Source organism: Phaethon aethereus (assembly GCF_964289735.1).
Source record: "Phaethon aethereus genome assembly, chromosome: 4".
Classification (NCBI taxonomy): Eukaryota; Metazoa; Chordata; class Aves; order Phaethontiformes; family Phaethontidae; genus Phaethon; species Phaethon aethereus.
The window spans coordinates 48,470,179-48,614,357 of NC_138578.1; the positions used below are offsets into that span (position 1 = coordinate 48,470,179).

The following is a 144,179-nucleotide window of genomic DNA, read 5'->3' on the forward strand; positions in this document are numbered from 1 at the left end:
ATGATGAGGCATAGCTTCATTAATCTGAGCTGTCACACTACACAAAAAAGAAGCAGCTGGTTTTACTGGTGTTACAGATTTAAGATGAAGGTGTCCTCTTAAGAACACGAACACACTAAGTTGCAGACTTCCTGTTTTTTGGGCCAGAATGACATCAGTGTAATAAGAATGTTTTGAAAGTACTGCCTACAACTTTGTTTTCATTCATTTTTATGAACTTGCCAACACATTGCTGACTCAGGCAAAGCTGTCCATCTACAGCTACAATTACTCAACATCTTAAATGCAGATATATGAACATGACTGTCATGTAGCATACCTGCTTAGCAGCTGCATGAGTTAAGAATGTGTTTAAATACTTCTGCGAACTGGGGTCTTAAGAAAATAATACTTGCAGACTGCCATCATGTGAGATGCTGATCTGCAGACTGGTCAGATGAAGTCAGCAAAGTTCAACACACTAATTTTGTCGTAGGACTAGCCACAGAGCCGTCTGGCACAGATCATGTATTCACAGCATTGTACAAAAAAAAGTAGGCTGGAAGGGATCCTCTGGAGGCCATCAAAGCAGTCAGCTTCACAGACAGATCAGGTTGTGCCAGGCCTCATCCAGTTAGGCTCCAAAAATAGCCAAGGATGGAGACTATACAAGCTCTCTGCATAACCTGTGCCGCTGCTTAACCACTACTCTAGATCATGCCATCCTGAAATGTTACCGGCCAAGATTAGTATGGGTACTCTTTTAGTGCTGGCCCTTACCTATAGGTAGGAATGTAAGACAGAATGGGTTCTTGGGGTTTAGATTTTTTTTTCATTTTATCCTTGAATTCAATCATCTCTGATGATGGTTTTTCTATGTTTGCCAAATTTTGTATTTTTCCCCACTTTTCTCAGGTTCCTGAAATATAAATGCAACATACTGCCAAGCGTACAGGTCTCCTCAGAATATTTCAAGACTCCACAGAATCTTTTTTTCTTGATGCTTACCAATTATTATTCATGTAGTAAAGATCAGAAAAACATCTGAAAGAGAGGTGGGGATGAAATCTCAACCTTTTAGTAATTCTATCTATCTGCTTTATAGCATTCTCCCAGTAGGAAAAAGTATATAGCTAAAAAGTATATTTCTACATTTGTTTCCTACTATATTTGTTGTGGCCAACATTTGATACAAATTCTGCAACAGCCTTGGAAAAGACAGGATACTCTGTCAAAAATTGGAGATTTGTTGGCAGGCAAGTGGGTTTTAAAAGGCTAAACTTTTTCGACACCGTATTTAAAATTCTCTGAAATGATTCCTCAGGATAAAATGTCACTCAGCTTCCCTAAGTAATAGTTTAACACAAATCATTTTGCTCTTCTCTAAAGCTAAATCAGGTAGCTCTTATTATGGGCAAGAACAGTCTAAACTGCTGCTTCTTACAGTTGGAGGATATGAATTAATTAGCTGCCTCACTCTATCAAGCACTACAGTGAGAAAAGCTTGACTAGGGAGCACACTCTTGTGTACCCGACAGAAAGTTGCCTTCCCTGCACATAGCCTGTCACTATACTACCATCCAAACCTCACCTCGTGATAAAAACTGCTCTTCAGAAATAAATTGTTGCAGATATCGCTCACAACAGTGTTAGGGAGAGAAACAAACAAGCAATCTGCAAAGAATTTAATGTGTATATACATTTTATTGCAATAAAACTTACTTGCATTCCCCTCCTGTCAGACACAATGCCTTTGGAAAGGTGCATTTCAAGAGATTCAGTGCCGTCAGAGCTGACAGATTATTTTGTATGCCGAAGTATTCCAAGAGAATGAGGACGGTGCAAAGGGGAAGGCTTCAGCATCAAATGTAAAACTTCTGCACTTTTCTGATTGCTCAAATATCTTTTGTATTACCTCCTGAAAACGTGGCAAGGTTCGGGGTTATGACTGAAAATACAGTGCAAAACATCATGGCCTATACAAGGAACAAGCATAATCCATGGCAGCCGCAACACATTCGCGAAATAAACTCAACGTCTCCAGGGGAAGAGCGAATAAACACGGGGGGCCTGACCAAAGAAGTGCGTTAATCAGTGCTAACACACACACCCCATGACAGCAGGAGGAAGCACGCCTGAGGGACTCTCGTGAGTCTGTCCCCTGCGACACTCGCGGTCCTCTGAGCCAGGTCGCAGCGGCAGAAGCTGAATGAAAACGGGAGGTAATACGGCTCTACTCACACCTGGCGCTCATTTCTGCCCTCTTCACCTTCATCTCACACGGGAGCAACAGGGCCGTGCCTGCAGCAGGGGACTCACGCCGGCCCCGGCTGCCCCTCAGGAGAAGGCGGCGAGCGGCATAGCGAGGGGGCGCCGCCGGCCGCCCAGTAAGGCTGGGCACGGAGGCGGCAGGCGCGGGCACCGCCGCGGTGCCCGAGGGGCGAACGCGGCCGGCCGTTGGGGAAGACCCGGCCCCGCCCCTCGCGCGTGGCGCCTCAGCGCCCCCCAGCAACGGCCGCCCGCCTCCGCCCACACACGGGCGCTACCGGGGCACCTGGCGCGGGGAGGGGCGGGGCGAGCCGCTGGGTCGCAGCCGCCCGGCGGCGCGCGAGCAGCCCCCTACGGCGGCCGCTTCCGTCAGGCAGCGACCGCACGCCGGCCCCCGGTAGGGCTACTGCTCCGCCTGGGCGCGGAAAGAACGGAGGCGTGCTCCTTTAAGAGAGTCTCCGCCTCCGCGCTGACTCCCGCCCCTTGTCGCGTGCCGGGCCAGTAGGAGCGGGCGAGAGGGGAAGGCGGGAGAATGCGAACACCTCACAGCACCGCCAGCCTCGCCTTATAAGGGCAGGGCGTCGCGCATGCGCGTAGTGAGGCGGCCAGGGCCAGGGGCGGGGGCTGCGAGTGGGTTTTGCTTCGGCGGCGGCACCGCGGCGGGAAGGGGTGCGGAACTCCGCGGAGGGGAGGGGCAGCCCGGGCCGGCGAGGCGCTCACCCCGCACCGACCCCCGCGGCGTCTTGGGCCCGGCCCGCGCAGGCTCGGCTCTCGGCGGGCAGAGGGGCGGCGGCGGCAGCAGCAGCAGCAAGAGGGAGCGGAGCGGGGCCGGGCCGCCGCGGGGACCCCGCGCCCGGTGCGGGCGGCGCGGCGGCGGCGGATGTGCTGCTGGCGCGGAGGGATGATGCTGGCGGGGCCGCAGCTGGTGGCGGGGCCGGCGGCGCCGGGCGGCGAGCGGGCCCGGCTGCTCTCGCTCTACGTGCAGGACTACCTGGAGTGCGTGGAGTCGCTGCCGCTGGACATCCAGCGCAACGCCTCGCTGCTGCGGGAGATGGACACGCAGTGCCAAGGTGGGCGCCGCCGCGGGACGCGGCCTCCGCCACAGGGCGCTGGGCGGGGGGTGGGGGGGCGGAGGACGAAGGGGGGGGCCCGCCCGTCGCACATGCGCCCGGCGCGGAGGGGCCGGAGCCGGGGCGGGCCCGGCGGAGGGGGGTGGGCGCCAGGGTGGGCCTCCCGCCGGGGCCTGAGTAGGGCTGAGCCCGCGGCCGTGCCGGTGCTCCGCGTCTGGCGGGGCGGGCGGCGGTCGCTCCCAGGGGAGGGCGCCCCGCGGCGGCGGCCCCGCCCCGGGGGCGGTGTGAGACGGCGGTGCCTCGCTGTCCGGCGCTAGGCCCCGGCTCCGTGCGGGGCCACTCCCGACCCGCTTCCCGCCCTCCCCCCCCCCCGCGCCGGGCAGCCCCGCTGATTGAACCGGGGGCGGGGGCACGGGAATCGGTTTTACAGCTGCCTGTGCCCGGCCGCCCCCGTCCCACGGTAAACGGCTGCTCCTCGGCGCGGCCGGCTGGGCGCGAAGGGGTAGCGCACGGCCGGGCTACTTGAAGCGTTAGCAGCGTTCGCGTGGGGCGCGGAGACGGTCCATAGAGCGGGAAGTTCCCCGGAATTTCGGCTCCTTCCGAAATGCGGGTTAAATAGCGATTAAATTTGTTCTGCCTCGCGCTCTTGGGCCGCACAGGGTGCGCTCTTCTAATTACTGCCCTACCGCCTCATCGATCCTAAGAGGGGACCCGCTCCTGAGCAGTGTTATGGCTTGAACTGTGCAGCAGCGGCCGAGTGGGGTGGACCCACGGCAGGAGCGGGGGGGAATTTGGTCCCGTGGAGTAGGAACTGGAGCCGTGTCTCACTTCCGAGTGGGAGGCTTTCTTCTGCAGGGGTAAGTGGGACCGTTCAGGCCTTTCAGACGTTAAACGGGCCACTTCGGAAGACAGCTATTGTAAACGGATTCTTTCAATTATCTTTCTAATTACCCAGGAAGATACACAAGAACAGGCTTTTGTAAGTTTTCTGTGGTTTTAAAGTCTAAAGGGCATAGACTTGTCTGCAGCATTTTGAATTCTTAGTCGAGGCTGGACTGCCTAACAGGCTCTTTACCTGATCTGTGGTGACCAGAAAACGCTCCGCCTCTGTCGTGAATAGATTCAGTCTTTCATTTAGGCTATATCTCCTATACGTATTCCTCCAGCCACTAATACAGTACTGGGCCAAAGCAGAGGTTTGTTGCTAGTTTCAACAAAGTCTTCAACTGTTTTTTAAAAAACAACCAAAAAACCCACCCCAAACAAAAACAAAAAAAAAGATAAAAATACAAAGTATTTTGTATGAATAAGTCTGAAGATGTAAAAGCAGTGCTATATAATTTCAGCTAATTTCAAAGGTAGTTCATGGAGGAGGGACAAAGCCACTCCTGTGCTTGGAAAACTGAAATCTTTTTAGCTTTTATTAGCTCCACCAAACTTAATCAGATTATCTGTAATGAACACTTGGCCCTGGTTTGTGTTGTGTTGGGTTTTTTTGGGTTTTGTGTGTGGTTTTTTTTTAAAACAGGGGTTTCGGAGCTATTTAGTTGGGCATATGGATGCCTCCTCTAATCTTAGGGACCAACAGGGAGGCTAGTGAACTTGCATCTCTGTCAGTCCAAAAGTTCTCTCCTCTCTTTAATGGATGGTGATCCATTTAAAGTGTTCACCATATCTTCACTGGCTGCATCCAGGGAATAATCAGTGTAGGGTGAATGTTGTTCTCTGTCGCAGTCTGAAAAAGTGAACAGTTATTGCTTGCGGGTTCTTCTGGGCAGGGCATTCCCAATATGGGAAATCTGTGTAACTACCACCTACACCCCCCCACCCCCCCAAAAAAAAACCCCAAAACGCTGGATGAGAGATAAAGTGGCTGCAGAATATTGTACTCTGGTTATGCCTTTCTAGTTCAACAGCCTACAAAGTACCTTACTGCATGCTTTTTGGGAGCAGAGAGTAAGATCAGGGCAATAGGCAAACGATGCAGCTGAAGATGTAGGGAAACAAAGCTTGTGTTTTTAATGGTAGTTGGAATGCTAGTATTGAGAAAAAATAGGTTGAGTTATTGGACAGGCAGAGGAGTGATTTTTATCTTCCCCTAGTGAAAGTCTGGAATGGAACAAGATGCTGTTGGCTCCTGTTGTCATACAGGTTTCAGAATTTATAGTAAAAAGCAGCCATTTGCGCATAAGCTACAGTTTCAAGATGTCATCAGCAAAAAAAAAATCACTGTGAACAACGCTGAGATAATATCTATGGCTTCCACTTAGCACAAGCTTGAATAACTTCACAACTGTATTGCGGACAAATTCTTTAAAAATGAAAGCCAGTTTGTGAAACGCAGGTCTTTAGGAAGAGATACATTGTACTGCATATCTTCTCACTTTAGAAGTAAATAGTTTAGTATCATTCATAAATTCCCTTGCCTGTTCAGATAACATCCTTAAGTTGTTTCTGAAGGAACGAGTACTGTATCTAATGCTGTGCATCAGGTTTCACTGTCAGTTCTACTAATCTATTTCCTTCCACTTTAGTGATTTCTCTCTTTTATGTATAGATCTAGTGTAATTTTTGGTCTGCAAAGTACTATTTTAAAATCCAGTAATACAGAACAATAGAGTAGAGACTAAGATTAGTTTATAAGGTATTTGTTAATCTCATTTGGGTTCATTAAACTTGCTTCTAAGAACTAAATTTTGTGAAAGATTCACAGGAACTCATCCAGTTATTTTGCATGACTTGCAAGAAGAAAAGCTTAGAAATCAAACTGTGAGCCACTCATTACTAGTTGCTTAAAAATATCCTGTGATGCACTAAACAGTAGGTCACCTATTCTGAAAAGCTCAGCTTTTATTTAAAATGCAACTTGCTGTAATTTGTCTTGGTAATAGGAAAAGTGTTTTGAGTTGCTTAAGTTGATTTAAATACTGATTGTAAATCTGCTATTGTGTAACTTCAGTTGTCATACTCCTTTTATAACTATGTCTACTTGGAAGTGTAATGCCAAGCCTTCAGATGAATAAGGGGAAGGCAGAGGACCTGGATATCGTAATCCTGCAGTGTTACATATCATGATATATAATGATTATATGAATTCTAAGTTTCTTCCTGTGACACAGTAAGCTATTGCTTTGGGTTGTAGGCCAGGGTTTTGGAACTACTGTGGTAAGGACTGTTGACAGAAATGCTTGCTTTTTCAGATGGAGGGAGGATCTGGATTACCCATGCTCCAGCAGCTATGGTCCCCTTTCTTGGTTTATCCTTTCTTTTTCCAATGGCTAAAATAAGCCTGCTTTTTCTTAGAACTTGGTATTTTTTTATGCAACAGACTGTGATCTTAAACACTGATTTGAAGACCACATGCAACTTAAATAAAATATCCGATCCAGCCCACTAGGGTATACTATAATTAAAATTTGTGCTATTTCTCATCAGTTAGAAATACATTTCTATATTTTCTCAAGCATGTTCCATCTTGTGTAATTATTCATATTGTCTTTGTTTTGTAGAAGCGTTAAAGGAAATAGATGATGTCTATGAAAAATACAAGTCAGAAAATGATCCTGTTCAGAAGAAGCGCTTGCAGCAGCATCTTCAGCGTGCATTAATCAACAGCCAAGAACTTGGAGACGAAAAGATTCAAATAGTTACTCAGATGCTAGAACTGGTAGAGAATAGAGCCCGGCAAATGGAAACACACTCTCAGTGTTTTCAAGATCTGTCTGAGAACGAAAAGCCTCTAGAAAAGGCAAAGATGGAGTCCTGCCAACCAGAGAGATCTTCACGTAGACCTCGTCGCCAGCGAACCAGCGAAAGCCGTGATCTGTGCCATATAGCAAATGGTATTGATGACTGCGATGATCAGCCACCTAAAGAAAAAAGGTCTAAATCTTCCAAGAAGAAAAAACGCTCCAAAGCCAAACAAGAGAGAGATGTTTCACCTGTAGAATTTGCAATTGATCCAAATGAACCAACTTACTGCTTATGCAACCAAGTGTCTTACGGCGAAATGATAGGATGTGATAACGAACAGTGTCCTATTGAGTGGTTCCACTTTTCGTGTGTTGGACTCACCTACAAACCAAAGGGGAAATGGTATTGCCCCAAGTGCAGAGGAGACAATGAGAAAACGATGGACAAATGTACTGACAAATCAAAAAAGGATAGAAGATCGAGGTAGTGAAAGCAATTCATGTTTTAAAGAGTTGCTCCTTTTATATTAAAATGTCTAATTTCCAGAGAACGCTGTTTTAGGAAATGCATAAGACTATGCAATAATTTTTAATCTATAATATTAATGGAGTATTAAAAGCTGTTATACCTTCTGTGATCTTTAACTTTCTGCACTGAATAACCAAATAATTGAAACAGGGTGGCTTCAGACCTTCACAGAAGACATTACAAGCATATGGCGCTTGGTTTCAATTTAACCCCATTAGTATTTTAAAGAACCTTGTGAATCTTGAAATAACGGTGATGGGAAAGATACTGAAGAACTTTTCATATACGGGAAAGGTGTTGAAAGGCCTCACATAACTGCTAGAATCTTAACGACTGAATTTGTTGTTTATCCCAGGTCTAAGTTTTCAGTTTTTATGTTAACATCACACGTTTGGAATTAGGGTTTTTGAATTTAGCTGTAACTGTAAAAGTCTTCCGAGCTAAAAGCAGACCTCTTCAGTGACTTTCGTATGACCAGTATGTTATTTCAAGGAAGAAAATACCACTAACTTAAGCTTTTTTTTGTCAATATTAAACTCTTGTCTTTGTGACTTTACACTTGGGAGTCAATTTTTGGATATGATAGAATTATGGTGTATATGCAGTTTTGCATATTAGTAGGTTTTGTTTGGGTTCTGTTGAGCATCCTGATGTGGTTTTTATTGTTTAAGATGGTCTCTCTAATGCCAAAACTATTTCCTTGATTGTTTAGGTCTTGCCACTGCCTATACAAGCCTTGAAGTGGTAGAAGGATCCCTTGAGAGGAGGGGATATTGACATCTCGGGGAACAGAAATTGCAAATGTGATGAAATGTATGCCATACTCTCTAGAGAGCTGAAACATGACTGGTATTCTCTGGGATGTAAACTTCGCTTTTCCTTAACTGGTGTTTGTGGATGTGTGTGGCCACACCTGGGTTTAGGCACAGCACTGCAGTTCTTGGACTTGGGCAACTATCTAAAAAGCCTGAAGGCAAAAGCTTTCAATGAAAGTTTTGATAGATAATTAAAAAAACATAAGCATGACTGGCACAGAGCCAGTAGACAAATCCCAACAGGTTTGACAGGCTACGTAACGGTGTTGTCCTGAAGTATGCCAATGGTGCCTAAACACTACTTGGATGGTAGTTAAAAGTGAACTTCTTCATAACACACAACCCTCCCTTTCCCCCTGCTTCCCTTAGAGGAGGTAGAAAAAAGATGAGGACAGCTGTTCCTGCGCCTTTGCAATGGGAGATGCTAACAGAGAAGTCAGTGGTATACCAAAACTTGCACTTGGGGTTCCTCTTCAACAGTGTTCTTCCTTAAGACTGCCCATGCTCTGGGAGGTTTGGCAAGGCAGGCAGAGCAGCTCTGCGGGGCTGTGTGCGGGGTTTTATCTCCAGGTGGGCTGCAAGCACTCGGAACTCCCCAGAGGGCTCTGCTCTTTGCTACTTGACAGCACAGAGGGAGAAAGCAACACCATCTCTGGCCAAGCCAGATTGAAAAGCCGTTGTGCTGAGTTGAGAGCAGCCCAGAAGGCAGATGAGCAAAAGCAAGCCATGACAGACGAATGCCATCAAAACTCCCCTCTGCGTCTCCACTAGAGGGCTGTGCAGCCGGGGCTGGAGGGCTGGATGCACTGCGCTTGGCATAAAGAAAGCCTTGGTGCTGTCTAGCCAGATGGTATGAATCAATGCACAGGACTCTAAGCTACGTAAAATACTGAGACTGTTTCCACAGTTATAATCTGATTCCTTAACAGGATTTAGCATTCACAAGTAATACTAGTTAACATATGGCAGGGGAGTGTAAAGCCAGTGTTTTTAATTTTTGCTCTAAAATCGTAGGTTTATTAAGTCGACTAGCTCCACTGGGGAGACCTGTAAGCAAACACAGTAAGCAAACAGCCCTTGCAGGAAGCTACTGTAAGGACTCTGACCATCAGCAGGGTAGGAGAGAAGGTAAACCTTATCCCAAGGCCCTATCTTGTTTTCCAGGCCTAGTGGCTAATCTGAGGTTGCAAAAATAGGCTTCTTGAGGGGGCTGGGTCATGGCTACTGATGGAGAATGATCAGGCCAGCTGGTGGAGACAAGTGTTGTAAGTCCTCTGTGCATTTTACTCCTTTTTCTATTTGTTACAGCTTAACGATTCTTAAACCTCCTTCTTGGGAAGACTGGCTGGAAACCTTGGGCTGGGGATTGTATTAACATTTCATGTCTACCTAAAATGGTGATACTCCCTTGTATTAAAAAACAAATATCACTTAAATGCTGAAGTTGCAGGATAAAGTACAAGTGAAATTGTAACTATTAACATTACTCTTTTTATCTTGAAATGTGTGGCTTGAATTTCTACTGGCTAAATCAAGAATACTTTTTTCCAAGGCAGAGGAGAAAGCTGGGAGCCTTATATAATTGTTCATCTGGAATAACTGCTGTAGTAGGAAGTGTATGTTGTGGTGTTACAGAAAGAAAATTTTAGATTCTGAAAGCGGTCCAGATAAATATCTCTAATGCAGGGATGCTTTCTTCTATGCTAATCGCCCTTCTAGTAGGGAATATGAATTCTCAAGGTTTCTAATTAAGATATTGCTGGGGAAATGGCACTTGCTTGCCTAACACATGAAATTGTTCAAATGCAGAAATAATTCAGTTCATAAGCAGATTAGCAGTGTGCCTCAAATATACATGGGTGCATCTAAAATTACTTCTTTTAAATACTCTGGCTAATCTGTTGTTAAAATGTACATAAGAAAAGATCTGATGTTATCTGGCATTTAGCATTTCACCACCTTTTTTAACCAAACCCAGATTTTGTAATTTTGCATCTGTTTTCATAGAAGATCAATGGTAATTGCTGAAGATGCACATAAGATGCTAGTATGAAATCTGAAAGGTAAGGAGAGAACTCTTACATTGCCTCTTAAAGGGATGAACCTCACTAGTGAAGTGAAAATGAAAAGTAAACACTGTTAAACCAGTTCATCTTCAAGATACTTATTGACTACTATGAAGTAAGTCCAGCTTCTTGCAAAAAAAAAAAAAAAATCTGGGGAACAAACACTTTGGAAATTGATAGAAGTGTATGTAACTACACAGGAAGCTGCTGCTTTGTGAAAATTAATGCAACATCCTAATTCAGCACAGGTTACATTTTGTTTTCTTGAAGGTTATGAAAATATGGTGCACTTCTAAGTTCTTGCTTTTTGCCTTTCAGTTTTGAAGTAATGCAAGTTCATAATCAGCAAAAGGTCCCCATAAACTATTTCAAAGAAATGGTATTGGAGCAAGAGTGTTTCTTGATCATTGTCCCATGGACCAGTTTTTTATTAATCATGACAAAATAAAGTTTGGTATGATTAAAGCAAAACAAAAAATAACCTAATAGAAAGCTTACTGCTTTGAAAGCAAAATGAGCAATTTAATAATACTTGCTGTCTGTATTATAAAGCCATCTTGCTATCTCCAGCAGTTACTGCATATTTTTTTTTTGACCCTGGAATTCTGGCAGGTCTGGAATAGTACACAAGATGTGTATTACCTTATTCAGTACAGTTAGTTACCAGCCATGATAGGTACAAATTCTTTTAAGTGTAGTCTTCTGCATGCTGTTTTACGTTCATATCTGTTGATTACTAAGAAGCACAATGAGAATATCTCTACGTTTAAACTAGTTTTAACTGTATTTCCCTGACAAGCATTAACTAATCTCCACATCCAGAAATGGTAATGTGGTCCTGACAAGTCTTGAGTACAGATGGGTGGTAAGTGAAATGCCCCATTCTTCCCTGAAGTTATCTAAGGATTTTCCATTTTGGGTGTTCTTTTAGAGCTTTTGTGGGCCTTTGTAAAGAAGATGGAGTTTCCTTACTTTGAAGACTTCTTCATTTAAAAGTGTCTAACTTCAGCTTGAAGGGAACTACTACAGTTTGAATTCATACTTAAAAATGAGTAGTTTGGCACTTCTGTAGCTTGTACAATTTCTGACTACAATAGATCTGATTCTTAAAGTCTTAATCAGGGTTTTTATTTTTTAGGTGCAGATGGGCCGAACTGTACCCTGTTTGGTCTCCCTTAAAGCCCAACCAGTCCATCAGGACAAAACTGCAGCAATTGTTGCACCAGCAAGTCAAGGTCCTAGAGTTCTTTCTCCCTCTTACCTGGATACATATTTCTTTTATTAAGAGGTCTCATCTCCAGTAGCAAGTCTTTGACATTGGCATCTCAGACTGAAAAAATACCCCAGGTTTCATATAAAAGCCCAACTTGCTTTAAATGCTGCAGTCTAATCTAGACCTTTTTTTTTTCCCCCATACATACCTGAATCTAACAGAGCAATGATAAAAGTTCCTGGAAATCATGAAGATACTTTATTACATCAGGTAATATGTCTGAAGTTCTATTGCATATTTCAAAGCCAATGCTATCTTGGTAGCTACTGCTTATTGAAGCCTGTTTTAAACTCAACTGACATACGTATTAGTCCCAAAAGGCAGCCTATATACTCAGTCTCAGCAAAGAAATGTATTGTGGGCAAAGAAAAAACAACTTGTTTATGCTATAGCTTACAGGTAGCATATCTTCCTCTGTCAAGCCTAGCACCCCTGGCTCGTCTCTGCGGAGGAGACTCGAGGCAGGCCAAGTATGGTTTGACCCGTGGAATGCCTCAGACCAGGCAAATGAACCGAGATGTACGTTGGGAAGGTCTGTGCTAGACCAGTCAGATGAGGTTAGGAAAGTAGTGCTTGCTGTTTTGTGAGAGCTTCCTGTAGGAGCCTAACTCAAGAAAGGTTGAAAACCTTGAACGGAGATGCATTTCTCCCTGCAGTTCAGAGTAAAGCATCTGTTCTTGAGGATATGCACTTATCTTATTCACCTCACCTCTCAAAAGTTTTTTTTGAGCTACTTTAAGTAATTTCCTTAACCATTTTGGCTTTCTGAATCTTGTTCACAGTGCATAGATTTTCTTGGGCACACTGAACAGTTAAGTCTCTGAATATCTGTCTCAAGGAGGATCTCTGATATCTTAGTGTTTTTAATTGTTGGACAGTCTAGTTTTCTTCAGGTTCTGGCTGCTAGTGGATGCTTCTCTAAAGAAGTCTTTTTTTTCAGTGGAATAGACAGTTGGTTTTGCATTTGATGAGCAGGGCTGTCACTCAAACCCACAAGAATTGTTTTTCTGTCCAGTGCTAGTTAGGTAAGACATTTTGCTGTCAGTGGTAAAACCAGGTGTGCAACTGTTCAAATACCACAGGCTTAACATATCCTAGAGCGAAAAAAGATGTTTATTTTTTACTATTATCATGCCTCTTCTATAATACATGCCATGAAAGAGTTGAAAAAGTTTGAAATTGTGTGTTTTGTGCCAATTTTTCTGATTACCCTGCAGTCTTTGGAACAGCTTGAGGATTATGGATTTCCACTACAGCTGGCCAGTAAACAGTTCTATTTAGTGAAAATTTTGGCAAATTTTTCATTAAATGAAGCTGTCATTTGCCTTTGAATCCAAGTCTTTTCGAAAGATCAAGCTCATATTGCATCGGGATCCTTTCTGATTTTCAGTTGGGGTAGGGTAGGAGTTCTAAAAGCTTATTTTGACAGATTCTGCATTTTTTTCCACCTATGTCTGCATTCTTTTGGTTTACCTGGTAGGGCAAGTTCAGTTTTAAGGAAGTCAGCGATGTTTTAACTGCAAGTACTAGACTGGACTGCATCTCTGTTCTGCTGCAACTGTGTTCTAGCAGAACACGACTATAGCATGGCCAATTTCTTCTCAGAGATGCACTTCACATATAGCACACATTTTTTCTTAAATATACATCAAGGAAGTTAAGTAGCATACACACAGATTCAAGCTGTAATTATGTCCCAAAGGCCTGTTTTTCAGTGTAGAGATTAACACTTAGTAGGCACGTAGAAAATAAAATCCTCCCCAAAGTTTTGCTTTTGCATAGTTATGGAGTGCCTCCACTGAAAATGGTAAAACTGGTGAATGAATTTCATGATCAGCTGTGCACATCAAGACTAGTAGAAAGTTACAGTTTATAGTTGGAGGAGTGGGGAGGAAGCATCTTGGCTACTTCTGTGGTTGAATGTAGTGTGATTTAAGAAACCTAAAAGGAAACTTTCATCTCCTGCTGCGAAACAGAATAAAATAAAAAGTATCTAGAACCTTTGAGAATAACTTTCAGTAGAAAAATTAGGATAAAATCCTGTCCCAATTTAAATAAAATTCTGTTGAGCAGGGTTCTATCCAGCATACAGATTTCCAGCTTCCTTTGACTAAAGCCTAAAAAAAGATTAAAGCTCCATGGCAACTGCTATCTTAACTCCTGACAGCCATAGTATAAATTACATCTTGAAAACCTAATACTGAAAGTTTTATTTAGGTCACCAGTCAGGGTAGGAAACGGTAGTCTTATAGATACCACCCCAAACTTCATTTTGGCCCTGCATGGTCTCAGTGAGGCAGAGATTTTTGTTGGAGGCAAACCGGATGCTATGTAATTACATGCAGTGTGAATTTAAAAATTTGACAAGTTTTAGGTGTGTAAATTTGTTTCCTACTTTTGAGGAAAAGACTGCAATTTGCTCGCAACTGTAACCTTCCAGTGAGGAATACAGCAAGGTTCATGTGGGAGACAGCACCCCAGACAGAACTATGCGAGATAACCACAGTAGCTGCATTTGCTGGCAGTGGAGGAACAGTATCGGTTGTTTGGTTGATTTTTTTATGGAGCGGGGAGGGAGATTGGACAGAGGTTGTACAATTAATTCATTTGCCCACAGGTGCCCCGGCTTTCATATTTGCACCATAGAAGCTACACGTCTCTTTCGAGCTTGTATGGAGATACTGCTTTCTTGCTGTTTGAGGTTAACAACGAATAGGTCATTATTTTGAGTGGTAGAAATGAATATAAACCATTAAAAGTCCAGAGTAAAGGGAACCTGTGGCAAACAACAACAAAACCCCCCAAACTTCTGCTATTTGCATGAACATTATCTGTCACTGTTATTTCCTTAGTTCCACTTTCTTGTTCTTTGCCTATTTTTGACCCTGTCCCCTCTGGACTATGTGCTTTTCAGGCCTTGAAGAATGCCTTTAATTGTTGTCTGAGGAACACTTTATGAGAGCCATTAAAATAGCCTGGTGCCTGAGACAAGGAGGGATTGGTGACTGGAGTCATTGATCCTGCTCTCCGGTGCAGGGACAAAAAGGGGGCCTGCATGCTCCCTATTCTGCCAGCAGCTTCTGGGCAGACACAGAATTATTCCGAGGCTCCTTTTGACTTCATCAGATAAAGTTTAAGTAAGTCCTCAATATCCTATTTAAAAGGAGAAAGTACCCATCATTTCTCAAATAAAAATAAAACTGAGAGAATACCAAAACCATACTAGCATTACCAGTATAATAATCAGTTTTACAGACCTGCAAGTAGGACTGGTTTTGCCCTTTCCTCCAGCAGCTGGAGTTTGTTGATTACAGTGTGACGTATGCCTTCATAACCTGGAATAGTGGTATGCTGGTGTTCAGATAGACTCTAAACTTTTATCCTGTGAACAGATAACAAAAACATACTCAGATACGTATAGATAGTAAATTCTATAAGAAAAAAACTATTTTTTTTTTCCCCCGAAGATGTGATATTGAGATGCTAACAAACAATTGTATTGTCAATTGAACACAGTTGTATAAGTTAACCAGTAGAGCTGGGACACGGGATGCAAGATAATCTCACTATTAAATGGCTTTTGGGAGAGTTTTTAAAAAGCTTAAAAAAATGGTAAATTACTTGGATTTCTGAGTATCAGAAACTGGAATTTCTGCATCAGTGAAGAACTCTTCATATTAATTTCATAAAACTTGGAAATGTTGCATAATAATCAAATTCATACAGAAACAATTTTCTAAAATAAAAATTTTCAAAATAAATATTTTCTAAATAAAAATACATACTTCGTTGACTATGATTTTCAATGCAGTAATCCGTAATCTAATGATAGTATAGACCAGAGTGGCAAATTCATCTATGTTACGATTACATTTTATTTAGCAATAGAAGGTAAGAAAAATTTTGAGTCTTTCCCCTCTTAGGCTCTTACAATATTTGTAGTAAACTGCAAAAGTACTTCTGGATGACTTTATGTAAAAAAAAAAAAAAATTGCAATAAAATCTGTGATTATCATACCAGAGCTATTCTGAACTCCACTTCAGAGGACATACCTCCCCCTTCCCCAGGCGCCGCCGGATCAGGTAAGTTAACAGAGTATGAGAATGAATGTGTTCATTCTCATGCCTGTGCAGCAGCTGGCCCTGCTTGCTGGGGGGAGCGCACTTAATGCACGAGCTGATGGAGCATTACAAGCCACAAGGCTTGTCCTCCTGTAAACATGCCATGCACTTTTGAAGCCTGCTTGAGGATAAAATACAATGCTCCCTTGACAAGTGACATTTTAAGTATTTAAATTTTTCTTTAGAGAAATCCTGAATGTTTTGTCACGTGCTTGTGGCTCTTGCCATGGAGACAGAATTGGTTTGGGGGAAGCAGGTCAAATAAGTCTTGTCTTCAATAGTTTTTTTTTTTTTTTTGCTAACACTTCTCTCTTGTATTTAATGACTTGTCATCTGTACTTGCTGGCATGAGGTACAACAGCAGAGAAGAAAGCACCCACAGATTTCAAAGGCTTGACTTTGTGGAGCGCACCAGAGTAACTGAGCTGCAGCTTCAGTAACTGCCAACTGTAAAAGGCTGTTAAAACTTACAAGAATTAAATGAACTGAAGAAGAAACATAAAACTTTTCTTAGTAATTCAAATCATTCAAATCCCTCACAGGAGGAACATCCTGACTGTAACCAGAAACATTCCTGCATCTATTCTGTCTCTGGATGAAGGATTAAAAGAAATAATCATTAAATCCTCATTTTTTGGAATACAGCCTCTAGGCAGAAGTTTACTCAAACTCAGTAGGAAAAAGTCATTATTAAATTAAGATCATGTTAGTATGCTTGCCAGAACAACAGATAATATGTCTCCTTCTTGAACCTTATGGCCAATGTAAATCTGCATATAGAGAGATGTAAAATATGCCCGGATTATAGTCCTAGCTTTCCTTCTCACTAAATTAAACACAGCTGCTAAATGGAATTATCTGATGAATCTAAAAATGACATACTTCCATTCAGTTCTTTATAGCTGAAGTTAAGTTCTTTAGGCTGACTGTGCTTTCAAACACCTTTTATTTTCCCATTGATACAAAGGTTTGTTATTTTCTAACAGCTTGCACCTTTCCTCTCTGCCCATTTCTCCAAAGGTGTTGTGCAAACATGCTCTTCAGCAGATGCTTCATCTCCTATTCAACAGCCTGAATAACTGATAAGACTGAGGTGCGATTTTAAATCGTGGCCTTGGCAAAATACGGGCTCTGCACAAAGCAGGTTCTGTCTCTGTTCAAAACCTGGCTCTATCAAAAAAAAAATTAAAAAAGCTTTGAACACATAATGATGTTGAAACTGTTGATTTTTGTCTTGCATAGCAAAAAATGAGGAGAGACACTGGCTACAAGCTCTTCAACTACAGCCAGTCATGCAAATACTGACTAATGAGATGGCACTAAGCTCATTCCTGTAAGACACTGTGTTTTCGGCAAAATGCCCAAGTTTCTACTGAAGGTTTAAGTGCATCACCTGAAAGCACCCAAGATACCCTAGTTGAATTAATCTACCTCAAGGCTCTAAAACATGGCTAACCTTCTGCTGGGTCAGGGTTCTTAACACTCCATGTAAAGTAACTGAAGCAATAACTGTGGTATTGCTATTTCTGAACCATGTAGGAAGATGTAATATTTAATGGAGTGTTATGAGTTTCAGTTGAAGATGGTGCTGATATAAACAACTCCATCAAAATAGACTGTATAATAGCTTTGGCATAGTTTCATTTCAGCGTATCATTTCAAGCAGATCTCTGTTTACACCTTAAATAAAACCCATTAGAGTTCACCATGTATGCTGTTATACTTGGAAAGATCATGAAAAGCACAACTACAGAGGCTGACTGGACTTCCAATAGCTCTAAATAAATAGCATGCATAGCTTCTCTCAGTTGTCTCCCATTACTACTGTGCAAGCCTTAAAAACACTAAGTTTCTTCTAAGTCTTATTTTGATACTAATATAGACACTGGAATCCTGTCACCTTCTGCTGGAATCTGACTGGGTAGTTGGGGATGGCTGGCTGCCTTTATCTCTAAATTTTCCCTAGATCCCTTTTTTCTGTTTGATGCTTGGGCTTCTAAATTGTACCTTCTTCAGACAGAGTCTCCCTGTGTTGTTTGTGTCGCCGTGATTAGATTTTTACTCCAGAGTGGAATGATCATCATCATCTTCACCTGGGAGAAAAGGGGGCCATTCACAAATAGTCATACTTAAAACCTGAGTCCCTGCTTAATAAAGATGACACACAACAAAGCCTAATTTCAAACAAATCGTGCGACTCTTTAGTAATAACTGCCCAACGTTCCTCCTCATTTCCAGTTTAGAACTTCAGAACATGTAAGCAGAAACTAATATATTTGTCATTCCAAACCATCATTTAAACCGTCATTTCTCTCATTTCTTAAGGTAGCAAAAACCTGGCAAGATGACCAACCATAGTTTTATGGTACTTAGTAGAAGGATGCATACGAGTGGAAGAAAATGATGCAAGAGTCATTTTGTTTGAAAAGACAACTCAAAGTAATTTTTACAAACATGCAAAATCCTTGACTTATCAGCAGAAACACAAAATCTATTAATTTATTCTTTGCATTTCATGAAATTACTTTATCAATCAGCATTAGCCAGCTTCCTCATTTTTCCTTTCTGAGAAAGTGATTTGGCAGAGGAGCTTGATGATTGTGGCATGTACCATTCATATAATAACAAAAGAGGAACGTATTCAGGAGTTTAACCATTTTCCATCATGACTCCACAACCAATTCCGCTAGCATCATCTGTAATTGTCAAGCAGTATGCATCTGGCTCATTTTTCAATAATTTTTAAACCTAAAATTAAGAAAAATAGTAATTTTAGGTATTTGTCAGATAAACATCTCTACTATTAATTTGATTCAGAGTCTTCTGAATAGCACTTTAATGATTATTTAATATAGTACAACAATCAATGTTATTATCAATCAAATACCCTAGGATTTGAAGAGAGTAAGATCAACATGTGACTGATTTTGCACCACTGCAAAAAAAACCCAAATCTTGTGAGATGAATAAATAGGAATGCTGTTTTAAGATATGTTAAGTAGTTCTATGCTATTCAGTTTTGGGAACCACACTTATAGGTGGAGGGAGTTCAAATAAGCAACAAGATATAGCAAAGGTATAGAAGACAATGACTTCTAATGAAAAATAGAACAAAGCCTGGAAACAAGAGGACTGAAGTCCATAGAGGAAAGGGACAATCTGTCTAAGTGAAAAGGACAATAATTAATGTCCTTGGGATGGAGCACTGAGGGTTTAAATAAGACACTAAGGAGAAAACAAAACAAAAAAGAACTGTCCAACCATAATGACAGTGAAGCACTGGAATATACTCCTTTGGAAAGTAAAGATCTCCAGTGATGAAGATGCTACAGGACAGGCTAGACAATCATGTCAGCATCGGTTTAATTATAACTGATCCTGCCCTTGGGCAGGGGAAATGGATTGGATCAGCAGTTCTTGAACTGTGGGAAGGCACTGACCTATCCTTGGAGGCCCAGACAAAGCTCCAGGAGAATTTAATCTGATATTTCTCCTTCCTCCTACCTTTCCCCTGAAGGTTCTCTCTGAAAATCATGTGAAGAACGTAGTATTTACTGTCAGCCAGCAGGACAGGAGGGGAGCAGAGCCATCAGATCCATCCTACCTAAGGGCACATTTTGAGCATTGCCAGTGGCCAGCTGTGTTGACACTGGTTGCATGTTGCGTGTTCCTTGCATTCCCTTGGTGAAGGTGAGCTGAACTGTGTTGGGAGGTTATGCTACCACAGTGGCACGAAGTCCTGCTGACTTTCAGGGGAAGGCTGACCTTTCTCTTGCCAGCGAAACCCAGATCCGCAACTGAGGAACATTTAAAGGCATGGGATGTGAGAAATGGTGCAATTTCCCAGGGTCATCCAGGCTAGGATCAGGGAGAGGAAGTTTCTAATGAGACCTGGTGATGCAGGCGATGGCTTCAGAACAGAACTACCCAGGGACAAGATTCTAGCTGTTGTACAGAAGTATCATCTATTTGCTGGAGTGAAAATAGAGATGTTTGTATATATGAAGGGCCTGTCCTATTACAGTAGAAAGATAGGCCCAATAATAATCAGCTTCAGTACTGCTGAAATAAATGACCTCCTAAATTGATTTCCAGCTCTGCTTTCTATTTGTTGCATATGTAATTAATTAGTAACAAAATAATTACATTCTCCACACTCACAGAAAATTTGATAGATGTTCAGCTATTTTTAGCAGCAAACCTGGATACTATGCTTTGGTTTCTACCTAGTCAAGAAATACTGGAATAATGTTTCACAGTATTTTCTTTGATAAGTGTTAATTTTTGGTGGAAGGGACTGGCAAAATGAGTACATTAATTTTTAGCAACTAGAGAACATGTTCAGTAAGTAATCCTTACTGTGCTGATCATTTCTGAGTTAGTTTCATGCAAATATTCACCATCCAAACTCTTGGTTATTTTTATAAATACCACATCTAGCAGTCACTTTTCAACATGAAAAGTGCATTTAAGCTTACCAAAGAAAAAATACCTACACTTCCTGTTTCTAAGTTCCACAGTATGAAATAGCCGATTTTCTCTTCAGTGTAGCTGGGAAGCACCAGATAGTGGCCAATGTAGGTCAAGGCAGTAGCATATAGAAAGAGGATGGATGTTTTGGTTTCAGGAAGATGGACTTGGCACAGGGCTTCCAAACTGAACTCAAAGAGATGGTGTGCGTGGTATGAACACACTGTGACCTAGGGAGCAGGAGATCATCTGGCAAGTCAGTCACAAGCTCAAGAACTTTTCTGCAGATTTATGTCAGCACTCTTCTTTTTCATCCCATTTATATCTAATTAAAAATATGTACCCTTTTCTCAATCTTAGTGTATTTATTTATAGAAGCAGTTAAGTGCCATTGGTGTTGGTCAATGAACCTTAAAAATAAATGGACCTCTAGGCATAAGTCCTGTCATATGGACACACAAATTATTGTATATGTACACATATGCACTTGTAATAACTTCTCCAGCTGATCTGTCTGTTGACCCAATGCAGTGGTGACTGAGGAAATCAAGGTAAATCAGGTCAAGTGAACAAAGGGCTGAGTCTATCTACAGTAAGTCAGATGGGAAACTGTTCATAGGAAACCCAAACACAGCCCACCAGTGATATTTTATACATGCAGATGACAGTAAATAGCAAAGTTTATTAATAAACTTTGCAAACTTGTGAAAAAAGGAATTCTGATTACAACACAATGAAAATGTAAAGTTCTTATTACAATTTAAAATTTGATCTTTAGGAAGAAAAACTATGGAATTCCCGATTAGAAAATTAATCAGTGTAAATTAAGCAATCAAAAGGTGGACTTAATTATGATTATGACCCCAGAACACTTACTTATTCGAGACCTTCCTGATACCAGATCACAATGGAAACTATGGAGTGAAAACAAGACAGAAATAAGTGACAACATTAAAAAAAAAGGAATACAAAGTAAGACAAAATAGCTTCTCAGCGTTCTAACAGTTGACAAAGCCATCAGTAACCAGAACGGTATTTTGAGATTTGAGAGAAACTGTATAAATGAGATATATTAGGATATTTCTTACCTTTTCATCTCCACTAAGCAAGTACTAACCAATGGCATCATGTTTTTCACTAGGAAGTTCCTTTTTTCCATTTCTTGTTTTACCTTCTTCTCCATTCTCCTTTCCCGTCTTCATTTCCTCGCACCTTTCCCATGGGGTCCAAAGTTCTGAAAAAATATTAAACATTGACATTTGTCACATGATACAACCTTTTGATTACATTTATTGAAGCAAAATTCCTCAGAAGGAAGGATGCATAATGTACTTACAATTTTAAGGCTTCTGGAAAACCGGCTTCCATCTCATTTTTTGTATATTGTAAGCAGGTGGTGATAGACTGCACCTTATATAACTACTGTGAACGGCAATGGTAGGTTCAAGATAAATTCCTTGCATTTATTTAGAAGCCAAAATAGGCTGTCTGCAACTCCAGACTCTAAGAGATGAATGGAAAGTGATGAGGAAAATTGTCAGTAAGCTTACCTTCCGTTCACCCAGAACTGCTTTGCCAGCGGACAAAACTTATGGGTTACAAATGGAAAAAAAAAAGATTGGAAACCACTGGTTTAGGCTGATGTCTAGGTAGACAGTAATGCTACTTAAGTAGCATAGTCACAATTCCTCCTTCCCACTTCTCAGGCAGCTAGGGTCACTAATTCTTGCAGTTGAAGGTATATAATAATTGTACATCAGTCTTGTCTTCATCTCTTTGATCTCCCTGCTTCAAGATAAGGACACACTGGCTTTAAGGAAGGTTACAATGACCTCATTTATTTATTCCAATAATTCACATTTCAGTGCAAATCCATGGCCTGGACAACCAATACTTCAGCTCCAGCTCTGCAGTGCTAAAGAAGTTAAAATTGCTCTTGCTCTCTTGCTCATTCTCCTTTTGGGTAGAGTCTGCTGGTACAGGTCCCTGGTGGCCTTTGACAAGAAGATGGCCTGACAGAATAGGTTGCTCATGAGTTTTCTTTGTATTCTGGCTCAGGCCAACCCTTTACAAACCCAGTCTCTAAATTCCCAATGACAAAAAGGTCCCTGGCAAAACATCAGGATTCTTTGATATCACATGAATCATGTTCTGGGAACAGCACCAAAAGATCTTATCCAAACATTTCTCACAGACCTCTCAAACGCTAGGGAAAACCAACTCAGTCCAACAGGCACAGGGCAGAATGAGTTGCATCTTTCTGCTCCAGTGAGGTCTTTGCAACTGTCAGAGGGTTTTATCCCCACAAAGTGATGACTTTTCTCTTCCTCCATTTCTGGAAAATGGAGCCTTAGCTCACAGTTCGGGTCTCACAGTAGGTTTGAAACTAAGAAGTACAGCTGACCTTAACCAGACTTAAAGTTTCCACTCAGATACACAATATACTGTAAAGAAATGCTTATTTTCAAATTTTAACTTTATTTAGAGACACTTCCATGAGTATCTGACTGATTGTAAAAGAATGCCTTCATTCATTTATGCTAATGACTTTTGTGACTCAATAAAAAAAAAATTAAGATGGTCAACTGAACAATCTTTCTATTTAAAAGTATTTAGCAGTTAGTTGTACGGAGCATGAGCATATAATTTGCTGTAAATTTTGTGGATGGTGCAGTCAGTGCCAGAAACCAACTCTTACCTATTCTCAGAGAGGCCAAGCAGTAGCCCTCCCTCAAGAATCCTGTACACTTTACTTTGGCAAAAGACTCTGTTAATTTATGACCTTTTGAAAAAGAAATATGTGAAGAAACAGTCAGGTCATTACATCGTTCCTTGTCAAAGTAAAGATTCTTGAAGGAGGGCTACTGCTTGGTTTGTTTTTCTCACTTTTCACAGTGAAAAACTGGTCATTGATCTTTGCAGCCAAGTTTCACATTTCAAGGTAGTTCTCTCCACCACAAAAGGCTAACAAAGACGTTCAGGACAAACACCTACATATTTAAGGGTAAAGTGAAAAAAAGCATTTGTAGCACAGGAATAGAATATTTGCAATTAACAAATGTATCTGTGGTTATTGTACTGGACTATCTTGTGAGGTTGCTTGAACGGTCTACCTGAATTTTGCTGTCCACCTTTTTGTTAAGTACACAAAAGCCAGGTATACAAACATCTGCATTGGTGATCATTTCACTTTCTACGTGAAACACAGGGTGCTGATCACTATGTATAAAGCCTGATGTGATCTGGCTTACAGAGAATGTAGAAATTAGCAAAATTTTCTCTCTGCAACTGTTTTACTACAACAACCGTGTTCAGAAGCAATGGTTCCAGGTATCTTTTCCTGAGCTAAGCTGCACAGGATTTAAGGACTTGGACATTTTTTAGAATAAGCCATTGTTTGACTTTAATGTTATCAAATATACGTTTGAGTCTCGTATTATTTACAAGAAGATATAAAATGTATATTGAATTATAGATCTTTGATAATAGTATTCAGTTTACTGATAAAGTATTGAGATAGCAACAGAAGCTTGAATTCAGCACTGAAAATCATATATTTGGTTTCCAGAATGTGGAGATTTTTAGGATTAGAGAGTACATTTCAGTGATAAGGAGCAATCATAACCTTTGGAATTTAATTTAAATTTTCTTAAAGTTCCACAAAATTCACATGAAATTTGGTTCAGATCTCTTGAATTCTCACAAGAATGAATATCCTTGTTCACCACTTAAGCCCATCTTCTTTGATACATGATTGACTTCAGAGCGCTCAGGTCATTTAGTATTAATTTTTTTAACCACATGGCACACTGTTTTTCATTACAATCTTGTTACAGATGCTCATGTGAAACAGTAGGAAATTAAATAATGTACCATGGTAAAGTAGAAGAGATTATTGAAATAGAAATATGGAACAACAATATCAGTAAGATTTCCATTTGCATGATCCTTTTAGAAATTAATCAATCCAAAGAAACAATTCTCCTTTATCTAACAAATGGCAACTGAAATGAAACCACTCACCTCCAATGAAGGTAACTTGGCCACATGCCTATGGTCTTCAGATTCCAGAGTATTATCACAGTGGTATTAGTGTCTGGAATACAGCTGAATGCCACAAGATGATAGCCAGGATGATTAATGAAGCAGTCATCATAAAGTCATTGCAGCAACCCTGAAGAGTGTGAGAGTAGGCAAAGGTGCTAACACTGAAAAGTTCTACTTGCATGATAACCTGCTGCCTTGTAAGAAACAGCAGAGCTGTTCAGAGCAAGAGGGAGGTTTCTACTACACCACTACAGGCACTTTTAAACCAGCAATTTTTTTAAAATCTGTAAGACTAGCTGAAAAGAAAATGTGCTCTCTCAAGAATATTGTAGGGTCAAACTCACCTCAGTGTAAAACAAGGGCAGCCCTGATGACCCTACTGAAAGTAATGGAGTAATACAGAATTTGCTCTTGGAGCAGCTGCCAGGCATGATAGGATGCAGGTACCAGAATGTGGAAGGTTTAATGGAATCGTGAGAGAGCGGAAACCTCCTGCCTTCAGACAGAACACAGTTGGGTGAAAAAGTTAGGGGTAAAACCTCAGATTTTTAGGAGAAACTAGGTACCTAAACTTGATGGAAGGCTGCCAGTGTGATTTTCAAAAACTCCAAAAGAATTTAGAAAAGATGCTCTTGGAGACCTCACGGGCCACCCTAATATTTTAAAAAAGTTGGGCACAACTTCCTTTTCTGGACAAGCAAGAATATAGTAGAAACTATACATTCATTACCTAAAGGTCACAAGGAAGTAATTGTCAGTCACGGCTTCTCCCTGAACAGTGGCCACGGAGTCTTGGCATATCAGCTTAACCGCATCTCCTTTGCTAGCACTGAACACCACGGCTTCTTTTCTATTCCTGTAGTACACAAGAAGAGCCAATTAAAACAGAGAAAACATACCTGTAGCCTTATTCTGTCCCACTACCAAATGAAACCTGAACACTAAGTGCATGTCCAAGGAAGACCGAATTGTTTCCAGATGTGTATGCACAACCCAGTGCAAGAGGTATATGACAACATCAGGTCTATACTGTCAGAATCAACTAGATGAGTAAGGTGCAGAATAAATCCCAGGCACTCTAATGCAGCCCGATGTGGACATTTTATACCAACTCTGACGTGACTGGGAGGGGGAGGATTGGAAGGGCAATATTGCTGCTTGGCAGCGACAGTCCAGGAGTAAAAACTATCAGATTGCCAAATATGCTAGTTAACTGCACATTTTAATGCTATAGAAGATCATCATGTACAGGAGTTGGGATTTTTAATGTGGTTTGATTTTTCTTCTTTTGAAATATTTTGCCCTTGTCTCTGCCTGCACTGAATCTAGATGCAGCATACATTATGATTTGCTGTGCTCCCAATGTCATTACCATCTGCAAACCTAGCTTTTAAACCCTTCAGACATACCAGCAATAAAATACAGCACTGAATAAGTACATCAACATACACTTTGTATGATTCTCTTTACAATCTCCTTTATGTATGGCCTATTGCTTCCTTCCACTTTCATCAATTTTCATTCTAACACTTTGTCTTAACTCCTTGCAGCTGGATTTGCCTTTGCAAACTATTTCTGTCTTTGATACAGAATATTGCCAGTGCCATTTGAAAATCAAATTAATGTGAGTGGCAGACTCTGGACTTCTAACCCTCATCATTCAAATCCTGTCAAACATACTGCACAAGCAATTATGACTATCCCTTCCTACCATTATATGCTATAGAAGGGGACTAGTCACCCTTAGAAAACCTACACTTTTTTTACCTGACTACAATATTTATACAGAGCAAAGATGAATAACGAATTCCCAGCTGATGCTGGGAGTAGGACACCAACTGAGACAACTGACAGACTCCTGCACTGCGCTAGCACAAATCTTGTCCTCAGAAATTTCCATTTGACAATCTCAGCAAACACTGCGTAAAGCTGCGAGCTGGATTGGCATATCAAACCAGGAAAGAATGCCCTTCAACTTACGTTTCAAAGAAGTGCTTGAGTAGCAGTTTGTTAGTGGAAGATATAGTAGGTTGTTGAAGGGATGAGGGAATTCATACCTACAAAATGTACCCTTAGGATTAATCCCTTATAACATTTGGATTGGAATTATATAATGACAACACATTAATTACAGAGCAATGGAGTAAATACAAAGAAATTATTAACAGACCTGACTTTCACAATGTAATGATGGAAGGCTGATATTCAGTTGAGTTATGAAGAAGAATTTTTTAATCCTAAATTCTCACTGGTGAAAAATACTTCCTACTACTCTATAAGCACATAGAATATAATCTTTCACTTAATTTCTTGATATAAGTATGGAGCAATCCTTGTGTATAGGAGTATCTGTTGAAGAAATATGTATTTCATGCAGCAACTGGCATGAGTCCATCAGATCAAAACACTGAAATAACAAAAGAAGTATAGTTTCAAACACAGAGCTGAGTGTATTTCCTGAGTCTGCAGCTGGTATATACTCCTTTCCCCTTCCCAACCTCAGAATAAAGTATGAAGCAATAACATTCTGAGGGGAAGGGAAGTCAAATGTGAAAGCAGAGAATATGAAAGGATCACCCCCACACAAGAGAGAAAAAAATGAATCCAAATAAGACAGAGAACAGAAACAAAGATTGAAATGACAGCAGGAATGAAGTACAGAGACAGAAGAAAAAAGCTGTCAGAAATAATTAGGAGCGTAAAACATAATCCAAGAAAACTAAAAAAGAGAAGTGAAGGTTCATTTTACAGCTAGTTAACTGCATCTGAAAGAAATTATAATATATCTCCTCCTGCAAAAAAGTAGTAAGATTTTCTCCCCTTCTATTTTCTTTAATTAAGAAAATCCTAAAGTGCACATTCAAAGTATCATACAGCACTGTAATTTATCCAACAGCCACTGCTGAGGAGGTACAGTTGTAAACTGCATAATTTAAGGTTTGTTTCGGTTTTCAAATTTATGAGTCTTCTGCTAATCTTTTTGAAATTTTTACATTTCTTATTTACTACATTTGACAGATTAATTCCCATTGAAATGCTGGAAAATGCCAACTAAAAATCCTGACAAGTTATGCCATTATTTGACTAAATTGACAGCAAAATAGACACAGAAATAAGTGCTCCTCTGTGAAAAGCTGAAATATGGATAATGAGCCTTTTGTAATTTAGATAGGATCAAGACATTAAAAAAAAAAATCTATTAAAACCTCATGCTCCAGTATATAAGGCAACTACTAACTGAGGAAGCCATAAAGCGAAGTCCATTAGACAGCAATTTGATATAAACTGTCTTGTACCTTCCTTTGAAGGACATGACAAAATACTGTCAAGGGACAGAAACCTGAACTGAAATTGAGGTTACTTGATGTGACTGTTAACATTTTTGTATGACAAGATTTTGAATTTGAAAAACAATCCCATAGGAGGTCTAATAGGCTAACATTTTACCCACAACTGGTGGTGCAGAAAGCAAATTTGGCTATTACCTAGGGAAGTTTCAATGTCTCCCATCGGTCCTAATTCTTACGACCAATAGACTAATGGTTTTGCAGAAGTCAAAGGATGCCACAGCACTGAAAATTACACATTACTTGAGCAAGTAGCAAGCAGCTTAGAGGCAATAAGGACCAGCTTTGTATATGTATATGCTCAGCTATAATTAACTGTGTGAGCTTTCGTGCCTTTTGTAGCACAAAGAAGTCAACTCCACCTATTCCTAAAGACTGTTTATGTTTATATGGTCAGCTGCAACTCAGAAATGGTATAAGAAGCTGTTCCTTACTGCCTTTCAGCTGTTAATCTCCATGTCTCAACATCTACTAATTTCTCTGTGCATGACTTATTCCAAGTGCAGAAGGAAACATGTGGGAAGCAGCTCATTTGTCCAGAAAGACCAGCACTCCTCCCATCCCCTAAGTCAAAGCAAGATTTTTATTAAAAGTTGATGAAATATAAATTGTTCTTATGATTTATTGAACAGCAAGAAAACCAAGAAGAAGAACAATAAAACCCCTCTTACCTTGACCAATTGGTTACCATAAAAAAACTCCCAAGGAGTTCCCTGTTCATTGCCCATGTTAGTATTGGCACACCCAAGGCAAGATGTCTGTGTTAATCTCTCATGCTTATAGATAAATAAATTAGCTATATCAACATTCTCAATAATTTTTTTTAAAATTGCTTTTTATAGGACTTGTCAGGCTCCTAAACTGTTCACCATAGCACTAAGACATAATTTTATATTATTTTAGAGGCCTGGGGGTTTTACATGTAATAATGAAAACATAACTTGATCTAATTAAAAAATAGCTTGAATTTTAACAAGCTCCTATCAATATACATTTAAGAAACCATTGCAGCTGAGCTGGATAAAAAGTTGGCTGAGTAAAAAAATCAGAACATTCTTTAGTATGTCATCATGTATTGGGATAAATTGGAATATGTCAAAATACTGTGATTTTTAAGGAAAAATGAAGATATGTAAGTTTGGAAACACTTAAACATTTAGTTCCAAAATTCGCATACAAAACAAACACTTTAGACATTTGACACATATTTCTGAGCTGAACAAAATCAAAACACCTAATAGGCATGAACTACACCTTCTATCCTTTTTCAGCCAATTTATTTCTTGATAAACAAAATGTCAGTTTAGTATATAGCAGAAATAGCCTCCAGCCTGTTTGTAGTCAGGAATATGGAGAGATTTCCTTTTAGAGACACGGATAACCTATTCACCTTTGCTTCTACCTGGACTAATTTTCTCAGGGATAAATAGTTTACACTCAAAGTTATTTCTCTCTTACACAGTTTTGGTGTCGCTATTCATGTTACAAAGAACGGCATACATAAAACCCAAAGAACGATGACATCTACATCACAAGGTTTTGCTGTGCTTGCTTGGACACTGAGGTGACGGTTCCCAAAAGAAGGCATAACTTAGGCCATAACATCGGGAGGGAGGTGCACTGACTTCCTACCCTGTCCCCATCTGCTCCCAAGCTAACTTGAGGACAGATGCCCCAATGCAAAGCTCTGTGAAGTGTAAGAGAGGGCTTTCACCAGAGAACCCCCTGGGAATTGAAAGGCCAATTCAGGTTGCACCAGGGGAGGTTTAGGTTGGATATTAGAAGAACTTGCTTCACCAAAAGGGTTGCCAAGCATCAGAACAGGCTGCCCGGGGAAGCGTTCACTCCGGTGACAGAGTCACCGTCCCTTGAGGTATTTAAAAGACGTGTAGACAAGGCATTTAGGGACGTGGTTTAGAGGTGGACTTGGTAATATTAGGTTAATGTTTGGACTCAATGATCTTACTGGTCTTTTCCAAGCTAAATGATTCTATGATTCCATGAAAATCTGACAGTTTTTGGCTTCAGCTCCCTCTGGTGGGTAATGCACACTCCAGAGAACAGCAACTACTGGTAAAGGTAACCACCACAAAACAAAACAACATGCAGGTTGCTATATTTTTCTTAAAATATACAGAAATACACCACCTGAGTAACGATTGTAACTAAGATCAGAGCTTTAAGCTGCAACTTGACACATTCATCCTGAAAAGAGGAAGATGCAAGGTTCCTGCCAGAACTGAACTCCCTTCAAATTCAGAGAAGAAAAGACATGAGGTTTTTGGTCCAGGCAGAAATCTATTTTCAGCACCTAATGTTGATTAAAATAAAATAAGGAACTAGTTAAACACTATTCTTTTTGACGAGAACATTCACTTGGATTTCAGTTCTTGTCTGATACTTTGAGGCCTAAAGTTTTATGTCATTTCTCAAAAACATTTTGTTTGCAGGGTTCAGAATATATTCATTATTTCACAAATCTCACACCCCAAAGATTCTTTATTTGTTATGAGAAGTTTAGTTCCAGTGGAAAAGACAAATATGCTTTTAAATCTGTAATATCTTACCTGCAAACCATACATATCCACACATTTACTAGCTGAAACAACTGAAAATTGTTTTATAATTTATATTTTATAATTTATATTCTTGGGCACAAATCTAAGTCCTTCCACAAGAACGATGTGCACACTGTATTGCAGTATCCCAAATACATGGGTTATGATAATGGCAATTTGTGATAATTATAATCTTAAAATAAGGACCAGTAATCTCTGCACTACAAAACAGTACTGAAATTTTGCCTACCTCAGACAACTGCATGGAAATTTTGCAAACATAACCGATCTGATGGCAAAGGCTTAGAATTAATTGTACTTTTCTACTCTCACCAGTGGCACCAATAAATCAAATTATAGTTCTTGCACACCTGTGTTAAAATTTTCTTTTTCTTTCAGAATCTTACTTGTTGATCTGAAACACATATTGACAGTTGTTTTGTTGCAAAAATAACAATGTTCCCATCAGAAAACAGTAATCAACTGTGAGAATATCTGGGATAAGAATGGTCACATGAGTTCACGTTCTTCAGTGGACCAAGTCCGTATTGTTCAGGCATAGGACCAACTTAAACAACTGTATATTCTATTCTTTAAATTGCTGATGGACTTACATCACATTTAAAGACAACTGGTTGGATAAAAAGCTGGACATGAGCCGGCAATGTGCACTCGCAGTCCAGAAGGCCAACCGTATCCTGGGCTGCATCAAAGGAGTGCGGCCAGCAGGTCGAGGGAGGTGATTCAGCCCCTCTACTCCGCTGTGGTGAGACCCCACCTGGAGTCCTGCATCCAGCTCTGGAGCCCTCAGCACAGGAAAGACATGGACTTGTTGGAGAGCGTCCAGAGGATGCCACAAAAATGATCCGAGGGATGGAACACCTCTCCTCTGTGAGGACAGGCGGAGAGAGTTGGTGATGTTCAGCCTGGAGAAGAGAAGGCTCCGGGGAGACCTTACTGCAGCCTTCTAGTCCTTAAAGGGGGCTTATAAGAAAGATGGGGACAGACTTTTTAGCAGGGCCTGCAGTGACAGGACCAGGGGTAATGGTTTTAAACTAAAGGAGAGCAGATTTAGACTACATAGAAGGAAGAAATTTTTCCCAGTGAGGGTGGTGAAACACTGGCACAGGTTGCCCAGAGAGGTGGTAGATGCCTCACCCCTGGAAACATCGCAGGTCAGGTTGGACAAGGCTCTGAGCAACCTGATCTAGTTGAAGATGTCCCTGCTCACTGCAGGGGGGTTGGACTAGATGACCTTTAAAGATCCCTGTCAACCCAAACTAATCTATGATTCTATGACAACTAAGCTGCAGGCATGTATTTTATATCACAACTTTCATTCTGAAATAAAACTGTAGAATTTATAAAAGTAATTTATTTCTGATTAATATTTCCTTCTTTTTAAAAAGGAAACCATTCAACTTTCAGGTACAAATAAGAATCTGATATCAGAAACTCTTCACTAGATATGTAGTTTTAACTGGAATTCTAAGCAATGGATGAAGTACCCTAGAAAACTCTCCTAGAATTATTTTAACTAGTTCCCCCTCCCCTTATGCTGCTTCATATGCTTGCATCTTACATTAACTCACATCAGGTTTTTATGGAGTGAGGGGCTTACATGCACATCATATACAGTACAGGCTGACTTGTTTGTAGACATGTAGAACTGGATCCTCCATGTGGTCTCTGCTGGCAATTAATTGGTAAATTTATGAATCCTCCTGCTTGTGTATCATGGACTAGGGACAGAATGGATTTGTATCAACCTGCTTACAACATTTATAGTTTTGTGCTAAGATAATACATATAAGCAAATCTCATGCTTCTGGCATTCATCTGCAGAGCTCAGGAGAAAGACAACTACTCCTCTATTTGTGTATATAGACACATATTAGATATGTTTGAGATGAGACATACTCATAGAGTTTTCTTGCCTTGAAACACTGAGATAAGCTGGGGTAGAAAGGGTGAACGGTGGCATTACACTGAGGCAGCATAGAAAATCCTTAGTTTTCAAATCCCAAGCTCTAGACCATGTGTACAGTCAGATTTTATATTAAGAAATTCTCCTACATCAGACTGGCTACAACTTTGGAGGATTTTTCTTTGCTCCTGCAGCACCAAAAATGGTATCCCTTCTTAGGATCACAGGGAGGACTCCCTTAATAAACTGGTATTATGTTAATTGCGGTATTATTAAGATGAATCACACATATACTTTTGAACCTATTTTTCGGGGGGAAAAAAGCTAACAGCTATTCTCAAAAGTAAAAAACCTCACCAGTCTTTAGAGACGGGTAAGATATTCCAAGTTTTCTCCACCTCACCATGTTCTACTTAGCTTTGTGCCGATGAACGTAAAATAAATAGTGGCTTTGCCTTCGCTAAACACCTTTTCTTTTTCCTTTATTTACAAAACTACCAGCAGTCTTACAAGTAAATAAATAACTCTTCCTGACCCTGAACAGCAAACCCAAACACCATTATTTCATAATGACATTGGAAGTACACATGAAAGTTACCTCATATGCAAACTGTGTTCTTAGACCAGCTGCCCTATCTACAAATTCTTCATAAAATTGCGGACAGGCCCTTCGTAAGTACACACAAAATACACTATTATCTTCAACTGCCCTAATTAACTCTAAGCACAAAGATAGAGGTCAAAGTCTCTAATATGACATTTAGTGTAGAACCCAGTAGATCTGTATAGTTGCAAACAAAAAAAATATTTTAATATATACATATTAAGTGTCACATGAAGACAAAGGAATATAAAAATTAATAGGAAAGGCAAAATTTAGTTTGAGGGTTTACTTTCCCCAAATCTGCCAAGTTGATTTTCTAATTATTCTTCAGTTCTTCTATTAATAAAATTAAAATATGTTGTAAACACTATCCTCACATGGTAAGCAGTGTGCTCTCTGTCAGCTGACTTGAAACATCTCACTTCACACCAGGTAAATTGCCCATGGTTTTGTTAGGTTCAAGACCATTTTCACACTCACTTAAATACAATGGGATTCTTTCACTTTTCAGAGTACTAAAAACAAAGCCTTTTGTGTGCAGCTCCTACATCTTCTGATCTTTGTTACTTTCTCTCAGATAAATTCATTGTCAAGAGCTGACCAGTGGAATTGCGCGATGACAATTTTCTGAAAGTCACTGCGTTCAAGGTAGAAGGAACAGGATCTGCTGTTGATGGGTTCAATTCCATCTTTGCCCTAGCTTACATTTTTCTTATAGATATTGGTATGATGAAGCTAAACAGAAAGAATAAACCTATCAAGCATGGAAACCAGTTGAATCAAAAAATACTGGAAGGCAACCAGTGACAACTCTTGCTACAAAAAAGTAATGACTGCATTATATGCAGTGCACTGATAAACATGTCTTTCTGCACAAGTCATACTAAATGAATTTCTAACAATCCTAGATGGCTTCTTGTGCATTACTATTTCTACCTGACAATTTTAGGTTTGCAATAAGAAAGAAAATAACATCCCTTCATGCATGCTTTGGGTATGTTGAAGGATAAGACAAGCAATGGCCAAACCCGTTTCATTGAGATGCAAAAGAGGAGATAAAAGAGGGTTGGGTAGGAAGAAAACACAGAGCAGGTTTGTGCTCAATAATGTACTTTTTGTTTTACAAACTTGTAAAGCCCAAAGCACATATCCACACACAAGAAAAGTGATCTAAGATAAGGATTAAAAGGAAGAATTAAGATAAAGTGAAGCAAAAACCAGATACATCATATCTTGTGTTACACCTTTTCTCAGCAGATTAATACAGGGTTCTGTCTGTGAGTTCATATAGTAGCATCCCCAAAACCCCAATGCTGAATGAGTCCACTTAGATCTCATTTTACAGTTCAGAGAAAAAGAGTTATTCTAGGCCATACCTAATACTTTCCTTGGCTTCTTCAGATTTGCGAGACACAGCTGAGTTTGTTACAAACTCAAAGAATTAATAGCAATAAATGAGCAGATACAGATTTTAATTAAATGTAAATTAACAACTGCTGATAAGATTTTGATTCTTGATTCACATTGCCTTAATTCCATGCAAATCCCATTGTTTCTGATGGGATTGCTGAGGAAGTTGGGTATCCAGGGCAAATAAAGAATGATATGCTAGCCTTCTATATCACTCTAACTCAGCATGCCTCTCTAAGGATTTAAAGTGGCATGGACTCTCCTCTGTATAGCTTTTCCTGAATACTGAGAATTGAGGTAACAGGCAAAGCAAACTGAAGATTGGTCTTCAGGAAGCCTTAGAAGATTGCAGCTGATTAAGAGAGAGATGAAGAACATCAGACTAAACACCCACAGTAAGTGGGAAAACCAAGCTGAAAGAGGGGAACTTGGAGAAGGTATGTAAAGAAAGATATTGGAAAGAAAGATACTTGGAGAAGGTATGTAAAGAAGGCACCTGACTTGGGAGTATAAAATTACTGCAGGTTTAGGATGCACCTTTAAAAATGCAGAATTACACTCAAGACATGACAAAAAATATTGTGATGTTCAATTTTTCCCTGTTTAAAGCTCTAGAACATGATGAAAAGAGACCCCCAGCATCCAGGGCAGAGGTGAATAAAGGAAAGTGATGATAGGCATACCTGTGCATGGATGCTTTCTATGATGTTCTGACGTACTTCACGCTTCCTTTCATCAACCTCTGTTTTCACAAGGTGGGTATCAAAACATTTTGAAGCCTGCTTGCTTGACAAGTTGTATTCTAAGTCACAGGTCTTCCTCTTGAAGCAGTAGCACTGATCTTCTGGAGAGCCCTGAATCTTGAATCCTTGATCAACCTCTTGCTGCAAGGCTTGAGAGAGAAAAAGTGTTCTAATTCCATTTTGTTAACTCAATTTTTTAGAAGTTACCATCAAAATAATTTAAGAAAATACTATGCTGGAATGCATGAGGATGGCTATAGAGATCTTGGTATGCTTGCAGCAACACACTCCCTCCTTTGAATCTGTGAAAACTTCTAACAAACTCTGATAAAACAAATTATTGATTGCAATTTAACTAATTGCTCTGGGTCAGGGTAACATAATGGAAAACATGTTAAGTGGTAGAGAAAAGTTACAGGACAATAATGCTGTGAAAGAGTGGAACTTAAAGGGTGTGGAAATGTCTACATCACAACATGATTATGGATACAAGAAAAGCCCTGTGTCATTCTAGGTCTTATAGATTTGTTTTTTTTATGGAACAGGGCATTAATAAATTGCAACCAAGTGTGGCTGTGGCATAAGAACCTGAGTTTACTTATAAAACACGAGGGAAAGGTATCAGCAAAGTGGAAGGCAGGCCAAAAACATCAACAGATCACTTTGATTAACAGGGAAATTGCCATGAGGACTGGTTAAGAACTAAATTGATCTAACTCATACTAACCAGTAGCCAACAGAAGTAGTCTTAAAATACATAAATAACCCCAAAGATATCCCAGAAGGAGCAACTTTCTTTACTGGATTGAAGGCTAATAGCTTTATAATCTCTTAGAAGAATTTAACTAATCATCTGAGCACTATGAGCACCATACTTTGGGGAGGGTGGCAGAAAGAAGTACTAAATGACTTTCTCAGTTCTGATGCACAACCACTTTGACCCTCAGAGAAAACATTTGATTTTCCTTTGTTCTTCATATGAAACCCAGAAAAGATCTATCTGTAAAAAAACTCATGAAATATATGATTTTGCTGTTAAATTATTATTGCATTATTAAGCTTATGCTGCAGTATTAATTTTATTTTCTGCAGTTAAACAGAATTTCACAGCATGTGTTTTATTTTGTTTGGCCAAACAGGCTTTCTGCTCCTCTAGTAGACCCTAAAGAGTCGCCTGCAGATTTAGAAGGAGTTACATCTGTTTAAGTGGACTAAACAGTACATTGAACAGGAAAAGGCATTTAGGGTTATTGAGAAGTAATGCCTTTGAAGTTCTGTCTATTTTATATATTTATTACAGCAGTAACACACTCACTTAGGTATTGCTTGTCCTACCACAAGATTCTGAGGAGTGCCAAAACCGGTGATGTTTCTAACTCCTTTAACTTACTTTATTACTGAAACTAACCTTTCTTCTTCTTTTAGGAATACTGTATTGCTGATCATTCCAGCTGAGTGCCCTTCTCTTCATTTTGTGTTTCTAGTCTCTCCTGCCTCAGGCAGCTCAGTCAATGCTTCCTCCCTGAGAGTAACTGGAGCATACTCTTGAAATATCTTGTGTAGTTTCTAGAAAGAGCTCAGCCATTTGCTCCTAGCTTGCTGCCTGTGTGCGGGATCACTGCTGAAAATATCCCTGCAAAGTATGCTATGAAGATGACTATAAGACAAGCTGTGAGAACATACTGGAAAATTAAGAAGCTATTCTAATAATAAAACATGGTTAAAGAACACCATCACTTTCAGGTAGGTGCAGCTCTAGCCTACCAAACTGCTGCATGGTTTGGCAGATGGACAGATACAGGTTTGAGTCTTATTACCTCTGTTTTAGTAAGTATGTATCTCTATTGGGCCTCACTTAACACCATCTCTAAGATAGGGATAAAATCTCATATGCCTATTTGATGATAGTGTTATCAGCATCGTTAATAAAGATTCAGGGAAAAATTTTCCTTCAGATGACACCTTCTAATGCTGCACTTCATACTACAATGAGAAAAGCACTGCTGCTCATTTAAATAAAGTACTATTCATTTGCGGGATATAGTGTTGAAGGGAAACTCTTCAGGCTTAGTATTTCTTTCATGCAAGTGCTTAGCAATAAAACTTCCAGTGATTAAAGAAGTGAACCACTTTCAGACTAATGAAGAATAAATTCATCTCCTTAATGGATTGGAAAGAAACCCACATTTATTCCTTTACCAAACAACTTCTGAACAGAAGTAAGTCAGCACAAACCCGGTAGGCTGTGGTTTATAAATACTTGAAACAAAATTTTCATCCTGTCTGTACCACTGTTTAAGAAGCTGCAGTTCTTTGTCACATTCAACGACAGGTTTATACTTGAGGAATGAAGATGACACATTAAACAGATCCTGCTCATCTGAAATGTTTGAGTCAGATTCTCTGTTAGAGTGAATCCCAGTTATATTTTCTTTTTATGATTTGCCAGTTCCCAAAAAGTGTTGAGTAACACCTGCCTGATTATCATCCGTCTGCGCTGCTTTTTCAGTCAGACCTGTCTCTTTTGATTCCCCACAAGATGCAACATTTTCTGCTTTTGCATTATTCCAGTTAGTTTGATTCTTCCAATTACACCTTTAATTAATTCCAAGTTTTTCTTTCATAATATTCCTGGGATGACAGGATCATCAGGCTTTCGCCCAACAAAAACCTGAAAGCAATGAAATAAAAAGGAATATGCACACAAAGGAGACAAATACAACCCTGATTCACTTACAGCACAAAAGCCAACCTAACAGGTTTCTTATAGTGTGTATCAGTCAAGAATTTGCTTCACTATCCCTTCTTCTTTTGCATTATTCTAGGTTTACAATATGCCCCTTCTTTATATAATAGAACCAGTACTACACTTACTGTACCCTAAAAATATAAATTCAATTTAATTCCAAAATTAAATAAAAAGATTCTGAAAACCTTACAACAAATGTTTGATGTCTTGTCTCTTGACACTTCTTCACAATTTCCAGATGTAGTAAAACATTGTGGTCATTGCTTCTGGCACTACCCAGAAGCCTCCCACCTCAGGTCCATCAGCTGGAGTTACAACCTCTTTCTTTACAGTAATTGTGTAATTGAGGATAGGATTCTTCCATTAATGCATTTCTTTCTGCCTCTGATTCTAACACAAATAAGCATAATGAGATCAGGTTGTTGTAATCAAAAATCATTGCAATTTTGATTATTTTGCTGCATTTGATGGTAACAAAAGGTTTGAATGAGTCTGAGGATAAATGTTTCTCAAATAAGACAGATGTTCTTACAGGGCATATACTTTGTACATTCATAACTTAAGTGCTATGATGTAACGATGCACCTTACCAAGATTCTGCATATACGCACAAGCATAGAAAATAACATTTTAACCATTCTACTCACAAAACACACACTTTAATTGGAGATTTAAATACCAATAAGCCAAATCTGCCTGTGCAAAATGTACCTCTAAATCCAACTTTTGTCCACTATCCTTCCTTCCAGCAGATAAAATTCTGAGCATGCAACGCTCAAAATATTAAACTACTCAGAATCTGGCAGGAAAGATGAAGCTAGATTTTAGAGTTGTCTCTCTCTCTTCACATAGTGGAAATTGCATTTGCTCGATATACGAATCACACAGCTTCGAATCAAAATTTCCAGATTTCCTCATGTGTATAACTTTCTTCCGGTGACATTCTTTCTTCCCCTCGGTGGTTTATCAGTAACACCTTCAAAAGTATTTTATCATCTTTTAAAATACCTTAGAGATGTTTTAAAACGTGGAGAAACAACAGATGTTTATTAACAGTATTTTTAAAAGAGTAACCATGTTCTTAAAGCTCCAGACCTCAAGCTGTTCCTCCCTCCTTCTTTTACCTCTTCAATGCTTCTGTCACCTTCTCTCCCTGAACAGTTATCCAAAGAAGTTCAGTGTTTGCTTTTCATATTTAGCGTGTGTCTCCTCATAGCATACGTTTCTTCCCCATTTCCTGATCCTGCAAGACACTGACCACCCCTGCTTCCTCTGAGTTCACTGATACAGCATCTAACAGAGTAGGGCTCGTGTCTGTGAAACAGATTACTGTGATGATCACAAAGAGATTCTGCCCAATCTTTACCAGTCAGAGGTTGTAGTAGGGCCCTCAAGTATATACATTTAAAACAGGACAAAATAAATCAGAAGGGAGACATATTGTAGCTTATGCATTATATTACAGGCAACATGACACAGATTATCTTAATTAGCTCCAGGTCTGAGGCATCAGTACCAGTCAGTAGTTTATATTAATTTTTTTCTTCCTCCCCCACCCACTATACCTTTCTATATAAAAGCTATGAAGGAAACACGCAGTGATGCCGAGTACCATTTTTTTGCCCATGCTGGGAAGTAAACCAGGGGAGGGCTATGACCTGTAGGTATGCACCGTGAAAACAGTTAGAGAACTCTCATCATGCCATGAAATTAGGAAAGACAAGGTAACTGCCCTTGAACTCATTAGACCCAATGGTCACTTGACGCATACACACACTAGCTAATAAGCTAATATATCTGCTTGCACTCAGAGCATTTTAAACTTCACGACAAGCAAGCTAACAAAGAACGGAATATACAAAAATAGTGGATCCACATTCATATAAGCTACTACAGTTATCTTGCAGAACTTCACCTTTTGAACGCTTTCAGACTGACTGTAATGCCTGTTAACCAAGTCCAGGTAGCCTTCGTTGACAGCATACATGTGGATTTCTTTCATCCCAGAGAAGTAAGCAGTGTATCTCCTCTCCTTCCATCAAACAAAAAGGGATGGAACTAGAGCTCATTAATAACACATTAGAATCTGCACTGACTTCTGTAACACAAATTTATTGAAAGCAATGCTTAATCACATGGACTGTAGCTATATAATCAACCTAAAATTATCCATAAGCATTTATGTGCCACAGTTCCACTGCATGGAGACAGACTCCAAAACACGCACTAAAGCCACTCAGATCCAGTCAGTTTTATTAAAACAAATTCATTTGCCTCTATACTTAGTCATCCTGTTTCAAATGTCCACTTTGTTCCAGGGGAAGTTGTGTTACTTTATTTACTTCTACAAAGTGAAAACTTTCTTCCCTTTTCAGATTTAGGAGCATACTAAAACTCAGGTTTTTGTATTGCTTTCCTACTAACAGGGACACTAGGAAGCAAAGCACTAAGCATCTACTTGGACACTGCCAGGGGGAAAAAACCCCACAAACAAAATCCAAAAACATGTAGTGACAGAAAGAAAGTAATCCTATGCATTCTTTTCTCACGTAAACATCACATAGGCAGCTTTAATTCTGTCACATCCTTACTTCTGAGTATGATTGATTCCCTTCCTTTGAGTGGATTTGTAACTTTAGCACTATTTTAGTCTAGAAAATAAATTTCTATACTACATCCTGTACTCTTATCATCTAAAGACAGATGGCATGAGGGGAAAAAAATCGTAATCATGCTCTATGCCAGTTAACTAAAACCTGGTAATATTCTAGTGCTGGTCTTCAGAGAAAACCACAAAACTGATAACGCTATGCAAATTTATTAACCTTCTATAGAGGCTATGTATTTTTTATCAATGGGCTTCTACATTTTCCCTATTTCCTGCTACAAAATCTCTCTCTCTGCAAGGTCAGTTGAATCATTACAAGCGCAGATCAAATGGTTCCCTACAGTGGAGACAGCAGCTCTTCAGATAGTAATGCTTTCTTCACGTTTGTTTTTCCATGCAGGAAATCATAAAATGCATTACTGACAGAGACACTTACTTGATTTAAAGTAAGATCCTGCTCTGAAGAGTGACTCCATACAAGACTATGTTTGTGTTTATCGCCTCTCGTTGACACTGTAGCAGATAATTGTTTGAGAAGGAAAAGATTATCTTTTCTTTAATATCTTCCAAACTCATCCTAGACTGACTTTTCCCTTTCACTGATCATTACCAGTAATAAAGATACTGCAGAAGAAATTACGCCCTCAGAAACACGCACACAACCCCATTCCTCCCCACTAAGGCTGTGCAGTTATAGTCTAGCTTTCTTTCTCATTGCTGTGACCTTATCCCATCTCACAACATAAGCAACATGCATTAGGCAATCAAAGTAAGAGTTTTCAAATTTCTGCCGTATTGTAACCATGAACATGTAAAACACATACTACTGTAGGAACATGAGCATGAATGAACTGAGCATGAATCTCAGACACAGTAGCAAGGGATAGCTATGTAAAACTTTAAACTAGAAGGACAAACTTTCAGTCTGACATAGGACACTGGTGTCTAGATATAGATTCTCTTATGTCTTGTGTAATTCAGCCATCTGGAGTCCTCACATTGCTCTGAATGAAGGAGAGACAAGAGAAACAATTTCTTCTTTCACCCACATCAAATATTCTAACATGATTTTCCAGTGCCTAGGCAGTATGCTTTGTCTGAGAGTACACCAGACTTCCAGAGGTTGCTTCCATGGGCTCAGAAAGAGAGTATCAGGAAGCATTCAGTTAGACAAACAAAAATTCTCGCAGTCACGGAGCAGGCCCATTCTGAGATGAAGCCAAATCCATGTTGGTAAAAGAATAGGTGACAGTGACAGAAAGAAAATCTTGTCTTTTACCATAACCTAACCTCATGCCAGAATTTATAGCTCTGCAACCGTAAGCTTAATTTTGTTTTGTTGTATTGTCCTGCAGCACTGAAGATTTACCCCCTATGCTCTTCTAGTTTGCATATGAGGATGTTTTTCCCCCTCCAGTTCCTCCTCCAGTCCACCCAGAAGTTTCACGTTTCTGGTATTTTCTCTGTTGAATGAACATTTTCTCCCCCCTCATTCTCCTGTTAACTACAAGTGCTTACGGTGCCGTACTATAAGCCACAAAACGTAGTTCAAGGAAGCCTTCCAGTACTTAAAGGGGGTTTCTAAGAAAGATGGGAACAGACTTTTTAGCAGGCTCTGTTTCAATAGGACAAGGGGTAATGGTTTTAAACTAAATGAGGGCAGCTTTAGACTAGATCTAAGGAAGAAATTTTTCACAATGAGGGTGGTGAAACCCTGGCACAGGTTGCCCAGAGAGGTGGTAAATGCCCAATCCCTGGCAACACTCAAGGTCAGGTTGGACGGGGCTCTGAGCAACCTGGTCTAGTTGAAGATGTCCCTGCTCACTGCAGGGGGGTTGGACTTGATGACCTTTAAAGGTCCTTTCCAACCCAAACTGTTCTATGATTCTATGATTTTATAGCAAAAACTGCATACACCCTAAGCTAATAGCTCCTGTAAGTTGAGGCTGGAAAGTGCACTGCTTAGTGATGTGCTCCAGGGCACCATAGGGAGTGACAGAGGGGAAAAAAAAAGAGGTGGGGAGAAGAGGGAGAGACTCCCCACCTCCTTAATAGCAAGCAAACCAACCACAAAATGACAGACTGCTGAGAAAACTTTTGAAAGAAAAAAAAATTATTAGTTTAAAATTAATTAACTTTCAAAGGCATTAGGAATATTAACAAATTTAAATATATACTGAAAGACTGAAGAGAAAAAATATTTTCAGTTAAATCTCAGTTAAAAAGCCTAAACTTAATTGAAGCATTGGTATTGCTACCTCAATTTTCTGCACCAAATTTGACCCAAGGAAAGATTCTTAGAGACAAATCTGAAAAGGGGAAAAATGTAAGCTACGCTTGATCAGATGAGATTTCCAAGTGGTTACTGCAACAACGCTATAGATAAAACATATATTTTAAAATAAGTCCTTTCAACTGGTGCTTCAGTAATGGAATTAGTATCCATGCAGCATGGAAAATTTTATAACCCAGAAAATTCCTTGTTAATCATCCTGTATTTTGGACACTTGCAACTTTTACTTTACAGTTACTAGTATTGACACTTGTCTTCTCAACCAAAGCTCTACTACAAAACCCATGAATTTAAATAGGTGGTGTAGCCCTACAATGAAGAGACTCCTGCCCTGCTGAAATGAAGCATAAACCACCATTTTTCCACTGCTAGTGGGTTTTTACTTAAAAAAAGGTGGTGGTGGGTATTTTTCAAGAGTGTTTAGAATTTCCTCAATAGTCATGATCTCTCTTTACAGTTGCGCCTTTCTTGCTAAGAGTAATTACATTTTCCCTCCCCTCTGTTGTCAGTGCTCAGGCCTCTCCATAAATACCAAGTACCTAGATTCTTGAAACAACCCTGTTCCAACCACCATGTCACACAAGCAAATGGTTTAATGAGACAAATTACCTTTCAAAATTTACAAAGAAGCAAAGAGCCAATACATTCCCAATGTAAAGAATTTCCCTTGAAATTAGACTTCCAAACAAACACATTTACTAACAGAACCAGAGGAGATTGCTTGGATATCTTCACAAGAGCATGTGACTTCGAGGCAGACTAGGAGCTGAAAAATCAGGCATTTCACAAGGTTAACAAGCTTGCTGTTACCCACAGTAACACTATAAAAGCAAGAGATGTAATTCTTATTTGTCCTTCTCCCACCCTCCCTAACTAATCTATTCAGATAAATTGTCATGGCAACTTGGTTTATACACCAAGGATACTAGCAAAGACAAGTCAATTCCCCTTGGAGATGTTGTGAATAGAAAAAGTCCTGCCCGTTCTGATGCTGGCAGAGACTAAAGCTCAATGCCCTTCCCTGTTACAGGCTCACTGTGTACCACCAGAGCGAATTCGCCCCGCAGTGTTACTCCCTGCCACACACTCTTGCTCACGTTGCAGCCATGAGCCTCCAGCTTATGTCAAAGGCAAGACTGCACCATTTGCAAAAAGTCCTCCCTTGTGTACTTTACCAGCTTTTACTAAATGCGAATTCAAAAAGAAATCACAACTTCCTGAAATTAAGGCTTCTTTAAGAATTAATAGTATTTTCCTTATTGAGAAAGCACATACATTTACTGATTGTAACTCGAGTAGTTCAGTAACAACTACAGGTTCTTGTTGGGTGACAGCAGTACAGACCACATTTCTTTCAGATCTCTTCACAGTCTCTTCAGAGGAGTGAAAACCACAGAACAAATTCCATTTTTTTTCCTTCACCTGCAGTCACAACATGTCATGTAACTTTTTTTTTCTTTTTTTTTTTTTATATATATATATAAAAAAAGACAAGCAGTAATTAGGCAATATACTTAGTGTATCCCCCTTCGGTAAAACAGAACTAACTTAAGAGAATTTAAGAGAACTATATTAATATATGTTGCATATAAGACCTCTTGACACAGACAGTAGCACAAACACTTCCACTCCATCAACCGCAGTCCTAGTATGACGGTCACGTGAACTATCCTCCATTGGCTACAAAGGCTCTTAGCACCACGCGCGGATCAGAGCATCCAGCCTGCGCCTTCAACGTCCCTCTCACCAAGTGCTGCACCTAGCACGTGCAGTGGAGCGCACTCTTTCAAAGAGACACTGGACTTGCTGTGTGTACTGAACGTCATGGATATTCTCCTATGAGAGTATCCTATCGTGGATATTCTCCTGTTCTCTCCTATGAGACTCTCAGTTAACAACAAACACAGCTGCTACCCTGAAGAACATGTAAACATATACCGAAAGAGGGAAGATATAATTCTTCCACCAATTTTTAAAAATGCTTTCTTTGTAATAGAAAATCCTTTGCAAGTTCAAACTTGGCCCTAGAAGTGCAGTAGGCAGTATGAAATTTTAAAAAAATAAACACATACCACAGCAGATAAATAGGCATTTATTAAAGTTCATCTCAAACCAAATAAAAATAATAAAGGATATTAAGGCATCTTGTATTCTGTAACTGATCACATAGTAGAGATGACTTCTCATTCTGATAAAAGAGAGCAGATCAGGGAAAAAAAAAGTTCTCCCAACACATTTGGCAGCGCTGACTTCCACTGTCCCACCACTCAGTCAGCAAACCCTGCCAAGGAATGCCCATTTCTCCAATGAAAGAGCTACAAAATTCCAACACTCACTGAGACACGTGTGAGAAAGCACTTTTCCCTCCCCTCAGACACCCAGCCTTCTGTAAAGATGCACACTGGAGAAAGACTAACAGATGGATATCGTAGAGAATAAAGAAGACATACTCCTGCTATAACCACGCATTTTTGAGTGGACTAGAATATTTGGCCTTGCTTTCACTAGTATTTACTATTTCAGCCAGTAACTAGTGAAAACGGGACCACAAGCTCTAGTCTGTATTGCAATATAACAATTTTTATGTTCTCCTTGTACATTCATATTAGATAAACAAATGACAAAGGTCTTGTTTCCATGGAATAATTTATTTTCATGAATTATGCTGTCGAGTGACCAATCACTGTTATAGTGCTTTTTTCTTCAATTGGAATAAGAACATCAGGAAATGTTTACAGTATCATTAGGTTCACTATAACAGGATTTTACTACAGAGTAAAATATAAATTAATAAACACTGCATATAGCACTATTCACTTCACCACATTGGCTCTCTATATCCTTTGTCACATTCTAACCTTCATTTAAGGCAAGTTTGTTTGTTTGTTTTTTCAAAGACGACCACATAGTCTCTAGATAAACTTGTTTGACTAGGTTTGCACTTTATGAAACTGAGCTTTATAAAATGTTTACTTCGACAAATATGAAAGTTATTAAGAGAAAGATGGTGACCCAAAATTGCACTGTATTAAAAGGTGGAGTTTCCTTGTACCAAAGTCCATTATTCATCATCTTTAGAACCAGTTTTGCTTAACTATAAAAGAGACACAAAAAGAAAGTATTCAAAGTTTAGACTGCCATTCCATTTATTAGGAAACAAGAACAACATTATCTCCATCTTACATAGAACACATATATATTTAATTAGTAATACAGACTGATTGTGCTACTGTACCAAGAGACTGAAAAGCATCAAAAATTATTTCTTAAGCTTAAACACTAAATTAGCTTATTTCCTGAATGTGGAAGTTGATTTTAAAAAAACACCACCACAAAACCCCAGAAAACCCTCAGCATACTGTTTCTAGTTAATTTTAATATGCCGTCATCAGCTCTCCAAAATAAAAAAGATGAAGTAATGGAAAAAGTATCTCCACACATCTCTGAGAGAATTCCCATAGAGAAATTTACACAATACAAAAAGAGACATTAATTTACTATTTCTAACTTTTTAAAGCTAAGTTTCTAATTATTAAATGTAGTGCATCTATGGTGAGATCTATCTGGAATCCAAGACATCCACTACAAATAACAACTTTTAACTCAGAAGGACTCTGCCCGAAACCACCATCATCATTTACTTGCTCTTATTTAACAACTGGAACCGGTGTTAGGTCTTACACCGAGAATTACTTGTAGTTGCGTAAAATAAGATAGTTTGCTTTCAAAATTGTCAAGCAGCTATACTGACTTCCACTGAATCAGCAAAGAAAAGAGAGTGGAAGAAATCAGTGCTGAGGGAGCAAGTAGAAAAGAATTATTCACTGAAGGAGTTGCGGCAGAGAACACTCAGCCTTGTAGGAGACAGCAAGGTGCTCCCACTCGGGACAGTTCCCTTCTTCTGCTCACTTACCCATTGCCCTCCAAAATGTGGCAGCACCACTAACTGTATTTTACATCTTGTTGCCATATGAAGACAAAATATTTGCAGTGCATTTGGCTAGCAAAGCTCTCTCATCATAAAATTGAAATTTAATTGCTTAATAAATAAAAAAGAAATATTAAACCAACAAAGTTCAAAGAGGAATCAAAGTCCTTCTGACTCTAATATTCAGAAGGACTAAGCATTTTAAAGCATTTGAGAAATATGTAAATTAGAATCCCAAATGAGCAACAGTTCTTACTATCTCTTGCAAATCTTTTTAACGTTAAAAGAAGATAACTTGAAAATACTTACATGCTGGACGCATATAGAAATTAATCAGACACCACATCAAATCCAAACAAAGTTAGGAAGAAAAGCAAGAAAAAAAATCAGGTTAGTCTTCTTCAGATATAAGTACAAATTATTTTTAATGTACATACACAGTATTTTCATAATACTGCATATAATACAGTCATGTTACCTTAATTACGTCCACCCAGTTCCATCCTCGCGGAAGCTCCCCTTTATTATCTGCAGAATAAGAAGGTTTTATTTTCAACACACAAGCTAAGGGGAATCTTCACCTTTCTTTAAAATCAGCACGCAAAATTCTGCAGATCCAAAAACCTTAATTTTTCCACTATAAAGCCATAAGGACAAAACCAGATACTAATGTCTTCAACATATCTTGTTCTTCAAAGTCATTCTGTTTAAATAAAAACACTTCAGTCCATCTGACATTTCATTTAGAAGGCAACTCCAACATGAGCTGGGCTGCCCAGCAACAATGCATTCTGTCAAAGAACAGAATTTTATGCAGCTTTTCCTTTATAAGGTCAACATTTAATCTGCTAATTATACATTAGGTTAGGTAATTCATATGCAGAAATTGCTATCACAGGATACAACTCACTGCTGCAATGGGATAGTATTATCCAGGTCATTATTAAAAATTAAGGTTGAACACATAAAAGTCATCAGCAAGATTAGTTGAAACATTGAATGCTTTTCAATCAAAAACCTACCATTTCATTGAAAGCATAAAGTACCTGCAGAAGCACCTCTATTTTGAGGACACAAACTCAATTAAACGTTTTACTTTGGGTTCCAAAACAAATACTTTCATTTAGAAACTACATTTTTAATAATGTGAATTATTTGCGAGGCCCCACCAACAAATCATGTCTTTTGTTGAAAGTGAATTTTTAGAAGTCCCAAATGCTCTCCTTCCACAAGTATTTTTTTGAAATTTCACTTTTGTCACAAATTGAAATAAAAAAAAAAGAAATCAATGACATCTTGAAACCCCTACTCTATAGAAAGTTGCTTTGACCAGAACTAACATCTCCGGCAAGAATAATTTAGCTAAAACAAGCAAAACAGAGATTACAGACTTAAAAGTAGTTAATCTTATAGACAAGTGACTGCTGATTCTCACTCTAGCAAGATGTCACTGCTATAAAATTTGGATTCTCTTGCTGCTCAAAAGAAACAATATTATAGTGAACAAACCTGTTTTATCGGCTAGTTTTCGTTTCTGGGTTTTGGATAACTGTTCCTTTTTATCTTTTTTCTTACTTGCTGGCACATCAGGAGTTCCACTTGCAATACTATTGCTTACTGAAGTCTGAGAACGATAAAAATGATTGTTACTATTTTGCATATTAGCTCCACAGATATCTCTGTGCGTGATTACTGAACTTGACATACTGAAATACCTTGACTGTCAGAAAGAAGCAATACTGTTACCAGTCTGCAGCTTTTAATCAACATATAATCATGACTGTAGTTTTAAAAAACACGTGTTGGGGACTGGAAATTTTCCCTTTCAGAGTTGCAAAGGGTACCTCTTACACTTTTTAAATTTAATCACGGAGTGTGATCTAGTCTGAAGGGATTCAGACTTCCCAAAGATGGAAACCATTCCTTCTTCCTCAGAGCACATCTGCAGCACCACGATGGCAAATAATGTCCTTACACAGCACAGAAGCCACAAATAGATCCAGCCTGACTCATTCAAGACCCTGGAGATGCATTTATGCAATCCACTGCATCCCAGGAAGGTTGCAGTAATTTGCCACCCCCAGCAGATGCCTTTACTCTCCATTTCAGCTCTCTTCAGTTTTGCTTTCTGCTCCAAGTCTCCATTTTTATGTTACTCTGTGGGACAGAACAGTAGCCCACAAACATTTTCGTCTAACAGCAAAGTAACAATTAAATATAACAATTATGACCACAGAGCATTGTGGCACTGTACTGTGTGTCACTGTTTAGCCACAAACATGTATACCTGACATACTGCTTAACAACTTAAAGACAGAGCTATAAAGTATTCAGAGTTGTAATATTTTGCAGTTTTAAAAGCAAGAGATTAAAATATGAATTTATCTACTCACCACAGTGTTAACAGGCTGATTTTCCATGAACACCTCTTTATTATCTTTGGCATATTCAAAAAGTGTGTATGTCATAGCAGTTCCAAGATTCGCTTCAACTTCCACCATTAATTTATCCAATATACTTTGTTTAACAGCTGAAGATCTAAAAGAAGTCATAAAACTCAACTATAATCTAGACAGATGAAGAAAAGCTTGTCAACCAAAAGCCCCCAAATACAAGGCTAGGGAGTGAAGCTGTCACGAATACTTACATTGTGTTATTGAAGAAAGCATCCATCGATATGACTGGTGCTGTTTGTGGATATGTTTCTGGCCAAGAAACTTCTATTAGGAAGGCTTTAGGATCTCCACTTTCACCTATCTGAAGTGAAAAGAAACACTTTATAAGTCAACAGTTTCCAGTCACTTATTAAGGATTATAATGCCAATAAGCAAGTCTTTCACTTGTGTAAGACTATCCAAATTCCTTAAGATAACAATATTTTCATAGAGTTATCAGAACATAAAGCTGCTATCTAGAAAAAGTATTGAATTTCTGACATCAATATTAACCTCTACCCTGCAGTTTTCATCCTAGGAAAAGCAGCAGAAACATTCAAAGCTCTCTTTATTACCTTTTTAATGGCTTGGTTTTAAAAGCTACTTTGTAGCATCTGGAAGCCAAATACTATACAATCATATATGAAAACAGAAAAGGTGAAGCCTTCTTTCCACCCCTGGCACCTCCAAGCTCACAGCAATATGAAAACAAACCACAAGACAGTCTTGAAATAAAGATGATAAGCTAGTGACCTAAGATAGCGAAAATAATAGATAAGAATGTCAAAATTTACATCTCAGCCCTACAGACATTTTATTTCACCATAAGAAAGAATGAATAGTAAGAGTTAAGAACTCAGTAGAATGAGACTGCTTAAAAACATCATAGCATGTAAAAAAAGCACACTTTAATATAATGATGAATATCAAACCCATTTAATGAACCCAAATTACATATACAATCCTTACAAGTATGCTAAATTAAATAAAAAACAAATCTTTTTTTAAAATTTAAAACTAGTATGGGTGCTACCAAAGGCATACTGTACAAACAGAAATAACTGTTTCACACAAGGATTTGGAAGACCAGGGCAACAAAGTTGGTTAAATTTGTATTCTAAAACCACCCAAAAATTCTCCCTTATTTCCCTCATTACAGAATAGTCAAAATCTGGCTTCATCAAATTATGTGGAATGAAGTGTAGCCAAAAGAAAAGTCCTAATCAAGGTAAGGCTACTGTACTTAAATTAGAAAAAAAAAAGCAAAAGAAAAGAAAAAAAGCTGGTGCTTTTTTATTTACAGTGTCTATTTCAGCTGAGTGGACTAACTGACATTCAGAAGCATCTGTTTTAGAGGTGAAATAAATAAGACTTTAAATCAAGAATCTGCAACATTTTTCAAGACATCATCTACAGTGTTGCAGTCCATTTCCCACGGCTACCAAGAAAAGAAGTGGTGGTAAGGTTTACAGAGCTCTCTCAGGAAAGCACTGTCTGTGCGCTGAGTAAATCCATACAGAAAGCTGCATGCCCATGCTCTTCCTTGTCAGTGCAACCTAAAAATTGGGCAACCTTACTTTAAATGATGCTGCTACATCTTCTCAATATTTGAAAAATCTTTCTTTAATCCTAATTTCTTAGCACACTGATTACAAAATATGTCTTCTGTATGTAAGACATGTGCAAGACATGAAGCTCAGAAAAATGCCATACTAATTCCTTCTACCTTCTCATGCACTTACTGCATTATGCCTTCTTGTAATACAAATTCTTTGCCATGGCAAAGACGTATTATTGCCTTTGTCTGACACTAAGTTTTATAATATTTAAATTGAGTTCTCCTAACTTCTGACAATTATTTTTCATTTAATAAAAATGAAATAATAGCAATGACCAAAGCTAGTAAAATGTAGAATGATACACTATAGGCTTGTAGGCATGTCATGTTTACTCTTTTGAGGAAATTAAATGTACAAAGAATGGTCCTATCAGTCAAGGAAGGCTACACTTACAGGGATGGGATTCAAGGGCTATTAATTAAATTGACCTATATCTCATTACAATTACTGATGTTATTCTGAAGTTACTTCAGAAGTTATGTAAAGGTGATTTTAGATGCTTCCTCCTCACTACAGGCATATTTCCCTTCTGTCCCACGGGTGCCTAAGTTTTCATCAGTAAAGTTCTCCGGCTGTCCAAAGATCTGCCTCAGTCCATGCTCAGCAGAACTTCCAGGTCTTTAAATTTGAGAAAGGTGGCAAAAATTTCATGCTACAATCTAATTGCATATCTCAAGCTTAGCACTCCCTGCATATCTCTCCTGAGCAGGCTGTAGCGGTGCATGTGCCCAAAGCATTTTGTGGATTTTCTCCTTAGCAGGTGGACAAGGCATGTCAGCTACCTCTGGACAAGAGCCTAGAACCTCGAAACTGAGCAAGAAGGAAGGTTCAAAGCTTTACATGTAAGTGTCTCTATAAGTGACATTTCTGACCAGCTAATTTAAGTGTTACTCAGCAGGCTGGCTCCTTCAGCCAGTTTGACAGTTCTAGCTATGCAGTACATAGACATGTAAGTAGAATGCCGAGCTAAGGGATAATAAACCCACGCTGGCAGCAGGTTCCTGAACATGAAGCATCATGCATCATCGTACCAAAGATCCTGAAACAACAGCCTACGGATCTAGCCTTTACTGCACCTCGAATACCCATTTCTTTTAGAAAAACCCTGGCACATCAAGTACAAGAGACTAGAGTATCTCCAAGGCGAAGCCTGCGCTGCAGCGACTCGCAGACCTTCACCTCGCCTTACCCTGTACTGGAAGGAAACCGGGCTCAGCTCCCTGAAGCACACGTCTCCCTCGTAGATGGAGCGCAGCGCTTCCAGCTCCATCTGCAGGAAGGAGCAGAGAAGGCGGTTACCGACTTCAGCCCGAACACGAAGCTCGCACACAACCGCGGTCGGTTTGCGAAGCTGTGCCGGTTTCCCGCCCTGCCCCCAGCCCCGCCGGCCCGGCCGCCGCCCGGCTCCCTCGTCCCCGCCTCTTCACCCGCTCAAGCGGCCGGCTCTTCCCTCCCGCTGCCCGCCACCCGGGCCGCCTCCCCTCCGAGGTCCCTCTCCTCACACGGATGGGGTCCTTCCCAGCCCCGAGTCCGCGGTGGAGGAGCCTTCTGGACCGCTTCTCCCTCAGGCAGCGGCGCCTCACGGCCTCGCCGCCCAGCGCAGGCGGGGCCCGGGACTCACCTCCTGGTCCTCGTTGGCCGCCATGGCGCGGCGCGGCCCCGCCGGTGTCGCACGGGGAGGCCTGAGCGGCCCCGCCCTACGGACACACCTCCCCTGAGGGCAGCAGGGGTCACCCGGTCGCTCGCTGCTATTGGTCTCCTCTTCCCGTCGTCACCTCCTTCCTATCTTTCCATTGGCCGGTTCCCCTAGTCTCTCTTTCTCTTCCTTCTTTAGCTAACTGGCTCTTTCTCTAGTGACGTAGACGGGTGGGCGCTCCCTGACTGGCCCGGCGTTAGACAGAGGCGCTGATTGGTCGTCTCTGCTGCCCTTCTGATGCCCGGCGCTCACTTCCTGAGGCGGCGGCCCTCCCTCGACTTGCCCGTGACGCCTCCCGTGAGCCGCGGTCGCTCCCGGCTTGGTGCCGAGCTCCAGCCAGCGGAGTGAGCGGCGCCTCGAGGCGGAGTCCGGGTCCCGCCTGGTGCCGTGTCAGCGCCGGGCAGCGGGGAGCTCCTGCAGCCGGAGCGGGCCGCAAAGGCGCCGCGCTGAGAGCCGCCCTCCTGCCGCCAGGCAGGCCGCCTGCCCGGGCGCAGGATGACCCCGACGCAGTGGGACTTCCCGGTGGAGCTTTGCTGCCGGCCCATGGCGTTTGTCACCCTCACCGGCTTGGACGTGGTGTACAACGCCGTGCACCGGGCCGTGTGGGACGCCTTCTGTGCCAACCGGAGAGCCGACCGCGTCCCCATCTCCTTCAAAGTACTGCCTGGCGACCACGAGTACCCCAAGTGCAGGACGAAGGTAAGCGAGCGGCGTGTGCCCCGGCTCCTCCCCGTCCTGGCGGGCCCACCCCCGGCCCCTCACGGGGTCCAAGCCTCTGCCCGCGCAGCAAAAGCCAGCGGCAGGCCCAGGGCGGTGTGCGGGAGTCGGTGGCTCCCCGAGGGGAAGGGCCGTAGCAGGGGGCTGAGCTGGGTTTGCAGGCAGCCGGGCACCACTCGCACTGCTTAACGCTCAGCCGGGCTTCTGCTGCCCCTTCCCCTGCTGTTGGAGGGGAGGTGTGGGAGCTTGAGCCTGAGAAGAATTGTCAGGGGTAAGGGGAAGCCAGCGGTGCTGTGATGGAGTTCTACGGATGCATAGGAAACCAGGGTGCCTTAGCTCATAAACCAGAAGCATAGAAAGTCAATATGATTTACTTTTTTAAAGTACTTGCTGCTCGTTTACTCAGCGTTAAGATATGTTTGTAAAATTTGAGCTTTAATGAAAGCCAGAGTTTAACTCTGGAGAAACTAGATATTTGAAATTAGTGTATTCTGGAAAAAACATAAAGCCTTTAACTAAATGAAATGCAGCAGAAAAAGTAGCGCTGCTCTTCTTTCTGCTTTGCAGTGGCAGTTAAGAAGCAATGTCAATAGGTTTAACTCTTGGAAAACTACATGATTCTGTAATGCTGGCAGAGAACAAGAATCCAAACTGGTTTCTCCTGGCTCCGTTTGAGAGCCCCCTTTTAAATTGAGCCTAATATTTCATGAAAGTGTGTGAAACACGCTTCTGAACTTGACCTTTTTCTCCAGTCTACCTGGAATCTGTTGTTGTTTGTTGCTGATATCTGAGACATCAGGCCCTGATGCCAGGTAATGAGGGCTATGTCTTAATAGGAAGGAAAGGCTTGAGGGGAAAAATGTTAAAGGAAAGGTGACAAACATATTCTCAAGTGACAAGAATGGAGAGGCAATTCCCTTTTATCCTGCTGTAAAGGCCCCTAAAATGGATTTGGTAGCTTGCTTTAATAACCTCAATATTTTCAGAGGACTTCCTATGAATGGTATATTCCAAAAGGAATCCTGAAAACTGGTTGGATGAACAAACACCTGAATTTGGTTCCAGCACTTGTGGTGGTGTTCTATGAACTAGACTGGGATGAGCCGCAATGGAAAGAAAAACAGTTGGAATGTGCTACTCGAGTTGAAATTGTCAGGTAGAGCTTTTTTGGTTTTTTTGCTTGGTTCATAATGTACTACAAGCTACTAATAAGTATGAATTGCAGAATTCTTCTTGTATTCTAAAACATAACTTTTTTTTTCTTAAGCACCAATTAAGAGGAACTTGAACTTTTCTTTGCTGTCAGTTGTATGTTAAGAAGCAACTTTTAAAAATTGGTTTATTTGTACAAATTCTTTAAGTAAAAACATCCCTTGAAGTCTTGCTTGCTAAACTCAGCACAATTATTCTGTCCCATCTGAACAAAAAAAGAGAACACGGCATTCCATGGATGATGCGGCATATTGGTGTGGGGGTTTTTTCCCTATATAACATTCTTTCAATGCTTCCATCTAGACTGTAATCTTATTTTGTTCTGATGATTCAGAAATAAGAAGTGAAACCTTGACACTGTGCTGTTTTTATTTTAGGCAAAGTTTGCAGGGAAGAAATACGAAAGTCGCTGTGGTTTTGATTCAGAAAAAAACACCGTTACCTCCAGGTACTAGAAAACTCTGTGCATAGTTGTGATCTAATTTTTCAGAAGGCCTGATGGACTGAGCTGACTTATTTGTCACAGTACCTGCAGTTCTTAGTATAATGTCATCTACATATATTAAATGCACTGTGGCTGCAGGAAGGTGTACAGATGGAAAGAGTTCACCCTAAATATTTGGTACTTAAAAGTGCTTAACTTCTTCCTTTTCAGTCCAAGTCCATCTTTTGATACGCGGTGTCAAAAATGGTTTGCATAATACGTGTGACATGCCTTCTTGTATGCAGGTTGCGTTTTAAACCTTGCTTGAGATCAAGAAAAGCTGTAAAAGCAATGAGAACTTAGAGGAAGGGTATCTTGTACCTACAGAAACCTTTTAGTTTAACGTTGTTGTAATCATTAAAATTTTGGAGTCAAGTGGAGCTGTGAAATGTGCTATGTTTTAACCTTATGTTTCTGCAAAGCTGCTGCTACAAGCTGTAGCTGCATACTTTCTAGTGTCTGGCAAACCTTTTTTGTTTTTTCTCTACCTGCTATATATGTTTGTCTTTTCTGGGTGCTATTATATGTCTCAAGACACAGGATATTTAATTCTATGAGAGCAATGAAAAATTTATGTCATACTTGTAGGTTCTGTGGCTACCTAAGCCACTCTTAGAAAGTTTCTGCAATGTGTTCTGCTGCTTCTAAAAGAAGTAAGAAAAAAAAAAAAATAAGGTCTTCATTTTATCTGTATTGGATTTTTCCATACCTTGTATTGGTCAAGCTTTTAGAGCTAGTTTGACATTGCAGCACTGCATACTGCTTACTTGCACTTTCCTTGACTTCACTAGGGGAAGATGTTATTGCGTCAGAGAGGGCAGCAGCTTTATGTAATGCTTGTGACCTTTCTGGAAAATCCCTCTTTGTACTTCCACACACTGATCATCTGGTTGGTTATATTATAAGGTAAGTGACTGTAAAACACTGTTTTGCTCCAGAGATGTTGAGAGATGTGATAGCAGTCACCTCAACCTATGTGGCACACTTGTAGACCAGCAGTGAATGTTTTATCTGTTTGCTGGAATTCTTCAGGTTGTTCTGCAACCTGATGGATTCCACACACCTCTCCTTTTTCTGTGGGGTTGAGTAATGACTGTCAGAGATGTTTCTGAAGAAACGTTGTTAGATATCTCAAGATGTTCCCTTTCTCAAGTCAGGTGGAGGCAAAGTGGGCTTTTCTACCTCAACAGTGGTTTTGGCCCTGCTGGTTCTAAATAATTTTCCCTACAAATGTTTTGTTAGGTGTAACTCTGTATTAGCAAGTCTTTGCTTTTTTTCCCACCCACACTTCTTGGCTGTATAGGTACCTCTTTTTCTATTTATGCTAAGTGGCATTTATCTGGTTGCAAATATTAGGTCTCTGTCATTTTTTTACATTTCTTGTGCTTTCTGTTTTAATATTTACAGGGAATACAGCTTCAAATAAATTACGAAGGCCTTTCAAAAACAGGACAGGGAAAGGAAGGCGGTCTTGTATAGACTGAAAAAGAAAGGCTCAAACTAAGGCAAATCATGGTTTATTAAAATTAGTTTTAATTTTTCCAGATATGCTCAGGGAGAGGAGGGTTCATGGTCTGAGAGACTGATTCTTCCTTCTCTCACCTTTATATTTATATATAAACAGTACAGTTCTCAACATAAATCAATGCTGTTATCACATCCATGCTGTTCAGACAGCTACTAGAATTGATCAAAATAAAGTAACTATTGCTTCTAGTTTTTCATATTTTGCTTTTGCTCAGTGATAAAGAAGGAATGTTTACTGCACGTTAACTAGTGTAAGCCTTTGCAAACTGCATTTAGCTGCATTTTGATATGAGTTTTGCAACTGTCTCCCAAGCTTGTGAACGTAAGGCTATATCATTAAAGATTAATAGCTCTTCATGCACATTTAAAAAAAATATACGTTTGAGCATATAATCGTGTCAGAATTCCTGGTATTAATCTTTTTGTTTTGACATTTTAAATTGAGATGTCATAGTAGTGAAAGAGAATAATTTTTTTTTTAATGCCTTGGACGGGCTTGTCTTTTCCTATACAGCTGCAATATAACACTAAAATAAGTATGATAGGTAGACTTAATTTATCTTGTCTTCCTTTTGTGGCCAAACTCATAGTTAACCGTTGCTGTCCATGTCTGTCTCATTGTTTTCATCGCCATCCTTTCTGCACGGCAAGCACAATGCAAGTTGTGATCTGCCTTAGTCAAAGTCAGCAGTGGTCCTTTCTTGGCCAAAGCACAGAACTGGTACTTGATCCTTTATTTCCTGTGTACATCAGTACTATTGAATGTATTCCTCTCCTGGTTTCTGGTCTTGTTCTAGTTGATTTTACTCTTTATAATTTGATCATACAGCATATGCTTCTTAGATCCTCCTCAGCCTCATGCTGCATTCAGTGTTTTGGGCCTCCTTGTCTTTCTCTTCTCCCCCCATGATTTGCCATTGGGCTATTTATCTTGCAGACGCAAGTTTGACTGTTACCTCTGCAACCCAGGTAGCTGTTGATGTTTGGACAGAATGGTGAAACCTAGTCTGTGCCCTCATAATTTTAGTTACTGCTATTTTTTTCTTCCCACTCCTACCCCCACAGTCCAGCAAATAAGATCTGGACCTGCTCAGGGTTATCCCAGGAGCCTCAGCAAGGCTTGCTTGCTTTGTCTGGGGCATCTCTCCGTTTTCTATTGCCTTGTAAACTCTGAACAGCTTATCCTCAGACCTTCTTACATTAAATACTAGAGATTGTTGTATGAGAAATCAATATATAAAGCTCTCAAACTTACTTGTTCTACTTCGTGCTACCCTTACGTAAGGTTTTGTGTGAAGTTTTTTTCTGCAGACTTTTAGCCTGTGTGATAACTTTTAGAAGAGTTTAGTCATACCTCAAGCTACTTTGCCAACCCTAAAATAAGCATGATTAAAAGTAACTTATTCTGAGGAACTTAAGAATTTCTTTCTATGTGAGAGAAACTTAGTGAAACTTATGAGGAACTTTGTTGCAGGTTGGAAAATGCTTTCTATGAGCATGCCCAGACTTACTATTATACAGAAATACGAAGAGTTAAATCTCATAAGGAGTTCTTGAACAAAACCACTCATCAGGTATGTTGCCCTATTTTTTTAAATACTGTGCAAGTTATATTGCGTGTTAAAACATGAAAATAAGGCTTGTTTGTTGCTTAAACATTTTTATTTCCCCTCCCATCCAACTTGAGATGCCTTCTTTAAATACAGAAAGTATATCTGGTTTTATTTTCTGCAACTTAAACTCTGATGCTTTTTTTATTGGTTTTGTTCTTATGTTTATTTGTCTTCCTCACATCTTTCTGAGAGGAAGAGCTGCAGCCCAAGAATGAATGGATTGAAAAAAATTTTTTTCATTATCTATGTGGTTTAACCTATTTGAATGTAGTATCTTAACAAGTTGTGGGAGGTGCTTCCCTTAGACATTTTGAACTTCAGGTTGCACTTGACTGGCTTTTTACCTTTTTGCTCTTGAAATTGTTATATATCTGCTCAGACACACAACGTTCTGCTGCAATTGCCAGCCTCCCCCTCTTGGAAGCTGGGGTCAGAGTGGTGAGTTCTGAACCAACAACTGATACTGTTAGTGTAGAGGTTCTGGGGTGTTACAAAGCCTCTCCTCTCTTCCAGGGTAGAAGACTTGGAATAGATAAAATCTGTTGAAAGATCACTGCTGCATCACGGTGGCAGAGCAAACTATTGTGAAACAGTTGCAGTCAGTTTTTCAAGTCAACTGCTATATTATGTAAACCTCTGAAATTATCACCTGTATCTGCATTGTAGGTAACAGATATATTCAGATGTTTGTGACTGATGTACGGTGGTTGTGTTTTGCAGCTTTTATTTGTTAGACACCAGTTCAAAATTGCATTCTTCAGTGAGCTGAAACAGGATACGCAGAATGCTCTCAAGTAAGACTCGAGTAATTTTCCCTCACCCTCTCTACCCCAAATTACTGCTAAGCCACACACTATGATAAATATTTTCCCAAATGCAAAATTATTTAAACATGTATGTAAGGAGTGAGTTCATCACTGGGAAGAACACACTGATTGGAAGGCTGTTTTCTGCTGTTGGCAATCCTGTTCTTAAATTTTATTATCTTGTGTGATTTAACTTTAATATAAGTATTCCTGCTTAGAAATTACAGAACTGCCTATAATCTTGTGCATGAATTGAGGGCTCATGAAACAAACATGCTGGAAATCAAGACCATGGCAGGATTTATAAACTACAAGGTAATAAGTGTACTTCTAAGCTTTGAAAATCTTTACTTAAAAATAAAAAGTTGATGCATCTTTAATGTATAAAGGTTTAAAAATTGCATTTTTATATTGCCCTTAAGGAGATGGATTAGAAACAGCTATCAGTGGAATACCAATTACACTCAGACTTGCAAAGACCTCAATGCCGCATAAAAGAAAGATCCTTAGCTGAAGTTTGGAAGTATCTTGAAGAATTAGAGTTCATTTGAGATGCAGTCGTCTGAAAGACTAGACTGTCTTTAACTCTCACTCTGTGCAGGGGGAATGAAAACAAGGGTTGCTTGTTCCCTGAATATTTTTGTCTTCTTGCAAAGCTTAAGCCAGTACAGTTCAGTTACTCTTTGTTACGAGGAGGAAAGAAACTCTTTAAGAATCAGACCATAGTTTTAGTATTTTAGGGCTTTAAGATAAAACTGTCCCACCATTTACAACAATTCTGCAGTTGGACACTGTCAAATTCCATTTGCAGACTGCAGGCTTCAAAGATGATGATCTTCCTAGTGGCTCTGCAGTTCCATCTTGAATTTGAGTTATATACTCTTCCAGTGATGACCTGGGAGAAGGGGAGGAAAAATAACATTGGATAGTTTAGAGGACCAGATGGTTTCAGGTGTAGTACGTTATGGTTTACATCTGTTTTTCTCCCTCTGTTTTCTATGCTACTTGAGCTCTTCAGAAATATGTAAAATTAGTTAGTTTGGTTTTTTGTGACTGGTGTATTTTTTTTTCTTTTTAAAGCTAATCCTTAGCAGCCTAACACAGTTATTTTTCCTCTTATTTTGATTTCTTGTAGATCTGTCGCCTCTGTTTTCAGCATAATACTCCACTGGATGCAATTGCTCAGTTCAGGAAACATATTGACTTGTGCAAGAAAAAAATAGGAAGTGCAGAACTGGCTTTTGAGCATGCTGCCTGGATGTCTAAACAGTATGATTTTGCTTAGTAATGTTTCTGGTTTAGTTCTGATATAACCTTGTGAAGCTCGCTGTTTTACTTGTCTAGGCAAGATACAAATTCTGACCTCTTTAAGAAAGAGATACACTAGGTAATAAAAAAATGTATGCTGTTATTCTGTTTTGCATTGATTATTGACCACTTTTCTCTGGGAATGAACAGGGTATGACATAAATGCAGCCATAGAACTTAGACACAAAAGTACAGAGAAGCATCATCTGTCATAATACTAACCAGAACTTTTAACTGAAGTGTACCTTTCAGTTCAAACTGTACATAATCTTGGTTATGAATTTTTTTAATAGGTTTCAGGCTTTTGGTGACTTGTTTGATGAAGCCATTAAGCTGGGATTGACAGCAATTCAAACTCAGAATCCAGGTTTCTATTACCAGCAGGCAGCCTACTATGCTCAGGAACGGAAACAACTAGCAAGTATGCTTTGTAACCATGATGTAAGTTGGTAAGGGGAAAAAATGCTTTGCAAGAAACCAGATAGTAAATTAGCTAATGTTTTAGTCTCAAATGGTAGTGGAATAATCTTTAATATGTGTAAACGAAATGCAAGGGAAGGATATGTGTGTTTTTCTGATGCTTACTAACACTACAAGTATTTATTATGTATTGGAAAAGTTACTCTAGAACAAATGTCTTAGTTTATTTTATTACAAATAATTCTGGTGTTAAAATGTTTTTAAAATGCGTATTAAAAAATAGTATACTTTCTACATCTCTGGATACTTGAATACTTACTGTTTAGTTTCTGCAATATATTTCTCTATACATGCACTGTATCTGGTGACTTAGAGGAAGCAAAGAAACGAGCACTAGTATTAGAGAGTGTGTGGGGGGTGGTGTTTGGTGGTTGTGGTTTTTTTTGTTGTTTTGTTTTGAAACTTGCCTGGAAGAAAGGGTTGCATGGAAAATAGATCTCTGCAGTCAGTTTAAACATACCTGCGAATTATATGTAGCTAATTTCCAGCTGACATGTCCCAATTATTTTAAAATGTCTTTGTTCCTATTGGTGCTATTTATTTGTTGTTCTTGGATTATCTTGTTGGGAACTAGTTTTGAAAAGGGTTATCCGGTTATTCTTGAAAAGCATTTCAGCCAAACAAAGGTCAATGAAGTAGGATGTCAGACTGAGAAGTATTTAAATGCGTGGGTTTCCTGACGTGCTATTTTTATACAGGTAGACAGAAAAGTTTTATGTTTTAAAGCAAGTTTCTTTTATATGCATGTGCGTTGGAGCATGAAATCACTTTTAATGCTTTAAAATGAAAGATGAACCCTTTTTTGTGACTCTTTGCTGACTTTACAGTCCTCTGTGATATATCCCAATCCGGACCCCCTGGAAACGCAAACTGGAGTGCTTGACTTCTATGGGCAAAGACCTTGGCGGCAGGGAATATTAAGTACGTTTCTGTGTCATGTATCTGTGGAGTTCAGACAACTTTCTTTAGCTGCTGATCCTGCCAGCTGACTTAGTGGGCATCAGCATGTAATATCCTTCCCACTGAGACAGACACAGGGCTGGGACCTTACTCTGTTGTTAGTTGGTGGTATGACTTGAACAGGTGTCAGCTGGAAGCACAGGAATTGTCTTTGATCTCTATAACAAATAGGAAAAGAAACCTCAGGTTTATGCAGGATTAGCTATTCAGCAAAGTTGCATAGGCCATACTGAAGCTCTGCTGCTGCTTTGTTTCTGTTGCTGCCTAAGCTACTTGTAATCACTGTGCAGGAGTGCTTGGCTGCAGTGACATGCGCTTCTGGGAAGAGAAGTTGGAGAACTGGATACAGCAAAAGTAACGATGTCCCTGAATATGACTGTTCTAAATTCATCCTGTGTCTTCTCAACTGTAAACAGGAACTCATGACTTTTTTTTTCTGAAAAAGCTTTTTGGATTTCATGGATCGAGAGGATGCAATGACTAGATTTGAATCTAAAAAAGGAATTTGTGGGTTTTCTGTTAAGGAGGATGCTTTCTCAGAAATTCAGATTTTGAATGTACAGCTTTGAGCTATGTATGAATACACCTGCAGTTCTGAGATCATTGTTGACTGTGGCTTTACTTCCCTTTCTCCCTCCCCATTTTGTCTCCTATTCTTTATTTTCTGCATGTCCTTTGGGCTTTGTGGCTTTCACTGCCCTCTTTAAAAGACTTTATTTCATCTATTGTAAATACAGTATTGTCTAACTTCTTTTTTCTTCAAGTGTTACTGTTTTAAGATTAGTTAGAATTTACTGCCAAGCTATTTAAGACGAAGAGCAACTTTACCTGTTGAATATATTCAGGTTTTTTGGTTCCAGCAAGTGTTTATAGTCTTTGAAACCCTATACAGTTTTTCATATGTTGGCATTCCCCACTGCTAGGGAAACATAAGCTTGAATCCTTACCTAACATCAGGTAGGAAAAGGGCTACAGATTTGTCTTAAACAGGCTTTAAATGCTAGTAGCATATGCGCTTTAAATGTTAATAGATGCAGTCTAAAGACTAGGTTGTCTTAACTGTAGTTTGCTATTTTTGGTAGCTTCAGCTAACTTTTAAACAAAAAGCAAGATATTTGTTCCAGAATTTGCCTTCTAGAACACAGGATGGATGAGTTCTTAAAGCATGTATCTGTCTCCTAGGCAAAAGAATGTTTAAGAGTTTGAGTGTGCTTGAGTTGGAGCTTGCATTACATGTAGCTCACCACATAAATTCCCTTTGGACAAAATTCTAATTTAATGGCTTTTTCATTGTCTTATGCAGGCTTTGATCTTTCTGATCCTGAAAAGGAGAAGATTGGGATTTTATCCCTACAGTTGAAAGAGAAAAATGTTCTTCACTCGGTAAGACTTATGCTACAAAAAAAAAAGTTTTCTAACATTATGTTAATGTTTGCATATATAATGATATCAGTAATGGTTTTATCTGTTAGGAGCTAATAATCACTTTGTTGAGTAATGCTGTCGCGCAGTTCAAGAAATACAAGTGTCCAAGAATGAAAAGTCATTTGAGTGAGTATAGATAATTGGATGCATTTTTTTTAAATTAACTTTGCAAAGACTTTTGGTATTGATCTGGAACATTTTTAAATTTTTTTATTAGTGGTTCAAATGGGAGAAGAATATTACTACGCTAAAGATTATGCCAAAGCTTTGAAGTGAGTACCATCCATGATTTGCTTCTTTCACATGCTATTTTTCTCACTAAGACCCCATGTCTTATTGCTGTGGAAAAATGTCAGAAGCTCATCTAAGACGCTCCTTGTTACCTGGATTTGACTGAAGCACAAGCTTTGGATTCTATGAACTCCACTTATATTGAAGAAAGCAAAACAGATATGATGAGTCAGTTATTAGAGTATAAAAAATTTGCTGTTGTAAGCTGTTGTGGGGATTTGCCTTAATGGGCAAACATTACTTCTAGCTCACTGATTGAGTGCTGTCTTCCCCTGCCCCTCTCTTACCCTCCCCCCCCCAAGAGATTTTGGAACTTCTCTGCTACTGCAATGAGAATATAGTTACATTGAATTGCAGACTTTGTAGTTATAAAATTTAAAAAATATGGAAATGTAGATGTTGTGGTTTAACCCTGCAGGCAGCTAAATACTACACAGCTATTTGCTCACTGCCCCTTCCCCGGCAGGATTGGGGAGAGAATTGGGGGAAAAAAATGTCAAATTTCTGGGTTGAGATAAAGACAGTTTAATAGGACAGAAAAGGAAGTGAAAATTAATAATAAAAGGATATACAGACCAAGTGGTGCACAGTGCAATTGCTCGCCACCTGCTGACTGATGCCCAGCCAGTTCCCGAGCAGCAGCCTTCCCTGGCCAACTCCCCCAGTTTATATACTGAGCATGACATCTTATGGTATGGAATATTGCCTTGGCCAGCTTGGGTCAGCTGTCCTGGCTGTGCCCCCTCCCAGCTTCCCATGTACCCCCAACCTACTTGCTGGCAGACCAGAGCATCGGAAGCTGGACAGTCCTTGACTGCTTAGCAACAACTAAAAACATCTGTGTGTTTGTCCACATTATTTTCATTGCAAATCCAAAACATAGCACTATACCAGCTACTAGGAAGAAAATAAATGCTATCCCAGCTGAAACCAGGACAGTTGCTGAATTTAGTTTTTGTTTATATACCAGGGAATTGGCAAAAGGAATTATTTTTCTTGGTGTAGTTTTCTGCCATTAATGACTACAGAATGAGTAGTGCTGAGGTACCATCTTTTCTGAAGGATGTGTCCTATGCTTAGTTTCTTAACTTTGTATTTTTAAGGGGAGTTTGCAGAGTGAAGGTCATGTTAGGAGTCTCACAGTGTTTTCATTAATTAGCTTTCAAAGATCACATGTTGTAAAGGGATTATGTTTGAGGTAGGAGAGATGTTTACTGTTACTAGCTGGCTGGAAGCTACATGAAGGAGATGGTGGGCTAGGATAAGCAGATCAATTTGTATCAAGCCTGATTTTATATGAACAAGCATTTCTTATTTATGTTCTGGTAGTTTTTCTGAAGTAGGCAGAAACTCTTGTCTTGAACAGTTGAACAGTTAAAAAAATTCACTTCTCAGCTTTGCTAGTAATAGCAAACATTGCTCGGTATTAAAACCACATTAAGGTGTGCAGTTTTGCCTGATAAAGACTGATGCATGTGTGTTCTTGTAGATCTTTGAAACCCTTGAAGGGAGCAGGGGATAGGAGATGGGAGGGGAAAAGAAACATCTCGGCTTAAGGAACGCTAAAATTCTTCAGTTTGGAAGGGGACTTTATTGCAGGGTTTTGGTTTGTTTTTCTTAAAGCTTACCACATACTCAATAGTAAAATTTATTTTTAATGCAATGCTGGACTAAGATTCTTCTGTCCAGTTGCTGTTTTGCCAGTTCTTTCTGTGAAGACAGCGAGTTTTCCTGTTGTTCTCTTGTGAAAATTATTCTAGCCTGAAATAGAAAATTAATGGAATAAATGTGTTTCTTCACAAAAATTTCATGCTGCTTTCAATAAATCATTGCCATGTGTAAACAGTAGACTTGACTTTAATCTAGCATTTGTATTAGTGAAGATGAATTCTATATTAATGATACCAAATAAATGCGAGCTCCTAAAATATTGGTGTGTATAATTTGTCTCCATTTTGTTGTGTTGCAGGCTCTTGGATTATGTTATGTGTGAATATCGCAGTGAAGGGTGGTGGACTCTTCTCACTTCCATATTGACAACAGCTCTCAAATGTTCATATCTGATGGCCCAGCTAAAAGATTATATAACATACTCTTTAGAGCTACTGGGTAGAGGTATTCTTTTAAGAAATATACTCAGCCTATGCAGAAAAATTAAAGTACATATATTTGGAAGTCTGACAAGTCAATGTCAGACACAGTGCTTGCATTACTTCAAATGATTTGACTACAAAATAACTGTATACCTGTGCTGAATTTTTACTCCCTTTTCTCATATGCTGGAAGTTGAATTTTCTTGCTCTTTTATTATAAAATTCGTTGCATTCAGATAGACTGTCAGGGTATCTGAGGTACAGAGCTTTGTTTGAAACTGTTCAAATAATGTAACAGAAAATTCCTGAGCTTTGGACTGGGGGAAGAACTGTAATACAGCTAAAGGGGAAAAACATTTTTCCTAGTAAGTAACAAAGCTAGCACCATTTTTCTGGACTTTTAAAATCCCAAATGTGCTTCTCTCAGACTTTTTACTAGAACTCTGCTGATGAAATATGCATGTGGTATGTTTTAGGGGAAAAATGTGACATAGGGTGGCCGCACAGTAATAATGCAAGCACCCTGCTTTGTATAAAGTCTGTTATTTGACATTGCAGAAATAATCCTTTTATGCCCTAAATTGCTAATATCACTGTTAGGTAAAAATGGGTTTGCATCTTCTGTTAGCAAGCCAGGCTGCTCTGCTTTGTATTAAATAAGAACCAACAAGACAAACCCACCTTTCTTCATCTTCAAGAGAAGAGTGCTTATTTTAATTAGTCCTTTTTCTTCCCATCACCTTCTGTAGTTGTTGTTTCTGATATCATCTGAGCTTGCCTTAAATATAAATAACAAGAAGGTATAGGCATTATTCTCTTGGGGGTTTCCTCCAATAAATTATTAAACGCTTGTCTAACCAAAAAATATTTTACTTCCAGTAAAATAAGAGGAAATAAAAAATAAGAGGTTCCAGTGTAAATAAGAGGAAACACTTAAAATAGGGAAAGTTCTGAAAACTGAATGAATCCTTCATTACTGGTAGATGGATGCCAGATTTTTCTTTTCCCCACAGAATATGTTTTTTGAAAGATACAATCTAAAGGAAAGACATACTTTTAAACTTAAAAATAAGAGGACTTCTGTCTTGTAATCTTTGGTTTTGTACTGTTTTCTAGCATCTACTCTTAAAGAAGATCAGAAATCTCGAATAGAAAAAAATCTGATAAAAGTTATAATGGTAAGTGGCAAAACTCCTACTACACTTTTAAATAACCTTAAGAGTGGTGAGTGTTTGGTAACCTTCTTTTATTGTTATTTATAATCTTCTATCTGGATACAGAATGAAAGCCCTGATCCTGAACCTGATTGCGATGCTGCTGCTGTGAAAGCATCACAAAAATTGTGGGCTGACCGTGTTTCCTTGGCAGGCAGTAATGTTTTCACAATAGAAGTCCAAGATTTTATACCATTTGGTAAGTAAGCAAGCAAATTTACACCAGATTATAAATTTCAGTGTAACTATATCTTGAACATAACTAACGAAGAAAAAGTATGAAGTGTGTGTTAAACCCAGCCACACTGAAACTCTTGTTTCGGCACTGCTTTGTTCTTCTAAACCAGTAAGATAAGAAATCATGAGAGAAGCCAGTGATCTCATATCCCTGATATGATTACTAGAGAAGAATCCCTTGCTTTTTGAAAGACTTCAGCCACTCTGGTATGCTTGGAAGTAGGATTCTGAGGAAAGAGGGCAGAATGTGTGCATGATAATACCCCCATAGAAAGGGGGTGTGAGTGGGTGTTACTTATAAAAGAAGTGTACCTAAGTGTACAGGATTATTTTTTTTTTCTGCTAGACATCTGTCTCTTCTCTTGTGTGATGGTTTCAGCCAAGTGCTGAAAAGTGGCTTTCTGTGACAGTGTTAATAGCCAAATTTGTCCTACTTGCATACAAACCAAAGTTTTAAAAGTATAAACAGAACAATGCTTACCACAATTATTTCAAGAGTGTGCTTCTTGAATTTAATGTTGTAGTTTGTGTTTAACACCTACTTCTTTTTTATTTTTTAATTCCAGTGCAGTGCAAAGGAAAATTTCTTGCCCCTAGTTTTCATGTTGATGTTCCTGTGCAGTTTGATGTATACTTGAAAGCTGATTGTCCTCATCCTATCAGGTTTTCTAAGCTCTGCATCAGTTTCAATAATCAGGTAACTGTGTTCTTTCTAGTGATAGAAGCTCGTAATAAAAGTTGAATAATATCTATTAGTGTTTTTAAACACAAAAAATCAAAAGTTCTTTTCCAAAAATTACATTACTACTTAAGTTGGAAAGGTGTTTTCTTTTTGCATTATCTATCACTTTTGACAAATATGTTGATACTGTGATAGAAGTCCCAAATGCAGTTTGAGTAATTCATCTATCATGTCTTTGTTTTTCTATGAAGCTCTCTGAAGTTTCAGAAGAACCATTTTTAATGTCTTGTTTTTCTTCATGTTCTTGCATGAAGTTCCATTAATATGATGGATATCTTGTGTCAAAGAATTGCATTGTAATTACTTGCTAAGTCTAACTTGAGTAGTGTGTGAAGTTGTGAGAACCCATATGGTTTGATCTAGTAACACAGAGCCTTAATATTTGCTATGCTACCATTACTCTCTAAAGGTGTCCTAAGTCTGGATTTATCAACTTTTTTCCCTCCAATCCTTCATTGTAGGATTACAACCAATACTGTGTGGTAGAAGAAGCCTATCAAAAAAGTGATATTCTAGAACAGTCATCACAAGGAACAATGTGCTTAGTGCCTGGCAAAACAAGAAAGTTCACTTTCAAATTTGTTGCAAAAACTGAAGATGTAGGAAAGAAGATCGAGGTTTGTCAATTTGTTTTACACCTTTCTTACTGATATTTACAAAGAACTCGAAGCTAGGATGCTGCCTCTAATCTGGCACCAGTTACTAATGTCACTGCAGTTCCAAATGTTTGAACTCTTGAAACTAAGTACTAAAAATTAGAGTAAAATTTTATTGATAATACAAACCAAAAAGTTATCACAAAAACATAAGTTTTGCTTCAAGTTTGGTTTTGTTTCTTTCTTTAATTTGTGCAATATCTTTAAAAAAAAAAGGGGGGGAGGGGTGGTATAGCACTATGGGAGTGTAGGAAACTGCAAAATGCTACACTGCACACACATGAGCATGGATACTTTTCCCAGTACTGTTTCATCAAGTGAAATTCTGGAGTAGTAAGGTGTCTTCAGCCTGCAAAACTGCCAGAAGCTTTTTGGTGATACACATCTTTATTGTGCCTGTTTGTCTGAAAACTATATTCTTACAGTTGGTGATCTGAAGACAAAGTTACCAGTATGTGTTTGAATTTGTGTGTCTCAGATCACCTCTGTGGATTTGATCCTGGGAAGTGAATCTGGCCGATGTGTGATCCTGAACTGGCGTGGAGGAGGTGGAGATGCTGCTTCATCTCAAGAAGCATTGCAGGCAGCACGTTCCTTCAGGCGAAGACCTAAGCTTCCAGATAATGAGGTGCACTGGGACAGTTTGACTATTCAGGCAAGCACTATGTAAGTAAAAGCTTGAAAATATATATAATGTACCATTATGAATCTCCTGCAAAGTCCTGATTACTCTGCCTAAAAGAAGGAAGACTTGTTGGGACTTCTTTAATAGGGGCTTTTAATATGTCTTTGCTTAAAATGGGCATAAGATAGGTACTATCTTAATTCTTTTGGACTTTAGAGGCTCCAGATAGCTAGATGTACAGAAGAAGCTTGCATTGATCTCTGAGTATACCAAGTATGCTGTAGTTCTTCCTTTCACCTAACTTTAAGCAGATTTTTCCCAGATTTTTGTGGAAACTAGGAGGTGTTATTGTTCCCTTACAAAATCCAGCACACAGAGTCCCTAAAACTGTATTGGAAAATAATATTAATAAATAGGTTAATACCAATTTCGATGTATTCAAAAGAATTAAATCCAACTGCTGCTGGTGGGGCTGCTTTTTTTCTTTCCTGGCAGAATATCTGAACTATTAATGCTTGTTACTGGGGTTCCAAACTGTTTTTATAGAGTTGTTCCCATTGTTTTGCTTTCCAGGAACCTTACATCTCTTAGTTGAATAGGACACCAGTTGTCAGAACTCTCTTAAACAATAGGCTGTTTTAATCTCTTTTAAACTAGGCTTGCTTAAAAACTTGTTATTTAAGAAACATAAAATAACTGAGTCTTTTCTCTTGAAGGATTATTTCTAGAGTGCCAAACATTTCTGTTCAGCTCCGTCATGAACCTCCTGCCCTGACTAATGAAATGTATTGTTTGATTGTGGCAGTCCAGTCACATGAGGAGACAGTGGCCAAAGATGTTAAGCTTACAGCAGGTTTAAAGCCAGGTATCTGGGGTTATTTTCTTTTAATCCAGCAGTCTCCTAATTGACTCCTTGTTCTTGATGCCATGCAGAGAAATAAAGTAAATTGGCTCTCCTGCAGTAATTAAGAGCCAAACCAAAGTGAAGGTTGGGAATGATGAGATACTAGTGGTAAGAAAAAAAGCTAACACTCATTCAGTTATTATCTTAACCACTGGTTGTCAGCAGTGTTTATGTGGGTATTTTCAAAAGGTAAGTTTTTATCAGTTTGGAAGAAAACATGGAAGCTTTTGTATGTCTTCCTAACCTTTCATTTAATTTGCTTGTAACTAGATTTTTCTTTTCCTAAGAGAGTTTTTTCTTGCTGAGATGAAAACATTAGACAGTGTTAGATAAATGTCTTCTAAGTATAGTCTTTGAGTTTTCTCCCACACCCACCCCTGCTTTTTTCCCCACCCTGGGCAATGTGGTTCACTTTTTTTAAACTTCTTGAAATTTGGGGAGCAATGGATAACTGAGACAGTATTCCTTTCAATGAAAAGGAAAAAATGCAAGTATCGTATGTCTAAGTCCCAGTTAGCTGTATGTAGTTATTGCTGAGAGTTTTCAATATGTGAATTCCAAATGTTATACTCTGTATGCCTATTTGTAGCAATTATCCTAAAAGGCAAAAATATTTTTAAGCCACTAGTGTATAGGATGCAATATGTACTGTGTAGTCTGAAATAGAACCACATTCCCTATACAGTTGTACAGTTCATTAAAGTCAGTGGAGCGTTCTTTAAACTTATTTAATTGGATGTTTGGCCTTGGCTCCTAAAGTAGTATTTAATAGTTGGTCTTGATTTTCCCCACCATCTCCCTGCTTGATCTTGACTCTTAACATGTGATATGTGAGGTCAGTGTGGACTTGCTGATTATATTGAAAGAACAATTGAAATTTGACATTTCATTTATAGGGAAGTTGATATATTTTTCCACAGTTGTAACTCTTTGGCAAGATGTAGTTTGTCTTGCTTTGAAAATTATCCCATGTGATTGCAGTAATCCCATTATTCTATTCAACCTCTGACTGAAGAATGGTGCCATTTAACATCTATATGTTTGTTTTTACATATTTTCAACACAGATTTGGCAGAACAATTTTAAAAAGATGTAAAATCAGTAAGCCATGCTCTTGAAAACAGAAGAATCACAGAACAGTGAAACTTCCTTTTTACCTCAGAGTACCAAGAAAACCTTGGATCACATAATCATGTTGTGTTTTCTATATGGTAGGGAACATCTAGATGAAATTTCTGATTTTTGCCTTTGCTTGGTTTTTTTTTTTCCTGGCCTAAACAGATGAAAGAAAAACCTTGCAGGATGTGAACCCTCCAACTTGGAAAACTTAAGGTGTTGTCAAATTTACCCTCTGCTGGTACTTCTTGAAAGATTTCCTCACCCAAATGAACAATGTTAATTCCTCATGCATTGCTTTTTGAGATTAATATCTTATTTTTAGTTATTGCTTTCATGCTTCAGTGATGTAAGCCTGTGTGGTTATGAAGACTGCTTTTAATCCTAGGGCAAGATGCCAACCTGACTCAGAAAACTCAGGTGACTCTTCATGGAACAGATGCGTGTGATGACTCTTTTCCTGCACTGCTTCCTGATATCCCTGTAGGAGACTTGCAACCAGGGGAAAAGGTGAAGGCGTAAAACCTTCTTTCTATATCACACTTAAGAAAATGGGGATCAACTAATAAAAGACTCTCATAGAAGGACCTATGTTTAATTTCAGATATCTGAACCAATAAATAGTTACGGTGTATTTTACCTATTGTATACTTGTAGCTTATTTCTTTAGCTAGATCCCCTTTTGGACTAAATTTGTGAATAAGGTATATTTTGGGATTGATGATACAGCTGGGACATAAGAAATAAAATAAGGAGGCTAATCTCAAGTGTTAATTAAATGCACTGCCTACTGGACAGTAGATAATAGTCAGCAAGTGTAATTCAACATGGCAGAAGGTCAAATATGCAGATGTTGCACCAAACTGAAATTGTGACTGTAAATTAGAAGTTGGGTATATCATATACTACACGGTAATGGTTCTTTTCTTGTACTGTTAAGTAACAGGCATGTATTTGTAGTGAAGCAACTGGAGCGGTAAAATAATTAATTGTGTGATTAAGATCCTGCATTGTAGGAGATCCCTTATGGTCAAAGTAATATCCATTCTACTGTTGTGCTCTTGGACCAAGTAAGATGATTAACAAGTTTTGGACAGCTCTAGGCCTAATTAATGTAATTTAGGTATAGCTTGGCTCATACTGTCTCCTTCATTTTTGCAGCTGGAGAAACCAATATACATCCGTTGTGGAACAGTCGGTGCAAGAATGTTTCTGGTTTATGTTTCTTACTTAATCAACACTATCGTTGAGGGGAAAGAAATCCTCTGCAAGTGTCACCGGGTATGATGTAAAGATGCATCAATTGCTGGAGATACATTCATGAAATGCAAGAAATATTCTCAATCTAAAGGCTGCAATTCAAAGTCTCTTAGAAGCCTTTCTAGTAGATAGAAAAAATGCCGAATCAGCAGCATGGTAGCCCAATTTAGAGTGAGCAGTTTCATAAGTATAAGAAGAAAAGTTTTCTATATTTATTCTTAAATATCTTAAAGATACAGTCTGCCCTGGGGAGGACTTGGTTAAAATGATGATTAAAAGTAACTTTACATTAGTAACCCTTGACATCAATAGCCAGGTCTGAAAACGAATATAATGTTTTTCCCCTCTTCTTCCCACCCCTTTCATTACCTCTACAGGATGAAACTGTAACCATAGAAACAGTATTTCCTTTTGATGTTGCTTCCAAATTTGTCTCCACAAAGGTATGTGTTTGAAAAGTTGTTGATATTTTGGAATCGCACCCCTTTCAATAGTCGCACCTTGTTTAGTTAGAAATAGCCAGAGCTTGTGTCTGTCTTGACAGTTGGAGCACTTGGACAGAGTATTTGCAGATATACCATTTTTACTGATGACAGACATCCTGAGTGCCTCTCCTTGGCCTCTCACTATTGTAACCAGCCAGCTACAGCTGTCAGCTTCCATGACCCCAGTAGATCAACTGGAATCTTACGTGGAGAATGGTAAGTTTTCTTAGATCATGCTCTCAGCAGGAGGATACTTTTTGTGTAAGTTGGGAGTAAGAAAGGGGGAAATTTTAAACAACATTTGCTTATCAAACTCTAAATAGAAGAAAGCTGCTTACTACTATAGGTGCTTGCCAGAGCACAACTTAGACAGCAGTACGCTGCCAAATGTAGTTCTACTTCACTAGATCAAGTAAATAGACTTGAATGATAGATGGTAACTGAAATTCTAAATATAACAGACATAAGAGAAAGCACCTGAAAGTACTTCTGATGTGCAACTTCTTAAATATCCACATAAAAAGATACTCAGTGTTTATGGGGTATGTATACTTTCTGGAATGCAAACACTTTACCACATGATAGAGGCAGCATCCAGAGGCTAAAGTGATCCATGTCTATGATTGCAGTCATGAAACTGAAAAATGTGAAGCTAGACAGCGTAGGCTATAAAGAACAGTTAAAAGTAAGCATCTTTTTTTTTATACTATCACAGTTTAACTTATTACTTAAATGTAAAAAAAATTACAGATCTCAACCTTTAAGAGTGCAGTATGTTAGCTACCACATAAAATGGCATACTTAGCAGTAGAGCTGATCCACAATCTTCCAACAAAACATTGTTGTTGCATTTTAGGAGTCAGAGATGTGAAAACATGTCTTCTGTCAAAACTTGGAATAAAATGAGCAGTCTGGATGGCTGCCTAATTGTGGGGCAGCTGTCCACCTCTCTAATCAAGGACTTGCAAGACTGTAGTTCCCCTATAGATTTAAGGGTTACCTGGCAAACAGTTCACAAGTCCTTTAGTCTTCAAACGGTGAGATTTCATCTTCAGTTCTGCCACCTTGTGCTTCATGGCTTCTGGTTGATCCTCCTAAAGAGCTAACTGTCAGGAGGTTATGAACCCCCTCAGATACTAGCTATTCAGCTGTCCATCTTTTGGTTGTGGTTTTTTTCCTTGTAATACTTAGTCATTCAAAATTAATTATAAATCTTTATTAAAACATCTATTTTCTTACTACTCTTTAGTACCTTTCACCTACAGAGTGATTATTTTTTTTTTTAGTTAATTCAAATGGAAGAGGAAAAAGAAAAGAAAAGAAAGAGTGAAAACTCAAAGCCAGTAGATTTTTCTTGTGTTCCATATCTTCCCCACCTCTCAGCCATTTGGGTGGGAAAGGAGAAATGTCCATGTTCATTTTTCCTTTAAAACGTGAGGCACATCTTATGCTCGTATCTTGGAATTTGCTGTGGGAGATGTATAGAACTTAAATAGGTGTTATTCTGCTTTTTTTGTGTATGAACTCTAAATTTGCAATGACTTTTTATGTGTGTACATGAAAGACCTCATAATGCTGTTCAGAAAGTAAACTGTCATACATTTGTATATGTCACTCTTTCACGTGTTGGGATACTTCGCAATCTTTATTGAATTTGTGTGTTACCTAGATATACTTTGCAAAGCACTTGAAAGGCCTTTTTGGCTGAACACTTGTGTTTGTGTCATATTAGATTTTTAGATTTGGTGGCTTCTGCAGCAATGATTACACTTTGATTTTAAAAAAAGTCTTGCTGATAGTTGTTTTACAGACAGGAGAGAGTGCCAGTGAGTGCTTTTGCCTTCGATGTCCTCCAGTTACTAATGCTAGTGGAGTGGCAACTGGATCTTATATCATTTCCTGGAAGAGGTAAGTATCTCTTGGCCTGGATGGGCAGAGGAAATAAGTTGGTTTGTTTTTAGGGGGATGGTGAGTTGGTTTTTTGGCTGATTTAAGGGTTTTTTGTCTCTTGGTTTTAGATCATGGGGTAGTAAGCACTGCCTAGAGTTTGGACCTTACTAATTACTGCTTAACTTGTTAGACTTGTGATTAAATACATACTTCACTTAAGAGAAATATTATGTGGTTATGATTTTAACATTTCATGAAGCTTTCTTCTTTGTAAGATCTTAGGTCAATTACAAAGCTACTTTGTCACCTTCTGCTCCCTATGTTCTCCAGTCATGAAATATCTCCCTTGAGAAGCCAGGTCAAAGGAATAGTTTTGCAATAATAGAAACAAACACACTTTTTAAATGGGAAAACTGTTTCCCACTGTAGATTGTGAGTTTGTATCCACTCAGTTTTCAAAGACAAATGTTGAAGTATATCTTTCTCCTAGTTTGCTTTTATTTAGTTTCAGAGCTGTTTAGTTTTCTTACTTGCCTTTTGCTATTTTATCTCCCTTTTTGCTCACTTCAAACAATTCAATATAAGGATTTGGGTTTTTTCTTTCCACCACTGAAATTACTATAATTTTAGTTCAGTCACATACGAGTGATGTTCTTTCGGTGTACTCACTTGATACTTTGTTGTATAACTTTCAACATGGTCTGCGTTTGACTTTTTCCTGCAGAAGTTCACCTGTGGAAAGTGTACCTGTTGTTAGTACAGTCATCACTCTACCACATGTGATTGTAGAGAGCATTCCCCTCCATGTTAATGCAGGTAATATTGATTTGGCAACACATATGTCCCAATGAGAATTTTTAGGACTGCCTAAGTTTTACACCATCCAGAACTTACATTTACTGTAGCAAAAGACAGAGCCTTGCCCCTCTTTTCCTCCCCTTCAATTCAAGGGAAGAGTTAGAAGGTAGTTACATGACAGCATTCTCTTAAAAGCTGTCAGTGGATCGACTTGTGTCATATGGCAGCACAGAGGCCAAAGTTACCTCTGCTGATGCTGCCTTCCCAGTGGGTTTCTCTAGATGCTTATGGCAAGGATTGTTCCATCTACCCACACCCTGGCTGCATCCCAGGAAAGAAACAGCCTGGAGAACTGGAGCCACTTGCAGGCAGGTGAACTGTTTCTCTTCTAGCACTTCACCTGCACAAGAGCAGAGGGGGAGTGGAATGCTCACTGAACACACAGAATTCCTGTGCTGTCCTTAATTTGGTTTCATTTGTACTGAGATTCTTCCGCCATCCTTTCCTGTTACATTTTGAAGGAGCTTCCTGACAGTATCTGATAAGATTTTGTTAAGCTGAAAATACCCAGCAGCAACTGAAGTGATTTCCTAGTTAGTATTCCTGGACAGTGTTAGCAGTTGGGGGTTTTGTAACTAGATATTGAAGAAGTGTTATCGAGAAGTTGTAATGAAGTTTTGTTCTGTTCTTCAATCTTTTTCTGAAAAATCTTGTCAGAAATGCTTTAGATGCCAAGGTCTTGTATCTCTTTTTTCAAGCTTTTTGCTGCTCTTTGTGATAGACTTGTTTTATTTATTGTGGAATTATTTTAAAAGTATTTTGTAGTTGAGATTACTTTACTTTCTTTCCAAAGATCTGCCATCGTTTGGCCGAGTCAGAGAATCCCTACCTGTCAGATACCACCTGCAAAATAAGACCAACTTAGTCCAGGATGTGGAGGTGTCAGTGGAACCCAGTGATGCCTTCATGTTCTCTGGCCTTAAACAGGTACAAAATTGTCACATCTACTGATCCTGCTGGCTTCTTGGGTAGTGAAGAATGCATTGATTAGACTTACACTGATGTGCAGAGAGGACAAACTCATTGTTTTTCCAGTGTTGGAAAATTGTATGGTAAAAATGGTAAAAGTATGGTAAATTCTGTCTGGAAGAATGCATGGATGCAGACTCTGTTTAAAGAAGGGCTAAATGGAAGCCTGAGCAGGAGCCAATTGTCATGTTGTTTATGGGTAACATAGTGTTTCAGTCTAGAAGCAATAGCTTAACTAGAATAGGGAAGTAGTTGCATTCTTTCCAACTTCAGAAAGTAAACAGTGAATAAATAGAAAGTAAATAGAGGACTGCTTTTTGTCACAGAATTTATCTGTTTATGGCTTTTTTCTTTTTTAAGATCCGATTAAGAATCCTTCCTGGCACACAGCAGGAAATGTTATATAACTTCTATCCTCTGATGGCTGGATATCAGCAGTTACCATCTCTTCATGTTAATTTGCTGCGATTCCCAAACTTCACTAACCAGTTGCTCAGACGATTCATACCAACACACATTTTTGTAAAGGTAAGACTGTGAAAAGTCCCTTGTGTTTAAAGGCTTCCTGTGTGGCTGCTCGGTTTGTGGGGACTACCACCCCAGCTCTGTTCAAAGCTGAGTGTTTCTAAGCAGACTGAAATGGCCGGCTTGTAACAGACTGACTTGCTTTGAAAAATCTTGGGTTGCGCATTGGTGTTCTCAACCAAAATCCTTAAGGAAACTGTTTAAGTGCAACAGGTATTTGGTTACAATTAGATGAACTAGCTGAATGTGCTTAGCATGTCCCTGTTCCATGTTGTACTCTGTAAAATGAGTTTTAAAGTCGCCTGTATTTAGGGCACAATGGAGTGAGCTAAAAGTAATGAAATATTTTAGTACCATAATTCGTAGCACTTCTGGAAAAAGTGTTTGAGCAACTCATACAGCTAGGTTCAGAAACACTAGCATCCCCCACCTCCTTAAATAACTTCTAAAAACACATCCTCTCAGTGAATCACTCAGTCTAGATTATTTTCTTAAGTGGTACAACTCTGAAGACAATTCAATGATGTCATGAAAAATAGATCACAGGCAGCTTCTGACTTTAAGAATCATTAAAATCCAGTTGCCCAAAACGATGCTTTCTCATTCCACTGCTGCTGTCTCCAGAATATTGTATTCACTTTTTAGTCAGACTCTTAACAACAAGGAGCTTGAAGAGTTTGTTTGTATGACTTGAGATGGACTTGTTGAGACATCTGTAATCCTGTTTCCAGGAAACAGGCCTGGCGTTCTTTCAATTTTGTTTTAGCCAGAAGAATTAGGCAGAATTTACTTTTTGCATATGCTGTCAATCAGTGGTTCTTCTAGATTGGTTGTCAAGATGTCCTCCTAAGTCAATACAAAAGGCTTTTTTTCCTCAAAAGCATGGTGTTCTCAATGCTCCCCTCAAATCTCTCAGGCTTCGGAATTCCTTGCTTTTGCTTTGGAGTTGTTGGGACCTCAAAAAAACTTGCTGTAAGGATGCCTTTTCTTCTTTAAAACTTCCTCCTTGCTCTCTCCCATCTCTAGTGATTCTGCTTAAAATTCCTCTGAGAAGCTGTCAGTCTCATTCCTGTTTTATGCATTGATGATTACCAACCTTTTATACTGCTGTAATACTTGGAACTCTGATCAGCCAGGCCTTGTGCTAAGCTGCCCAAATGTGTACAGAGATGCTCTTGGCATTTAACAGGGTTGTTAAGGAGCCGGGGCCCCTACCAAGTACTCCCTGGGCCAAACAGGAATTTCAGCTGGATGTCCTCTGTGTTTGTGCTACTGTTGGAAGCCGTTAGAAGTAAGGATAGGCTTAATGCTATGCTTGTGTACTGGAAGTAAGGATAGGCTTGATGCTGTGCTTGTGTACTGGAGCTACATTGATCAACACAATGTGTTGCAAAGAGTTTTGTGACAGCCTTAATTTTTTGCTTTTTTAATTCTCTCTATTTTCCTAAAGCCTCAGGGTCGTCAAGCAGATGATAACTCGATTGCAGCTGCATAGCTTTGAGACCTGTACCTCTGCACTTAAAGAAAATGGGATGTTGCACAGAATATGTAAAGCTCACTTTGGAAACATGGCTTTGATCAAACCATAAGAATTAAATGTTATTTTTAAATTGCAACTCTTAGCAGAACTAATGTTTTAAAAAAACCCTAGTCTTTCATAGACTTTCTTTAAGGAATAAACATATGGGGAAAACCTGGTGCTTTATTTAACAAGAGCATTCTTTTGAAGTTAACTTTGAATGTCAAACTCTTAAAAGTATTATTAAGGCATATTAAATGTCTCGAGTATTTAAGTGAAGAAGTGCTAATTCAGTTGACCAAAACCGAGAGATGTTTTCATAATTGACGTAAGTTGAAGTGCAAAGTTTGTACTTACTATTAGAGATTTACAACATTGAAAATGATCATCCTTTACAGAAGTTTGTTCTGTGCCACTTGTGTTGAGGGCAGAACAGTGTGTGCAGTAGCACAGTATACTACAAATGGCTACATTCTTTAAAACCATAAATCTAAAAGGCACTGTTTCTCCTGGGTAAGCCATACATCCGCATCTGAATTCAGCAGCTAATCTAATGAACAGAGATTAATTCATAACAGTTGGACTACCCAACCTGAAGCTGATATGGTTTGGGATTATTTTTACACGCAGCTTCCAGATTAAAGATATGTCTTGCTAGTCTCCTGCTGTGTGAATTTAAAAAATGGACATCCTACTGTTGTACAGCTCTGGATGAACTGGTGTTTAAAATACAGTAAACCATGTATATAAAAAATGCATTGTGAAAACTTCAGTTGTTTAACCTTCTAAATAATTATGTTCTGATTGCTTGGGAAATACCTTATTTATTGTCAAAGTGAAGTTCTAATAAACAGTTTATAACAGTACTTCTGAAACTGTGTCCTTAATAGCACTGTTTTCACAGCTGTTTCATAACTCTGGTCTGTCTTATGGGCTGATACATTCTTTTATGGCACTGAAGTCCAAAATAACAGCTGTAATATTTGGAGAAAAGCATTAGACAAGCATGTAAACATTCCTTACCAGTGAAAGGACTGTAGGCTAATTGGCAGTTCTGAAAAAATATGCATGAGCACATGCAGCTTTTCCATGGCGTGCGGAGGTAGTTATAAGGTTTATTCCATGTATATTATGAGGGTTTTTTTTTCCAGTGTATAGAGGAGGAAAAGATGATGACTGACAAACCATGCTGGGAAGAACAAATGAAACCTTCCTTATTCTTTGCTTAAATATCATGAGCTAAGTGGCAGTCATGGAATAGGTATCTTATCTCTTTTAAGAGTGGAAAATGTATTTCATTTCCAGGTTTTTGTTTTGTTTTTCTTTTAAGTAGCCACTCAGTTCACAGCAACACTGGCATCTCTGCTGCTGCTTCTTAAAGACATGTTGATGCAAGTGGTGTAAGTGTTTGGTGGAGAACTGGGGTGCCTTCCCCCCTCTGAAACAGTCTAACAACAAAATAGTGATTTGCATTCCTTTGAGAAAGGGGAGGGCATAAAATGCTGTTGTGGTTACAATGATATTAAAGTCTTAAGTGAATCGTGTGAATAGGTTTCTACTTAAAATGGTGAGTAGTAAAAGTAGGAACTGTGTAAGAATAATACAGAAATAAATGCAAGCTTATGTCACACCATGGAGGGGGGTAAAAAAATAACAACAAAAAAAAAAATTACTTGCTACTTTGCCATAGTTTGTAATTTCTGTTCTTTTTTTTCATTCCCAGAGAGAATCTTTTCTTGGTTTATGTGATCTTATTGTAGCTGTGAACACAGACAACTAAGACAAAAAAAATCTTTGCCTTGTAATGAAGTGCTAGGTACACCTTTTATGCTGTGTAAATGACTGATGTGAATGAAAACATGCAGCAAGCAGGAACCACCTTGTTAAAAATGCTTGAGAAGTGATTAATGATGACTATCTTCCTGACTCATAAGACTCTAATGCTGAGGGGGATGTTTGTGATTCATAACCCAAATCCCTTTCAAAGTCTTGAGGAGATAAAAAGGGCACATATATTTATAAATAAGTGCAATTTTTTATTGCTTACTGTATTTTGATGAACACCATTCAAACTTCAACATATACTACTTAAATATAGTCTGTTTTAATTGGAGCTAATTAAGCATCAAAGAAAAGAAAAGCTACTTTTAGACTAGTTTAAAAATAGCTTTCAGGGAAAAAAGTTTGAGATCAACATGTTCAGACTGCTGCTGAGCTGGAGACTTCACCCTAGGAATATAGTTCCCTCCCCTTTTACGCTACCAAGTGCATGAGGGGGGAAGAACATGTCCCATCACCTCAGATCTCCTGGCCTACAGTGAAGTCTGGAGCAAAGAAGGGTACTCTATCTTCTTCATTACTTCTAACCACTAAATTCCAGTTATACAAAGTTCTGGAAAAATGAAGGATTAAAAGAAAGATTTTCATTCCTGATCAATTTTTAGGGTTTTGCATGATATCTTCTCAGATGGTTGATTTGTTCTACCAGCTTTCTTTCTGCATGTCCTAATGAACATGATGTTTCTCTTCACACTTTCTCTGCCTTGAGAGATTAGAAGTCTCAAGGTAAGAATGCTTCTGCTAGGACTTTCCTTCAGGTTTGAGGTTGCTGTGTGTAGAGTAGGAAGAAAAAAAACACCTCAAAAGCACTTCATTTGCTAAACCTGCTCTGCTGCTTCCTTTTCTGAGAAAGAATGAGCTCCTGCTCCTTCATGTCTTTTCAGTGAAGAAGTTAGGCTAAAGGGAGAGCAACAGTCAATGTGGGTATCTTACCCCAACCTACCTTCCCAGTCCTCCTCCAGGGATGCTTTTGACAAGAGGCTGATAGGGCTAAGAGTCATAATCTCTGCTCTATTCCAAGGACTAGGCATTTTACCTGCTTAACTGTAGTGGTGGATGGAGACCTGTGCAGGACTTGTGACTAAATCTGTTCAGCTTTCTCAAATTCAGGATGACTGTGCAGATTGCTTTGTATCACTCTGCTTTCAAGGTATTGGGGGTGCCCTGAAATGCATTTGCTCAATGGGCTACTGAGGCAGCTCCTACTAGCCTAGTAGGTTTGTCCCATTGCCCCACCACACTGGGTTGTAAAATAGTTCATGATTATAACACTTCTTAACTCACCAGGAACATGGTTGTTGAATAGCTGTAAAATGCTGCTGGAAGGGAATTGTGCAGTCAAAAACTGGGATATATCCCAAATAGCTGTTGTGCTTAAAGTTAAAAAAGTAAGTTTATGTAATGTATAAAACAACTTTAGAGAATTGGTTCTTTAAAGCTCTCTATGGGGATGGTTCTGGGTACTATAGTCTGATAAAACTAGATAAGGGGAAAAACCATTTCAGCTGCTTTGAAGTTTCTGCTAAAGCAAGCACTAGATTTTTATTTTTTACATGAGGGATGAACAAACCTAGTGGAAGTGTTAAGTGCCACCTAGGACCAGTTTACTCCTGCTAAATTTAAGGGCTAGTATGCTGGCCTACAACTCTGTGTGCTCTGCAAAAAAACACAGGGGACTTCAGAAAATATAGATACACACTGGTCCAGATACGCAGACTGCTCAAAACTCAATCCCAGCTGTTCTGCTCTCCTTCTCAGATACCAGCAGTCTCTCTCTACTGGTCAGAACACGACTGACCGCCCTTCCCCTTGCTGGCAGAGGGGTCTTGGCAGGAGCAAGGTCCCTGCATTGCAAGAAGATTGCTCAAAGGTTCCCTTCAAACCCGGGCAGGGTGCTTTCCTGCTTGCCCATGCTTCCAGACATCACTGTGACCTTCTGTTTGATCTCTCGTAGATTAGTGTTTTTTCTGATACATATTTTTTTTTTTCCTCAATTCTGCAAGTTTTCTTTAGAATGAGCTCTAGTTTTTGCAGTTAGTCAGGGAACTAATCGGTCTGCAGCCTTTCCTGGACCCCATAACTCTATGGCTGAAATGTCCTTTGCATCTTGGATGCTGGACATGCCTTAGCTTTTCGCTTGTTCAGGGCAAAGCATTCCTGGGAAAACCCGTACTTTCTTTCTGCAGTAGGTTGCATGGGGACCTGCTGTGAGTTTGTGCCTGTGGACTTCTGCAATAAAAGCCTGCTCTGAGAGAGTTCCCTCAGCTTCTGGACTAAGAGGGAACACGGCTTGGCATTGCCCTGCGTGGGAATGTGCATACGCATTCTCCTGCTGTGGAAAAACATAGGCATGGTGCAGGACTCTGAGAAGTTTCCAGTCTTCACGCAGCTCTAAGACTCATTTTCGTTTACTCTGCAGAGGCTGCTGGAGACCCCTTAGTGTCCCCTGCAGTGTGACTAGGTGTAGGGACAGCAGCTCACAGGAGGAAGGATTAACCACAGCTTCTCACAGCATGTTATTCATGTGCATGCTCATGTGGGCATTTAAAAGATGGTTGCTCACTCTCTCTCCTCTATTTCAATGTCCTTGCTGGAGAAAGCAATTCTGACTCTTCTTGACAAGTCATCTAAAAGAGCTCTGGTCCCTTTTTATCCCGTTTCTGAACCACCTCTTCTTTTGCACCCCAATGGATGTCATCCAGAGCTTGCAAAGCCTCCCACCTTAGCGTATGTCTATTTGGTCATATATCTTAAAGCTCCTCAGGTTAGAAGTGACCAACCTTCCTTGCCTTTGACTGCAGAAGGCTTCATGTTCTTTGCCTTGTTGTCTTACTGCTAGTGAAACTTTGCAAAATGCAAGACCATTTCACGGTGTTACTCTAGGTAGGCTTCAGCATGATAAGCGGAATTAAAAAGAACAAGCTCCATTAATCTTCTTTGTTCTTTGTCTTTGAGTCTTACAGAAACAGTTCTAATTTGAGGGGATGTGAGGAAGGAACGTATGTTGCAAATACTAATAGGAATGAATCAGATTTTAGGAAAGCAAAACTCTACATTTTTCAGTGTTCTCATTTTTCTTACTTCCAGAGTGGGGGCAAGTGTTGGATAACTAAACCCAGGCATTTATGTATTTAAATAGAATTTTAAACTACCCCAAAGACTTATTCAAGACAATACAAATTCCCTCACCTGAACAAAATGTAAATATTCTGTTTTTTTTCAAGAATATTATGTCAAATTTCCTTGCCAGATCACTAGATAATTTGCTAGGGAATATGATATTGTGCAAAAGCAATCAAGTTTGTATAGCCATGCTTATAGGATGCATTGTATCAAAGCAAAACTATGTTAACTATGCATGCTAGTTACTGTTGCCTGAACTTGCCAGTGGGATGGGGAGATCTGGGAGTCAAAAATTTCTCCCTGGAAAATAAATGAAAACATGTAGCTGGCATTTTTTTTGCCTGCATTTAGGAGTTGCTAGAAGGTATCTGATTCCAGTGGGATATTCAAAGCTGATGTTCAGGCTGAGATTTCAATTATTCTTTCTAAAAGCTTAACTGTTCATCATCCAGCTGTGTTTCTACTTTAGAACATGCATGTACTTTGTCCCTGTAAACCATTTTACATGCAAATGTTTGGGTTTTCTGTCTTATCTGCACTCTAGCAATTACTGTGGTTTTTTGCATATTTTAACGTAGTTAAAGGAAAAGTTTGAACTTTTAAAAATATTTGGTTTTCCATACTTGAATATTTTTTGCCAACCAGTATTTAAATTAAATACTATTTTAATAAGCAATTAGATGTACTATATTGAGTCCATGTGGTTCTCATTATGTAGCTTTTATATATACGTACATGTATATGTACACACATCTATGTATGCCAGTGAAATAAATAAATTCCAGTAAAACAGCAATGAATACCCAAATGAGGATAAAACCCTTTGCATTTCAGTTGCCTGTCCCACACAGAAGATATTCCATTAGCCTGCAGCACAGGATGAACTTAGCCTGATTTTTCTTCACCGTGATTTCATGATGCCATCTTAGAAATCTTCTTGCCATCTCGTTTTGTGAGCGGTAGAAGTAGGGGTGGTGCCTTGTGGCCTCAGCCAGGGGTATTCAAACGGCTTGCTTCAGCCCTAGAGCTTAAGCAAAACCACAGAGCTGCTTCACAGTAGCCAGTACCCCGTCCCTCGCAGAGTCACCAGCTATAAGCCTGGCATAAGTGGGTTGTGGTGAGGTGGGTGTTGGTCTCTTCTCCCAAGTAACCAGCGATAGGACGAGAGGAAATGGCTTCAAGTTGTGCCAGGGGAGGTTTAGATTGGATATTAGGAAAAATTTCTTCACCGAAAGAGTGGCCAAGCATTGGAACAGGCTGTCCAGGGAGGTGGTGGAGTCACCATCACTGGAAGTGTTCAAAAAATGTGTAGACGTGGCACTTTGGGACATGGTTTAATGGGCATGGTGGTGTTGGGTTGATGGTTGGATTTGATGATCTTAGAGGTCTTTTTCCAACCTTAATGATTCTATGTACTCATGCACACACACGTGTATATTATGTATATGCATACTCTGTTTTGTTACCAACACCAGAGAATCCCACCTTGCCATCTCCTGGAAGCTTGGTACCTGGCCATACATGATCAGTAACAGATCCCCCTTGGCTGTAAGAGCTGTGCTCCCTCAAGATGGTCCACAAGTGACAAAGCAAACAGCTGTAATAAATACGACAACATGTATGATAATCACAAAGGGAAGGAAATTGGAAATGAACTTGAAAATTTTAGAATGCTTGCTATTTGGTTTTCTGTATGATGGTTTTTCTGTGGGCCAACATTATGAAATTAAAATGCAAACTAACAATATTTTAGTCCAGTTTTCAACCACCAGCCTCTTTATAACAAGGGAAATGCTAATTTTTCTCTATCTGCTACAAAATACCCTGTTTATAAGACATTTATCTGGCTACGAGGTTGCAGAGGGGTCAGACAAACATTATCTTTTAATAAAGTGTCTCTGTCTCATGGTCACTGCTCCTCCACTGAAGACTTTTATGTAGGTAACATAGAAATTGCCTGCATTAATTTATGACCTTGAAAATACTCATTACTCAGAGTGGATTTGGACTTGAGAAGTTTTTAGTTCAAATATGCTTATAGCCCAGGAACGAAGGGGATGCTGATAAGAATGATTAATGGATTCAGTGAAGGAGTTTTTAGGTAGTGAAAAAGGAATGCTCTTATCCCTCTCAGCCAGGTACTACTGAGTACATGGGGTAATTTTAACAGAAATGTTTTTCTATTTCCTAGGTTAGTTACAGGTCCCCAAGAGGCCATGTCCTTTGCAGGAGCAACCTGGTGTTGCTGCGCCGACTAGGAAGGAGCTGTGCCCGTTTGCTCCTGGGGGAATCTGGCATGATGCTCTTTGTGCTGCCAAGCAGAAGCATGTGGGATTCACCCGGGATTTCATTGCTGGGGGAAAAGCGGCATTACTTACACGCACCCTCGGTTATGAACTATCCATGATGTGGAGAGGGCACAGCATTTTCTATAGGGAAGTAGAGATGTACAGCTATGATTAAGCTTCATGTTTGTTGCTGTAATGCGAATCATTGTGGTAAACTTTGGCTTGCGATTGCTGTCCCCTTCCTAGCTAAATTAATTTGATGTTTTATTAGTTTATCCATATGAGTAGATCAGCAAACTCTGGCTGTTTGAACTCTGCTATATGGCATTACTGCAAGTTACCTGCCTTCTTACACTGTAAAACCGACGGCCATCCTCTGGAAACCAGGATCTAGATCTCCTGGAGATTCCCCTAGCCCATACCCACAGGCTGGAAGGAAGGCTGTGCTCCTGCCCGCTCAGGACCGAGCCACCGGCCGCTCCCCGAGCACACAGTCCTGGGGCAGGTACGGCCCACGCTGCAGTTTCTTAAGTACGGTGACTTTTTCACAGCTAGAAGTAAAATAAGGGATGAGCTTTTCCACTTGGACTCCACTAAGCCTCAGAGAAATGACTTTGTAGGAAGCTCGCAGTTCTCTTTGGGTTAATGACACCTGGGAAATACTTGGTTAAAACTTCCTTTTCTTGCTCGTAGACTGTCTTTCTCCCAGTGGCATCGGCGCACTCGGTCTGCGCTCTGGATTTGCGCCTGAAGCCAGGGCACTCTGGAGCGGGCAGAGCAGAGGGATGCCCCCGGCCCCCTCCCCACCCTGTGCTGTTGCGCAGGAGCTGTGCTGACCCTCGCCTGTAAGCGTGATGTTCTGCTGCTATTTCGCTATTTTGCCAATAACTCGCAAAATAATGAAACTGCATTTTAGTGACCACGTAGTGTTTCAAAACCAGCTGGGTATTTTCCTTGCCCTTGTCTTGGAAAGCCGGCTAGCACCAGCAACGGGAACTGGTCGGGCAGCGGGGAGCAGGCCGGGCCGGCATGGCGAGCTGCGCTCTGCGCCTGCCGCGTCCCGGTTGGCGTTGCCGTTGGAAGGAGGGGGTGCGCTGCACGGACGCCTCTCTTATAAAGTCTCCTGAGGGTGTATGCACACCAGTGAGTGATTTTTGTGTAGCTATTTCCAGAAAGAACAGCCCCCCAACCTTAGATAAACCTTGAACTGGGGTTCTTCTGTCCCTCTGTCGTGTTTAGTTTCCAGCATGCTCCGAGCCGTTTGTGTCGCACGAGGGAGGCGCGGGGGGTCTCCGCCTGGAACCCTGGCATGGCCTCCCCTCCCCTGCGGCAGGGACATTCCCAGCCCCCCGGCAGGCATGAACCCCAGCTCCTCCTCGCCCTGAGCCACGGCAGGCTGCGGACGCGAGCGCTGTGGCCTGCAGCGCCGCTGACGAGGGCTCTTCGGCGAAGGGGTGAAGCGGGTGCTGCCGGGGACCGGCCCCGCAGGAGGTACCTATGCGAGTACCCCCCTCACAACCGAGCGGTTGCAGTTCGTAGCGTGCCCGCGAGCGAGATGCTCTGCCCCGCTAGCCCTCAGCAAGGCTTCGCACGCATCAGGAATACCCCTGTACTGCTGAGGCACCCAGCCACGGCCCTGTCTGGGGCTGGACACAAGGTGGAAAATGCCCATGGTAGAAAATACTCCTGCTCCTTGCCTGGCGGGCGTGCCGCCATGGAAGCTGGGAGGGGGGGATCTGCTGTGCTCCCAGGCAGAAATGGACACCCCTCTCCCGGGTTTGCACAGTGAAAATAATCACACCTCAGCTCAGCTGCGGCAAAGGAGGACATTATTGTAAAGCAAGAGCAGTAACATTTTCATAAATCTTTTAAATGGCAGGTAGAGGACCAGATCTGTTGAAAGATTAATGCAGGTCTAGGGGAAAACCTGAATGCTGGGGGCTGCAATGGTTAAATAGTGTGAAAGAAAAACCTAGTAGGCCATGGAAAGTGCACTGGGCAAGGGACCCGAGGCACCGCAGACCAGGAGGGGTGAGGACCCCGGCTGTGAAGTGCTGCTGCCCACTTTGGGGCCTGAAGAAGTCTTGCTCAGGGCTTTGACCCCCAGGAAGAGGGATGACCCAGCTATCCCCTCTCTACTCTCACCTGGGTGCCACATCCTTCCTCCTCCTCTCCTCCTCTGGCTGGAGAAGGGGAAGATGTTGGAATGGAGGCCAAGCTTCAAGGCCCTAAACCAGCACTGGTGGAGGAGCAGGTCTGCCAAATTCCTCATTACCCCAACATTATCAACCAAACTTCTTCCATCCTTGGTTTTCAGTGAGTGCCAGCTGCGCCCATTCATGCTGTCAGCTGTATTCCCCCGTGCTTCCAGGCTTCCCCTGAGGGTGCCCATGGCTAAGGGTGGGGGGCAAGACACAGGACTCACTGTCAGAGCCCTACGGGTGCCCATGGACTCCATGCACGTTGCTCTGCACATCAAAAAGTGCAAGAATTTGAAAATAGAAGTCATCGAGGTTCAGCAGCAGTCAACCCAACTGCTCCTGCTCCCCGCCATGGCGCACCACCTGGCAGTACCTGCTGAAGTGGGATCGCCACAACCGCCGGCCAGTTGCAGCAGGGTTACGTCCAGCTCTGATCTCCATGGTGGTCTTCCTAGCTGCACCGCCTCGAGTGCTTCACATGATGAGGCAGTGTGAGCCGAAAGGGAAGCAAGGAAGGCTTCCTCCCCCTCTTCCCATAAACTCATGCCTCCTTCACACCTGTGTCAGTATGAATGACTGGAAGCCATCCACCCTTTGAAAGCAACAGTAGGTTGGCCTCAAAAAGGACCACAAGGTAAAGTATGGGTTGACCACAGTCAATAGCTGCAGCATGTCTGAATGCGCTCTTTCAGCTCAGGGCAGCAGGAGTACAAAAGCTGGCTGTTGGGTTCTGTAACTTGCAGCATTTCCTACAAGAAAGGGAAGGAAAAGCCTAAGTAGTTTTTTTTTTCTAAATCTACCATATACCCTGGCAAAGCTCCTCCCGTAACACCCATGGTAAAAATTACTCATTCCCATCTCTTCCTTGCAAAAAGATTATCTGATTCTTGCCTTTTATCATGTGACTTTCTTCTGTACAGATATGAAGCAGCGATGTCTCCATTTTTCATATACAAATAGACAAGTTCATTTCCATGAAAATCAAGTCAAAATTAATTTATAAGGGTCATCTTTACTACCTTAGCTGGAAATTATATTTTTGTCTGGTTTTGATGTTTGCTGATGAGGTGGGCTCAGATTTAGCTGCTCAAACTTGCACCAGCCCAAGAAATAACCTAGGAGATCTCAGACTATTCCCTGGTATGTCTTACAGCCCCGCTACTGAACTCTTGAGCTCTTGATGAACTTGCCATCTGAGCCAACCCTCCACATCCCAGTGGGGCCAGGATTTCAGGGTGGGTCAGCAGTGCTGTTGCTGTGACCGAGGCCATCCCCTGCTCTCCTCTGGTGCAGCTGAGCTCTGCTGCGCGCTGGGGCCGGTGGCGAAACACAGGGTGGCATTGCATGGAGATCCCTAGGGAAAGCATGAAAATGAGTGAGGGAGAGGATAGGGGAGGATCAGTGGTGCTGGATGGGAAGGAAAGCAGAAAAAAAAGAGCAGACTGGAGAGAGAGCCACTGCTCAGGGTGCCTGAGGTGTTCAAAGCAATAAGCCGATAATGGCTAATAGAAGAACAAAAGCTAAACTTTCTGGTTTAGCCTGGTGTTGGGTCCATGGATAATCTTCAAACAGGAGCTACAAAATTTAAAAGGAATTAAGCTCTGGGAAATGTTAAATCTGGCACACCTGGTTTACAAAGGGTTTGGTGTTTTTTTTTTTCTGGATGCCACTGTGTTTTCATTTTTCTGTCGGAGTGCCAAAGGCAATTCTCTCTGTCAAACGTAGACTCTTGACCTTCTAGTCGGGATGACGAGAGAGTTATCCCAGGGTGTGTCCACACCTGTCAGGCAATATTAGGCACAAAATAGAGCTGTCTGTCTTCTTTAGCTAAAATGGTTTCACAAATACTTCATAAATGCCTGTCTTCACAGAGCAAAGAATTGTCTGTATTATCTCAGTTAATTCAATATTGAGATTGATGACAACTGGGGTCATTGGTTAAACTGTCTAATCCTGACAAGCCGAGGCAAAGGGAGGAGGCAGGAGAGCAGCGGGATGGCTGCTGAAAATACCTGCGAGCGAGATCGGTCCCGAGAGCAGGCAGGGCCGGCGAGGAAACCGGCAGCTCTTTGCCGTGACTCACACGTCAAGTCCTGCCGTTGGCAGACGCTCGCGGACTTGGCTGTATTTGGGGATCGCCGGTTGTGACATCGGGCAGGTTTACCTCGGCTCCCATAAAATAAAAGCAGAGCTTGCATCTGCAATTACGGCCATTATAAGAAGTCTAATGCAAGGGAAGAGTGTTCAGGAGATGGGAGCCAAATTGCCATTTACACAAAAGGCTTAGCTCTAATGAAGAGCTATTAAACCAGAAATAAATTCTTTTACATCCACCCTACCACCCCTTTCACTGACTCCGTGTTGCCAAAGGCAACCTTTAAGTAAGCATCTAGCCCATCAACCCTCATATTTCTCTCTTTGCTCTGAGTGAAAGGAAAATGTTGGAGGAGCAAAGAAGCTAGCCGATGGCTGGCAGACACCGTAACCTTAACATGGCCAGTTGTCGGGACTCGCCCGGTGGGTACAGAACCAGCGCTGGAAGAGCTGCAGCCGGTTCTGCTAGAGAAGGTGGCTGTTACCTCCCTCCCTGCACACATGAGCATCTGCTGGGCTATTCCACCGCCCCTCACCACTTAAAAGAGCAAAAGGGGATGATTCACACCACACCGTAACCAGCATCAGACTGTTTTTAAAAGTAATAATGTCTTATTATTAATCAGCTGTCAGGTGCCTGTTACTTTCATATTTGTAAACCAAGCATGGTCTTGACTGAACTGGCTCACTGGGGGCAAGAAACTTAAGGCCTGAAGTGAAAAGAGAAAAGTGTACCGAACAGAACAAACTGGATAAGGAAGTTCTGTAAAAAGGAAAAAGAGGAAAAAAAACATTACGGGAATTTCTTTTTCAGGGCTATGTTTTGCTTTTTCAGAGGCATTTGTACCAAGCAAAGAAACATCAGAAATTGGTATCCTGAGCAAGAAAAGACACAGCTGGGAGCTGTCAATTAAAAGGCATAGCATGCAACATCCTTTGCTATGTCCAGCCTTCCCCTAAGCTCAAAGGTGGTGGTAGTGGTTAGTCCTCCTTCCCACCAGCATTTTTCCTTGTCTGAGTGCAAAAATCCTCTTCCTGCAAAGCTCTGGGGGTTGGAAAGAGATGCCCTCGGTTTAGAGGAGCCCAGGGGAGGGCTGTAAGCCTGGCTTGCATTTTCTGAACTGAGTCGTGGTCAGTGGGTCAGTGCACAGAAAGTGGGAAGGTGTCACCGGCCGGTTACAGAGAGTGAGCCCGCCAGCCAGCCTGGCCTTTCTGGCAGGAAAAGCAAGAATGTCTTGGCACAGGTGGAGTCTCCTTGTATCTTGATTTACTGTATCCCTCTGCTGCGTATCAGTATGGGTGCCTGCCTGCCTGAAAGGCAATGCAAAATCTCAAAGGGCTTTTACCCAAAACCAGCAATGCCAGTTGCTTTGCCTTCCCCCAGTCAGAAAGGAGGTGTTGTCATCCAAAAACTGGCATGACGAATGACCGCGGAGCTTCCCGATCCTGTGATCCGGGAAAGCCTCCCCAGATCGGTGTCACCAAGAGAAGCCAACGTGCATCAACTAGTCCTCCAGCACCCCATGCCAGCCCCGCCATGCCTGGAGGCACCAGTGAAGGTCCCTCACCCCCACCTGCCAGGACGGACTGTATGGTCCCACCAATGCAATATTTTATAGCTCCAGTTTTGGTTAGAGACGCAGTATTCCTACCCTTTTTAAGCCCATATCAGAGCTGTTCAGCTGAGACTGATGCCCACTTGTGACCCACAGGGCAGAGCCAAACCCATGCCCAGCTCTGATTCCCACACCTTGTGTGCTGATCACCCTGCCTGCAGACTGTCTTGTTGTGCAGATCACTCTTAAATTTTTTTTTTTTTTTTTAATTTTATTTATTTATTTATTTCCCCCAGGTGGGTATTGCAATAGCAGCCCCTGCTTAAATTCTTCTTCTGGAAGGTGGAAGAGTTCATTTAATTGTTCATTTAGAATTGGTCAGCTCCGCCTACCTTACCTTCTTGCTTAGGCACAGAATGAATATTTTCCGAATGAAAGTACAGGGTCATGAGTCACCGTGCTCTCCTTTTGGTCCCCAGTCTAATGGGGTCCCTGCAGGAAAATCGAGGCAGGACAGGTTGGAGCTCTCGGCTATGCATGTCACGTGAACAAGGATTTCCCTTTGCCTCGCTTTGCCTGTGTATGCCATTTACATTTGCATACTCTTAGAGGTATACATATTTCACTGCAATTTCAGCCTCTCGAGCGCAAATTTGCACTGCCAGCAGCATTTCTTCACAGGACTTGCCTTGCACTACATGAGAAGGGGCAGTAGGAGGAAAACACATCTATTCAAAGCAGAGAAATTTCAGATTAAAATGCCAGGGCTGGTGGAGACCTTCTGATCTCCTTGGGCTGACTTTGGCATCATTAACTCGGTGATGTGAGAACCGTCCGGGATCAGGCACACGCCTTTGCTTGGCCGGGCAGGGAGTCAGCAGAGCCCCCACGCTTCAGGCCATGGGCTGTGAAAGGAAACATGAAAAAGGGCAGAGAAATAGATTTTATTGCTCTTTCTTCCAGAGCGCTCATGAAAATTAACGGCCATTTCATTCACAATTTCTTTGCATTACTGGTAGGGTAATCATAAAACCAAAACCCAGTTCTTTTGGTATACCAGTGCCTGCGCTGCCTGAATGTGTTTTCCACAGTTCTTGCAAGGCAATGCCACAAGCAGATATTTTAGGCAAACTGGTGTGTCATTTCCATAATTAAAATTGCATGTTACCTGTAAGTAATGAGTCCTTTATGGCTCCAGTACGGCAGAACTGCACAGTTTGAAGCAAAATCCTTTCTCTGTCAAAATCATCATCTAAACTCCCGCCTTAGTGTCTGGCTGTCATGGGGGCAAAAGCAACCATCAATATCATAGCAGATAAGAGAAAATTATAGGTTGGAAGGCACATAAAAATTTCACTACTCTATATAAATATATTTAGAGTGTTAAGATATAAACATACCCTTCTCTTCTCTCCTTATTAATTTACAGTCAAGAATTCCCCATGCAGGGAATCCGTTCTGGCCCCATTTACCTGCCTCACTGTGATGAGCTGTTTACCAGCTTTTTGGCTTCGAAACATCTGTAAGTCTTATTTCCCTCTTTGCAACTTCATAAATAAATAAAATTAAAGGGCTTTCCAATCTCAGGGTTTTAGTGCAGTGTTATTTACTTGTCTAAATGTAGGCACCTGAATGTGAGAGACCTGTACCCTGTGTTATACACATCTTGCGAGTAAAGTGGAAACTTGTTTTCCATGTCTGCTGGGATGTGATTCTTCTCCTGGTCAGTGTCACTTCCCCAGTATGTGTAGGCTATTGTTAAGCAGACAATAGGTAATTGTCTACCTACCAGCTTACCTATCCAAGTGGTAGTCACCTCATTGCAAAGATTTAATACTGTTGCCAAAGATTTTCCTGAAGAGGAAGATGGGCATGCCTGCCATAACCAGGGATCTCCTCTCCTCCCTCGGGTCGCATCCTGCCCCCAGGATCCTTCCTGATGCCAGCAAGTCTGAGTCAGGTAAAAGCGCAGAGCTTAAAAATGACGCAGTCAGCTGTTTCTACACTGCTTATTAGTTGGGTGTTTAGTTTGGACCTAGCTCATCGCTCCTCACGTGGGAAACTCCCATTGACTTCACTGGGAACTGTGCCTGAGCAAGGACTTCTGAGCAGGGCTTCTTGATGGAGAGTGGCAGGACAGGACCAAGCACGGACATACTTGGCCTCTACCAGAGCAGAGATTGTCAAGCAGCCATTCCTGGGATGATTTTTAATAGCAGGTCTCAAGGGACTTTACAAATGTGAGGAGTATTATCCCTGTATTAAAAAAATAGTTACAAAAACAAAAGGGTAAAGCTAAATGAGGTTCTGTTTTAGGAATTCTGGGTGGCAAATCAGTGTCTTCATGTGATGCAAACTAGGCAAATGTAGAGCTATACTTACCTACAAAGGCTGCCACACTTCTGGGAAGAGTTTTAAGGAACAACTACTAGCCCTTTCCACCCTCTTGCTTTTCTTAGATGCAAGTTGTTCATCATCTGTTCATCATCTCTGTTGTTTTGGAGCATTCACCCTTCTGATATTGCTCCTGTTTTTTCTCAGGGTGTGACAAGAAGAGCAGCTGGCCTGTGTGTTACAGACATACCTGCTCCTGGTCCTTCTCCTGCCTGCACGTTCGCAGCGGCAAAGCCAGAAGCCAGAACCAGTTTACATCGACTCCGTGTCCAAGCAAGTCTGGTGGGGTTCATGTAGCTCTCTGCTGGGGTAGGAGGAGAGGGCAACTCTTCTCAAAACTTATTATCGAGGTCTGTAAGTGCTGGTCTCTGAGTCACTGGGCTGCCAGTGTGAGTCTCCGGCTTCAGTCAGCCTTCCACACAAGAACAGATGCAGGTATGTTTGAAACAAAGCCCTGACAGAAATATCTTAAAAATCCATCCTGTAGCTGGCAGTTTCTTGCCAAACACTTTCAGGCACCCAAAACTCCACATAACAGTAAGAACAGCTTCTCCCTGGGAACGAGGCAACCCAGCTGGGAAGTGTGCAGACTCTTGACCAGGTAACAACACAGGATGGACAAGAAGGAGGGAAGGTATCGTTTCTCGGAGAGATTTAAAAAATTGTTTTCTGATAGGAAAAGCATTCAAGCATTGGAACAGGCTGCCCTGGAAAGTGGTGGATTCGCTGTCACTGGGGTGTTCAAAAAACATGTAGATGTGGCATTTCGGGAGATGGTTTAGTGGGCATGGTGGTGCTGGGTTGATGGTTGGACTTGATGATCTTAGAGGTCTTTTCCAACCTTAATGATTCTATGATTCTATGAAATACTCTTTCAAAAACCCTCACAGAATAAATCCTGAATCAAGTGCTTGCCTGAATACTGCATCTGAAGCAGATTGCTTGCTGATGTACTACGCAGGCTGTGAAATGGTGTAACTTGCCTTACTACGTGCAAATGGAGTAGGCACAACCACCATTAAATATATGTATTTCACCTCACCCTGCCTTTTCCTGCCTTTTCCATTCTATGGCCTAAGACGAATTTGGCGGGGGGGGTACTCTTTTCCCAGAGACTTTTTAATGGGGAGATGTTTGCAGCAGACAGGGGTACCACACCTGAGCTCGGGACCAGGAGGTGAAGACAGCCGGAGAACACAGCTCTGTCAGGTTTGTTCGGCTTTCTGCTCCTACCTAGAATAAATAAGGCGGTTTGCTGAGACCTCCTGACACTGCTGATGAATTTCAGAGAGACATGTCTAAATCTTCAGGGGTTTCACCCTGCTAGCAAGGTAAACTTCTGCCTTTCCAAACACTTCAGAGGCACTTAGGAGTTCCACTTCACTCACTTTCACTACTTGGCCATAAGAAGATTGTAGGCTGTCTTCTCACTTGTATTTCTATGGGGAAATACCAGATCAGCTTTGGCCTGGCTATAGATCTTGATTCCTTGGAAGAAGTCCCTTGAAGTGAGAATGAATGAAAAAGGAGATGCTGTTCAACTCCAAACAGGCAAACAACAGAAGATAAATAAACCAACCCCCTCAGAATTCTGAAGCAAAAAAAATTTGTTTGAATCAGTAATGAAATGGGAAAAAAAAGGGAATAATGAATGATGAACCGTTTACTCAGTACATACTTGTCCACAGCCTTTCCCCAGGCCCTTGAAACAAGGAGAGTCTCTTAACAGGGACCTCAAGGTCCAGCTCAGGCATTCCTGGCGCCAGCTTTTACAGGGACAGCACCTAACCCCCACCGCACGGTGCATTTTGATTTGTGCCACAGTCACTGTGCTCCGTCTGACATGTTTTGGAGAAATTATAGCTTACTCTCTTTAGTTACCTTGCCATTACGCTTGCGTGTGACATTACCTGTGTGCAAGCTGTGGAGAGGGGTTGCAAGAGGATGGAGGGAGGGAGGGCCAGCCTGCCTGTGCAGGGGAGAAGCGTGAAGCAGCGTGAGAGAAGAGGTGATGAAAGCAGGGTGGGAGAGGATTAGCAGGCTGAACTTTACAGGAGAACAAGCCAGGGATTGGGAAGATGTTGACAGCCTGCAAGTGTTACTGCAAATCCCTTGCAAGGGGAGGAAAATGACTGCGTGGCATGTTTCGCCACACCAGTTGCTTCAGGAATTAGTAATGGAAGGAAAAGGAGCTCAGTTAATGGAGAGAGCAACGCCGATGCCATGACCGAAGGCTGCCAGGCATGCTGCGCTGAACACGTGCTTTTTCCAGACGCAGCAGAAGGATCACAGATTGGGCTAGCAGCTGGGATTTGGGGGCTGTAGACAAAGTGTGGGGCCCCACATCTAAGTGCGCAGTACGGATCTGGTGCAGAAACCTAAAAACAGTCAAAAGACTTAATTTGGCTCCTTTGTTCTTGCAGGTTGGAATAAAAACTTGAAAACCCGTTCAAGCTCTTAAGTCACCTGGTGACTCTGACCAGCAGCTGAGATGTCAATGAGATGTGCTCCACAAAAAGGCAACACAAAGGTAAGCCCTGCCCAGGAGAACTGAAAAGTAAGTATGATGGGCAAGATAAAAGGCTGATATATTGCAGAGAGGAGGAAGGCACAAGGTAAGAATAACACAAGTATGACAAGATCATGACAGTAATTTCAACACACTAAGACTAGCACTTTTAACTGGCAATCAATGGCTCAGGTGAACTTTGGAAAGCAGTTTGGAGGACAACGAGGATGCCAGGGGGACCTCTTGCAAAGCTTAGGGCTGGATGACAATGTGAAAGTGCTCCTTTGAAATATTGACAGCAGCACCAGCAAAACTATTGCTGGCTGAGGTGAGGGGTGTCTTGAGATCTTGCTGCGCTGCATATTTGGGAAGGGGTTAGAGGCTTGCAAGCCAGTGTTTATAGATTCTGCTCCTGGCTCAAAATGACACACTGTGATTCTGGACAATTTATTTTACCTCTAATTTCCCCTTTGGCAGAGTTGGTTTCCTTCGTATATCTTGCCTCCTTGTGAAACTCTTTGGGATGCTGGTAAATTTGACCTTCCTCGGTACAGTGCCTAGACAACACTGGATGAAACCCAAAAAGGAGGGCCTGGGAATATCAGAAGAGCCTGACTTTTATACAGTGCCCTGGAGAAGGAAATGGGTGAAACTAGATGGAGAGTGCCACGGGATTTGAATGAAGTTGGAACTGATAGTTTAGGGGGGCCAAAAGTGATAAGGGATGTTGATGTGAGTGAATTCAGGAGCAACAGGTAAAACACCATAGCTTGTGCACAGTGCAGAGTGTGGTGGCTGTGGCCTCCTCATTTGCAGCTCTTAAACCGCTGCCCGACAGAGTGGCTGCTGCTTCTGCTCTCCTCTCACTCCCCTCTCCTCTGCCTCCGCTCTTTCCCCTCTTCTTTACAGCACAGTTTTCTTCCTTGTGTGCTTGGCCTTTCTGGTGCATTCCCACGCTTTGCTGCCCATTTCCCCAGGGCCGCAGTGCCCCGCTCCCTGGGGCGAGGCGAGGGTGCTGCTGGAGCTGCCCGCATGGTCTGTGCGGTCCGCACAGTCTGCGTCCGATGGCCAGAGCTGATTCGGGAACTCAAGCCCCATTTTCAGCAATGAGAGACTTGGTTTTGCTGTGGGTTTGAGGGTTTCTTTGGAAGATGTTAGCGAGGTCCCCTAACATACTGACTTCTGAGAAGTGTAACTGGCTCTCCCTTGAGCCTCACAGGCAGCCAGTGACCTGGAGCACGGAGGAGGCAAAATATTAAACTGCTGGAAAAAAGCCACAGAAGTCAGGAGTGAACCTTGCACCGGCTCCATGGCTGTCAGATTGCAGTACCCCTAAGGCACAACGCGACACAGGATTATGAGGGGTGAAGAAGAAGGTTCTGGGCATTTGGAGACGGCGGAGTGAGTGCCGCTCACTAGGTATTTTACTACAGCTGTGTAACCGCTGGAAGAAGCACAAATAATGACCGTGAGAGTTGCTGGCGTAATCTGAAAGTGGCTGGGGGATGCCCCTGTGTTTCATACGGGGAAGGGAAGGGTGAGATCTCCCGAAACTGGAGGGTGCCGGGAAGGCCACCCCACCAGCCGGGATGCGCAGCGGGTTCGTTTCCTTTCTGAGGATGGTACCCCCGTTCCCGTGCTAGGACCAGGAGGCGGGCGGTGGGGTGCGGGCTTCCCGACCGGGAGGCGGCGGCCGCTTCCCCATGCGGGACGGGCACCCGCGGGATAACGTCCCCGCCTCGCCCGCGGTGCCGTGCCGTGGGTGTGCCGGGGGCGGAGCGGCCCGTGCCGTGCCGTGGCGTGCCGGGGGCGGAGCGGCGCGGAGCGCGGACAGCCGGCCGCGGGAGGCAGCGCGTCCGTGGGCAAACATGCCCGTGCCCGGCGGCGGGCGGTGAGGGCCATGCCGCGCAGGGCGGAGCGGTGCCTGCAGATCGCCCCGCACTCCCTGGCCATCGTCCTGGGCGCCGCGGCCGGGGGGCGGCCGGGGGGCGGCGGCGGCGCGGGGCCGGCGGCGGAGCTGGGCCGCCACCGCATCGGCTACGAGATCTTTGCGGACTTCAAGCGGGAGAACATGCAGCACTTCTGGGACCGGCGGGCCACAGCGGCGGTGGCCGAGACCTTCTTCCTGGGCTGGATCGACGAGCAGGTGCTGCTGGTGCAGGGCAAGGAGGAGCACCTGGAGGTGCTGCGGCAGGGCTGGGCGCGCCGCTGCCTCAAGCCCCCCAGCGGCTTCCACATCAAGTGCCTGGGTAGGTGCCGGCGGCGGGGGGCGGGAGGGGGGAGCGGAAAGGAGGGGATTTGCGCCCCCAAAAAGTGTTTGAGGCGGGAAAGGGGTGAGCCGGGACGGGAGCGGCGGCCTCGTGGGGATGCGCGGCAAGAAGTTGGGGGTGGCCAGAAGGGCTACGGGCGGTAGCGGTGGGGTCGGCTTGGAGAGGTGCGTTCGGGGTTGAAACCATAAACTGTGAATTTTGGAATATAGCCCTCGCAGGGTGGAAGGCCCGCTGTCCTGACGGCCGGCTTCCGCGGCTCGCCCGTTTCGGCGGTCCCGCACCCGCCGGAGCCACGAGCCCAGAGCGGAGTTTGGCAACAACCGCTAGCGTTTACAAAGAGTGCAAGCTTTTAATTCGAGCTGTGATCAGTTCATTAAAAATAATAATTTCCAGCATTGAAAATGTAAAAAGTTCATTTTAGCATTCCTAGGCTTGCTAAACCGATATTTCACTTTTCATTTGGGTCTGCTCGGTGGCTCGAACTTGTGTCCCTGTATCGCTGTGAAGGTGTTTTCCATAGCAAGAAGCAGGAGGAGGAGATGAGGAATGCATGTTTTTTTGTGGTGCAAGGCAGATGGCTTTTGGAGCAGTGAATGGCAGGTCTGTCATGCCGCAGTGGGCTGAAGATTCACGTTACGGTGCGATCCCCCAAGGGAGTCCCGCCTGGGTGCCGCGTGGCCTAGGAAGGAGTGCATCTCTTCCTGAATTTTCTTCAGGAAAAAAAAAAGTATCTTAGCATGGACAGCAAACATTTTTGCAGTGCTTATTTTGACACGGGAAAAAAAACAAACAACCCACAACCCAAGAAATAAAGCTGTGGCTATTTGGTGTATATATTGGGGAGCCATGAAGAGCAACAGACCTGAAAGTTTCCCTTAGGATTTAAGGTAACTTACAGCCTTAGCAGCTTGAAACATGCAGCTTCTCTTCTGGAGAAAAGACATAGAGTGAGGATTTGTTTTATTGCTGTCAAGGTCTTGTTGCTTCCCACGGGCGCTGCAGTGGTGACGGTGAGGCAAACTGTCCTTTCCCTATGTACAAACGTCTATCATCTGTGTCTTACGCAGCGGGCACCTGGTCAGAGAGCTAGAGATGCTGTCTTTGCACTGGGAATTTCAGAGCCTTAAAACAGGATGCTCTTGTGCATTTCTTTTAAAAAGTTATCTGCGTGAAGTTCCCACAAAGAATGGAGCGTGAATATTCACTGTGTCTCAGTTTCCTTTTTTAATCTCGGTTTTGAATGTTTTTAGCTGTTGCTGTCCTCCTGGAATAGGCAAGACAGAGTCTGGTGACTCCTGTTCATCTGCAGTCTTGCCTCTCGCACAGTCTTCAGATGCTTCTCTGTCACTCGCTGTTTCCCCACCAGACCTGCTAGAATATTACCATTTCTTTGTGCAGAGGGGGAAGCTCAGGACAAGTTGCCCGTTTAAAAATGAGTTGATGGACCTTTTTTCTCTCATCATAGAGAAATTCCCTGTGAACCTCTGACAAGAAACGAGTGTTGGAGAACAGGTGGTAGATCCTATTCTGGTGATGGAAAACTTTTCTGCATTCCCCTGATATTTAGAGGAGGCTAAAAAGTTGATAGTGGAGTTGCGTTGTGGCTGAGGTTTGGATGGAACTGCTGTTTGTGGCCAGTAAACAAGGGGAGAAAACCCCCATATGCTTTCCACCTGAGGCTGTTAAATGCTTATGCCTTTACTTTTGGAACAAAGTGTGGTGGGAAGCACCACAGAGGTGCGGGCACTGGTTAGTGCCAGCTGCTCAGTGTAGCTCGTGTGACCTTTATGGCTCCAGCTGGATCGAGGAGGAAGAGCTCCCGAATGGGTACTGTTGCCTGATGGAGTGTAAGTATCAGTGTTTGATTTTTGGGGTGTCCCTGGACCTTGCCCATTGGGCGGCATTCCTCAGCCCGTTGTGCAGGACTGTTGAAGGGTGTGCTCTGACCTTGACATTACTAAAGCCAGACATGGAATGTAAACAGGTCTTTGTGGCCCGTTTTAAAATACGGAAACACAACTTTTGCTAGAAGTTCGCGTTAATAAGTAAGCTCGCTGGTGTGTAAATAATATACATTCCTTGAGGGGGTTATCTCACTGTGAATTTACAAAAGACTGGAGCCAAAGTTTTAATTTGACTTTAAAAATAGAAAATGCCTCTCGGTATTTGATTAAAGGCTATGAAAGAAGAGCAGGGACCTGCCAGAGTCTTACCTGTTGTGCAGTGTCCTTAGCTGTGGTAAATGAGATGGGAACGTTGATTTTTTTTCATTTATTTATTTTTATTCACTGCCTTTTTTCCACACCCAGACTGATAATTCAGGTCTTGTATCTAAGTAGATTCAACTTGCACTGACTGTTAAGTTAGGTAGTTAAAGAAGAGTCAAAGTAACGGGCTTGGCCTGTGGGCATCAACATCTGCTTAAATGTGTGTAATTGTATTTTCAATATAATTAGGTGCCTAATGTGTAAATGGCTGTGACTTATTTAGGAGCTCTCTCACACTTTATTCTCCACTTTGCAGCATTAAAGCAGCAAATAGTACACCTACAGACAAAAAGAATAAGTCTCCTTACTTTTCACCTTTTTAAAAAAAGCGATGGATATCTTGGGCTGTGAGGAAAACCTGCCTGGTTGGGAGGTGAGGAACACTAATATTTTACTACTGTTAATAAATAACTGATGGGGTCAAGGGGAAAAAGTGGCACGGTGTTTTTGATGAGATGAAGCTGCTGTTTTGTGCTGCTCTGGCCCAGCCCGTAGACCCCATGCTGTGGTGGGCATGGGAGGATGCCATGGCTGGGCATAGCAGTAACGGGGTGCATGGGGCTGACTGGGGGGTCTTTCTCTGTAGCCCAGGACCAATGCTGTGGCAGGCCGTGGGGTCGGTTCTGGCCTTTTCTCTTGGCTGTTTGGCTGCTTGCAGAAAGGTGGGGAGTCTGGCGGGGATGGGGTAAGAGATGAGCTGCCTGCCCCAAAGTGGTGTGGGGAGTGCACCCTGACCTCCCACTGCTGCCTGGCAAGGGACAGAAATGCCTCCTCTTCTTGGCTGCATGACCTCCATGCACAGGTACCAGAGAGCCTTGGACAATGCTTCCCTTCACCTGCATCCTTAAGTGCTAACATGACCCAGAAATTACAACTGCAGCCTGACTTTCAAACCTCTCCTGGTGTTGCTGACATTTCTTGTTCGTTCCGGTCCAGATCCTTGGCTGGTCTGATGAGTAATGGGTTGTGATGGCCATGGAGATAATAACTGGCGGAAAAAGTAGCTGGTGAGGAGGAGGGAATACTAAACCTCTAATATGCATAGCATGTTTTCTTCTGCTGGGATTGGAAAATGTAAACCAGGAGGAGACTCATCGCTGGATAGTCTTTCCACGTTTAAGTCACCCTGGCTTGGTAATGAAAAGTTCAGGGAAGCGTAATCTGTAGTTAACAGAGACTGGACAGTCCTAGTACTCTTGGTGCAGGTGTATCTGAGCCAGAAAGCAAATGGATTAAAATCCACGTGAGGTTCCAGTGTCTGGAGATTTGACTCTTGAATTGTACAATTAGATCCTACCACGAAATAGGGCAGGAACATGAAGCACATCAGGAAGTTGCTTTAGTGCCGACAGCTTAGTGCTTGAGGATACAGGGGACGAAGTGTTTCACGTGTGACTTTAAAACTTACTTCTCTGGCAGTTTTCTTAAACTTTTATGGTTACACCATAAAAGCTTGCTCAGTGTCCATTTTTGCAGTGATAACTCAGGTACTAGGAAATTGGTGGGTGTATCTCGGTTTTTAAGTTGGCTGAAGGGGAAGCTTTGTGAAACATAATCAGTCTTTGAATAAACAGCCCCCCCAAACATACTAAATATGCTGATTTAGAGGGTCAAGGAAACTTTATGCAAACCTATAGGTCCTGTGATGAAATTTGTTGTCTTAGGTAAGAGTGATTTGAAGCTTTCTTGTAAATTTGCAAGACTTTTGCAACTTAAGTCTGTAATGAGTGTTATTATTTTAATAAGATTTCTGTCTTTGACACACCTTCCATTTGCACCCACTAATATTTGTCATCCTGGAAGGTGAATTTCCCCCCCGCCTCCCCGCTTTCAGCTCTTCTGTGCATGGCCCTGCTGGTGTAGCAGGATGCTCCACCTCGTTTTCGTGTCTTCGTCGCCTTTTGTGTTCCCAGCAGAGACTTCCTTCTGTATCTCTTGCCCTTGATTTCTATGTCTTGGACAATGGGCATCTTTGAGAGGTTTTCATACGCTTCGTGGAAGGGCCGTGCCCTCTTGTAACGATTGCTTGAAGAGACCGAGTTTCATGCTAACCCTTCGGTCATGCCCAGAGCAATTTCTCCAATTAGAAGCTGATGTTTCAAATGGAGTTTTCAAGAAATGTGTGTGCAATAATTAAACTAACTAGCAGCAGTTATAATTCAGCAAAGTCGGCGGGGCTAGGCTGTTGTCCATTGTTCCTGCTCGGCCAGGCGTAGGGGGGGAAACATTTTTTTGCCACACTGGGAGCTGGAGCTAAGTGCTCCCTTTCTTTTCTCTCTCTGCCGTGTTCTCTCTTGCCACCAAAAATTAAATTAACACTCCACCAGTTTAGGTTCAGTAGTTTTCACAGTGAGTTTTCCAGTCATTAGTGGATGATTATGCTGCAGTGTAGACTGTTGGACATTAAATGTTATTCATTTATAGCCAGTCATAAAACGTGAATTGTTTTTTTTTCCTCCCAATTATCTCCTTCATATCATGAAAATTTCTTTTCAGTGAGGGAGCATTAGGTTTCATAGTAATAAAACCTCCGAGGAGGAGTTTGCCTCACACTCATCTACACCTTTTGTATGCCTCCTGGTATTACCATGGGAACTTCAGGGGATTTAAAGTACAATTTTTTTTTTCTCCTTTTCTCCCACCCCAACCTAGAGCTGGTTAGAGATCAAATAAGCACTTTTTACATCTTTGAGGTGGTTATTGTGTGTGGGGAGAAAGGTGAACTTGGGTAAACCTAAGCTGATGGCCTGACTGAGGTGCTTGTGAATTTACTCCCAACTTTGAGTGAAGAACTTTGCTGCTTAGAAGTATTGGGTTGGGCTTTTAATGTACTTTGTAAAAGCAGCTTTTAGAGACTGGGGAGAGAGAGGCAAGAGCTAAATGAGTATGGACTGCATATAACATGCTTGCTTTCTCAGTATGTGATTTATGCTCATGCTTTGGCGATGAAATGTTGGAGTCAGAAATGCTTTTTGTTCTTTCAGGAAAGCTGTGGATGGTCTGCAAAACTAATGCAGGTTATCTAAAATGTATTATAAAAATAAACACACAGGAAGGAAAGAGATCACCTATTTAATTTCTTTTTCTTTTTTTCGTTCCACACAGCTTCTCGTGAAGACGCAAAGTCAAACAAGTGGTATTCATTGTGCAACTCAAGTCAGGGATTTATGAGGTTAATGGCCAGCTAGCACTGTCTTTCTCCCTTCCTCATCTACTTCACCCCTACAAAGAGTACCATTGTATAGTAAAGAGCCCTTCCTGGTGGCAAAGAAGTCATCCAGCCTTGCAAGTTAAGGGTATGCTTTGTATAAAGAAGCGATGCTGTAAGGGAAACATAGTGGCCGAGTGTTGGGCTCTGCCGAAGCAGAAAAGGTATCAGGGGCTGTCGCTCTCTCCATCTCTTTGTGCACAAGGGTCCCGTCTTAAACACCCCTCGTTTCCTTCCTCGAAGGGCCCTTGTCTTCGCTGGGGAGTGGCATGGCGGGTGCCCGGTGAATGAAGCCCTTGTCAGGTGTTATTCCCATGGCAAGGGATGGCCCCAGGGCTGCCAGCCACAGACACCCCCTTCCTGCCCACTCCTCTTTGCAGTTTTGCACAGTTTTTCGGCACAGAAACTCAGTAATGGGTTTCTAACTTTGTCCTGCCTTTTTAATTTGCTAGCAGAGGCATGTTACCTAATATTTTATTTACCCAATTACAATGATTGTAGTGGACTAAGTTCAGACCTTTTACACATGTCACCATGGTTTAAAATTTGGCTTGAAGTCGGTTTGTTTTGATTACTGGAAAAATGTGCTTTTATTGCAGAGATTCTATAGGAAGGGTCATCCATGTATGAAAACACTGCTGTCCCCAGGCTGGAGTGGCAGGTTTTTGATTTGTCTCCTTTGTAAAGGGAATGGGAACAAAGTTGGCACACTCTCTCAGCTCTTCTTGTGTTGTTGCCTTGGACCGTTCATCCAGATGGTGAACCTGTCCTTCTTTCTGCTGGCCAGGAGAATTATAGCTTGCCCCCCAGGTAGGGCATGCTAAAACTTCACCATGTTCTTGTCTGCATTTGAGACATCCGTTTAGAGGGAGTAGCAGAGGAGATGCAACCCAGACAGAGCAGGTATCCTCCAAGACTCTTGGCATCCAAAGCTACCTTCTGAGCAACATTACTCCTTCCCTTGGCTTTGGCAAACACATGATGGCCAAGCTCCTCTTTTCTTGGTAGTCAAGTAAAGGCTGAAGCATTCAGAGAAAATAAAAGCTACAACCAGATGATGGTTTCCCCTGCAGAAACTGTGGCTGTGAAATGTGACGATGGGAGGAACTTCTTAATAACTGTTTTCTGCAGTAGCAGAAATTTAATGGGGTCCTGAAAATTCAAGCTCTCTCCAAACTTTGTTTCTTTGTTTTAAATACAAAAGCATAACAATTTTGATTATTTTCTAATGATATTGACTGCTGGGAATGTTATTGCAGTCTCCAGTTTCCAATATCGAAACTGCTCCCTGGGTGGGCCAGATCTGGAAAGGTTTTTAAGGATATTATGTTCTTCTTGGAATAAATGCCTTCACCTAATATGTAAACATGCTTTCTTCTGTCCTGTGTACTTGATCCCTCAGTTTATGACCTGGAATTTCACCTGAGACCTGTGACGAGAAATATCTGAATGTTAAGAATGTACAAATACGTATATTTTGATGAAACAGAGTGCTTTCTTGTCGATATTTGAGCAGGTCTTCTCGGCCTTTTTTTAATCAGGCTCTTGTTCTGAGCCACAATAGCAATAGAGCACACATTCAAAGGTCAGTAACTACCCAGGGAATCTGAATAGTGGTTCTTCTAGTTGCTTTTTTTTCTATAGCAGAAAAGCAATGGTGTAATATTGCCATTGGCACTTATTAAGCCCATTTTTGGTTTTCTTATGAAAGAAAGTTACTATACTGTGCACTTAAATATGCACAGTATAATGACTGTGTAGTGTGTTTTCTGGAGTTGGGTATACTTCTAACCCGTGCAATATGAGACACTGCTGTTCTTCCTTGAGGGAGAGGGACACAGGATGGGACACCGAAACAGCAGAAGTCCGAGTAAAATACAGCAGCCTTTTAGCTTAACCTTGAATTCCACTGTTGGATGATTAATGAAGGAATATGCAGGTGTATCAAAGATTTTTCTCTAGAAAGGCAAACCAGTTCACCTAAACTCTATGAAATGATGTCAGACTTGGTTCTTTACAAGTTCTATAGACTGTGACAGTGAAAGATGTTTCTATTTCAAGAGCGTGGTTTGGGTAGCTTCATGAAGTTTTATTTTTAAAGCATTTTTTGCTAGCTGTTACTGCTTCAGCAGGTACATAGAGTAGCTCATGCTTGCCTTCAGAGGAGAGTGGAGATGCTGAGGGGCCCATTGCTGGTCCCAGTATGGGGGATCCTACTGAAAAAGGGGAGAGGGGGTCTTGGAACCTGACAAGTCCAAGTGGCTTTCCCAATAACCTGGCCTAAAACGCAGTGGCCGGTGGGACTAGGCTGGTCTTGAGGGAGGCTGCTTCCTTCTTCTGGTGCCAGCAGAAGGGGATGAAAGGTGTATTTTGTGGAGGGAAGACCTGGGGCTGGACTGTGGCTGAGCAGTGGCTTGGTCCCTGCATTGGTAGCAGGGCAGTGCATCGCTGTGTCCGTCCTCACCAGTAACTGCAGCTCCAGGAACTCCTGCTTATCTGCTGCCTCGAAGTTGTGTGTGCTGTAAGGGATGTTCACACTAGCTGTTCAGAGGCTGTCAGAAAGGAGCGAGACTGCAAGGACCGTGTTTAACTCTGGACCTCTAAAACTCGCAATGTATTATTAGCATTAGAAGAAGCCGGGTGCTGCCAGTGTGAGATTTGGCAGCAGAGTCTTATGTATTATTGTGGGGCTATAAAATGAATCTTTCTTTTTCTAAAAAAGCAACTTTTTTTGTCCTTTTAAAAAAAAAAAAAAAAGCCTATGCCAAGTCTCGTGAAACTTCTAGCTTAAGAAGAAAGGCAAATTAATATTCACTCTTTCAGACTGTAATTGTATTTTCTACTTTGGTGGTAATATCCATGAATGTATTTCTACATGCAAGGAATATGGAAGAAGTAGATAGGTTTCTGGGCGAATCAGTCTTTCTCCAGGTCATTGTGAGGAAGATTTAACAACCTAATAAAAATATCATGTCTATGCACCTGGTTTTACCTGTAGCCTTGGGCCCATATGCTTATAGAGTCCTGCAACTGTAGAGTTGCCAGTAGCAATGCATACAGTTAATTACCAGTGTCCCTTCCCAAAGGGGTCAACTCAGCATAAATGGGATTTATCACTGCCTGTTAATTTATTGTGTTCAAATTCTACAGAGAGGTAACCAAAGTCCTGTAAGCTCCATGTGATGCTGCAGTGAACTTGCATGTGTTTGAGTTTGGTAGGTTTTGCTGGGTTTTGGGTTTTTTTTGGGGGGTGGGCTTTTTTTTCCCCTTTTCTTTTAGGTGGTTGTTTTAGCAAAAGGATTCTTGATGTGTTATTTGGCTGCCAATAGTGCTCAGCCTGCCCTCAAGCCTTCCAGCCGCTCCTCAGCCCACGTGGGAGTGGACTCTGCCCTTGCCTCCTGCTCCGGCAGACCGGCATTAAATGTTTGCTCTCCTGCCTGCACGCATTGCAGGGTTAGTGCCCAGGCAAGTTCCCTTTTCACTGACAGATGAAATAACAATAGCTGGCATTATAAGCAAGCCGAGTGTTTTCTTTGGGTTTTCCTGAAGGGCCTCCTTTGTTTCCACCATCTCCGCTCAGGGAAACCCATACACTTTGCTTAATCCAAGGGTGCTGTCGAGATGCTCTAGCTTCTGAAGCCAGAAGTAGGTCAGCACTCGTGCGGAAGATTTCCATCCGCTCAGCTCGCCTGCTAGCGGGACCCTCCCGGTCAGGCTTTGCAGATGGCCCCTGTCAAGACTGGCATCAGCATTCTTGAAGGCCCAAAGAAGAAGGTGAAATGTCCACAGCGCTGGGAAGGGAGAGTAGAGGAAGGAGGTCCTGGTGGCCTGTCACGTACTTGGTGTTTATATGGTTGTTTAAGTCAAAGGAGGAGCAGATTATGGGTGGTGGGATGACCCTGAAGAGAGGTTTTCAGGTGCCTCCGGTCTGGCTGTGGAAAGTCAGCAACTCACTTGGGCTGTAGGGATGTCCTAACTAGCTGCATGTTCGCAAGGTGGTTTAACCAGTTGAAAAACAAGATTTTGAGGTCTATGTTAACGCAAAGACAGTATCTAACATACTAGACACTATTAGCAGGAAAAGTTATTACAAAATAAATAAAAGGGTGTGAATTTTTTCCCTAGTTTAATTTGAGAAAAGAGAATTTAAAAGGGCACATCCACCTGCTCTTTCTGAGATGGGGCTGAAAAAAGTGTTAAGGACACTGAGCTTTCCTGCTGTCATTGATAATTTGTCACAATTACCCTTTTGGTTAAAAAGACATACTTTCTTGGTGTTACTAAAAATTCTATGCAATTAAAGAGGAAAACATAAATTTTGTAAGAAGATGTGGAGAAGAACAGTCATGAAGAGGTAAACTCTGTAAACGGGGAGCAGGAAAATAATAACTTTCAGTCTCTGCAATCTTAGATGCTCTAGAAACAAGTATATTTTTCAAACAGGCATTTTCAGACCTGATGTCACCCTTGTAGAGAAGCCTCCTTTATGAATATGAACATCTAGAAGGAGTGGGAGACTGAAAGAGAGGGGAGACGACTCAGATTTTCAGTGATATGAGCAGATAATCTTGGATGTAGTGTTTCATGTGGTAGCGAAGCAAGTCTGATTGGTGTCAGGTCTGCTCTGTTTTTATCGAAAGTGGAATCTTCGATAGTACTTAATGCATTTTCTTAGGAGGTCTAGCTATGTAGTATCATCTTCATCTTTCAGGTGATTGGGAAGTGCCTGCGAGGTGGGGAAGGAAGAGCATAGGACTTGTAGGGCTGTGAAGCTTTGCAACGTTTCTCAGAGAAATTTTGAGTTCCTTCATATAGATATGTGTGTGAGGTTGTATATAATGTTTTAAGGGCTGTGCAAACAGAGGTTTCCCATTACTTTGGTTTGTCTTGATTCAACAAGACACAGATGCTTACATGTGCACGTCGCAAATTAAGTCTGACTTTGGTGGGAGGGCTCACATTTTTAAATATAGGCATGTTGTATGTTCCTGTATTTGCCTGACTGTTGTTAAGAGATTCACTGGAGGAATTAATCTATGTGGTTAATCCCAGAGTGGATAGTCTGCATCTAAGCTCGGAGCCCTTTGATAGTTAAGCTTGCAAAATCAGGACTAGTATTCTTCACACTTTTATTTTTGATGTGTACAATACTCTGAAAAATAAGCAGCAGAAGAGTTCATCCAGGGTCTGTAGGTGCCTTCAGGAAAAGCATGAAGGGGAAGTTGTAATTAATACTTCTTCAATAAAAGTATGAAGAGGAAATCTTAATACTTCATCAATAAAGAAGAAGTCACAAAAACTAGGCCACTTGACCTACAATCATCCTGGTTTCTTTCCTTGGGCAGGAATTAGTGGCTATCATCTTGTCATTTTTCATTTATGGCAGTAGCTCCTGGCCTTTAGTTTATAGATTTCTTATTAATTCAAGTCCTTTGCTTTTGTTTCCAAAGTATTTACTGATTGTTAGTTTGTCTTTGTTAGAGGTGTACAGTTAGAGCTCCTCGGTGAAGCCAATCCCAAATAGCTGTTGGAAGGTCTGTAGGGACTTGCTTCTTGGCTACCTTTCAAGTGCAGTATGGCTGTAAAATGTTTTAGTGTCAGAATCACTACATCTATTATTGTTCTGCTTTTCTCTGTCAATAGCTAGTCTCATTTAGTGACATATTTGATCTTAAAGAGGGAAAGCAGATTTATCTGTGTGCAAGCACTTTTTTTTTTTTTTTCCCTGCTAGGGTAATTGTTGGGCTTCAGGTTTCAGTGGTTACTTAAATTTAATCCCAGTGCCGTCTTTCCAATCTCTTCAATGTTTGTGTTGAGATGGAGGACAAAACATGTCCTGTCTGTTGGGAGCCACTAGACACCAGTCATCTTGTGAGATGTGAGAAAAGTGAGGTACAGACTTCAGAGTTGATTTTTGTGATGAGTGATGGGGTAAAAAGGAAATAATTTTGACAGAACTTTTTTTCACACTAGCTAGGAAAATGTTGAAGAACTGGGACCTGCTATTTCAATTTTTTCTTGTTTCCATGCTGGTGAACGCTTTTGGTCAGTGGCTTGTGCACCCATTTCCAATTCCTGAGGATTTTCCATTGTTTTGAATCTTTTACATTGCCTCCTGTCCCAGTGATTAATAACCGACTAGTGCAATGGTCCTCAGCTTTCTTTAGTTTGTAGATTGCTGACTTTCCAGTGGAAATACAGCAAATGTAAGTGTTGCTTTTCACTTTTACCTTTCATGTAGACCTTTTGGAAAGGAGTTCACAGATCATTTGGGGTTCTGCAGACTCCATGTTGAAAACCACTGACCTTGCCAAGCCCAGCGCTTAACACCTGAGTGTGCATGTACCTGTGCAGCTGAAGCTTGTGCTCCCTTACCAGCATGCTGCAGACTTCATCAAACCTTTCCTTCTCATTGTTCCCAATTCCTGATCTATGGCAGCTACCCTGAACCTCAGTGCTTTCTCTGCACCTTTTTCCTGTCTCCTTACTGCTTTGAGGACACTTGTGGTGGTAACTTTTGGAGCAGCCTGCCTGACCGTGTACAGCGATGGCTGGTGCTTCGAGGGCTGCCTGCCAGAAAGCGTGGTCCAAATGTTGTTCCTTGTCTTGTGTTTGACAGCACAAGTGCTTCAGGGGAGAGAACTGGTGCCTCTGTCAGGTCGATGTTGCTTTGAGCACTGCCACGCTGACCTGGGGCTGAAGTCCGTAGGTGTTCTCACAGTGCAAACCCCTAGATAATTATACTTACATACAAGGTTACTTGTGAATGAGAGGTAATCTGTAAGTAGGCAACCGGGCAAAGAAATCTTGCTCAAAACCTGACTGGATTTGCTTTACCTGTTTTCTCACCGCTTGGGTTGTAGTAATTACTTGTTGTGGCACCCTTCAGCCTGCTTCATGAATGAGTTGCGTTTGTAAGTCTTTTGAAAGCTTTAGTAGATCTGTGGTGAGTTTGCAGTCACACATACTTTGCTATGTGTTTGACTTGAATCTGGAGCCATAAACACATAACACTTCATAAATGGCTATCCTCACTTTATTTGTGCTGGTTGTTCACTCAGAAAATGAGCGCAGGGCCTGTCGGGTCAGTAGGCATAAGAGGAGGCATGTCATATCGTCCCGGTTTGTGGTCTTGCACTCTCAGTATATGCCAGGAAAACACCAGCAGTGATTACATGGGGTGTTGCAGAAGGAAACTGGAGCCTGTCATGGTTTATGTGGTGTTTCTTTCACTAAACTGCAAGACAATGATAGTTGCATGATGTTACCTATAGGTTTTAGTTTTGTATATGACTTCTCGCAGGCTTGTTCCTCGCTAATTAAGAAAAGATGAGACTTGCACCTCAAGGCAACGCTGCATCTTCTACTGAAGCACGTTTGTCAGTACTGTCGTGTTCCCTTCTCTCTGTGGCAATGCACAGAAGTACATCCGGGGAACTGGCCTACTCTCCTCCTGGAAAAGCGAGGGTGGAAAGGGAAGTGGCATCTGGTGGGGTTTTCTTTTCCCTTCCTGAAATCAAGGTCTTGGCACTTTTTGCAAGATGGCCAAGCTTTCTTTCATTGTTAGGATCCTTGATTTTTCCTGCATGTATTGCAGCTGAACACAAATGTTATCTAGTTTTGAAGTAGCCAGGTCAGGTATGGTTTGCATTCTTCAACTCCAGCAATAATTATGTTTTTTCAGCAGTGGCTAACTCCCCTTGCTGCTTGGGCAGCCTGTGATGAGCTGCTGCAGTAAGTGACTTAAGTACCTAGATTAAAGCTATGTCAGGCTTATCCAGACTACACTGCAGCATTGGGGCACTGTAACCCTCCTTTACAAACTGAGCTGTTGCAGTGAATTCCTCAGGGCTTTTCGCTTCCTGCCTTTTGAATTTCTTTTTCTGTGAGCTTAGCAAGTGTGGCTTTTACCTTTATCTGTAACTGACCTTTTCTCAATGCTATCTCTCTGCTTAAAAGCTTGCGCCGGCATGCAAGCTCTTGTCTTCCTCTCCACCAGTGGCTTTGTGCCAGGATCACACCAGCCTGACGAAATGTTGGTAACAGCCTGTCCCTTCCCAGCCTACCTGCCACCCTGCTGCTTGCAGCATCGTTGTTCTTTGGTTGGCTCTGCTCTGGCTGCTGCTACAATCTCCACCTTCCTTGGAGACATCTTGTTTCTCCTGATGGGTCCAGAAATGTCATTGGCTGCATTTGGTGCTAGCTGGGGCTGAGCCTTCAAAGGATGGTTCTTGGAATGGATATGGTGGTATTTTGCTTTGAAGTCAGACCATGCGTTTTGTAAACAGCATGTTTTTGCCCCTTAAAAACATGAGATGGTTAACGCAAGGAATGGTGCCAAACACCGTGGGAACAACAGGGTTGAGAAACCATCCACTGAGACCTAATAAGGTAGATATGGAAAGGGCTAGAGTCAATCTTTACCAGTGTTGTCCCTAACTTGCCTTTTCTTATCTCTGCTTCCTCTTCACTGAGGAAGGGACAGGACCATTTTCAGGTGTTTGACTAGACGAGTATAGTTCCTTCTTACCACTTTTAGCGGGAACCGAACTTCCCTCTGTATCTGCACTGACACAGTGGTTTGAGCTGATGGGGGTCAGCACCATGGTCTCCCAGCCTTTGCCTTTGCTCTCGCTTGTGCTCCGACACAGGAGCCCACAGTGAGCCAGCTCAGCGGCAGTGGTGAGGGTGAAGGGCAGGGGGAAGAGAGATCAGGATAAACTGCTGTGGATCTGCAGCCTTATCTCCTCTGCATTATACTCCGCAAACAGGTATTTGTGGGATTGTAAGGTCATTTGGCTGGCAAGGGACCTCCAGAGGTCTCTGGTCCAACCTCCTGCACACAGCCATGACATTGGGCCAGGTTGCTCCCATGGCTTAACCCATAATGCCCTGTTGAAGACAGCAGCAGGTAACAGCAGCTCTGGTGGATCTGGTGGATGATTTCCACATTCCCTTCCCGCTTTCCTGTGGACAGGTCCTTCTGTAACTCTGGCTCCTGCCTAACAGGTTCCCCGGGTCCTCCTGCCTCCAGTCGCTCTGTGTAATGGGAGACCCGGGAGCACACAGTGCCGTCGGGCTGGCTCCTCCACCCATGCTGTTTGGACACTGGCTTTTTTGAGGCAAATGGGATACCTTCTTGAATGTACAACTACGAACAAGATTAGGCAGCTGGTAATTTTAGTTGCAATGTGCTTGTTCTTTTAAAAAAAAAAACCCAAACCAAACGCCCCCCAAAAAAGCCAAAAAAAACCCAAAAAAGCACCCTCCCCCCCAAATATTGGCCTGCCTTAGCCACATTTGTCAGTTTTAACAGATCCTTAAGGCAACTGACAGAGCCATAGTTGTCAGCAGGATTTTATAGGAGGATCTCTTCTTACCGCACCACTTGTTCTTGGGAAAAACTTTTTTTTTGCCAGCCCCTTAATCCACGGTTTAAATTTTTTTTTTTTTCTGCTTTATGTAACTGTGGTAGACCTTTTGAAATGGCCAGTAAGCCTGACCTTTCCTTAATTTTAAATGCCGAGAAATTAGATTGTAATGACTTGGTGAATGGATGTTATGGAAAACAAATTAACCAAGTGCTTGCTCTTTCTCTCATAACCTCATTTTTCCACTTCTTTTGTGACTTTTCTGTCTGCAGTTGACCTGCTCCTTGTGCAACCACAGTCTTTTTACTCAGCTCATTAAATCATGTTTTCAGTCTGGCTTTAGACTTACAAACTACTCTTGTGAGTGAGCATTTCCTTCTTATCTCCTTCCTTTCATTCTTATCTCAGCCTTTTGGCAGAAAGCACTTAATGGAGGCTGCAGGCCTTGAAGTTGGTCTCCATGAATGAGAGGAGGAAGAGACATTGACCATTCACGCTTTAATTCCAGTGTTTCTGATGGATGCCCTCAGGGCTATGAAAATACATGCTTCATTGACTTTCAGAGAATTAATTTTGTGAATAAATGATTAAAAAAAGAAAAAAACCCAAGCCTAGTTATGCATTTTTGCATAGACCGTGATGAAAAACACGGAAAACATACAAAGTTTGTAAGCTTTCTGGCCCATCTATTACATATAATATAACATAAAACCAGACAAAAATCGCAATAACTATAATCACAACCGCCACAATTTTCTTTAACCCATAATCTCAGGTTAGGGAACCAGGAAGTTGACCAATTAACGACTTCTCTAAATCCATAAGAATTATCATCCTTCTCTATTTCATGTAGTATTTTAGCTTGTTTCCAAATTTCCAAATCTGTGGAAATCCTCCCACTCTGATCTACATAAACACAACAACTAGTGTTAATTACTGTACAACCCCCCCTTTTGATTATATTATCATATCCAATGCCATCCTATTTTGAAGGGCTATCCTTCCCACCTGAGAGACTCCCTCTTGTAACGTATGCATAGCATCCATTGTTTGATTTTTTTCAATTAACTTCCAGAGTTGTCGATATATTTATTATAGCTTTTTCTAATTTGCTACCTCCTAGCCATGGGAGAAACCATCTAGCAAAGGAGTGAAATCCGGTAGGTCTTTCAATTAGGGGATTTCCTCTCTTCTGTCATTTAACATATGTTCCTAACTAAGAAGATTTTTTTGTCCATCCCATTAACAACAGTAATATTTGGTAGGATAGCTCCTAGTGCACATGTTTACTTCCAATTTGCTGGTAATACTTTCCTTGCTTTATTTCCACACATCCAATACCAACCCTTTCCTGTTGTACTGGCCAGAATTTCTGGTAACTTCCTCCCCAGTTATCAATCTTATTACAATTTGGATAATTTCCTACCTCAACAGTAGTATTCATACAATCAAACTTTCCTATCCCTTTTGGGGGAGAACATCTTTGAACACATTTACAATAGCTTTGAGTACTGCTAGGAGTTCTCATGTCCCACTCTGTCTGGCTACTCCCTTAATCTACAATGAAATTTGTTCCTGTCCATAAATTCCTCCAGGATATGTTAGTTGGAATAGGTACTCCAACTAAAGGGATACCCTGATTAACATGTTCCGTGATGTGGGCACATACCCAGCAATCAGACTTACTAGCAATTTGGACTGTTTTTTGAACTACTTTATGAAACAAGTTTTGATTCCAGGGAGTTCCTGATTCCCAGTCCCATCCTACAGCTTGCTTTATTATGCAAAGGTAACAGAGGAGTATTAGCCCCCTTAGTACCTTTATTTCTTATACGTAGAAAGTGTGTGTATATGTATATATAAAAGAAATACTATGTGGTTATGGTAGACCCAACACAGAATTATCAATCCTTATATCCTTATTTACAGTCTACTTCAAGGACTTTTGGGAAAATAAGTATTAGGTCCGTTGACATTTCAACTTCAAAGGTCCCATCTCAGTAGAAGTCCACTCTTTTTGCGGGGCTTTCTTGACTCACGTATAATGTATCCAAGAATCCACTCCTTTCACCTTTACTGCCGTGTTTGTCATCAGGAGTACCACGTATAGTTCTTTCCACCTTTCTGTCAAAGGCTCATCCTTCCAAGTTCGGATATACACAAAATTCCCCAGCTTGAAGGTATGTACTGGTACATTCGAAGGTATGGTAGCTCTCAATTGTATGTACCCACGGAGGGAGGAAAGGACTTTTGCCATGGCTTCAGTTCTTTGGCAAGTACGTTACCAAACAAGGTAGGACTATTCTTAAATCCTTGGGGAAGCAGAGTACAGTGCAGCTGTGTTTTTCATCCTGTAACAGAACTCTCCCATTCAAACGCAAACATCTCCTGGCTGTTTTCCTCTAAAGGGATGCAAAAAAAGGCATCTTTCAGGTCTAAAACAGTGAAATAAGCATTATGGTCAACAAGGTATATGGATTTGGTACTACAGGATGCACATCAATTATGATTTGGTTAATGACCCACAAATCCTGGACCGAACGATAGTCCTGCGAGCAGGGCTTTTTCACTGATAAAATCGGAGTATTATATTCTGATTGGCACTTCTGCAACAGTCCATGCTCTAAAAGATTCTTGATTATCGGTTCTAGTCCAATTCGAACTTCTAACTTCATGGGGTATTGTTTTCGTCTTACTGGTTTTGCTCCTGGTTTTAGTTCTGCCTTCATTGGTTCAGCAGATTTAGCTCTCCCCAGTTTCACCAGTGCCCATACGAAGGGGACTACTGCATCCATAACTTCTGCCGGTACTCCTTCTTTCTGTTCTTGTTCTTTTGAAGCTTCCTGTAACAGATAAACTTGCGCCTGCCAAGCATTATCTGGTGGGATATGTATACAGATTCTATTTTTATCAAAAGTTATTTGTGCTCCTAATTTATTTAGTAAACCCCGTTCCATGAGAGGTAGGGGCACTCTGGCGTATACAAAAATTCATGAATTAGAACTTTATTTCTTACTTCGCATTTAATTGGTTGAAAAAAAGGCCTTACTTCTCATTTTCTCATGGCCCCAACCACTGGTATAGAAAATTTACTTGAAGATCCCTTACAACAATTTAAAACAGAGTATGTAGCTCCAGTATCCGCTGAAAAATTAATAACTTCATTCCCCAGCCTTACTAGAGCTAGGGGTTCAGCTGGGGATGTTGGCATATTTACCTCTGGTCCCCATCAGTCAGAATCTAGTGCTCCCATCGTTAACAAAACCGCTTCTGGCACCTGCACTGGTGCAGAGACGTCCTGCCGATTCAACTCTGGGCACTCTCTTTCCAGTGTCCCTCTTGCCGGCAATACGCATACTGATTTGATCCTAGAGGTCCATTAGTCCTTATTGTGGGTTGGGGACTAAATCCCCTTCAGTGACCTCTTTCTCTGCAACTCGCCCTGCGACCCCTTCCTCTATGGCTGGTAGTTTGAACTATAGCCGCTGCCAAAAAACTTGCTTGCGTCTTACTAGTCTTCTGTTAATCCCTTTGCTTTCTTTCTTTTTCTGCTTTCTCCCTATTATCATATACTTTGTATGCTATTTCAATTAATTGGAAAATGGACATTCCTGAAACTCCATCAACCTTCTGTAATTTCTTTCGAATGTCAGGGGCCAACTGTCCGATAAATAACATATTGAATATAGTTTTATTCTCTTCCACTTTTGGTTTCAAATCAGTCCATTTCGTAGCAGTTTTGCATAGTCTCTCATAGTAAACCAATGGATCTTCAGTTGGGCCCTGAATTACTTGATATAATTTTGAAATATTTTTAGGTCTTGGTACTCTGAGTTGTATTCCATACAATACCAATTGTTGATATTGTTTGGTCATCAAATGCTCTCCCTCTGTGTTGGGATCCCATCTCGTTTCTACTTCAGGCATAAATCTTTCTGGACCTTCCCTTGCATTTACTCCTCTATTTTCCTCATTTGCCTTTTCTAAAACCAACTGCTTTTCTTCAGGAAGTTACAACATACTTAACAGAATTTGTGTATCTTTCTAGTCAGGATTATGATTTAAAACGATCATCTGCATAGTTCTAGAAATTTTTTCTGTATTTTCCCTATAAGACTCAGCAGACTCCTTCCAGTTCATTAACTCTGAGGAAAAGAAGGGGACTTGCACGCAGGCAGGCGCTCCCATGTAGGGAGCTCTCCCATGTAGGCACTCCTACAGCCTGCCTCAGTGGTGCCTGGACAACTGGGGTTTGCTGAGACCTAGTTCTCCCTGCAATTGGACTAAATCCTTCCAATTCCATCACTCGACCATTTCCTACCTTTCCACTAGTGTTTGAAGCATCATCATCCCATCTTTCATCTACAGCACAAGCTGCCAACAACTGCACATACTCCTCTTTATTCTCTTTTAAGCACTTTTTACCAATGCTACATTGGTAAATGATGAGATGCAGAACAACATCTCTTTTCGTTCTTGTCCTTTCATTTTCAGACAACATCATTATGGCTCCTGAATCAGTTTCCATTAATGTACATTTCTTTCTAGTGGCATAATCATTTTGTAAGGTGAAAAACAAATCTACATATGGGACTTCATCCCATTTTTCTGTCCTATGACAAAATAGCGTCAACCGTAGTATAGTGTTATACCTCAGAGTTCCCATAGCTGGCCATTTTTCTCCCATCTTCCAATTGGCCACCATTGCATGCAATAGTGTTTTAATTTTTCCTTTGTTAGGGGATCTCCACCAAATTTACCCCAATTTTTAAGGATGCACACTAAAGGAGAGCAAGGAGAGACCTCAGAGGAAAGACTGGTCCCCATATTGTTGTTAAAGTCCTTTACTTAGCACCTCATGCACTCAGCACCCGAGCGTCTACCTGTATGTTATGATCAGTTCTACCAAACCAAATACCAAATGCCAGCTCTTTTATCAGAATTATCCAATATCAGCAAAACTAATAAACCAAATCCTCTCATCTCCTTACTATCCTACTAACCAATACCTCGATTTAAGCGTTGCACCTTTGTGTCACTTACCACTCCAGCAGGGGAGGTGGCCTGATAAAGTCCCTGAACAAAAGGTCAGTGCGCGCTGGAGTCTAATGGGTCCACAGCCCCCCGCTGGCTGCAGCAAGTTGATCCAGACAAGGATCCTTACGGCCGTCCCATCTGGGTCACCAGCAAACTGTTGTCCAAAAAGATGGGCTCGTTACCCGGTGTGCAATAAGCCAATTTCACACACAGAGACGAGATACCAATTTGTTACAAAGTTGCGCAAGTTTGGGTGCTAGTTGGCAGAGCCACAAGGCTAGCACCCCTAGGGACTTTTCACAGCGCTTCTTATACACATACTTATCTATAGCCACCACCTTAACTCAGCCCCACCTCGCACCGGTTGGTCAGTTGATTTACATACGGTTACACAATCATTTCTACATACTACGCGTGCTCGGGGGTAGGCGTCTGACCCGGGCTGGGGTCGTCTTGACCTATGGGTGTGATTTTTTTAGTAATATAATGAGGGTAGTTTGGTTAAGGATACAGCTTAATCATGCTTTTGGCTGGCTATTCTAAATGTGCTGATTAGCTACATAATTTGTTCATTCGTGTTCCAGGAGGTTCCTGTCTTGAGGGACAGATTTGAAGCCAAGTCAAGATTAGACGTTCCTTCACTATTCGCTCTCGACAGGCTCAAGGACGGTCAGCTTGTTCCTAGAGAAAGAGCTACGTCCACATTTGCATGCATAAGGATTAACTCTTGCTTGCCTGATAACAGTAGGAGTTAGACTGTGTTTCTAGTGAAATGAGAAATAGGGATGGCTCAAGCTAAGGGGAACACAGGAGAGAAAGAATATATGAAAAGACAGATTTTATGATATGTCTTATTCTTTCTTCTAATATCCATTTTCCTCTCTTCTTGCCCAAGAAAATGTGTTTTACCATTAAATTATTAACAGATGAGCTTCTGAGGGTCCAGCCAGGAAATACTTTCTTAGTCTTCAGAAATGAGAGTGCTCGTTCAGAAACAATTTACAGCTCTCCTCATGGTTGTGAAGATAACTTGAGCAATGGCAGTTGGGTAAAACTGTTCTGTCAGTGCTGGAGCCAAACTCACCTTGGACTCAGTAAAGAGGAGAGGTCGCACTTTTTAATGTTACTGTAGGCTAACTATGAAGGCTGCTGGTAAAGTTGAATGTTCATGTTATTTAGTTGCTAGCAAGAGTAAATACATTTTTCTGTTATCTTCTGGACAAACTGTAGCTTTCTTTGTAGTGATCTACGTGGCTGGTTTCAGGTGAATTGTAGAAGATATGGTGGGATAAAATCAAACAATTCTCTGCTTATTTGTTCCGGTTATTCTGCTTTATATTTAAACAGTTCAGAAGTGTGTGTCTTACTGCCAGTTGAGCAAGATGATGTACTTTTCCTGATGGTTATAACACATACAAAATATGCTGCCCAGAGCATCGCTAGAAATACGATACAGTGGCATTTGCAAGCCCAGGCGATTATATACAAGATTTTCTAAATGTAGAATCCAGAGCTGCCTGTCTGACTAATGCATTGGTAAGGGCATGTCTAGCTTTATTAGATAGGAGTTTATTCTTTGATCAAGTCACTAAAGCTATTATATCTTTTTTTTTTTTCTTTCTGACTAGCTAGTAGCATCTGTGCAAGCTATCTCACACTGTTAGCTCCTGACTCCTTGAAAGAAAAGGTATTGTCACATTTCTTTGGAATTTTCTGAAATTTATTACTGTACATAGTAAACAGGGAGGGGAAAAATATAGGCGGTGTGTTAAAAGTTTGGTGGTGCAGTTTGTATTTCCTTCTCTGAGTTCATTTGCCACTTATTTAAATGAAATCTTTCTTCCTTCCCCATCCCGTGTTTGTGTTGGGTGTCAGCGTGTGTTTATGGTGGTGGTGCTGGGCATCCCACGCTCCTGGCACTCATGACCTGGAGTTCATTCTGGTGACTGGACAATGCTGAGAATGCAGATGCACAACAAACACAATTAAAATGCCTTTGCTCCTTTTAAGAACATGTTTGTTAGGTATGTTTAAGTGCAAGGGTGTGAATTACCTTCCTAACTACAGTTGTTTTTGTTTGTTTGTTTGTTTGTTTGTTTTTGTGTTTTGTTTTTCTTCTGAAGGTCACAACTTTTCCATTAGAGGAGTTTTTGTGTAGTTATTCTGGCTGAGAAGATAACTGGACCAAAGGCTTTCACTCAGCCTTCTTTAGGCAGCAGTCCAAGTACTCCGGCACTTTAGTCTAAAGGATAGAAAAACATTTGAGAAATATACTCAAGTTGATAACAGAAAAGTAAATAGAAAATTGCAGGAATTAAGGCAAGAACTTAGGCTTCCTCTTTGATTTTTTTGAAACTTAGAGTGTTTTACAAGTTTGTTTTGAACTTAAAGTATGATTTTTTTTTTCCTTTTGTAAACTGTAGGGTATAAGAAAGAGAAAATAAAACTGAAGATGATACTATACCAATGTGCAGCCACTGTGGTGCATAGGTATGTTGAAGACTCTGTGAAGTTTGTTTTCCCAAGCTGAAAAAAAACACCAAAAAAAAAAAAGCATAAAAAAGCTGTAGGTCTAGAAAAGATGCAAGGAATGGTAACAAGGTGCTCCAAAGCATGGAGCAGCTATATTGCAGAAGCTGACTGAATTATGAGTCCTGTGGAAAAATTTAATAGAGCAATGATGTTTGTCTGTCTTTTCTGATGTAAGAATTTGGGGGCAAGAAATTAAATTATTAGGAGGTAAGCTTGAAACAAACAAAAGAGCTACTTTTTCAGAAAGCATAGTACAACAATGAGAAAGTAATGTTTTAAACTTTTAGCATCTTCTATCTTACATGTAAGGTTTATCTTTGTTAAAAAACCCAAACCTTCACCTGCCAAACCTGAAAGTAGATACAGTAACAGAATAAAAATCTGACATACACAAGACCTTCTTTCTGTGCTGCCAGACTTTGCCTGGCTCCCCCTGTGACTAATGTGAAGCTGGTTTCTGTAGCCACAGGTGGCTCCCAGAAGAGTTCACAGGAGGCGTCGCGCGTGGAGATACTCCCTCTTCTGCTCCCTGTTGTGCCAGTGGTCGCCGAGTCCCAGGGGCCAGGGGGGACGTACCTTGACAGTGGGCTCGGAGCAATGAGGGTTTGCCATCCCCGGTTTGACTTGGCTGAGGAGGTGGGCAGTAGGCACTGGAAGCAGGGAGCCCTTCTCGCCGAAAGCCAAAGCAACGGGGTGCATTGAGCGGAAGATCCCAGCCTGGAAATGCTGCGTTTGAATTCCCCATTGTGGGTTGAAGGGGGTCAGCGCACTGGTATGCCGCCTATTGTATGATCTTCCTTCTACTTTTACAGACACATCATTTTCTTCATCTGATAATTTGTTTCAAGGACCAGAAAAGTGAGTCTGTGGTATTTGCCCCCGTCACTGAAAGAAAAACCTGGGGACCTCCCAAGAGCTTGTAGGGTTGCAAGGACCGACAGGGAAGCCAGGGGTTCTTGGTGTCAGGGGCTTGTTACAAAAGGAGATATTTACTATAGTATTAATTTAAAAATGGACTGTTTAACTTAACAATGCTGAGCTTGGAACAAAACTTCAGCACAGCACATTAGTGGCTTGTGGGTCCTGATCTCTGCAAATGCCTGAAGAGGAGATTAAATGTTTCTTCACGGGGTAGTTATGATGACTTCGGTGTGATTACTCATGTGAATATTTTCCATAGCATGACCATAAAGTACAAACATTTGGGATAACATGTAATCTAGGGAGGTGGGGAGAATTCTTTTGTCATCTCTTTAGAATAGCACCAGCAGAACAAAGATAATATAGTTCATTAATATCTCCAGTAAAAGGAAAAAAAACCCAATAATGCTACCTGTGCAATGTGAAAATATTTGACAAGTAAAAATATATACCTGTTGAACTCTTTTGGAACATAGGGTCTCACATAGGGTCTCATTTAAAGTTTTTGCTCATTTCTGATTGTTGCTTAGGGTTTTGGGCTGTTTGGTGGTGGGTTTTTTTGACTGGTCCTGGTGGAATAGTTCAGCTTTGCAAATAACATAGCATGAAACAGTGGTAACGGGCTTTCTTTCTTGGTATCATTCCTTCAGGTTGGGTCAGCCAATGTGAATGATTTCCCAATTTTGGCTTATTGTGTATGTAACAGGTAGTAGGAAGGACAGCAGTAGCTGGGCCCTCTCTAAGTAATGTAGGGAACACCAAGAAGCAAGATGCTCACTTGAGCGAGGCCTTTCTTACACTGTCTGAGGCGGTGGTTTGAGAAGTAGTTTCGTGGAAATCTTTCTCTGCACAGATGGCCTCAAGGAGTGGTTTCACGGGATGCAAAGAGCTGAATGAAGAGCTCATCAGCGTGCTCCTGCGACTTACCTTGCATTGGCATGAGCTATTACAGGGTGTTCCCAAGAAATGCTCTGCTTTGCCCACCTTAAAGAAAACAAACAGCCGGGCTGCACGTGTCCTTAACATGGCAAAAATGCCAGGAGTGGTGAGGATGGAGGAAGGGCTCACTTCTGCAGATCAGGTCATAAGGTCCAGCCTACGTGGGGTAGTGGCAATTTGTCAGGATGCGAGGGAGTAAGCTGAGCATGTTAGGGGCTGCGCCCTTGGCTGATGTCCTTGTGTGCAAGATAGGCTGATGACAGTGTTAAGTGTTAGGAACAAGGCATGCTGACGTTGGGGTGGCAGGCTGAGGAGAAGGAAGACATTTTTGAATAAGCAGTCCTTTGCAATAGCTTTTCCTTGCTGTGGCGGCTTCAGTGTCATTGACTGAAAAAATCACACCCTTCTTTGTTGTCTTGCATTTCCTAGTGTGTCTCAGCCAGACCACTTCCTACAGCGGCAACACGCTTTGTGAAATGCCATGTCCTAGGAGAAGGCTTTTAAATCCCAGGGGGTGCTTTGGGATAACCACTCCCTTATGCTTCACTCTGTTGGGCAGGGCACAAAACCAGATTTTTGGCAGAGCTTTTATTGCGCTGATACCTGCAAGAGCAAGGTAGGGTTGTATATTAAGGAGGATTTATGTTATAACTGCATGCAAGGGAATCAGGCCTTTACACTTAAGAAAACTAAAACTTTCAGAAGCAAATCATAATGTTAGAGCTTAGTCCTTTGCGTGCCCCAGCTGGTCCCGGCAGCCAGAGGGGTGGCAGATAAACAGCATCACTGTATGGGACATATCTAGTGTTACCTCTCTTTTGGAGAACAGAGGGAAGAGAGAATGGAAAGAAAGGAATTGGACAGAAATAGTACAACTGAAAAGAACAGTTGAGATATACATTCATATGGAGAGGAAAGCCAATGTAAGTCATCTTCTGGGTCTTTTACATGTATGTGTGTATATTGTGTTGTGGTGGTGGCCGTATGCCCCGATGTGGCTGGGGTTTCAGTGCTTTGGCCTTCGTGTAAGCAGAACGTCAAAAGGTCTCTCTGCTGCGAAGATTTAAAAGTAGTTTGTAAGTTTAATGTAATATTGAATATGGAATATTTAATGATCTAAACTTGAACAGAGTAGGCAGGGAGTGGCTTCTTGAAGAGCTGGGTTTTAACACTGGATTTTGGGTTCCCAGTCTATCAGTGGGCTCCTTTCCCTCCAAACTCTTCTTTCACTTTAGAAAGCTCAGATGAAGTAAAATGTATTAGCATGGAATCCACTGGCTTTCCTTGCCATTGCATAGAGTTGCTGTGCTGAGTATTTTGGAGGATTTATCCCTGTGTGGTTCTGTTGGCATTACGGGTACTCACCCTCTGCTTCTGAAATAGTGGCAGAGCTTTATAAAATAGGGCCTTTATGTTTGCTTTGAGTGACCTTTTTTAATACAGGGCAGCAGTCTAGCAATCCTCACTGGCACCGATCTCTAGAAACATACTGCTTTTACCCTTTCTCTTGTTTCTGTCTTTGTCCAGCTTATTGGTTGCCTTGTGGAAGTAAAGTTATGCACGTCTTGCTGTCTGACTGGTGAAGCCTAACTCATTTTGCTCTAAGCCATTTCTTGAGTTTATGTTACAAAAGGTAAAACCCTTTGACGCAGTGCAGAGCAGAGGTTTGGCTATTACGGGTGTAATTATCTTGGTGAAGAATGCAGGATGGTTGAGTGCTGCTGTCAAGCTGGGCTGCCTTTCAGATCTATCTGACAGGTAAAGAAGGCTAAGAAATAGCCATATTTTGCTCCCATGACCTCATTTAAAGGTGATATGGGACCTTCCTCCTGCTTTTTCTCTCCTGCAAAATACGCAACTTCTAGTGAAGAGCTGAGCTTGCCGCCATCTTCCCTCCCCCCGCAGTCATGAGAGCAGTTTCAGCTCGACAAGGAATGTGTGATGTAATCTTCTGAAATTAGGCGCGTAGGTGTGTTGTCATTATTAGTCTGCTAGTGGCCGTTTAGCTATTTTAGCTCAGTTATAATTAAAAGCGTGTTACCTGGAAGGGAGTGAGAGGAGGTGGGTCAGGAAGCTGGAGCAGGAGATGGATCCAAGGCAGGATGTGTTTGGGCCTGTGGATGGGAAGTGTCTGGCAAAGATGGTGCCAGTAACTGTCTTCTAGCTATCAGACTACCTTTATACTAAAAAAGGAGATTTCTCGTCCCAAAACATCCCATTTACACTGTTATTTGAAGACGTATTTTGCCACTTGGTGCAAACTTCTGCATAGCTCTCCTCAAATCACCCTCATCAATGTATGGGGTGTTTCTGTCTAACTGAGATACAACATTTTCCTCCTATAAAACGATTTATTTTCACATACAGAAAGATGAGAAGGTGCATGAAGTTTAAATGTGACCTGCAAAGTGTGTCTGCTTGGTTTGAAGTATTTTGTGTTAGGATCTCACACAATCCACAGCTTTCCTTATGAGCTGTGACCGACTCTTCAGGCCCCAGGCAAACGAACCATGTCTTTGTTTCAAGCTCTTTCATCTACAAAATGAAAATAAAGTTGAAATCTTTGTTGCATGCCCTTCTATTGTTATGGCTTTCCCTTGGAGTGAATTTGACAGGGACATTGATGGAGAGCTCTTGAAAATGGCTGGTGCTCTCTGGCCCTTTGTTTATACACCCCTGGATGATCTATGGATAGAGGATGCTAAGCGAGTGCAAAATCACATGAGGAGGTTGGGAAATTCCTTCTGTCTAAATTACTGCATTTGAAATGACGGAAGTTTGTTTGTAAAGGGGTAAAATAGCCATCCTTCTAAAAGTAACTGGTAGTGTTATCAAGGGAGTTGAAAATGTTGTAGCATCCTGAAGTTTAGCAGAAGCTAAACCAGAACTGTCCTTGCTGAAGGTGTGCAGGAGAACAGTGCCCTTTGTTTCGCAGAAAAACACCTAACCTTGTGATTACTTGTGACGGCCATGATGTGGCCTTCTGCCAGAAATCAGTAACGATCTAGAGAAGAACCAAAGTTTGCCTCTGAATGGGGCAATAATGGTGTAAATGAGATTTTTTTTGAAGTGTTTTTACAAATTATTTTAATAAGTGCCGAGTGAATTCTTCTCTTCAAATGAAATCATGGACTGAATTGTTTCTGGTAGAAAAGAAAACCCCGTTTCTTTAGTGAGGGGGAAGGGGACTGGAACAGCAGCAGCAAACCCAGAAAGATGCCGAACATCTGCAGATCTCCGGTGAGGAAGGAAACCAGCTGTAGCTGTTGTCAAGGAAGGGGAGCTGCTTCTCATAACGCGGAGGAAAGGGTGTGAAACTTGGTAATAATTGTAGGAAACAATTGTCATTGTTGTTCTGGCCGGACTGCGCCCTACATGGCGTACGGAAATAAACACGGATCTCTCTGAATCTTGTCACTGTGCTGGTTCAGCCTTGGGGTGCAATGAGAAAGGAAATAATGAAGTAAAAGGGGGCTTGGTAGGCTTTCGTTTTCCTCTGCAGAGAGGCAGGAAGGCGAGCGGACTTTAAATGTACCCTGCAAAATACGTGTTTGGTTTGAAGTATTTCAGGGTCAGGCAGAAGGCAAAACACCTATATAAACTCCCGACTTCTTGTGCCTGTGGGCTACCTCTGTTTGGGGTTCTGGTATTGAAACTATATAAAAGTTTTGCCTTTTTTTTCCTCTGCCATCCCTATATTCTTTCTCCTGGGCATGAGGAAACTTTTCCCCTTGAACTCTGATTTACCTTCACATCTTTTCTGTCTCAAGACCCCTTCTTGGTCAGGTCTGTACCTTTCACCATCCGTGCTTGGCTGCTTTGCTTTCCACTCTCCTCTTCTTATCCCCTGATCTTCTTTCACCTCTCTGACTGTCCTGCTGGCACCTCCTTGGTTCAGTTCTTGCTGCCCCTTTTCTGGGCTGTCCTGCATGTTCCTCTGGCTCTCTGGTTAGCCAGGCCCCTTGCCTGCTGTACACCAGCCTGCTCCAGGGGCTCCGCTACCGCGTCCATATTGCTCGCCTGCTCTCCCTTGTTCATCTCTGTCCCTTCAGCCTTTCATTGCCTTTTTCGTGACATTCCTCTCTGTGTAGCTTACTGGTGGTATCAGCTGTCTCCTTACCCTCCCTCCCAGACACCCTTTCTTAATCCTTCCATGAGTTTTGCCTGTCCCATCCCCTTTGGGCATGTAGTGCGTAGTTCTTCAGCCTCTGCCTCTTGGTCATCCCATGCGTCCGGACTACGTGCACAGCCTTCGTCTACAAACTTTCGAGGAAATCTCATTCAGCCTTTACGAGCTCAGACCTTTGCAAGCTCTAATTAGCGCTCGCCGTCATCGCCGAGGCCTCCTTCCTGCTGGCTTACCTGACGCAGGCACGCACGCACAGACGCGTACATATACAGCACCCCTGTTTCCCCAGCTCTTCAGCCCGTGCAACCGTCGGATCACCTGCGCCGGATCCTTGCTGTCGCTGCCTCTTGGCACGCCTCCTTCAGCTGCTCTGGCCTCTGCCTAAGTTTCCTCCCATCTGCTGAGCCAGGTATCGTCCCCCACATTACCCCTCCCCATCAAGCTGGCGAGGAAGGACTTGCTCGTGCGTGTCTGCAGCATCCTTCTGGGTTGGCTGGCCTTGTGCCATATTGAAATACCCTCGGTGGTTGCCTCCTGTGAATACCTTCGGAACCTTTGCATGGAGATCCCCTTTTCTCAGCATCTCCCACCCCCTGTCAACACCCAGCCTTGCAATAACCGCTCTGTTTTTGTTGTTACTTTAGTTCTGCCGTGGTCTAAGGCAGCAGGCACTCTGCTAGGTAAGGGTGCTTTCACACTTCAGTCTGTCCTGGGAAGTGCACAGCGTCCTATATGGTACTGAAGTATTTATTAACAACTCTGGTGAACTCATCCTAGTGTGATATTGCCTGTCAGTGAGGTTAAATTCTTACACTGTCTTTTCTAAGGAAAAAAAAAAAGTACTTTGGTAATTAATTGCAGGGGTGTCTGTAAGTTTATGGAGGGCATAAAAAGACAGTAGGCTTTCTTGGAGAAACCGGCTTTTGTCAGTGTACTCACTTTTTTCCCCCTGCTAAATGGACAGTGAACAGGCTGACCTGACTGGCTTTCAGTTTTGTTCTGTCTGAATGGGCTCGCTCGCCACTGTTCCTTGGGCTGAGTGCTTGAACTGTTGAAATACAGAGGAGGAAAAGCCCTTGGATGTGAGGCATGGAGTAGCGTTGCTGCCTTCACCCTGGTTTGGACATGCTTGTCTGATTTCAGTGTCATTGGAGCAATCATGGTATCACCCTTTATTCTCTCCCTGCTTCTCCTTGGAAGCTCTCTGGCAGGTCCCTGAGGGCAGAGGGCAGAGTCTGCAATCCAGGATGGCTCGATCCTAGGAGTGAGAGCAGAAACTCGAAGTGTCACTCTAAACATACCAAAAATCTCTGCATATCCAGCCTGTCAGCACAGGGCCCCCAGGTGAAGGCTCCCCTCTCCTGTCCTTCATCCCTATTTCACAAGAGCTTGGTGTACATGAGGTCTGCTACTTCAAGCAGTGGGGCAGCAGAACAAAGCTGTCCTCACAGGAAGTAAAGACAGTTTATATCTGATTTTCATTTGCTTTTTCTTCTATTTGGTAAGCTGAGCAATATGTAATAATAATAAAAGACTTGATAGCTCTTGTATCACACACACTGAATTATTAAATCTCAGAATCTCTGATTTTGCTAAAGAGTAATTAGTGTGTGGAGTATCTTCCTGACACGTGCATGGAGATGTAATCAGGAACCAAGGTACTCATAGCAAGAGCTTTGTTAAAGCATACTTTAAAATACCATCTTACCAGGAATGGAAAGAGCCTGTAGTCATACAAAAAAACCCTCAACAAACCCTCTCAGAAGCTGAGAGGTTTGGGAAGTCGGGATGAGGTATAGGTAGTGTTAGAGACTGCTCATCTGCTGGGTTTACCCTTGGTTAACTTTTCAGCATAGAACCTCATAACATAGTGTCAGCAGAAATGGAGGCAAAGCTTAAAGGATTACTCTGATGAGTACGAAGATGCAAGTTTTGGCTTTTGTTTGTTGCATTAGAGCTGAAGGAGTCGTTTCGGAGCTTAGCTTGGACTTGTGCCCACGTCTAACCATATGGTACAGCAGTCTATGGAATGCAGATAATAACTTCATTTTCTTTGCTATTTAGGTTCAAACTTGTGCTAACAGGTCCCCTCCCAAGCTTTGTTTCAACCCACCATGTGAACCTAGTAAGGAAATTCACCTCTCCTTGCCTCAGTTTCCCCGTGCTGCGAACAGCAATAATAATACGCTGCTTTTCTTTTAAGGTATTTGAAGCATACGGCTGAAAAGCACCAAATATGAGCTCGCTGTTTAATTATTGGGCCTATTGCTTGAATTCAATTCATCTGACCATGCAACGGGAACACCCATGATTGAGAAAGCTGGGCTTCCCATGTCTCTCTGGGCAGCGCCCGGGCAGTGGTGCTAGCCTGCCCAAGCTGAGCTGTGACCTGCAACGCTGGCAAATACAGCTGGCATTAGCCAGCCGGCCACTTCAAAGGGTGAGGGTGGTGAGAAGGGAGTGAAAACTCATGTGGGGGAGACAGCATGCTTCGAACCTGAATAAAGCAGAATTTTCCTCCTCTGACCAGAGAGCCTGAGTACACTGCTGCTTCCTAGAGAATCGGAAGCTGTATTAATATTTGAAAAGAGCAGAAGTGAGCCAAACCAGCTAAGCCATGTAAACTGTTGTCATAGGCATGTGGTGAAATCCACGTCCATCAGCCCCGAGAAGCTGCTTTGTGGGCTTGAGTCAAGGCATGTTGAATTTGAGCTCAGAGCCCCCATTTCCCCGAGTGGTATGGGAGCGGGATCACTGGGAATGGGTGTACTAATTTCTCTTTCCCTAACGACTGGCTGACGAATGACCTTTCAGATTTGGGGTGTCAAGACATGCTCTGTGAATGTGGATAGCATTTTTTTACTACTTTTTACAGGATTAAATTTAACACAGGAGCAATCTGCTTTGGAAGGGACTTTGAAATTTTGGAGGCAGGCTAAACTGGCCCCTGGAGCGCTGACAGCAAAGCGTGTGCTATCCAGATGTGTCGTGGTCTTCTGAGGATAGGTACAGATATTGTATGTATATTAGATTTTGCATGTATATTTTACATCTTTCCATTTAAAAGTAAATGTTTAAACCCTGCAAATAAACCAGTAGCTTAGCAAAAATGTAAGATGGAGCGATTGTACAAAGAATTGTATTGTGCTGTAGCGTTAAACCAACGGTACCAAGCCTATAGGCAAAGGCTTATGCCTTGGATTTAAGGAGTATGTGGCATGTCCTGGTCTCACTGTAGGAACTGCATGTAGGAGGAGGCAGTTTCAGGATGCAAGACCTGTTGTTATTCGTGATTCCTTAGCCTCCTGACTCAAAGGCTGCTCAGCCTGAAAGCAGTAGGCAATCAGTGAGGTCATTTTAAAGGGGTTTGGGGGTGATCTTCAGAGTCACGTAATTTTTATAATGTCTTCAAGGAGAAATCTGATTGCGGAGTTGCACGTTACTCCATTAAAAGTCTGGGGAGCTGATAGCGGTCCAAAAGGTTTGCATAGATATAAAGATAAGACGCAGTTAGGTAAAATGAATATTAAGTATAAATAGTTCAGAATGCCCTTAACTTTTAAAAGCCCTAAGTTGCTTTACCATCCAGCAGCTGATGAAATCTTCTCTCTCTTTAATGTTTTTGTCCTGTTGCCTTGCATCTTTTATTTGATTCCATTGTTCTTATCCAGTTTATGCCAATAGTGGTATCTGTCCTTCAGATAAAATGGAGAGCCCTAATGTCTCTTTTAGTTAGGTGAAATATAAATTCATTGATGTGGTCTGAAAAAAATCTCAGTATCGGAGTATTCCGGATGTCTGCGAGCTGGTTTCAATCTAGACATGTTCCTGTGTAGTGTGACCTACTTGACATAATATTTGCTCCTTTTCCAGTTTCATTGCTGTTTTGCTTTCCTGTTGTATGGGGATGATGTTGGTGGTATTTTCTTTTCTGCATGTGTAAGCCACCTTCTTCCCTCCTCCCTCTCGGTATCACTGCTGTTGTCTCTTCCAGTTGACTGTCCTCCACAGCTTTGATGTGAAATGGAAATTATTAAATGTAAATGGTATCTTGACAGCACTTAAAAATCTAAGTACATATAATTAAATTGTTTTAGTTGTAAAAAGACAAGGGGAAAGGGACGTGTACTTGGTTTTGACGCGATAAGCAATTGCTTGTTTATCTGAATGGCCTGAGTAACTTTGCTCTAGATTTGCTAATCCGTATGGTCTGCAGATACCTATGTTTGGAGAATTATTTGTGCACCACATAATTCATGATGACGACAAAGTTTTTGCAGGAATGGTGTTAGAATATCTCACGATAACTTTTTCAAGCACCTAGCCTACACACTATTTTTTTTTTAGTTATGCTTAAAACTCAAACCCAGATCTTGTTTTTAAATATTAGTTAAATATTTTCTTGGTGTGCAAGCTGTCTTACTAATTCAGACTGAAGTCACTGTAGCATAAAACCACAGCACAGAAAGCCAGAAATATGCAGGATCCAGGCCATTAGTTGTACGTGGTGAGGGAGGAAAACCCTGCAGCACCCCACACTTAACTCCCATTCAGCAAGCCCTCAATTTAATACCTGATATCCTCATTTGCTTTGTGTGGGACACAGTTTATATGCCAAGAAAGCGGACAAACTTGCTCCTGTCTATTATTTTGATGTTGAAAAGAAAACATCACGTCTGCTTCCTCTGCATATGTTCCTCCCAATGAAGCAAGGTGTCATAGCCTGGTGGGGTAAGTGAGAAATGGAACTGAAAGCACTGGTTGCTGCACTCCCCGGCTGGTAGGCAGCTCCATGCCTTGCTGTTGTCTAGACCAGATTTTTCTTGGCAGGTGCTTCCCGCTGGTGTTGGCAATGATGGCAGCGAGTGTGCAAGGGAGGCTTACTGATTCCTGCTCTCATTAGTCATGTCACTTGGGTCATTATCGCTGGCCTTGGGAGCACTCCTTTCTTGGCCCTGCCAGCCGCCCCCACCTCATGGGAGATGTATGTTGGGAAGTGCTCAGTTGTAAAACAGTAGGGTAGAGGCAGTTTAGGCATGTAATGTTTTTAAAATGCCTTCCCCCCCCCCCCCGCTTAATACCTTTTCTAATATTTTCCGAAGGTCCGGAGCTGCAGAGTGCTTGCTGTCAAGCTTGCACTTGTTCTGCTGCTTTTGAAATCAGAGCTAATTTTGCCTTCTTCCAGACATCCTGAATGGCTGCAGGTCTTGAAGGTTTGATGCTTCAGATCACTGAATAACTTATTGCTGCTTGTGATTGATTGTTCTGAGTTTTGGGGATGATTCTGCAGGCTCATTTCAACTGCTCTGTTTCTGAGGGACGCTCATTTGGGAGACAGCTTTGGTCCTTCTCTGCTAGGAAACGTCTCACATGACTCTCGGTGATGCTGTTGGGCTCTGTGTCCTGTTTGATTGCTACAGGGCGAGCAATCAAGGAGGTGAGAATTTGCCTTGTAGCATCTGTAAGGGTTTGGAGCTGTTTGGACACATCCCAAGCTTGCCGTCTTTTCAGGCCCTGAGATCCTGGGAATGCTGCCGTGGTTGCGCGCTGGGAGTCCTACGGCATCGTGGCAAACACCATAGTCTCTGTGAAATGCATGCAATAATGTTTGTAGCTTCTGCGTTGTTGGATGGACACAATGTCTTTACAATTCTGGCCAAGCCCTGTGATAGCTACTGGCTGCAAGATGTTCTCTTAACTTACGGAAAGAAGATCAAATGCCATCATGAGAAGCTCTTGCAGACCTTCCTGGGTCTCCTAAGCCTGGTTTTGTGCCTGGCCTCCTCTGAAAGTGCAGCATAGAAAAAGCGTTGGGCTGTGGAGGTTGTTAGAAAGAGGGTTTCACCTCAGCCCAGGAGCTTCTATGTTCAGGGCTGCCAGGGGCAGCCGCTTGGGTTGACCATCACATGGACGGGCCACCTCTGAGCAGGCTTGGCAAGCTGATGTTGCCACAGTGCCATTTCGCTATCCTCATGCCAGCCCTCCTTGGTACCCGCTGCTGGAAGGCCGTCCCTTGCAGACTGTTCGTGCCGAGAACGGGTTTCGTTGGTGTGCAGAAAATCAAACTGGGAGCGTGACGGGGTAAAAGCAGCCCCTGTGGGAATGGAGCTGGAGTACAGATCTTGCACCGATGCGTGTGGGCAGTGCTATCACTATGACCATTAAACACTGCTCTTTCCCTGCTGCTGGATGTCATTACCTACCAGGAAACAGGTGGAAAAAATGTCCAGGAAAAATGGACCAGGTTTTTGCAATAGGCAGTTTGGGTTTTGGCAGCTGGGGTGAGCAGGCGTGTTTCCATTCAGCATCTGTGTCTCCATGCAAAATGGCAGGAAATCTGGTCTTTCAATCCCTTTATCCCTTTGACACTTGTCTGTGCATTAACCCAAATGCCCCAAACATTTCACAGATGAGATAATATCAATAACCAAATAACGTTTAATTTCAATGTTGAAAAAAATCTGAGGCAGCATTTTTTGAATATTGCTCTCATCCAAACTGACCATTACCAAACCAGTGCTACGTGTAGCCCTGCATCACATGCAGGGGTAGCTAGAGAAAGCATTAGCCCCTCTCCTCTACCCATTTGTCTCTGCTTCCTGCTGCCCTGTTTGGGTTTGGACACCCCTCGCGCTGCCCCAGAACAAATCTTTCCAGTTCCCTTAACCATGGGAGTGATGCAAGGGAGCTGAAGGGTAATCAGTGGCAACCCTGTCCAGCTCCCTTCCTCTTCCCCACATTTGGGCCTGCTTAAACGTGCTTTGCGTAACGGGCAGCTGGGCAAGTCTATGGGCTCCTGTGGAGCCAGGGTAAGAGGAGCATCAGGAAACTGTAGTGATATGAAGACTGGTGGAACTTCTCAGGCTCTGCTCTCTAATTCTAGATCAGGACGACTGCAGAGCAGTAACATTTTTCCTTAAGGCTCCTTGGTCAAGATGAAGGCTGGGACTGTGCAGCTATGAGCCCCGTGTCATTGTAGGTATGGAAGAATGAAGCGGGCCCCTGGAGGGCAGGAAGGAGAAGACTGGTCACAGGCTGCCTTGCTTCCATCACTAGAAATATCTTACTGTGTATTTGTTCTTTTGCCGCCCTGGAGGGGTCCCAAGCCACAAGCCCTGTGCACGCGTGGGCCGAGCGGGGTGGTGGGTGTCGCACCACCTGGCTCTGTCCCATCACCAAAGTAGTACCAGCTTCCCTCTACCTGCATCGTCTCCTGCATGAAAGTCCTGGGCCCAGCTGACCCCTCTGCAATCCAGTCGGTTTGGTTTTCCTTTGCAAATTGCTATGAAATCCTGCTGCAATACAGCACAAACAACCGTGTAGCTTTTTCTTCCTCAGGAGCGACCTGGGCAGAATTTCGCTTTTTAAGTGCTGAAAACCTGCAAATGTAACTTTTCTTTTTCTTGTTTTAAAAAAAGAAGCAATTCTAACTATATAAAGTGTATGAAACATTCAAGTTTTCAAAATGCACAATGTACAACACAGGTGTACTTCCAATTTCAAACCTTTTTTCATAGAGAGGAGATCAGATCTCTCCTGCAGTTATCAGCAGGGCTGTACCTTTCAGTTGCTTTGAAAGGGAGCAAACGGTTCTCTCTCCGTACTGCCTTGCTAAATGTTACACTGAAGCAGTCTGCATACATTCAACTGCTATTGTGAACTGAAGAGATCCCCCCCTTTCTTTCTTTCTTTCTTTCTTTCTTTTTTTTTTTTTTTTAACCTGTTTGAACTGCCCTGGAGCAGAGATGAAAACCACTAAAATGACAACATGACAGAAATACTCCACAAGTGAGCAATCTAGGATTTTTTTTTTTTTTCTCCTTGATTGACTAATATGTAAAAACAGCCGGAATGAAAAGCATCCAGCTTCACGCTTGGAGAAAAGAAGTCTTCGGGTATTTCGCCGAGTAATTGCAGCAGCTGAGATTTGGAGCTGGCTGTGGGGCCCCTTTGCTGTTCCCACGTACCACGTCAGTCTGGATTGACCTCAGTATTTGTGGCATGGGCTGAAAGAAGAGGCTGATGGCAGAGCCCTCATGCAGAGGCTGCAGGTGCTTCCTAAGCCTTCCTCCTCCTCCTCTTCCATCGCCGGGTGCTGCAGCTGAGCCCGGCCACCAAGGCACCCGACGGTGATCTGCGTGGCTTGCAAACGAGTGGCCACTCCTCTCCAAAGAATGTGCTTGGGAACACTGGCCCTATTAATTTATTTTATTTGGCACTATTAGAAAAAAACAAACCACCAACCCCAAACCCTCTGTCAGGATTTTCTTTAAATAGCCTGTTCTGGAAACAGGAAATTCCTTTACCTCTGGAAACAGGAAACAGATCTGACTATTACATATTTGTTTTAAATCTTTCCATTATCCACTGCTGCCCCTCACCTCTGACTTACTTTCTGCTGCTCAGCAAAATTCTCTATTTATTTTTGATAAGCCTGTATGTGTGGGTATTGTGCAAGACTCAAGTGTATGCTGCCATGGAGTAGTTCAATGTATTTTGTTATAAAGCTGGCAGGGCTGATGTTTTCTGTATCCACCATGTTATTTATATGTATGAACACAAGAAGTTTTGTTCACCGAGGTTTGATACAGAGGTATGGTCTGATGACTCAATAAAATAATAAAAAAAGAAGGGAGAAAATGAGAATTGGCATCACAACTAAATGAAGGACAAGATTTTTTTTTTTTTTTTAAGGCTAATAATCAGACCTTACTGACAAGAAAGGGCATACCAGTGGAACTGCAGTACTTTTAGAAATTCAAGGCCAGAAGGGACTTCAAGATATCTTCTAATCCATCTCCTTACCCCCAAGAAGGATAAATGTTTATCTTCAAAACCTCTGATGAGGGTGATTTCACAACCCATCAACAAATCCTGTGCCAGGCCTTCACTCTCCATGTAGTCAGAAAGATTTTTTTCATAATACCTTCAAAACTTACTAGGTGTAGAGTAGGGTTTTGTTTTTTTTCACAGAGTAGAACAACTGATGACTGTCCTTTTCATACAATTATCTGGTCTCAGGACTGTATATTCTCAGGATGTGTTCACCACCTCTGTAACCTTCTCTTAATCGTCTGAGCTTTTACCTATAGATCATGTTTCCAAATGTCTTTGGCTCTTGCCACTTGCTTCTTGGGCTCTATGCCAAAGTGCCTGCCTTTTTCTGAAAGGGTTATCTCCCAGGCTGGGCAAAGTCTCCATGTGAAGCCTCACGGCTGCTGAGCAGAGAGAAATAGCTGCCTCTCAAGCTGCGCCTGTGATATCCTGTAAGGCTGTGCTTTGGTGGTCTTTGCAAAAGCTGTGTGTCATTGACCCCTGATCCCTTTGCAATCCTCTGTAACTTTCGTGTTTGGGTAGTACTGCTGTCTCCCCATTCACTCCACTTTTGTTTCTGTGGAATCCTCCTTTCTAAGCAGAGCATGGTGCTATTAACTGTCCTGGGAATGTGTTGGCTCTTAAATAATCACAAGTGGGGCCACTGTGCCAAGTTTTGGTTTGGAGTAACTGTTTTTTCTGCTTCCAGACTTTGATGTAGCTCCAGAAAAATAAAGGTGTTTACGGATGCATTATGAATTAGCACCCTGGTTGCCAGCCCTTTGTAGCTGGGTCCCGGCTCCGGCGGGGTGCTGTGCTGCCTCTCTTGCTGTGAACGTGCTTGAGCCGGTGGGAGTCTCTCCACCGATCCCGTGGTCTTCATATCCAGACCCTTTCCCTGCCATGGTGGATGTTCTGAAAGCCTTTTGGTAGCCTCTTGCACATAGGGTGGGACTCATCTTTGCTTGCCCCAGCCCTGCTGCTGCCCTTGACACTCAATTTGTTACCTCTTGCTCGTTCCTGCCAAGGCTGGCAGGGCATCGATGCCTTGTGTCCTCCTTCCCAAAGCATGCCAAGACTGCAACCTCTGCAGTGGTGGCAGGAGATCAGCAAGGTGGATTTGCCATCCAGCCTATGCAGTGCTGAGCTGCAGAGACCCCCTGAGCCGGAGCCAGTCCCAGGACACAGCGTCAGCATCCATCTCATGTACTCCCTGTTTGTAACCTTGCTTTATGCTTAGCTGACTTCTGCCGTAAGGGTCTCGGGAACAAAAACACATAGGTATTGGTTAACACTGATTTGGCAGTGACCTGCTGCCGATAGTTGTAGCTCTTAATCTGTGTACACCCTGCTGGGTAGCGAAGCAGAAACTAGCTAACAAGAGCAGCCTTTAAAACCCAGGGAAGCCTATCTTGTTTGGCAAGCAACCCCCCAAATGTATTAGCAATTTTAATTCAGTTCTGGTTAGTACAGAATCTATAGTATCTCATCCACGCTTTAAACAGCACGTTGGTGCCGGGCACAGTACGCTGCACTGCTCAACCCTGCAGCTTCCACCTGATCCCCGGCATCGGTCTGGTCCAGGACACAAATGCTTTTGATGTTAACTTTATTAGCTCTCAGCAAAGGGTAGCTGCTCTCGGCAAGGGATCCTAAAACAGTCGCCACATTAGCAAGGAAATAAAACAAACCAGAAATAACTCTTTGTTTTAATTCCAGCGTAACGTGTTGGAGCAGTTCGAGTATGCTTTGGCATGCTGAGTGGTAATGGAGATTTTTTTCTGTGTTGGTTAGTTTGAAAAATAGCGATCAATTGCCGCTGAAAGAAGATGTGTGTCTTCCAGATCAATAGCTTTGTAGCTCACAGACAGCCTGCACAGCCCTCTGACTGTTCTGATACCTCCTTGTTCTGAATTAGTGTGATGCTTTTCCCTTTGAAACGTAACCTATGGGGAAAAAAATAAGTGATTAGCTGCTAGGTGAAGATAAGCTTCCAAATGATGACCCCAGAAATGTATGAAAAAAACCAAGAAATAACTTTTTTTTTGCATCCAAAAATGTAGTAGCATTAATTTTTGTCTTTGTCAAGCTTCTTTGGAGCTTGTCATGGTGTGCGGTTGAGTTTACCTGAGGTCGATGGGAGCCTTGCTGGTGATTTCATCATGTCTCAGTGCAGCTCCGTCATGGTGACAACTCATCTTTCCAGCTCGCTTGGGGAGCAAGTTGGAAATCCTGATTCCAATGCGGAGGAGCAGAGTAGCCAGCTAACCAGCCTGGCTGGGTGGTTTTGGTGTCATCTTCCCGGATTGCAGAAAGGCAGCTGAACCTGTGAGTTTTATTCAGTGTCCTTGAGCCAGGGTGCTGTGTTTGTGCCTACTTTTGGGAGGCAGCTCTTGACAGTGTTAGCTCACTGGGTATGCTGAGGTCGTTATGCACAGAGGCCAAATTTCCTACATACACAGCAGTGAGTGCCAGGGCACCTGAACACATGTGTGAGCTGGGCTTGGGTGCAGTACTCACCTCAACTGGTACTTCTTAGCAGCTCTGCCCAAGGATGTGGGTCATGGCTGTAGCAGAGGAGGAGGAGGGCTGCTGCCAGAGTAACCTCTCAGGCTGGCCAGATATGCCTCCTGTGCTTCCTTCGCCTGGGAGTTTTATTCAGGCCTTGTGATATTTAATTATTGCCATTCCCATCAACATATACCTAGGTGCTGTATTGGGCGGCAAGGTTTTGGTAGCAAGCGGGCGTCGTGGTTTAACCCCAGCCAGCAACTAAGCCTCACGCAGCCGCTCGCTCACACCCCCCAGTGGGATGGGAGAGAGAATTGGAAGAGTAAAAGTGAGGAAACTCATGGTTTGAGATAAAGACAGTTTAACAGGTAAAGCAAAAGCCACGCACGCAAGGAAAGCAAAATAAGGAATTCATTCACTGCTCCCCATGGGCAGGCAGGTGTTCAGCCATCTTCAGGAAAGCAGGGCTGCATCACGTGTAATGGTTTCTTGGGAAGGCAGATGCCATAACTCCGAACATCCCTCCACCCCTTCCTTCTTCTTCATCCCAGCTTTATATACTGAGCATGATGTTTTATAGTAGGGAATATCTCTTTGGCCAGCCTAGGTCAGCTGTCCTGGCTGTGCCCTCTCCCAGCTCCCTGTGTACCCCCAGCCTTCTCACTGTCAGGCCAGCACAAGAAGCTGGACTGTCCTTGACTGCTTAGCAACAGCGTAGAACATCAGCATGTTGTCAACATTTTCTCATCCCATATCCAAAACACAGCCTCACACTAGCTTTTATGAAGAAAATTAACTCTAGCCCAGCTGAAACCAGGACAGAGGGCTGCAGGGGTGGCTTCTGTGAAAAGCTGCTAGAAGCTTCCCCAATATCTGATAAAGCCAGTGCCAGCTGTCTTCCAAGATGAACCCACCGCTGGCCAAGGCTGAGCCCATCAGCGACGGTGGCAGCGCCTCTGGGATAACATAATTAAGAAGAGGAAAACAATCTGTGCAACTGAAGCTGGAGAGGAGTGAGAATATGAGAGGAACAGCTCTGCAGACACGAAGGTCAGAGCAGAAGGAGGGGCAGGAGGGGCTCTAGGTGCCGGAGCAGAGATTCCCCTGCAGCCTGTGGTGAAAACCATGGTGAGGCCAGCTGTGCCCCCGCAGCCCGTGGAGCTCCACACTGGAGCAGGGGGATGCCCAAAGGAGGCTATGACCCCATGGGAAGCCCACACTGGAGCAGGCTCCCTGGCAGGACCTGTGGCCCCATGGAGAGAGGAGCCCAGGCTGGAGCAGGTTTGCTGGCAGGGCTTGTGACCCTGTGGGGGACCCACGCTGGAGCAGGCTGTTCCAGAAGGACGGCACCCCATGGAAGGCACCCAGGCTGGAGCAGTTCATGAAGAACTGCAGCCCGTGGGAAGGACTCACATTGGAGAAGTTCATGGAGGACTGTCTCCCATGGGAGGGACCCCACGCTGGAGCAGGGGCAGAGTGTGATTCCTCCTCCCCCTGAGAAGGAAGGAGCGGCAGAGACAATGATGAACTGACCACAACCCCCATTCCCCCTCCCCCTGTGCCACTGGTGGGGAAGAGGTAGAGAAAATTGGGAGTGAAGTTGAGCCCAGGAAGAAGGGAGGGGTGGGGGGAAGGTGTTTTTAAGATTTGGTTTTATTTTCTCATTACCCTACTCTGATTTGACTGGTAGTAAATTTAGTTCCCCAAGTTGAGTCCATTTTGCCCGTGTCAGTAACAGGCGAGTGATCTCTCCCTGCCCTTATCCAGACCCACGAGGCTTTCGTTATATTTTCTCTCCCGTGCCCAGCTGAGGAGGGGAGTGACAGAGTGGCTTTGGTGGGCACCTGGCCTCCAGCCAGGGTCAGCCCAGCACAGCTGCTAATCATTCTTCTAGCTTTTCCCAAGTGCCCAGCACTGAGCACAGTCTCTCGGACCACAACATGTATTTTTCTAATATGATGTCTGTCTTGCGCCAAATAATTTACCTGCATCAAATGATCATTATACTCCTGTTTGGTATGTGAATCAGAGGACTCTCTTGGGCTAAAGCACACTAGCATTTCAGAGCATGACTCATATTGAAGGCATTAAGTTTTCAAGGAGTTAAGTATATTCATGTGTATTTCACAGTGAGGCATGTGAAAAATGGTAAGTAGGTTCCCTCTGCTGCCTTGAAAGAGGCTTGAATATTTGTTAAATCATGGGTGATCTTCACTGTTTGTCTTATGCTTAAACAAATGCATAGCCGGTAAACTTGTTGCTGTTTTATTAGACAACTATCTAATCTTTGACCTGTGGCTTCACAGGTATACATTTTAGCATTTATGTTAGTTTCTATAAAACAGGAGCAGCACATAATGTAAAACGGTCAAATCGCTGTGTTTTCTGATGGCCAGGGGCCTGGAGCACGTGCTTTGGAAGAGGCTGAGGGACAGGGGCTTCAATCAGGCTGGAGCAGAGCTGGCTTTGGAGGGGGACCTCATGTGAAGTCAGGGTTGGCCCTGCTTTGAGGAGGAGGCTGCAGACTTCCTGAGGTCCCATCCCACGTGAACCACCTTATTTAGTGACACTACCCACAAAGGTGGGCTTTGGAGCTGTGCGAAATGCAGCGTGGACAGAGCTTGCAGTCCCTTTGGTATTCCACTTCTAAATGGGAGTAAAAAAGAGACTCCACCATGATTGTGCTAAGCTTGGTGTTAGTGGGAAATCCTGTTGCAGCAAATGTTTCCCTAAGCGATTGCTGCCTGCCGAATTGTGTCCCCACGGGGGAGGGCGCGTGGGACAGTTACCTGCCACGCAGCAGATACAGCCCTGAAGTCATCCTAGCCTTCGGCCTCGCCGTTATCCCCCTCTTTCAACTTGATGGGCGAGCACCGGCAGGCTGTATGACTTGACCGGGACCGCCTTTCAAATCCAGGTTTCATCACAGGAAACTGGAAGAAAAAGAAGATAAATAAAATAAAACATCTTCTGTGCTACCTGGAGCCTGCGCATGCCAGGCGTGCTGGCCTTCCAGTTGTTGGGGTTGGGTATGGTTTGGGGTATGGCAAGCCCGTGGCAAGTGGGCTGTGGAAGAAAGCTGGTGTCCGGTGGTCCCGGGGCTGGTGGCGGCAGCTTGCGTGGCAGCCCCGGGTTGACCTGCACCCGCGCCCCCACGGCCTGGTTTTGCAGTTGCGTTTGCACCAGCTCCGGGGGCCAGTTCTGGAAAGCGAAGTCTGCGGCGCGCCTGGGGACCTTGTGAACGCGCCCCCTGCACGGGTGAACGCGGGCGACGAGCGTAGTTCAAAAAGCCAACGGCGGCCGCTCTTACGTCCTTGGCGTTTGGTTAAAACCTGCAGGGCCGCTGACACCGGGAAGGCGACGGTTGGGAGCGATAACTACGTAAAAGGCGGGGCGCCGACGAGAAGCCACTTGCCGCGGCGGCAGGGTGGGGGGGGGAGGCGGGGCCGTACTGTGGGGAGGGGGCGGGGCTGCGGGGCTGCGTGGCCGGGCGGCGGAGGGTGCTGCGCGCCGCTAGAGGCCCCTCCAGGCGCGGCCGTGGGTTCCGCGGCTCGCTTTAGCACGCTCGCTGGGCGGGCAGCGGAGCGAGGGTCCCCCGGCCAGATCCGGTTTGGTTTGGTTTTTGGTTTTTTTTGTTTGTTTGGTGTTTTTTTTAAGCTTAAAACCGTGCCGGCAGAGGGGCGGCGAGCGAGGCTGCGTCGTGGCTCGTTGTTTTTGTGGGATCTGTGGTACCGGTCCCCCTGACAGAGCCCCACGCGAGTCGAGCTGAGCTGAAACAGTGGCGACGGCTGCGTGTCCCGCCTCAGCCGGGGACGGAGGCAGGTCCCTCTCACACCTGGTCTGCGGCTCGGCCTCAGCAGATGCCATGTTGTGCACCGTTCCTGTGAGCACCGGCCCTTCTGCTGACACGCGAGGCGGGGCCGCAGAAACGCTGAGCTGAAAGCATCGCCTCTGTTTCGCCCGAGGTTATTCTATTCCGCCTCCGCCTGTCGCGTTCTCTGGGAAATCTGTGCCCCTTTAGGTCACTGGTACCTACAGTATTCCCTTGTAGTCTTTTTCCCTCCTGTCTCTCTTACCTTTCTTCTTAGTCACGAGGATTTTAAGGCAGAAATTACTGGTGGTCTGAAAACTTCAGCTGCATAAATTTATCACAGAGATTGTGTTTGGCCATTGCAGAGCATATCTGACGGCGCTAAGCTAAGTGGCTAAATACCTTGGTGATTTATAGTCCACTTAGGGCGCACGCACAGTTATTCATTTACCTCATCAAAACAAAAAAGTTTGCTGTTAATGAGGATAGTTCGTCACAGCTCAGCTGCCCTGACAGAGCTGGAGGTGCAGGGATGGCAGCTGAGCTCTGGGGAGGCCGTGGATATCGGAGCCTGGATGCTTGGCCCGTTGGGGCAAGGTCTTGCTGGGTGCTTGCCCTCTCCTCGCAGCCTGCCCCAACGGGGCTTGCAATAATTCCAAGTGGAAGGGAAAGGAAGGACCTTTTCTTCTTCACATGAACGTCCCTGAATATATTTTTACAGTTGTTGGGCACTATCCTGTTAAGCAGAATGTATATAGTATATATAATAGCAAACATTATGCATTTAAAAACTGTCCAGAGCTGTTTTTCAAATGTAGGTTAACTCAAGAGCATTAAGTACTTCTTCACATTCAGCAGCTTTATTGGATTTTGGGCCAACGCTGTTGTGAAAATTTTATACATGTTATCACTTAAAAACAATAGTATGTGATCAACTGATGAAAAGCATGTTTTATAACTCTCTTCCCTTTTCTACTTTGTGAAATTTTTTTTTTAAAGTTTGGAGACACAACAAATCAGATTTTTCAATATACGTGCATAATTTTTATAATTTCAAGTACGACAGGGCTAGGAATGTAGTTCTGAGCTGAAACTTGAGCTCCCAACTTTCAGCCTCACAGTGAGACTTTGTATTTGCATTTTTAAGCTTGTAAAAACCAGGGAGTTAGAAGTTCTGGCAAACTGTGCTTCAGCATGTTGCAATAACACTTGGGCTGCAATGCCTGTCGGCACAGCTCACCACCATCTGCCTGTCTTCCCCTCTGGGTTTTTTTTTTTTTTTGTCTTTATGTTGTTTAGGTTTGAAAGACTGTGTCTAAACAACAGGATGGCTTCCTATACACATTATCTTCTGTTAATCTTAAAATAAAAGTTTACAGAGTGGAAAAACAGCAGGAAAAATGTTTCAGAGATGAGAAATGGTGAATGGTGAAAGGGAAGCAAAGCCTTCTCGATCCATGACTTTTAAGGGATAAAAGAAAGATACATTTCTACTACTTCTGGTTCCTGAGGGTTTTGACACACCCTTTTCCATCTTCTTATGATGAGAGATCTAGGAGAGAAATTAAACTCTCATCCATCAGCAGTAGCTTGGTTGCTTCTTCCCCCATCCTGACTGCTTGGTCTTCAGCAGTTGGGTCGCTCTTCCACAGCCTTTTTTGTTCTTTTTCCTTTTTTAGGGGCCAGCTTCTGTTTCTACCATATCTCTTCCTTCAAAGCTGCTCCTCCGGCTTTTCACAGAGCTGTCTGTCCTCATTCTCCATCTCGTCCTGATCTCCAGCTCTCTCGGACATGCAGTGCCCCGTGCCTGGTTCCTACTTGTGTCCCACAGTTGCGCACCTCGTTCCTGGGAGGGGGAATGATCCCCGGGATCCAGCGAGCAACCTGAAGGAGCCAAACCGGCATGCAGCTTTTTACCAACCAGCAGGTGAGCGTGCAGTGTCAAGCAGGAATGAAGGGCAGGAGGTTTGATGGAGCACAGCCGGGTGGGGATAAGGACTGATGTTGGCTGGGTGCCTGCAGTGGTGCTGTCTCCTTGACCTCTCCTATCCCACCCCAGGCTGTGGCACTGATGCCTGTGTGACCCTTTGGAGGCTTGTTTTAGCTTCAGCGTAGCAGGCTGAGGCATAGATGTTCCTGACCCAGAAAGCAGGGAAAAAAGGCATTTTGAAAAGTTTCTCATTGATTATCTGGCAGCAAGT

General features: G+C 42.1%; 3 protein-coding genes across 3 annotated transcripts; 2 read left to right on the forward strand and 1 right to left on the reverse strand.

The window, feature by feature from the left end:
* Positions 1–3,127: 3,127 nt before the first annotated feature.
* ING2 (inhibitor of growth family member 2) lies at positions 3,128–7,706 on the forward strand (the record flags this gene model as incomplete). Its single annotated transcript, XM_081999563.1, has 2 exons — positions 3,128–3,317; positions 6,827–7,706. 2 exons carry the CDS (start codon positions 3,128–3,130, stop codon positions 7,495–7,497), a joined length of 861 nt encoding a protein of 286 aa, XP_081855689.1. The 3' UTR covers positions 7,498–7,706.
* A 33,516-nt stretch (positions 7,707–41,222) lies between these two features.
* On the reverse strand, positions 41,223–52,197 carry RWDD4 (RWD domain containing 4; the record flags this gene model as incomplete). The annotated part of the gene is made up of 7 exons (XM_081999153.1): positions 41,223–41,279; positions 46,977–47,026; positions 48,008–48,122; positions 48,892–49,036; positions 49,146–49,255; positions 51,742–51,822; positions 52,174–52,197. 7 exons carry the CDS (start codon positions 52,195–52,197, stop codon positions 41,223–41,225), a joined length of 582 nt encoding a protein of 193 aa, XP_081855279.1.
* Positions 52,198–52,743: 546 nt separating this feature from the next.
* Positions 52,744–78,140, forward strand: TRAPPC11 (trafficking protein particle complex subunit 11; the record flags this gene model as incomplete). Its single annotated transcript, XM_081998847.1, has 29 exons — positions 52,744–52,947; positions 53,952–54,121; positions 54,555–54,625; positions 55,453–55,567; positions 57,663–57,762; positions 58,522–58,595; positions 58,826–58,922; positions 59,743–59,876; positions 60,209–60,356; positions 61,223–61,316; positions 62,659–62,738; positions 62,828–62,906; positions 62,998–63,052; positions 65,041–65,186; positions 66,281–66,342; positions 66,445–66,577; positions 67,182–67,312; positions 67,819–67,974; positions 68,492–68,679; positions 69,355–69,503; positions 71,047–71,168; positions 71,820–71,939; positions 72,296–72,361; positions 72,463–72,619; positions 74,203–74,311; positions 75,018–75,109; positions 75,945–76,078; positions 76,481–76,648; positions 78,096–78,140. The coding sequence occupies 29 exons, from the start codon at positions 52,744–52,746 to the stop codon at positions 78,138–78,140; spliced, it is 3,399 nt and encodes a 1,132-aa protein (XP_081854973.1).
* Positions 78,141–144,179: the final 66,039 nt, after the last annotated feature.